Source organism: Scophthalmus maximus, chromosome 5 (genome assembly GCF_022379125.1).
Source record: "Scophthalmus maximus strain ysfricsl-2021 chromosome 5, ASM2237912v1, whole genome shotgun sequence".
In the NCBI taxonomy this organism is placed as follows: domain Eukaryota; kingdom Metazoa; phylum Chordata; class Actinopteri; order Pleuronectiformes; family Scophthalmidae; genus Scophthalmus; species Scophthalmus maximus.
The window spans coordinates 143,928-288,106 of NC_061519.1; the positions used below are offsets into that span (position 1 = coordinate 143,928).

The 144,179-nt window shown below is 40.9% G+C and overlaps 6 protein-coding genes and 2 long non-coding RNA genes across 18 annotated transcripts; 4 read left to right on the forward strand and 4 right to left on the reverse strand.

The window, feature by feature from the left end:
• Positions 1-2,466: 2,466 nt before the first annotated feature.
• c5h6orf136 (chromosome 5 C6orf136 homolog) lies at positions 2,467-37,698 on the reverse strand. 3 transcript variants are annotated; one of them, XM_035634252.2, is made up of 8 exons: positions 37,563-37,698; positions 36,318-36,566; positions 22,519-23,202; positions 11,004-11,092; positions 10,705-10,905; positions 10,478-10,547; positions 7,963-8,161; positions 2,467-2,979 (listed from the first exon to the last, which is right to left on the reverse strand). In XM_035634252.2, exons 2-7 carry the CDS (start codon positions 36,414-36,416, stop codon positions 8,000-8,002), a joined length of 1,305 nt encoding a protein of 434 aa, XP_035490145.2. In that variant the 5' UTR covers positions 36,417-36,566; positions 37,563-37,698; the 3' UTR covers positions 2,467-2,979; positions 7,963-7,999. The 3 variants fall into 3 exon arrangements, with proteins under 3 accessions (XP_035490145.2, XP_035490143.2, XP_035490144.2); XM_035634250.2 differs by having other exon boundaries at positions 7,974-8,161; positions 37,563-37,697; XM_035634251.2 differs by having other exon boundaries at positions 7,974-8,161; positions 37,437-37,574.
• On the reverse strand, positions 3,322-6,293 carry LOC118310907. Its single transcript, XM_035634254.2, has one exon. The coding sequence runs from the start codon at positions 6,291-6,293 to the stop codon at positions 5,430-5,432; it is 864 nt and encodes a 287-aa protein (XP_035490147.1). The 3' UTR covers positions 3,322-5,429.
• A 25-nt stretch (positions 37,699-37,723) lies between the features above and the next one.
• On the forward strand, positions 37,724-40,206 carry LOC118310910. Its single transcript, XR_004793867.2, has 2 exons — positions 37,724-38,491; positions 38,656-40,206. It is a non-coding gene; the product is annotated as an uncharacterized LOC118310910 (long non-coding RNA).
• Positions 40,207-49,627: 9,421 nt separating this feature from the next.
• On the forward strand, positions 49,628-80,813 carry abcf1 (ATP-binding cassette, sub-family F (GCN20), member 1). 2 transcript variants are annotated; one of them, XM_035633120.2, is made up of 26 exons: positions 49,628-49,804; positions 51,119-51,165; positions 51,277-51,354; positions 51,802-51,925; positions 56,219-56,253; positions 56,339-56,419; positions 59,596-59,676; positions 63,768-63,824; positions 63,921-64,004; positions 64,090-64,185; positions 66,437-66,559; positions 66,731-66,831; positions 67,562-67,647; positions 67,739-67,878; positions 69,630-69,778; positions 69,857-69,940; positions 72,905-73,029; positions 74,861-74,973; positions 75,138-75,312; positions 75,588-75,662; positions 75,906-75,976; positions 77,333-77,365; positions 78,572-78,740; positions 78,829-78,893; positions 78,965-79,037; positions 80,456-80,813. In XM_035633120.2, exons 1-26 carry the CDS (start codon positions 49,747-49,749, stop codon positions 80,620-80,622), a joined length of 2,490 nt encoding a protein of 829 aa, XP_035489013.1. In that variant the 5' UTR covers positions 49,628-49,746; the 3' UTR covers positions 80,623-80,813. The 2 variants fall into 2 exon arrangements, with proteins under 2 accessions (XP_035489013.1, XP_035489015.1); XM_035633122.2 differs by lacking the exon at positions 63,768-63,824.
• Positions 64,678-65,880, reverse strand: LOC118310313. 4 transcript variants are annotated; one of them, XR_007030728.1, is made up of 4 exons: positions 65,742-65,880; positions 65,465-65,587; positions 65,018-65,139; positions 64,736-64,806 (listed from the first exon to the last, which is right to left on the reverse strand). It is a non-coding gene; the product is annotated as an uncharacterized LOC118310313 (long non-coding RNA). The 4 variants fall into 4 exon arrangements; XR_007030729.1 differs by lacking the exon at positions 65,018-65,139 and having other exon boundaries at positions 64,678-64,806; XR_004793757.1 differs by lacking the exon at positions 64,736-64,806 and having other exon boundaries at positions 64,904-65,139.
• On the reverse strand, positions 80,741-86,898 carry mrps18b (mitochondrial ribosomal protein S18B). 2 transcript variants are annotated; one of them, XM_035633128.2, is made up of 7 exons: positions 86,692-86,898; positions 85,332-85,500; positions 85,160-85,257; positions 84,997-85,065; positions 81,716-81,782; positions 81,569-81,628; positions 80,741-81,048 (listed from the first exon to the last, which is right to left on the reverse strand). In XM_035633128.2, the coding sequence occupies exons 2-7, from the start codon at positions 85,465-85,467 to the stop codon at positions 80,852-80,854; spliced, it is 627 nt and encodes a 208-aa protein (XP_035489021.1). In that variant the 5' UTR covers positions 85,468-85,500; positions 86,692-86,898; the 3' UTR covers positions 80,741-80,851. The 2 variants fall into 2 exon arrangements, with proteins under 2 accessions (XP_035489021.1, XP_035489020.1); XM_035633127.2 differs by lacking the exon at positions 86,692-86,898 and adding an exon at positions 85,789-86,039.
• Positions 86,899-87,246: 348 nt separating this feature from the next.
• Positions 87,247-99,391, forward strand: ppp1r10 (protein phosphatase 1, regulatory subunit 10). Of its 3 annotated transcripts, XM_035633125.2 has the most exons (19): positions 87,247-87,264; positions 87,436-87,721; positions 90,678-90,786; positions 90,892-90,978; positions 91,796-91,931; positions 92,020-92,071; positions 92,156-92,245; positions 92,341-92,469; positions 92,549-92,654; positions 92,765-92,868; positions 92,964-93,091; positions 93,989-94,145; positions 94,272-94,415; positions 94,524-94,770; positions 95,644-95,719; positions 95,842-96,057; positions 96,637-96,760; positions 96,850-97,224; positions 97,980-99,391. In XM_035633125.2, the coding sequence occupies exons 3-19, from the start codon at positions 90,680-90,682 to the stop codon at positions 98,138-98,140; spliced, it is 2,439 nt and encodes an 812-aa protein (XP_035489018.2). In that variant the 5' UTR covers positions 87,247-87,264; positions 87,436-87,721; positions 90,678-90,679; the 3' UTR covers positions 98,141-99,391. The 3 variants fall into 3 exon arrangements, with proteins under 3 accessions (XP_035489018.2, XP_035489019.2, XP_035489016.2); XM_035633126.2 differs by lacking the exon at positions 87,247-87,264 and having other exon boundaries at positions 87,306-87,558; XM_035633123.2 differs by lacking the exon at positions 87,247-87,264 and having other exon boundaries at positions 87,306-87,511.
• A 23,372-nt stretch (positions 99,392-122,763) lies between these two features.
• agr2 (anterior gradient 2) lies at positions 122,764-127,591 on the forward strand. 2 transcript variants are annotated; one of them, XM_035635316.2, is made up of 8 exons: positions 122,764-122,879; positions 123,474-123,595; positions 123,701-123,764; positions 123,838-123,890; positions 124,107-124,183; positions 125,521-125,584; positions 127,162-127,245; positions 127,349-127,591. In XM_035635316.2, the coding sequence occupies exons 2-8, from the start codon at positions 123,481-123,483 to the stop codon at positions 127,396-127,398; spliced, it is 507 nt and encodes a 168-aa protein (XP_035491209.1). In that variant the 5' UTR covers positions 122,764-122,879; positions 123,474-123,480; the 3' UTR covers positions 127,399-127,591. The 2 variants fall into 2 exon arrangements, with proteins under 2 accessions (XP_035491209.1, XP_035491211.1); XM_035635318.2 differs by lacking the exon at positions 122,764-122,879 and having other exon boundaries at positions 123,450-123,595.
• The last annotated feature ends 16,588 nt before the right edge of the window (positions 127,592-144,179 follow it).

The following is a 144,179-nucleotide window of genomic DNA, read 5'->3' on the forward strand; positions in this document are numbered from 1 at the left end:
ACTACTGAGCCGACCCAATCACTGGGCATAATTGTCTACAGTGTCTACAGTTCTTTGCACCACTGTGCGATCAGAGATTGTTTTACGGCAGTGGAAGTCCAGCAGTTCCTGTCTTCTGCATGGTAAAATTCCTGTTTTTCCTGTTCTGCCAAAGTTGTCCCATTGCTTTGGAGAACCAAAAATAACTCAGCGTTAGGTGTCTAAAATATGTTTTGCTGCTGACCCTACACAGTATGATATTGCTTAGCTTTCTCAATGCTCCTGCAGGTTGACCACCATTTTTCAGATTACATTACATTCATTTTGCTCACACTTTTGTCCAAAGCGACTTACAATGATCGAGGGAGGCAGCATTAAGGGGCCCACACTGGGATGATCTGTAAACCAAAGTCAGCGGTGTAACCCATTAAGCTATACCAGCTGTCATACCACACAAAAAAATCTTTTTAACCATGATCTGTGTCTCAAGCTATGCCGTGTTGGGTCCTTGATTTTGAGGGAATTGGGCAAGATGTGAGTCCTGCAATTAAAATATATTGTTCCACTTATCACTATAACAGGATGAGACTGGATAGATATTCTTTTGTGTGGAGGCCGGGGAGAGGGTTGTTTGGGACACCCTGCTTAGTTGGCTGCCTCTGCGACCCGATCCAGGATAAGCGGTAGAAGATGGATGGATTTGAAATACTTGGTCAAAACATCCATAGAGTATTTGAATAATGTATATTTGTTTTTTAATCAATTTGTTTTGGGTCAGGTGAGGGGTCTAACCGTTTTCAAGACATTTAAATGGAAAGAGGTGTTTGTATTGTTTTCTGTTTCTTCAAATAGATATATTTTGAGTTGCTCTACTGGTTGTAACTGTTGTTCACATACCTAGTCTTCAGTGTGATATGTAATTCCATTGAAAGAACTGCTAATCAGGATTTGGTAATCTTGAGAAGTGTGTATCTGGATCAAGTAAAATGGATCATGTGATCCTGGATAGCAAAACATAGGAGTTCCAAATCCAGATAATTTTAATCCAGGTGACATTTTTTTTAAACAACTGGGCCTCAGTGTAGAATGTGACCCTGTCGAGCTCCGAGGTGTATCAGGAGAGGCTCTGCCCGGCAACTGACAGGCTGCACACAAGGAGGGATTGATTATTTATTTATGTACTTAATAATTATTTACTTATTCAGTGATTGATAGGTTGAAATATATAAATGCATTTTGATTTTTTAATTTGTTGTTAATTGCTGTTATTGAATAAGAAAATTGAGATAAAACTTCTACCCTTTTGTCAACTGTTACACTAGATATGAGCTTATTAGGCATATATGATAATTGTGATACATAATATAGGCCCTATAATGAATATTGCCATATTGGCAATGTTTTAAACTCATTTTCTCTTTAATATATGCGAAAAGATTTAGAAATCACTGTACATAGGTACATATATTTCTATATGTACTTCCATAAAAAAACATTTCTTCTTCTATCTATAAAAAAGTTGGGGGGGAAATTACAACCTACATGGGCATTTGCTTATTTTACAACAACAAACTCCTGACCCCGACTGTTTTTACAGCTTTTTTTTGCTGAAAATAAACTAGTGTATAGTGGTTGTTGAGGAATTTCTGTCCTCTCCTGAGAAACTGCAAAGATGAGTGTTCTAAGGCACTAAAGCGAGGTCATCTTATCTGTGGCAGGCCAACACAGTCGATGGATAGCTGAATGCTGTCTCTGGGTGTCATAGTCGCACAATTTGTGCAAGAAACACATAGTGGTCAATACTGAGTATTACTATGGAGATAGCTGTTCTGTTTGTGAGATAACAAAATTACTCTGACAGAGCTAGATACACAAACAAGACATAGGGCAACTCTAATGCTTAAATACCCTGCTTTCTCATCACATGTTGACCTCAAAATAATCAAAGCACTCTTAAAATCTTTATGGAAAAATAACAAACAAACATGAGAATGGGGGCCTACATTTTCTGGATTTCAATACTTTGAAATTAATCGGAAGCCGTTTTTAAAACTCAACGTTTAATTCTATTCCTTAAATCCAAGATCCATGTATCATTCCCTGGGAAACCGTTAAAGTGATAAAAAATTCCTGGATCTGCCCCTTTGTTCATGTCAAAATGTTAGGGGTTCTTTCACGGCCCACGTCCCATCCTTCCAAAAAGTTTAGCGAAAATCCATTCAGTGATTTTTGCTTTACCCTGCTGACAAAGCAACCAACTAGTAAACAAAGACAAAGGGGTGAAAACAACCTTTTTGGCGGAGGTCATATTTTAAAATACTTTTGGCCCTCTATTTACAAAAATTGGTAAATACAAATACTAACTACCTGTGTGCCTTTGGTCCATCTGCTTGGTCCTTGACACCTTCTCTAGAACAAAGTGGAGACAGACTTGCATCCCATCACCATCCAAAAAGGACAATAAACAGGAACAACGGTAACACTGAAAACATTGTTACTCATGAGATTGTTTATTCACAGAACCAGGATTCACACATGAATTGTTGCAGGAGTAAATGTATACACACACACACACACACACACACACACACACACACACACACACACACACACACACACACGGAAATTAATCAATACAGAACCTGACGAGTATGACTGACACACCAGAGAATGCTACTGTTACCGCATGCTTTGCCGAGCTGGGTGAAACTTTACAGTGAAGTCACAACAAACATCTTGAGTGTGCGTATCAACTCATTTTAGGCACAACTTCAAACCTAAGGTTTAGTAGAAACTGTTCCCACAGAGATTTCTTTTCATTTAGCAATATAGACTAATGGGGATACATTTTGTCATATTTAGTTTAAGGGCTTTTTTGAGAAAACAGTTGAAGTCTATAAACATTCCTGTTCCAGAGCTGAGCAGCCTGTTGTTTTGACTGTCACCTTTTTGTTGCATGAGGTTTTTCAGGCTGAAGGAGGCTGATGAATGTCCAGTCCACTGTTTAGAGACACAAGAACAAGAGCATCAATATAGATATTCTTATATTTTTATTTGTCTAATTTATGAAATGTCACATTGTGCAATTTATCTTGTGAAATTAAACAATGGCATTTGCCAAAAGGAGATACCATTATTGCGATATCTGTGGAAAAATGAAATATTAATAATAAATAATAGTTGTTGTTAATCAAATTCATCTTTGAAAATTTTTGATTGTAATTCATTTGCCTTTAATTTCATGTTTGTGATTCATGTTTATTTGTATTATGTGGAAATTGTGAAAACCTTAATAAAATATAGAAAGTAAAAAAAATTAAAAATCTAAAAACAACTATGATGGAATGTGGACCATTTATTGTATAACTATCTGTGACAGGGTTGAGTAAGAGCAGCAAAACAAATGCTACTGGAAATGAGACAATACACTGGAACTTCAAACATTATTCAAGTCTGATTACTTAGAATGTACTAATAAATATTATGGAGGTGAATTAAAATATGTTGAGTAAAATTCACTGTAACAGTTTCAAAAGTGGGAAGGGGTCGGATGACAAAGGTATATCACCGAACTATTACATCAAAAAACATCTTTTGGGCGATCATTGGTATTTCACTGGATAAACGTTGTTTTCATGGGGACTGCACAGAAAGCAACCGAAAAGTTCCAGTCAGGCACTTTGTAGCCACTGCATACAACTGATAATTGCATATATATATTTGTGTTATTCTTTGAGTTTGACACAAGATTAAAATTTTTATAGCAAATGTATCAGATCCAAATATCAGTTATTGGTTGCCTTAATTACTAATAATCAATATGGCGCCTGAAAGAAATATCTTGGTTTACACCTTGTTTAGAGTGTTAGCCTGCCAGTTTGGGTCAAATATCAACAAACTACTGTGCTTCAGGATCGTCTTAAAGACATAAAGACTCGGGGCTCACAAATCAGCACTCGCTCGATATGTGTGAACTACCAATGATGCGTTCGAAGTGACTCACCGAGGCCTTGCCGACGTCTGTCAGGTGTAAAATACGAAAGAACGGATCAACACAATGAGCGTTAAACATACTTGTGAGAAGCTGACAGGAAAATATATACTCAGCGCACAAGCTAGTCATTTATTTTTTTTTTTTTTAAACAAGTGGAAACAAATGCTGCCCTAAGTTGAATTGTGATGAGACCATAAAAGTATTTAGTTGGGTTTTTTTTGTAAAAAAAAAACATTAAGGAAGAGGGCAGACTGTGACAGAACCCCCGCCCCCCCCTCAAGGGAAGGCTCCTGATGTCCCCAAAACAAAAACCCCAATCCTACGCAGAATCAGGTGGGAGGAGGGGGACCGGAAGAGGGCTAATATTCGTCTGAAACCTCCATGTCTGACTCCTCCTCTGTAGCATCCGAGGGTAGCTCAGTGTCTTCATCTTCGGGGGGTTCCTCCTCTGTCTTGCCGTCGCTGGGTGCCTCAGACGGAATAGGGGACAGAGTCTCAAGGGCAGCGTCCCCTCTGGGAGTGGCGGACTTGGACGGCTGGTCGGCATGACGCCGGTGAAACTCCCTGATGAGGTGGGCATCCAGGACGTGCCGAACAGGGACCCAGGACCTTTCCTCTGGACCGTAACCCTCCCAATCGACTAGGTATTGGAGACCCCTTCCGCGACAGCGCAGGAGGCGGTGCACCATAAAGGCGGGACCTCCGTCGATGAGACAAGGGGGTGCAGGAGGAGGGACTGGAACGTAGGATGGACCCGCATGGAAAGAGGCAACTTGAGCCTCACCGCCCCTGGGTTGATGACCTTCTGGATCTCAAAGGGACCGATGAACTTGGGTGCCAACTTCTTTGACTCCACCCTCAAGGGAAGGTCCCGGGTCGACAGCCACACCTTCTGGCCCTCGAGGTAGGTGGGGGCCTGGGTGCGGTGACGGTTGGCAGCCGTGGCGTAACGATCCACAGGGCGGAGAAGAGCCGCCCTGGCTTGGGTCCATGTCCTGCGGCAGCGACAAATTAAGGCCTGGACGGATGGGCAGGAAACCTCTTTCTCCAGCGCCGGGAACAGAGGAGGCTGGTACCCGTAGGCACACTGGAAAGGGGACAGCCCCGTGGCCGAGCTTGTCAGGGTGTTGTGGGCGTACTCCACCCATAACAGCTGCTGGGACCAGGAGGAGGGGTGTTTGGACACCATACACCGCAGCGCCGTCTCCATCTCCTGATTCTTCCTTTCAGTTTGGCCGTTGGACTGGGGATGGAATCCGGACGACAGGCATCGCGGTGGCCTTTCTGAATGTATCGACCACGGTCAGGATTGTGGTGTGACCACTAGATGGGGGCAGGCTGGTAACGAAGTCCAGGGAGATGTGGGAACAGGGTCGATGGGGTACAGGCAGTGGAAGCAGATGACCCGCAGGAGCTTGGTGTGAGACCTTGTGCTGGTTGCAGACGGGACAGGCGTTCACAAACTCCCGAGTTTCCTCCTCCAGCGATGCCCGCCAGAACCTCTGTAGAACCATCTCCTTGGTCCGCTGGATGTCGAGATGACAGGTGAGTCGAGAGCTGTGGGCCCACTGAAGGACGTCGGAAAGCAGGGCAGAAACCACATACAGGCGATCAGGAAGACATGCGCTGGGTCCCGACTGGTTCTCCAAGGCCGCCTTGACCTTCTCCTCCTCTTCCCAGGTGAGGGAGGCAACCAGGTGCGAGGACGGGAGGATGGTCTTGGGGAGTCAGGCTCCTCCTTCTCCAAGAACTGCCGAGAGAGAGCATCAGGCTTCACATTGTGGAACCCGGGTCGGTAGGAGAGGGAGAAGTTGAAGCGGGTGAGGAAGAGAGACCAGCGGGCCTGACGAGAGTTGAGCCTCTTGGCTGACTGGAGGTATTCAAGGTTCTTGTGATCAGTCCAAACCAAGAAAGGCTGCTTGGTTCCCTCCAGCCAGTGACGCCATTCCTCCAACGCCAACTTAACTGCCAACAGTTCTCGGTTGCCAATATCATAATTCCTCTCAGCAGGGGTCAGGCGTCGGGAGAAGAAGGCGCATGGATGGAGCTTCCAGTTCCCCGGCAGCCCGCTGGGACAAAACACCTCCCACCCCCACGTCGAAGGCGTCCACCTCCACCACGAACTGTCTCTCTGAGTCCGGAACTTGGTGGATGGGGGCCGATGTCTTGAGCGTCTGAAAAGCTTCGTCGGACCTGGCAGACCACCGGAAAGGAACTTTGGAGGAGGTGAGTGCCGTGAGGGGTGCGGCCACAGTGCTGTAGCCATGGATAAAAGTTGGCGAACCCCAGGGACCTTTGGAGCTGCTTGCGAACAGACCATGTGGTGACAGCACCATGGCGGAGTCCTTGGCCTACAATGTATCCTAGGAAGGAAACTGACGGGGAGTGAAACTCGCCTTCTCAGCTGTAACGAAGAGCGAGTTCTCCAGGAGCCGATGCAGAACTGCCTGGACGTGGTGTACTTGTTCCTCCTTGGTCCGTGAGAAGATGAGGATGTCATCTAGGTAGAGGAACGTGTGCTTGTTTAACATGTCTCTTAGCACGTCATTGATCAGAGCCTGGAAGACAGCCGGGGAGTTGGTGAGGCCGAAGGGCATCACCAGGTATTCATAACCCGTGGGGCTGTTGAAGGCGGTCTTCCACTCATCTCCCTCTCTGATGCGGACCAAGTGGTAGGCGTTGCATAGATCCAACTTCGAAAAGATGGTGGCCCCCTCCAGGAGCTCGAAAGCAGAGGAAATGAGTGGGAGGGGGTAGCGATTCTTCACCGTGATGTCGTTGAGCCCCCGGTAATCTATGCAGGGACGCAGAGATTTGTCCTTCTTCTCCACGAAGAAGAACCCAGCCCCAGCAGGAGACGAGGAGGGACGGATGAGACCAGCAGCCAAGGAGTCGTTAATGTATTGTTCCATGGCGCCTCTCTCAGGGGCAGACAGGGAGTAAAGGCGACATCTAGGAGGAGCGGAACCAGGCAGGAGGTCTATGGCGCAGTCGTAGGGCCGATGGGGAGGAAGGGAGGTGGCCTTGGATTTGCTAAATACCTCCCCAAATTCATGGTGTCGGCTGGGATGCTTCTTGCATGAATGCTGAGAACAATCTGGCAGAGAGTGAACGGTGAGGAGAGTCTATATACCGGGTTGATTGGTGATCAGAGGCAGCTGAGTGCAACAGGTGAGGAGAGTTGGGTTGATGAGGAGGGAGTGGCAGGCAGGCAGGTGAGGAGAAGGAGGGGCCGGTGGAAAAGTATTGGGAGATGAGGTGGATGAGATGAGGAGAGGGCAGACTGTGACAAGCCATTGACCAATCACAAGTGGGTCAGCTGGCCAATCAGATCAGACTGGGCTTTATCGGGAAGGGGGCCTTAAAGGGATAGTTCAGTGATTTTGAAGTGGGGTTGTATGAGTTACTTATGCATAGTTAATATTTTACCTTATGGAGATAGTGATCAGCGATGTCATTTAACGGAGTTTGGAGGAGAAGTTGAAGTAGCGTAAGTCACAGTCCCACTGTTGCAGAGGGGACCACCGAAAAACGTCTTTTTCGCCACATTTTTAAATCCTTACCTAAAAAATAAGCGTACTTCAGCCAGGTATTACTGCGCCAAACTCGCACTGGCAGATTATCACTCCGCAAATCAGATGTTCGACTCAAAGCTTCCTCAGCGAGTTGGCGCAGCAAAACATGGCCAAAGCACGCTTGTAAACCATCCCTTTAAAGAGACAGGAGCTAAAACCAAGTGTTTTAGACAGAGGCTGAAAAGAAGCCGCAGAACAGTCTGAGGAGACTAATGTGGTTACTGAACATTAGAGCATGTAAACCTTTCAAGTAATAACTCAAATAAAAATTATGAACCTGAATATGAGTATATGTGACGTTTAAATAATAATAGCTAAACTACGATTAAATAAATGAAAAGCAGGAGGCAACTATATGATATTTTAGAATAGTTCCACGTTCGTTTTTATTGTCTTCCTATGATGAAAATGAACCTTGGACATACTGTCGATTCCACTGGCCATTTATCCTTTAATGGTCATCCTGGGGTTGGTTTCTGCTATGTCGCAGTGAGGACAGGAGGAGGGGCAACAGGTTGAGGGCAGGTCTGTGCTCCTGCACTCCCAGAGCCACCAGAGCCCCCGCCAGAAGGGAAGTAACTCTGGGCAGGAAAGGGGGCTGAGCTGGCATCACCTGTAACACAGTGACAATCAGAGGACAATCAAACAGAAAGTTGAACATGACACACATAATAGCTGGCTGACTTTTTCCCATGGAAGTTTGGGATATCACAAGTCAGTAAAACAAGATCTTATTAGTTCTCTGTAACTTCAGCTGAGCTGAGCAAATGGCTCAAATCATCAAACAAATAATAATATTAGACAAAGATTAACCAAGAAAATACTAAACAACGATTTCAGTTATTGAAGGAAAAAAACCTAATCTAAACCTAATGTGAAAAAGTAAACGCCCCCTCAGTTTCACACCTGTTCAATCTAAACATTTCAACACTTAAGTAGAACCTGTCTGGCAATGTGAAGTAGGCTAAAATGTCTCAAAAGGCAAGACATTATGCCACCTGCCAGAAATTTTGGAAAAAATGTGAAACAAAGTTAAAGAAATCTTCAGTCTGGGGTGGCAAAGCCATTGCTAAGGCTCTGGGACTCCTCATCCAGGAGATCGCAAAAGATCCCAGACAAACAACTAAACAACTGCAGGCTTCACTTGCCTCAGTTTAGGGCAGTTTGAATGATTTCACAATAAGACAGACTCTGGCCAAAAAAGGAATCCCTGGGAGAGTTGCAAGGTGCAAACCCCTGCAGACCAAAATTAACATAAAGGCTGATCTCACATGTGCCAGAAACAAATCTGGATGACCCCCAAGACTTTTAGGATAATATTCTGTGGACTGATGAGTCAAGTAGAACTTTTTAGAAAACATGTGTCCTGTCCCATCTGGTGAAAAGCATCTTCTACCAGAAAGTCATGAAGGAGAATATCCGTCCATCAGCACTGGCCCCCAACTGGATATCTCCCTCGACTTCTTAATACTAACTTCCTTAAGTCCCCCATTGCTTTCTTGATAACATTTAACCAGCTAACGTTAACATAATGAAGTGAGCCAAGCACACAAGCTGCTCTGTTATCGGCTGCACAGCCTCCCAACCTCAGAGGAGAGAAAAACTGTTTGTATTGAGTTACTTTTTCGCAGCAACGTCCCATCAACAGTTGGCAAAAACGTGTTTGTCTGTGCTAACAATGTTTCGTTGGAGTGTTTGTCAAACCGGGGTTAGTAAAACGCAGGAGTCTGCAAAATTGTGTCTGACAGACGAAGCAGTACCAACTATCCATGGCAGAACTGAAGATCAGGGAAATGTAAGTATTTCAATAATGCTATGTCTTTGTTTGGCTGTTTAGCAATAGCTAATGCTAACAGATGAGGCAATAACTTTGATGTACAGTATTCTAAAAGTTATTGGTGTTACTTGCAAATAACTGTTTGCTAGTTGAATGTTTGTAAGATCAACTTTATCTTTGCGATATCATTATTATTTTGCTCTTCATGCTGGATCAGCCATGTCTGGTATTAGAGTGATAAGAAATATACCATTATTATTTACCCTGTGGGAAAAATAGTTTTTCCTTTTCTTGGAATGTTGTGCAGGTAAATAAAGGATCATTGTCTCGGTAATACAATTAATGTGTAGAATTTGCACACAAAAGCTCTCCATCATAGTATCTCGGGTACTATCTTTCATAGTTTTAAAAGCTTATAACAAAAATTCCACGAACGCAAAAAATGTACGAAAAGTCATTATACAACAAGGGAAAAATATATAGTAAAGTAAATGTGGTCTTGAAATAATAAAAATACCGTGAGGACATGTTGGCCGATTTTTACAAAACGTGTATTGCTTTAGAATCGCTTACTGCCCCTTTAATTCTCTGTCTCGTTAGTCCTCCTCCAGGCGTTTTTTCTTTTCTTTTACATTTTTAAAGACAACTGTCAATGATCACTGTTGGAAGTTTGCTACCGCAACCCACGCACCCCGACTTTCTGCGACCTTGGTACTGTGGCTTTTTTTTATCCTTTTGGTATTTTGACCAAAGTATATCAGAAACGATTAGGACCTCAAGAAAAGGGTGAAAAGGGTGGCACAACCAGTTATAAGGTTTTGGGGGGCAATTAGTTTTTCACAATGTTGTTTAGGTTTTGAATAACTCTTTACCTTGAATGACATGATCATTTAAAAGTTACATTTTGTGTTTTCTCATACTGTCGTTATATTAAATGATCTGAAACATCTAAATGTAACAAATAAAAGCAGGAGGGGGGCAAATACTTTTTCACAGCACTGTAAAAGACGTGCTTTCAGTCTAACAGCTTCATCCAACAGGTTCTGTGACATTTTGAAAGTGAAAAAAAAGTGGTTGACCGGCTCTATACAACAAATCCACTATAGCTACTTATAAATGTCAGCAAGTACTTAATGGGAGTAAGCTTCTTACCTTTTCAACTTTATGGCAATTAATGAGTCCATCCCGTCCAATGTAAAATGTAGAGAATGCATCATATGTCCTATAACAGATGTAATTTGGATTAAGTTAAATTATAATGCCTAAACACTTCAAAATCAATGATTTTTTGTAAAACAAAGACTAATCAAACAGATAATCAAATGTTAGATCCTGTTATCAGACAACAGCAGCTACACTCTGGATATACTGTGCATTACCTGTAGAGCTGTGATTTATCTTTGCGATAGAAGCGCAGCAGCAGGGAGTAGATGGGAAGGCCCCTGATCCTCCAGCGAGCCTTAATGCTTTTGTCCTCTATGTGCTTGGTGAGCTTCAGCACCTCCAGCCGAGCCTCAGCGTAGTAACACAGACACAGTAGGCGCCATAGGGAGAGAGTGAGGTGGTACAGCACACGCCCTCTACACCAAAAGACACAGCAACAGTCACAGTGACACAATTGGAGTTGGAATCAAATCAAGTGTATGAACATCAGCCCAAATAAAACAAATAAATTCACCTGGTCTTGGTATTCATGAGGCCATTGAGGAATTCCACATCATTGGAGTACATGGTGAAATCATGATTCTGTATAAAGAAATTTGGAAGCTGCAAAAAAAACAAAATAAATGGAAGATCAATCCCCTGATGTTGAGGTTAATCTTTTCAGAGTTAACAGAGTTAACACTTATTATGGAGTAAGTACAACTACAAATTTATCTGACTCAGAAGCTCAACAATATGAAACCAATGAAAAAGGTTTGGAGCCCTGTTAGTGTTGCCTCATAGTGTGATAGTTTGACATTTGTCCAAATGAAAATATTTGAGATTGACATAAAATCTTCTCAGTTGAGATTTCTGAGGAAGGTGCTGTTACTGGGATTTTAGCAGGAAATGTTTTGTTAAAGTAATTCTGCCAATATCCGTTGACTAAATGTAACATTACCGTAGGGTTATTTTTACCCTGTGCACCATTGGTAATATCATTGTGACTATTATTCAGGAAGGTATCTCCAGATGATTAACTTTTGGAGCTTATCCGTCAAAGGTCAAGGTCAACAAAAACAGGATCCAAAACCACATTTTCCAAGACATCTCTGCAAATAATAAAGAGGCGATCTAAAGCTCATACAGATCAGAAAATGATTCCCCATCACATGATATCATATAATAAGTGACGTCATTAAGAAGTCACAAAGAAGTCAGAAAATGACATAATACAATGTTTAAAAATGCCATTTCCAGGGACTAAATACACAACTTAATAATTTCATATGGATCGTAAAATAATTTATAATATGGTGAGAATGACATCATGATGTCACTATAAAGTCAGAAAATTACATCATATTATGCAGCAATGCAATAAAATTAGAGACATTAGCTACAACAGATCTTTTTAAATGAACCAATCATCATCATGTGGTATAAAGTAAGTCATAATGATGTCATCATAAAATGGCATAATTACTAAATTAAAAAGTTTGCAATGCCTGATTGGGGTGTATCACCCTTCAATGCTTTCTCTAGTAAACATACTAGAGCCCGAGCGATTTATGGTTGGCTGATCTAATCGGGCGATATGGACTTATCAGAGAAATATCTGTATCGGCGTACATGTTCACCGATATGCTCTCATGTGAAAACTTATTTCAGAAAAAGATGCTTGGGGAGATTTATAAATGTGTCATGAAGTAGTTCGTCCAGGAGAGCACGCTCAGACTCCATTGTTTACTATAGCACAGAAGCTAATGGAGCTGCCGACACAGAGTAGAGCGGTGTCATCACGTGAGTTCTGCTGGAACTCGTTTTTGAAATACATACAGTGCAGGGCTCCAGAAAGAAAAAAATATCAAAGAGCCATTGGCTCCTAAACCCAAAATATTTAGGAGCCAACTGAAGTTTTCAGGAGCCAAAATATATCGATGTCAGAGTACACTGTCTAATGTCTCCCTTATCTTTTTTTACCGCTGCCTTTGTCTGCCCTGCATCTCACAGTGTGCACAATGTATTCTTTGCACAGTGTGTGCCATGTCCAATATGTTTCAACCTTGTTACCATAAATACATAAATGTCAAAAAATAAATAAAGACATTAAAAAAAAAAAGCACAATGTTTATGTACTCTATTGATTCTTGAACTTTTGGGATATATTTTCATGTTTGAATGCTCATTTGGTAAGTCGCTTTGTATAAAGGCTTCTGCTGAGTGTATAGTAATATTTTTCGTTTACGCATTTATTTTTATGGCCAACGTTATCCAACTATGTGGTAAGCTACATTTAACTTAAATGAAACGTGATTTTAAACCGTCCTCCCGGTGTTGCGCAATAGCGACGGGAGACAAACACGGCGGCGGAGAAGCCAACGCTGCTCTTTGTGCTGCTGGATGATCTGGATTTTATATCCCGGTGAAGATTAACTTCTGTTTGTTGCGGTTTCCTAACCACTTCCTTCTCTCCTCTGACCCCAGCACTCCCGCTGTTTTCCGCTGTGAGGAGATGAGACTTTAGCGGGCAACACAAACGGCCATTTCTATTTTAATTATTTATTTCTCTGTATTGTAAAAGCGTCTGGATTGGCGACTGGCAGAAAATAACAGGTCGCAAAATCAAAAAGTTAGTCGCCATCTGAAGCCCTGTAACAGGGAAACTTAACAAACAATGGCCCCATCATTTCCCTTTTCAATATAACTCTCATTCGTTAACCCCTAAGCCCATTTCTTTTTACAATATTTTTTTACAAAATTAATATGGAATAAAGTTTTGTTCAGGAGCTAAAATTAAAGTCAAAGTACCTGAGACTTCGGATTTATCGTAGCCTGAGACCTAAACAAATTCTGGGAGCTCATTTAGTTTGCTCTGCCAGACTAGGTCTGGATCCCCTCCATTGGAAAGTGATTTCCCACAAGCAAAAGTCTTGCCGGTCCAATCACATCCGATATAATATCGCCGATATTAGCCTTTCACAGGCATATTGTATCGGCCGATATGTTTAGAGCCCGATCGATATTATTGGCCAACTGATATGAGCCCTTAAATATGCATTTATGCATACATTTCAGGTAAAATAAAAGTTTTCTTGATTCAAGTTCTATTTATTTGGTCATTTGTCATTTTCATTTTTTTTTTATGATTAAGTTTATTGATATTTACTAAAAAAATCAAGCCTCAATTACATTTCTTTGTCATAATGTTTGGTAACGACATCTTAGAATCATATATATATATATATATATATATATATATATATATATACTTATTGGCTGATGTATCAGTATCGGGAATCTTGTATATCGTTATAGTCCCCCAAAAAATCCATATCGGTCAGGCTCTACTGATAATGGGTGGGGTTGATAGTCGGAATTCCGACTCAGAGGGTCAGAGGAACCCCACCAACCCTGAGTTCCAAGATGTAATGGAACGCAGTATTAGTTACTAGTACCCGCTGCTTCCACTGAACTCTACGATCGTTATACACTATATATGCACACAAAACACAAGCAACAATATAAACACTAAGGTGATGATGATGAAGGTTAAATTCAAGACTAATACCACTTTCACACCAAAATTACAGTGTAGACCCGGGTTTAATTGGCAATTGGCCACTTTCACACTGCGAGCAGACCAGGGTCTGATGATCGTGTAGTGACAGTTGGCGGCCATAGATGACGGTAGAGAGCGGCGCTCGCCATAAAACAAAGAAGAAGAACAGTGTAGTAAACAACAGAAAGCTAGGCTAAGCGAGCTAGCTACATGCGAGTGGTCTTTTTGCTACAGCTGGTGAGGTAACAGCAGTTACCGACGGAGGAGTCAAGCCCTCGTTGCCGTCATCGCGCAAAATAGCGCGTTCACCCGGGTGTGACGTTCATATCAATGCCTATCGGAGGTGAAGCCGATTATTACCCGGGTCTATTGCAGAGTGATTTGACCGGGGGCTGAATTCCTATTAAACATTTTCATACTGGAGAAAACGCCGGGGGTTAGTGGGTTTAAACGTTTTTTTTGGCCAGTGTGAAAGGGGCTTGAGCTAAACTGTCGGTTGGAAGTTGTTGGAAATGCATTCCCGATGGTTTATGGGATGAGTAGTTCCTTCACTTTTAAAATAATTATGTACAAAGTCTTGAATCTTTTTGTACCTTCTTGTTCCGTTTTCCAATTATGGTTTTGCTCTGAATAATACGTTTTATTGAATGGGAAATTCACTGCCGGAACCAGAGCCGTAGAAAAATGGGCGGTCACAGTTGTGCTCTATTGCTTACGGAGGCATTTTGGTCTGCATCCGTTGGGAACGCCTCTTGGAAATCGAAAATGAATGAGGCCCCAGACTAATACACATTTGAGTATTACTCTGACTACGCCAGGCTAGATTTATCACACATTTCTAAAGAATCTATACAAAGTTATGATCTTGATTATTAGGCAAAGATTCATCCTGATGCCTTCAGATTGCTAAAGAAGTATCAGCTTTATACTTCCATGGACAACATATACTGAAAATATCAACCATTTTCATTTATAGATCAATTTGTTCAATCAGTTTGTTCTTGTTGTTTCCTGTAACCATTAGATTGGCAGTGGACTGATTTTGTTCCTGATTTGAGGTCTCCCTCCTGCTGAGAATTGTACTCTTGTCGCTTGCCTGCGAAAACTTAAAGGGGTAGTGAGCCATTTAAATCCAAAAATCAGTGAATGTTTCCTCACGGCCCGGGAGTTGTCGGTTCTGTATGCGCCCTGGCTCTGTAAATCGAAAACAACAACAAGTGACACTCACAACACTGTGTGCAATTTGTAAACATCACTTCCCGACACTGTACGAGACGTGCTAGCGGATGAAAATATGACTCGTTGCGCTTTGGTCTCCCATACTGTGGGTTCGAGGTCCAGTCAGTGCAGTAAAATCATCACCAACAAAGTGAGAGACAAGCTTTCTCCAAAAATGCTTACTGCCCCTTTAGCGGATGTTTTAAAAGGACACAGACATGGGGAGGATTTCTCCTGGTGCTGCTGATGGTCAATCTGACTGTAACAGATGGTCCATGTGTTTGTGAGGCAAAAAGTACTTCACACAGATCTAGAAATAAAATAATGATGTAAAACACTTCCTCAGAGTTTTTTTTATGTTGTGTAAATGTTTTAATCATTATGAAATATAATTATATCATTATTTATATATATATATATATTTTGATGTCACAAGAGGTTTGTTGGTGAAAGGCTGCCACATTCCCTTCTAGTGGCTAAAACGTACAGACCAAAATGGCCGATATGAAAAACTACAGCTCCCATGTGCTGCGGGCTGGAGGGAAGGAGCCAGCTGCAGTTCATAAAGCTGATTGAGAGAGCAGGGAGAAAAAAAAGCAGATGAAGAAAGATTCCAAGACGGTTGGGTGTAAGGTTTTTTGTGGAAGAGACTTTCATTTTTTGTAAAACCTGAGTTAACCTTTTGAATGAGAGAATAATAGAAGAATTATTTTGTTGGAGAAAAAGCTGAGTTAACCTTTTTTTATTGCTTCACCACACTACAAGGTAGACATAAGCCTCTAGTGATATCACAGTTGGTGGAGAATTTGGGCAGTTTTTTTAGTGTCGTTGAGAAGTTTTTTGTTGTGTTGTTTTGAGACGCTTTCAATATAAGATGGAAAAAAAAATGTAAGCTGCTGCTGGAGAGCAACCAACGCCAGGTTGAGGCAAACAATGCATTGTTGGAAGAAAAAAGGAAAGCCAACATGCTGAAGATGGAGGAACGTCAGCTGCAGATAATACAGGCCCAACAGACTCAAGCCCGGAGTCATGGCATACGAGCAAGTGACTTCATACCAAAGATGGGCCCAGGGATTGACGCTCAGGCCTTTCTTCAAGCCTTTGAAGCCACAACTCAATGGGAAGCATAGTCCAAGCCACAGTGGGTAGGAATGCTTGCTCCTTTTCTTTCTGGGGAGGCCCAGAGAGCTTACCAAGATTTAGACTCCACTGTGGCCAACGACTATGAATCATTGAAGTGTGAGATCCTTAGTAGATTTGGTATGACAAAATTTGGCTTAGCTCAGAGGTTTCACAACTTTACATTTAATGTTGATATAACCCCAAGAAAGTAAACGCATGAACTTCTGTGGCCTTTTGAAGATAAAACAGCTCCGCACCTTGGTTTATAACACTCAAACAGATGGGCTAGTTGAAGGTTCAACAGAACATTGAAAAGCATGTTGAGGAAATCAATTGAGAGAGATGGACGTAACTGAGATCAATTGTTACTCTTGATTGTAAACACCATCTGATGTTTGCAATAAGGGAGGTACCCCATTCTTCCACTGGCTTCTCTCCCTTTGAGTTGCTGTATGCTCACAAGCCCAGGGGCTTATTAGATATAGCCAAAGAATCTTGGAAGGCTCAACAATGTCCGCACCGCACCATGGTAGAACATGTCTACCATGAGGGAGAGGATGAAGACCATCTACCCAATTGTCCGCGAGAATATGGAGAAAGCTCAACGTGAGCAACAAGCTACCTATAACCACAGAGCACAACCTAGGGAGATCGACCACGGAGACAGAGTATTGGTACTTGTCCCCACAGATGAATGTAAATTCCTGGCAACATGGAAAGGGCCCTTTGAAGTCATTGAGAAAGTGGGGGAGGTAAACTACAAAGTGCAACAACCAGGAAAACGACCGCCGGAAAAGGTATATCACGTATATCTTTTAAAATAGTGGCATGCACATGATGTGTTGTTGAGTTGTCTGCCCCTTCCAGAGTCCAGAGAACTCCCAAGGAATGATGTGGCTCTAGGTGAAGAACTAACCTCTCAGCAGTGACAGGAAACACAGGAGCTGGTGGACCAAAATCAAGACGTGTTCTCAACCAAGCCTGGATCCACACATCTAATAGAGCATGAGATACGAACCATTCCTGGTAAGGTGCTCCATCAACGCCCCTATCGGGTCCAAGAGGCACATAAGGAGGTAATAATGGAAGAGATAAAGAAGATGCTTGAACTGGGGGTGATAGAAGAATCACAAAGTGGGTGGTCGAGCCCCATAGTTTTGGTACCAAAACCTGACTCTACAAAGAGGTACTGTAAAGATTTTAGAAAAGTAAATGAGATATCTGAGTTTGACTCATACCCAATGCCCCTGGTGGATGATCTGATAGATCGTCTACGTCACGCCCCTTTTATAACAACCCTTGACCTGACCAAAGGCTATTGGCAAGTGCCACTGTCCCTGGCTTCAAGAGAAAATGGCATTTGCAACCAGTGAAGGCCTCTTCCAGTACAAAATGCTGCAGTTCGGATTGCATTGGGCCCCAGAAATGTTCCAAAGACTAATGGACAAAGTATTACTGCCCCATAGGTCTTATGCACCTATCTGGATGCATTGTCATCCATAGCCCAGACTGGGAAAGTCATCTACCGAGGGTACAGAAGGTATTAGACTCCCTAAGAGAAGCATGGCTCACAGCTAATCCCAGCAAATGCAATCTAGCCTTTTGTGAGACAAAATACCTGGGATACAGCATTGGGAGGGCCACATGAAGCCCCAACTTGTTAAATTGGACACAATTCAAAGTTGGCCAAGGCCATTATCCAAAAACCAAGTCTTTCATAGGCCTGGCAAACTAATACAGGAGATTTGTACCCCACTATACTAACCTTGTGGCTCCCCTGACAGAACTGACAACTAAGAAACATTCCAGGTTGGTGAAATGGACCCAGGCCACAGAGAATGCCTTCTGTGCACTGAAGATGGCACTCTGCTCCCAACCAGTGCTGGTAACCCCGGATTTCAACAAGGAGTTTGTGGTGCAGGCAGATGCATCAGATGTTGGTTTTGGGGCAGTACTCTCCCAGGTCCAGGATGGTAAGGAACATCCAGTGCTTATCAGGAAGTTGGCTACACATGAGAAGAGGTATGGTACATTGGAAAAATAATGTTTGGCTCTAAAATGTAGTCTGGAGACTCTCAGGTACTATCTTCTGGGACGCAAGTTCACGTTGGTCACAAACCATGAACCCCTTCAGTGGATTGCAAAGATGAAAGCAACAGCCGGATCACAAGATGGTTCCTGAGCCTGCAAATTTTTTATTTCTCTTTTGTTAACACGGCAGGGAAAAGACATGGCAACGCAGATGCTCTGTCACGTCGGGACATCCTATGGGCCTCCGTTCCTGTGAAGGGAGCCTGTCGCCAGGGGAGGGGGATATGTGATGTCACAAGAGGTTTGTTGGTGGAAGGCTGCTACATTCCCTCTTGCTGTCTAAAAGCCTACAGACCAAAATGGCAGAGGAAAGGAGCTGGCTGCAGTCATAAAGCTGATTGAGAGAGAAGGGAGAAAAAAGAGGCGATGAAGAAAGACTCCAAGACGGTTGGGTGTAAGGTATTTTGTGGAAGAGACTTTCATTTTGTAAAACCTGAGTTAATGTTTTGGATGAGAGAATAAAAGAATAAAAACACTACAAGGTAGACATAAGCCTCTAGTGACATCACAGTTGGTGGAGAATATATATATATATGTATATAATGTAGCGCCTGAGCGTTTTATATATATATATATATATATATATATATATATATATATATATTCATAGAGCTATATTATATTACCCTGTTCTTTACCCAAGCACGCACACCAAACGCACACAGACACACACACTCAAATTAATTTCAATAATATATATATTTATACATATTTTTAGTATTTTACATATAAAGCCAAGCAGAAGTCCTTTAAGGTCACTGTCCTTATAAACCTTATTCCTCATTCCTGTATAAAAGATTTTGGATGAAACTTAACGTGATTTGTGAAACCTAACCCTAACGAGCCCTACAGCATCAATTTTTGGCTGAGCTGGGTGCGCTATTTTTGAACTCTAAAACTTTATTTTCCAGCTGCGGTCGGAAAATCAACAAGTAAAGGCAGTAGTCTATAATCGATTATGGTCCGTCACCGCATCGATGCAGCATCGTCCACATCCGCATTACGATGCATCGTAGAAACGATTAATTTCAACACCCCTACTGACAGGTGACACTAAGACAAGTATAAACACTGGGTCGGCTGCGCTGCATAACGTATTCTAATAAATCGCAGCCTTTTGCCATTTGCAAATCGCGTTGTTTCAAATTGCGATTTCGATTTGAAAACGTTTAATCTTTCAGCCCTAGTCCAAATACATAGACCTGACTGTCAGGGCTCCAGACTGCGACCAAATGGTCACATTTTGCCATTTTTCGATACAGTGCAAGCAATTTTTACAACTACACGGCGGGTGCGACCTGCAAATGTGCAGACTTTTTTTCGCGGAGCAAGTCCGCACTCCACCAGTGTAGACCGATGTGTGTGAGAGGGAGATAAGTCCAGGAGTGATTAGTCAACTACACTCATCAGTGTGTCTTCGCGTCTATGGAGGAACTAAAGTTCTCAGTCGCTAGGATTTCCGTCAATTAGATTCCAGAGAGGCCACGCATGAGATTAGTGTAGATCCCCTACGCTGACGATGGGGCGTCGCCCAGATTACGTGCATGGATCTCCCGACTCACCTTCAGTGTTCTCTTGCACCTGTGATCGGCCTCCAGGTCAGCCATGGTGCGGTTTAACCGGAATGGTTATCCCTTCCACCGGCCCCGTCCAGACCGGAGTCAGTGTCGCCCCTCTCCTCACCCCCCCTCCCCATCACTCCAAGCGTCGCACCTCACTCGGCCAGCTTGACGAACGTGATGTCGGTGCGCTCGCGGAGGCATTACAGAACAGCAGCGATGTGTGGGGTGGTGCTTGAATATTATAATTTCACTTATTGAGAAGGCATTGAGTCAAAGGTGTGTACACACTTTCCACCATCTTACATAAAAACCTATGGGAAGCGACCACATGGTGCATGGAAAAAAAGTGGCCTCTAAAAAAAAGTAGATGGTGAAAATGACTTTGCCAGGAAATGAAATAAAAAATCAATCAGAATCTATACATTACCAAAGCATTTATCAGTAATACATTTAAAATGGGTGAAAATGTGGATAGTTGCGTTGCTGGCCCGTTTAAGGTGTGCCCCTAAATTAAGTAAAAAAAGTTAGTCTGGAGCCCTGGACTGTAGCATTATACAATGCGCACAGGGTATGCATCGCCCCTCTAATGCTTTTCCTTTTTTTTGAGAATGTCTATGACACAACCCTTTTCCCTTCCCATTTCGTTATAGTTCTGGAACTGAGAAATGCACTGCAGCTGACTGACAGCAGTCAGCCATCAGAGTTGAGTGACTTCCGCTTTGCGGACGATGATGACCCCTGATTTCCACTGGATGCGGAACAGCGGCGGAACGGCGGCGGAGCAGTGTGTCGGCTGCGTGTTTCGCCGTCCGCCAATCCCCACCGCCTCCGCCACAGTGGTGCGCTGCGGTGCGGCCATGACCTCACAAGGACCCACGAGTTCACGTATGATCGCACGATATAACAGGGTGTAGTTTCTATAAAGAGAACCACAAACCAACAACAAGTTATTTCCATCCATAAGAGTAGAAGGGAAACAACTCGGTGCTGACCTGCTGATCTCTCTCTTTTTTGTGGAGATTATTGTGATTTTACCATGGCTAAGTACAATAGTTATAATTATTATTATTGTTAATTGGTCAAAATGAGTGACTTACCATCCACACCCATTACTCCTGCTACTGTTCTCCATGCCATATCCTTTTTTATGTTGTCCTTATAAAACGGATGCGACGGGTCATAAATGATTTGGTGATTTTGGACTTGAATAATCAGCATCTCCTCATCCATGGTGTCAACAGGGTGAACTGGTCGCTGAAAACCTCTGACCTGTTGACTTCAGGGCTGTTTCCGCCCATTATGACATTTTAAAGGTGTAGTGCAGGGAAATATGATCCGCCGTGAGCACGGTGTATTTTATTTTGACAGTTAAAGTATGTTTTATTTTTGTGTCTGTGCTCAACTTCCTGTCCCGCACGACCTGTTTTGTGCTGAATTGCAGCGTGTGTGCTCCGGCGTCTGGCAAAAATAGAAGCCCTGCGTATCTGCTCCGGAGGGCTGCAGAGCGTCGGAGCTGTGACGGAGCTGTGCGGAGTCAGTGGAAATACACACATTGACTTTAATTGACACCTATCGGCTCCGTCGCCGTTTCGCAGCCGTTCCGCATCCAGTGGAAATCAGGGGTGAGTGATGTCAGGATAATTGATGAACTTTACCATTCCAGGTTTGCAAAATTAGACCTGCGTAGGACTCATGGGTCCTGATCACTGTTTGTAAAATCTATAACTGCACACTTAAGTAATCTAACAGGACGAACTGTGTTTCTACATGTATTAGAGTGAGAGCATGTTTTCATTCAGGTACGCATATGAGGAAAAGTTATCTCAAGGTTTTACAGAGGGCTCTGGTAATATGGAGCAACTCAACTTTTTAGAAATTGTACAATGTTACAAAAAAACACCATATTACTTTGTAATGTGCACTTCATTTACTTCATTTTGCAGGATGCCTTTACTCCACCACTTCAGACCAGCAGTGACAGGCAGTTAAACTGCCCTGCGTTTTACACTCACCGGTCTCACACGTCTGACAGAATATTTTAATCAATACAGCTGTTGACAGACCATGACACCACTTGCAATATACTTGTGCTATACGCTCTGAACATGTCCAGAAGCTTATTTACATGCTTTTCGTCATATTACTTGCATGCAGTACCATGTGTCCTCTTAATTTGTGAGATTAAGAGGTCTGGTTTTGGTTTTATTCTACTTTTTGGTGATGTCACCACTCTTTAAAATTTGTATTTGATTTTCAGTTAGGTTGAGTCGACTTTTTTGCCGAAAATGTTATACGTTTTGTGTTTTTCCTGATCTGGTTAAAAATTGGTTAAGTTGAGTTAAGTTTAGGCATTGGTTTAGGAGATGGTTAGGTTTAGGATAAGATTCACTGGGATAGGTTTTAAAACCAAAGGTTGTTTGAATTTATCTTTGTGTCCTGAGGGGGTTAGGGTTAGCAGTGCCTTTTGGCCTTTTTTAAGCAGTGTGCATTCTTACCTCCATCCTCAGTCTGTCATACATTACAGCCAGTTGCTCCTCTCCTTCATTGTCTCCTTCAGTATCCCCACCCTCTGCTCTGTCTGTAAGGCCACACAGAGTGGTAGGATGCAGAAGAGGCAGCTCCACAGCCTTGCTATCAAGTCCAGTACCCTGCCCCCTAGATTTCAGCCTACTGCCAGGCACAGGCTCCGTGCCCGGGCAATGGAAACAATAAAATTGAGAGCCATACATGAATGGAGCAGGACACTTCTCTGCTTCAAACAGACTTCTGAAGCAGCCATGTTCTCTCTTTACAGCATCAGCATCGTTTCTCTTGAAGCTGTCCATGAGGATGTCATCTTCTCTGCTGCCGTCCACAATGGTTAAGGGGAAGGAGAACTCTGAGGACTTGTAAGCCCCCAGAGCGAGGATCTCTCTTAGTTTATTGTGACCGAAGAGAGGGATTTCCAACAGGGTATGGAGACTGTCTGACTCACCCTGTGGCACCAGAACACACACACTGAGTGACTCCTCCCAGTCCTCCTCGTAGTAACCTCCTCTCTGAGACTGGCTGGCATTGTGAAACAGGTTGGATAGCACTGGCTGCTTGATGTTCTGATATCTCAGGCTGTTGGGTGGCGCCAGGGCCCATGATGCACTGCTCAGGGGGCGTGTCTGATGTATCGACAACCAGTCAACTGCCTGAAAAAGCAATGAAGACACAGTAAAAGGAAATTAACATTTCTATAAAAATAACAGTTGCTCAAATATATGGACTATTATATAAATGGAAGTGGCCTCCGGGTCTGGAAAGGGAAGCCAAAGTGGAAGTGCCTGTATTCTTTTTGAATGACCAGCAGAAGACGACTCCACTTTACTTTTTTGATGGCAGTCAAAATTTTCCCAAGGAGTTTATGTTTCAATCTCTAGTTTCAAGTCTTCTTCAATGCAGCTTGATGTTCATTTTGTATTTTGTAAATTATGGTCCCATTTAGAGGAAAATACATGAGAAAGCACGGTATGCATTGTGGTAGAGATACTCTGGGACTGAAAGCTAGTACCGCTCAATGGCTGCAGGTCGCAAGTGTAGGTGAACGTGCAGTGGACAAGCTCTCAGTCAGGCCCACCCCCTGCTCCTCCAAATATGGTTAATCAAGAATAGCTCTGGCCAAAATGGTTTAGCTCAAGGCTTCCAAACGGCAGCTCACAAACCAATGGGTGATGTCAGGGTGGGTTGCCATTTGCTTACATACTGTGTTGATACCGACATCAGTGTTTCCCCTACATGCATTCAGCAGCGTCAGTACGCCGATTTTTATAATCGCACGCACGCGCGCACGCACACACGCGCGCACACACACACACACTCTCTGAAAGAGAGCAAGATGTGTTGAAGAGAAGAAGGGGAGAGAGCAGTGAATGAACACAGCGGTGTAGAGACTTTAGCGCTCTCTCTGTTAGCAATCTGTCTCTTGACCAAGGGAATATTCGTGGTGTTCGTGACCTCACGTGAGACATTTTCCTATGAAGTAACAGTCGCAAAACGACTTAGTTTCTTTATGCCTCCTTTAGCGATAGTGATACTTGTAGTAGGTGAAGTTTGTTTGCTAGGATAGAGGCGAGGTTCAGTCTGTTAGAAGCGCGGCTCTGCAACATGGAGAGTAAGTCGTTAGCTGATACTGTTAGCCAGTCCCCGCTAGCCAGTGCTAGCCGCTCCAGTGTAGCTTCTTTAGCTCCTTCAGCAGCTCCCGAGCAGCCGGGAGGACAGGGCGGCTGGGTGACTGTCCGCAATAAGAGGCATAGTCCTAAACTGAAGCCCACGGTTCACCACCAATCACGTCATGTTTCTAATAAATTCTCCCCTCTTGACACACCCGCTGAGGAAACAACTCTGATAATTGGTGACTCTGTTTTGAGGAACGTGAAGTTCGCAAAAGCAGCGACCACAGTCTGTATCCCTGGGGCCAGAGTAGGCGACGTTGAATCCCACCTAGAACTGCTGCCTAAGGATAAACGTAGATATGGTAAAATTATTATTCATGTCAGCAGTAACGTCACCCGATTACGCCAATCGGAGGTCATGAAGATGAATATTGATTCGTGTGTACTTATGCAAGAGCAATGTCGGACTCTGTAGATTTCTCTGGACCCCTGCCCAACTTGAACAGTGATGACATGTATAGCCGTACATCATCACTAAACCGCTGGTTGTCGAGGTGGTGTCCAGATAACAATGTGGGCTTCATAGATAACTGACGCACCTTTTGGAGAATTCCTGGTCTGATGCGGAGAGACGGCATTCATCCAACTCTGGATGGTGCAGCTCTCATTTGTAGAAACCTGACTTGGTTACCTGGACGGTCAAAACCATGACATTTCAGAGTTGGGACCAGGAAGCAGTGTTGCAGTCTTACACGCTTCTCTGCACTTCTATTACAGCAGTCGCCCCCACAAAACCCCATAGAAACTATTTATGCCCCACGACCACTTCAACTATCTAAACCAAAGATAAATAAAAGAGGTGTAATTCACACAAATCTCATAAAGATCAACACAAAGCCTATAAATGAACCTAAGAATAGAACAATAAAATGTGGATTATTTAATATTAGGTCACTCCCATCTAAATCTTTGTTAGTGAATGACCTGATAACTGATCAGCACGTTGATTTATTCTGTATGACTGAAACCTGGCTACAGCCAGAAGAATATGTTAGTTTAAATGAATCAACACCTCCCTCTTATAATAATACTCATATTCCTCGGACCACAGGCCGAGGAGGAGGAGTAGAAGCAATTTACCAATCAGACTTATTGCTTAACCCTTGACCTAAACATAGTTTTAACTCATTTGAAAGCCTAACTCTTAGCCTCTTTCACCCAAGCTGGAAATGTCAAAAAACAGTTATTGTAGTCGTTGTATATCAACCACCAGGCCCTTACTCTGAATTTTTATCTGAATTTTCAGACTTTTTATCTGAGTTGGTGCTTAGCACAGATAAAGTTATTATAGTGGGTGATTTCAACATTCATGCGGATGTTGCCAACGACAGTCTTAGTTGTGCCCTTTAATTCGCTCATCGAGTAAATTGGTTTTCCTCAACATGTAAACAAAACCACTCACTGTATTGATCACACCCTCGACCTCGTTCTGACATATGGCATAGACATTGACAATCTAATAGTATTTCCTCAAAACCCTCTGTCCGTTCACTTACTTACTTAGTTACATTTGAATTCTCCATTATTAACTTTACTGAATTTGGAGAAAAGTTCTATTACAACAGGTGTCTATCAGAAAACTCTGTTAGTAAATTCAAAGAAAAAGTTCCTTCGTTATTTACTCCACTGCCATGTGTCGATACAGTGCACGATAGTTATCAAAACTTTACTCCCACACAAATTGATGATGTTGATAGTGCAGCAGCCTCACTACGTTCCACACTTGACACTGTCGCCCCTCTGAAAAAGAAGACAGTCAAACAGAGGAGGATAGCTCCATGGTTTAATGCACAGACTCGTGCTTTAAAACAGACGTCACATAGGTTAGAAAGGAAGTGGCGTTCCAATAGTCTAGATGATTCTCACCTAGACTGGAAAAATAGTTTAATTACATATAAGAAAGACCTCCGAAATGCCAGAACCAATTATTATTCTTCACTAATAGAGGAAAATAAAAACAACCCCAGGTTCCTCTTCAGCACTGTAGCCAGGCTGACAGAGAGTAAAAGCTCTACCTAACAGTCAATTCCTCCAACTCGAAGTAGCAATTATTTCATGAGCTTCTTAACTGATAAGATTATTACCATCAGAGAAAAAAATGACCAGCTTCTTCCCACTAATAGCACAGACATACGGCCAGTACAGTAGCTTCTGAAACAATAGTATCGCCTAATTTATATTTAGAATGCTTCCCCCCTATAGATCTGGCTGAGCTGACTTCACTCGTCACTTCATCCAAGCCATCAACCTGTCTTTTAAATCCTATTCCATCAAGGCTATTTAAGGATGTATTACCTTTAATTAATAATTCCACATTAGATCAGATCAATTTATCTATATTAACAGGCTATGTAACAAAGGCCTTTAAGGTGGCAGTAGTTAAACCTCTGCTCAAAAAACCGACTCTAGACCCAGATATCTTAGCTAACTATAGACCCATATCAAACCTCCCCTTTATCTCTAAAATCCTTGAAAAAACTTTTCCTAACCAGTTATGTGACTATTTACACAGGAATAGTCTGCTTGAAGACTTTCAGTCAGGGTTTAGAAAACATCATAGTACAGAAACAGCACTACTGAAGGTTACCAATGACCTTCTCATGGCTTCAGACAGTGGACATGTTTCTATTCTCGTCCTTTTAGATCTTAGTGCTGCATTTGATACCATCGATCACAAAATTCTGTTACAGAGACTAGAACACATTGGTATTAAAGGAACAGCACTAGAATGGTTTAAGTCCTACTTATCTGATAGATTTCAGTTAGTTAACGTTAATAACAAATCTTCGATTCATACAAAAGTGTGACATGGAGTACCACAACTTTCTGTACTGGGACCGATACTTTTCACTTTATATATGCTTCCTTTAGGCAATATTATAAGAAAACACCACATCAATTTCCATTGCTACGCTGATGATACCCAGCTTTATTTAACTATAAAGCCATATGAAACTAATCAGGTAGACAAACTTCAGGAGTGTCTTAAAGACATAAAGGCCTGGATGACTTATAATTTTTTACTTCTAAATTCAGAAAAAACTGAGGTCATTATACTCGGCCCCTAACACCTCAGAAAAACATTATCTGATCATATAGTTACCTTGGATGGCATTACCTTGGCCACCAGCTCTACTATGAAAAATCTTGGAGTTACCTTTGACCAGGACATGTCCTTTGACTCACACATAAAACAAGTCTCTAGGACAGCCTTCTTTCACCTGCGCAATATCAAGAACATTAGAAACATCTTATCTCAAAAGGATGCTGAAAAACTAGTCCATGCATTTGTTACTACTAGACTGGACTACTGTATTTCATTACTGCTAGGATGCCCCAATAAGTCTGTGAAACGCCTCCAGTTAATCCAAAATGCCGCAGCACGAGTTCTGACAGGAACTAGAAAAAGAGATCATATTTATCCAGTGTTAGAATCTCTGGATTGGCTTCCTGTAAAATTCAGAATATAATTCAAAATACTGCTCCTAACATACAAAGCCCTTAACAATCAAGCTCCATCATATCTTACAGAGCTCATAGTTTCATATTATCCCAATAGATCACTTCGCTCTACAGGACTATTTGCGGTTCCCAGAGTCTGTAAAAGTAGAATGGGAGGCAGAGCCTTCAGCCACCAGGCTCCTCTCCTCTGGAACCAGCCCCCAGTTTGTGTCAGGGAGGCAGATACCCTCTCTACATTTAAAATTAAACTTAAATCCTTCCTCTTTGATAAAGCTTATAGTTAGAGCTGCTCAGGTGTTTAATAAACCATTTCTTTATTATGCTGCTATAGGCCTAGACTGCTGGGGGAACTTATATCATGAGCATCTTTCTCCCTCTCCCGTTCTCTCCTTCTCCCTCTCTCCTTCTCCCACTTTTTTCGATCTCTCTCTCTCTCTCTGGCCCCATGTATCTACATTACATGTCACTAAGTCTGTTTTCTCTCTCTCCTAGTAGATCTAACCCCAGAGCGGCAGGATCCAAACCCGTCATTATTATTATTATTATTACTATGGTTATTATTAATGACATCATTGTATTTATAAGTGTCAGTTTTCACTAATTATAAGTATCAGTCTGGTAGAAATTAAAGCAACTGTTATACAACCCCCCATGCCCCGATATGTTTACAGTACATGTCACTAACCCTGTTTGTGTTTTCTATCTCTCCTAGTGTATCTCTGACCCCAGAGCTGCAGGACCAAAACCCGTCATTATTATTGTTATTATTAATATCATCACTTATAATAACAACAACATAATTGTATTTTTTAATTATAAGTATCAGTCTGGTAGAGATTAAAGCGGCGGTTGTACAACTGTCCTCTCTCTCTCTTCTCTCCTACTGTCTCTCCTCCCACCCTCTTTCTGCCCACTTCTCCTCTCTTCCCCATTTCTCTCCTCACCCCAACCGGTCGAGACAGATGACCGCCCACAACTGAGTCTGGTCCTGTCAGAGATTTCTTCCTGTTAAAAGGGAGTTTTTTCTCTCCACCGTCGCCAAGTGATTTGCTCATTGTGGGATTTGTTGGGTTTTCCCTGTAATATTGTAATATTGACCTCGCTATGTAAAGTGGCTTGAGACAATGTATGTTGTGATATGGCGCTATACAAATAAAATTGAATTGAATTGAACAAAGGCTTTTGTTGCCTCCCGTGGTTCAGTTGGCTAGTTTTCTTCGACATCCCTGTTAGCGTTGACCACACCGGAAGTCACAGCGGGCACACTGCCAAAATGAAATGGGTTAAATTCCGTGAGTAATGTAAAGATGAAATTAGGGAGAGAAAATATATTTTATCAATTATTTTAAAGATAGACAGTAAACAACATAATTACTTTCATCTGAATCTTCTCAATTAGTGTTAAACTGATGAATTTCTTAATACTTTAATTTTTATGAAAAGTTACACTGAATGTTATATATGTAAATGCTGTGAATGACTGTATTCACATAAACACACGCACAGGTGACACAGTCCAGCGTTTCCGATATGTTCACATCTCCATTTGGTGCCGTTTTCCTTCTTGTCCCGTGATGAACCAAAATGGATCTGTAGTTCATCTTACACCACGCACAGGCACAACACCTAATGAACAGTTATGTGGAGGAGTGTGTGTGCTTTTTTATGGGGAAGGAAAGGGCACATTTCATACATCAGGAAACTACATAATATCAAAATTCATTACCGCTGGTAGTGGAGTTGGGACTGAATAGGGGAAATACATTTTTTTGTATTTCACATATAATGTCAAGCAAAGTCATTTCATGTCACTTTCCTTATACACCTTATTCCTCATTCCTGTATGAAAGATTTTGGATGAAAATTAACGTGACTTGTGAACCCTTAACCTAACCCTAAGGAGCCCTAAACCCCCCCCCCCCCCCAAACTAGTAAACCTAGGGGAAACACTGAAAGGTAATGGAATATGAAAGAGAGCGACCCTGTTAGCTTTCATTTTTTCAAAATCTAATTTGACCAATTATAAAAATGGAAAATGCTTCCAGTAAAGTGCAGAATTCTGCCAAGGAGGTGTATTGAGTCATCTGTGATCAATCTACTTTAGTGCACAGCTGTAGTTTGCAGGGTTTGAGCTTCATCCCCATTTAGTGTCAGACTAACACTGAATGCCATATCAGTGTTTCCCCTACATGCATTCAGCAGCGGCGGTACGGTACAAATGTTTTGCAAGTAAAGACGGTAACACAAGTGATCTGTGGAAAACTTTAGGGAAAGTTAAGGAAAATCTAAGCCCAAAACCCCTTCACAGCTGAAGCTAGTGGGAGGTCAACTGAGGAGAGGGTGAATGAGTGAAAGACCCACAACCCTTTACAACAGTAGAGGCCAAAAGTCTGTCTGTATACTAAAATTGAGTTTTTTATTCTCATTTTGTTTAATTTTTTCTACTACAAAGGAAACAAGAACCGATAAGAACACCGGCTCACAAGTTTTTTTCCCCCACTCTGCGCTTCACCTCTGCTGCTACAACTCCATCCTAGGGGAAACACTGCATATACAGTATGTATATAATTTTCAAGCTGAATAAATGCTGTAGTTTGTGTTGTTAAGATTTTTCTTTTGTTTCTGTTTTTTCACAAAGGTGTGTTTCAGACAATTAATTAATACATTTATAAACGTTAATAATCATATAAAGGTCACAATGTTCTTTAATTTCTATACATTAGGGGTAAGCCCAAAAAATCACTTTGCGTATTTATCGCAATTTATTATTGGACGATTTAAAAAATTGATTTTTTTTTATGGTTGAGACGGCAAAAACAGACGAAAGCAGCCGGAATGGCGGACACTCCTAAACCACCGGAGCTTTGTTTAATCAATGTAACTACATCTATGCGTCGTACCACTCACTGTGTTTCCACACGAATGATTATTACCGTCACACAACGGGCTTCTGAGCGAAAACAGTGAAACAGGAGGAAGAAAACGACAGAAAATGTCCAAGTTTCCATATAAGCAATAAACATGTTGCCCTTTCTGAAAAGGAAACCACTCTTGTCTATTTACTATTGCTGCTGTTGTATAAGTGGCGTAACTCCTGTCATGAATGGGGCAGCACGTGGAGTGTGTACGTCCATGGAGCGAGACAGAGAAAAAGAGTGGTGCAGCTAGAAGTCAAGTGAACATGCTAGCAGCTAATGTTACAACTGATGTCCAATAACAAATGCAGCAACGTCTCGGTTCCACACGAAAGTCTCCGTGTGTCTGTTCACCGCTCTGATGGAGGGAAAATAAGGGGTTGGTCCCGGAGCAGACTATCTCCCTGCTCCCCTACTACGGTCCGGACGATGGGCAGGATAAAAGATCAACACTCCTCTCAATAAAGCAAAAGTATTTCTTTAAGCGAAATAAGAAAATCGCAATAATCGATTTTATCAAATAGCAATACTTGTAGAATCTGAATAAATCAGAATCGCAATACAAATCGAATCAGCACCCAAGTATCGTGATACAATCGAATCGGGAAAAAAGCATATCGTCCCAGCCCTACTATACATGGTCTGCAGTCATCTGCCATCCACTATACTTAAGTTTAAGTTATTTATACTTTGCAAACTGGAAACACTTATTAAACAGCATTTAATAAGACTTAGTGCACCTCCTAGGCCACCGTCTGTACTCTACTGAGCTAATTTTTTACTAACAGAACTAATTATTGAAAAAAAAATTGACCTGCCATGATTACCATTAACATTACTGACTGAGTATAGGCTGATCATTTGTAACTGATGTTGTTAATCTGAACGCCTAATAAAGCAGCTTGTAAGTTATGATAAAGTTAATGTTATCAGTGTGAACACAGTTTTTTGCATATAGATATTTGCCACATTGGTTAATTAAAGTCAAATTAAACGGTTTTAGTTGCCTTTAACTGCCTTGTCAAACCTAAACCTGCTTTTTTAACACATGCCCTTTAAGTGGGTGCCATCCTAATCCTCTCTTTCTATATCACACAGTTCACTAGTCAGTTCACTAGGGATTAAACATTGACAGGTTTCCACAGTTACCATAATAAAATACCAGATGGTTAAAGACAGTAAGTAAAAATAATCATCTGTGCCAAATATTTTGTTAAAGGGCCCATATTATGCCCCCTTTTACACAAGTTACATTGGTTTTCAGGTGTGTGCACTACATGTCTTTGCCATTCCATGTCAAAACACCTCAAGGATCAAGCCACACAGCACCCTCCTCTTTCTGTATAAACAGCCCTGTGAGACTATGGTCGATTCCAGCGCTTTCCTGCTCAACTCAGCGTTGCGCTGCCATGACAACAGTCGCACGTGACAAGGCACAAACACGATGTAGAGACCCGGGAGGCCCAGCGAACACGTTCTCCATAATTACACACAGAGCACAAGGGGCTGGGCGATAGAACGATAGACACGTTATCAATAGAAAATGCATTCGATAGAACGTTTCGCTAATTTTTTTGTCCTCGTTGGAAGAAACCGGAGCAAAGAGTCTAGCTACGCCAGCCGGCCGCGAGTCTAGCTACGCCGGCCGGAACACTTATATCGTGAAAGAGTTTTCAGCCATATCGCCCAGCCCGAGACCACATACGATCTTGAAAACGTACATTTGCCTCCTCCGGGGCTTCGCCTCGGACAGTCGGAAAGGCTCCGTCTGTCAAAAAGAGATGGGTTGCCAGTCCGGCGTTATGTTGGTCTGTACATCCAACAGCAGAGCAAACATTATTATATCTTTTGGCCATGCCCGCGGTCGTCGTTCGCTTGCGGGGAGAAAATTATGGGGTAGACGCGATCTGTTTTTCCGCACTTCAAGGGGGGAGGTGCTGCGCAGGTTGGGGGCGTAGTTGCCCCAGTAGCAGGAGTCAACTTACGTCACTTGACCCCCGGGCTGTGAATGGCTCGTTTACAGACCGTCTGCACGGCCAACCCAAACCATGAATCAACGACTCATTGTTTTCTTTTCATTCTCCGTTGGCTGGCAAACACCCCAGATAACCAAATATACGTGGAGGCAGGCTGAAAAGGTGCCTGGAGCATAATATGGGCCCTTTAACATCGTTTACCCCAAAAAAGTAAAAAAAAAAAAAAAACTGAAATGGGGCTGGAAACCATCCACTCTCTCTCCCTCATTGAGGAGTTCTGAGACTATGAATATTGCTCTAGGTTGACCGGTGGAAGAATGTGCACAACAAGATGGCTAGGGGCAACATCGGCGAGATTCATCCATAAAACTTTCACGAGCTGCTAATGCTAACTGTCTGCTGACACACCTGCCGTCTTCTTATGGATGCGCTAGCTCTGCTAGCACTGGAATTTTCTGCTTTCGTTTCGTCATCACTGCAAAGTTTGACTACCTTTAGAGCTGTTGCCCTACGCCAGTCTCCATCGTTTGCTTTGTTTGCTCATTCTTCCTCATGAGATCACTTCAGAGAGGTGACGTCAGGTGGTGCGTCTAAATCTTAAAGGGATAGTTCAGTGATTCTGAAATCGGGTTGTATGAGTTACTTATGTATAGTTAATATGTTACGTTATGGAGATGGTGATCAGTGATGTCAATTTTACGGAGTTTGGAGGAGAAGTGGAAGTAGCGAAAGGTTGAGTCCACTGTTGCAGGGGGGACCACCGCAAAACGCCTTTTTCACCACATTTCTAACCGTTACCTAAAAAATTAAAATAAAATAAAAAAATATATATATCCGTTCAATTTTACGCTAAAGGATGTTTTTTTTTTTCCACTGCTTCAGTTTGCCTCCAGGCAGCTGTTTAAGTTTGCACTTTTTTCCCAAGCATACTTCGGCCATGTATTACTGCGGCAACTTGGCGCGGTAGCTCTGAGTCGTACAGTTGATTTTCGTTGAGTGATACGCTGATTCTCTGCACCGGCGCCGGTGTGATGGGACTAACATAAAGCCTGTCAAATTAAAAGATAACACAACTCACTATATATGTACAGACTGTTACCGTAAGCCCTTGGACTCTACTGTTGTAAAGGGTGGTAGGACTTTCACTATAAATCGGGTCAAAGCAAGTTGGAATTCATTCACCCTCTCCTCAGTCATCCTACCTCTAGCTGCAGCCGTGGAGCTTTGGGCTTTGATCTACTTTCACTTTCACTAAATGTTTTGACGGATCGTGTTACGGCCTTTAGTTGCAAAACATTTGTTACACATGTGGCAACGAGTGTCGTCTCCAGCGATTTTAGTGAAGTACAACCAGACTTTAGACTGGTTCACTTGCTGCAACATCGCCACATGGATCAGGTCTTCTTATGTGACAGGCAGTGGGAGCTCTCCCCGGTCCTGCCCACGCTCCGATGCTGCACCGATATGTCGCACTCATTGATATTACGGTCTTTCATTATATAGCCCCAGGGCCCATTAAATACCGGATTTCGGTGCCCATGATTTCTTTTCCCCACCAACGTTCAGTGAAGAATAACACCAGGATCAGAGCAAATCAGAGATGACGGCCCGCCCCTTCTCTGCCTCTGATTGGCTCAGACCGTGGTTTTGGTTACATGTGCAAGCCCACTCACTGGACAATCACACCAATTGTGTTTCCCCTGGGTTGACTGCTTTGAAGGGCCAGAAGATCTGGAGGAGGGGAGGGAGGCTGTAACAATAGGAGAGCTGCTAGTCATTTTGCCATGACTAGCAATTGCTAGAACCCATTTACACCCAATAGAGCGCAAGAATGAGGTTCTGGAAGTGAAAATCCCATTCATATTCTCTATTGACATTTAGATTTTCGCAATTATGTCGTAACCATCCAAGGTCGACTCACCACGATCTACGAGGTGGTGAAACGATTAGAGCTACAACAGTTAATCGATTAGTAATCAACTACTAAATGTATCGGCAACTATATTGATAATCGATTAATCGGTTGAAGTAGTTTCAATGAAAAAAAAGACAAAATTCTCTGATATCAGCTTCTTAAATGTGAATATGTTCTGGTTGATTTGCTCCTCTATGACGGTAAACTGAATATCTTTGGTTTGGGGACAAAACAAAACATAATCTTGGGGTTTCATGAAATTTTATGGACCAAACAACTAATCGATTAATCGAGAAAATAATCAACAGATTAATCGATAATGAATAGAATCATTAGTTGCAGCCCTAGAAACGATGGTATATGAACCTGTAAAAGATACAAGTCCATATGAAATCAACCTTGTTTCAAGAAAAACATGTGTTATTCACAATGTCATTGAGAAATACTACACTACCCATAATCATGATGTGTAACATCGGCGTCTCTGATTGGTGGCGATCGCGGTTACCATGGAAACGCTTACTACACCCATGAACTTCATGTTGGCTAGTGATGCTGCGTTCCATTGTACAATCAGAGCTCGGGCATCAGGATTGTCATTGCACTATACCTCAGAACTCGTAGTTACAGACCTCCGAGTCAGAGGTTCCGAGCTCCGAACACCGAGTTCTGAGATGTAATGGAACACAGCATGAGTTATTGGTACCCGCTGCTACCACTGAACTCTACGATCGTTATACACTTTATACGCACACAAAACAAGCTGCAATACATTACAATACTCTTTTCAACAATATTAACACTATAGTGATGAGGATGAAGGTTGAATTCAAGAAGAATCTAAACTGTCGGTTGGAAGTCATTGGAAATGCATTCGCAATGGTTTATGGGATGAGTAGTTCCTTTAGCTATAAAATAATTATGTACAGTCTTGTAACTTTGCCTTTTTTCCTGTTTTCCAATAATTATTCTGCTCTGAATAAAACGTTTTATGATAGCGATTCATGTTTATTGGCTTGGTTTCAGGCTTAAAACTCTTTATATAAGGATTCTATGAAATGTCAATGGAGTAAATGAATGGGAAATTCACTTCTGGAACTGGAGCCGTTCAAAAAAGCGGCAGTCACTGTTGCGCTCTATTGCATGTGTGTAACAAATGCTGATATTTTATCCTGACTCTCACACAGTTGGGGTCTAACTTAACTTAACTTAACAATTTGTCAGCCTGTCTCTCCTCTGCTCCAATCTGTGTGTCTGTGTATGTTGTTTTGCACTTATGATAGATGAATGATGAATTACATGAAATGGGAAACTGAAGACTGGTTAATCTTTCATGGAACTCAGATGGTCAGAGGATATGTGCAGTTCATGTTACCCCTCTACACACACACACACACACACACACACACACACACACACACACACACACACACACACACACACAAATACACACATAAATACATTCTTTAAATAAAAAATTGGTGAAATTACTGCAGCGTCAGTCCTTTTTGATAATATAATAATACCAATGATAATTTTGGTTACTATAATCATGAATCATGATACAACATTTTCACACCCTTACGTCTCTACGGTTTACACTTTACACAAAACTACCAAGCTTTCACCTTCGGAACTAATTGATTATTGGTCAAATCGTTTCTAACATTTCAAAAGCAGGTGCACAAACCAAAAGGAAACAAGTTCCAAATGGGTGGAAAATGGGTGTTAGTGGTATTGTGATACACAGATGTAATAGCCTTAAAAACCCTGTTTAAACCTTAACCACACAACTCACACAGAAGATTCAAGAATCAAAAGGATTACCTGGCTGAGAGTCCAACTGTTTTTCGTGATGGGTTGCCTTCTGCCATGGCTGCAGACACAACCCACCCAGAAGGCGACACACCCTCTGCTCACAGCCATTCACTTCAGGGGCCGAGGCAAACCCCAGTCACTAGCAGAGCATCACCAATGGCAAAGAGGACACTGCAAGGACACACAGACTGTGTCCTTGACACCTAATGACCTAGTTGGATTTCCAGCTACAGGGGCAAGTTTTCCACCTCCATGAACCTGAGACCACAGAGAAGAGAAAGCAGATCTAGTCACAGGGAGGATTCCATCATTTAATTTCCCATGTAAAATTGTGTGAACTTTAAAACAGGAAAATGACTACTAGATATTCACTATTAAGGAAATGAAAGCAGTAGTGTCAGAGCTGCCAGGAGCACATGACCTGCAGCAGATCACAAGTTTAAATTCAGAGACTCCATGGTGACAGCTGACATGGAGTTAACCAGGTATGATCAAACTGTTTTACCAGACTGCAATCTTACAACCTGTACTGTACACAAGTGACGATGAACCGTCTCTGTAGTATAAATCTTCTCAGTGAGCACCTCTGGGTTGAACTACATCTTGAACTTTCTGACATTTGAAGTAAAACGATACACAATATACCTAAAATAAAATAAATTGTGATCAAGCATTACAATAATAAACTTGTTAATCGCAAGCATAATACAGTGTACTGCAAATACAACAGTTGAGATTATTAAATATTTCCTAAAAAGCCAATCCTGGTGACCTACATGCATGGCAATGTCTGTCGCGGATTCAAAACATTGGAATCGATTTGGTATTCTATAAATTCTAACAACAAGGAAAGACTAACTCCACAATTCATCACATAGAGCCGATCGTTGTAATGTCAAAAACAGTTGATTTGAAAAAGATGCATTTTAGCATTTGCTACCGATCACTATTTGAGATAGTTTTCTACGAGAAGAGCCGGGACGTATTACATGAGATACTTTACTTTCAAACGTCCATGCTATTGCTGGCTGCCTGTCGTGACAGCCAGTAGCCGCTAGCTTATTGCGGTAACTCGCCAGCAGCTAGTCGAGGGCTAGCCACCGCTAGCTAACGTCCCTGAAAGGTTACCTGTTAAAGGCGAAAGCCTCCGAAGACCGTCTGTAAGCGGCACTTATCCAGGACAGATGTTACATAGTGGTCACTAAATATGTTAACGTTAATAACGGACCACGAAGCGTTACTTGGATAACTTACACAATGTCATCCCAGCCCTGCGTGTCCTTGCCTGGCCAAAAACGCGTCACACAGCCTGTGTTAATGCTGCCTTCACGGGTGTTGGAAACACTGATACTGACACCAACTACCATAAATAGCGTCTTTTTTTTCTTCATATTATTCCTGTTGTTCTTCTTACATTGTCACCACATTTTACTTTATCGTTTTCTCTGTCATCACCTCTTTTCTTTCATGTATATTCCTGTACGGCTCAGAGGTTGTCTCACTCTCTTGGCAATTATCGTAAAGACCCATTTGATGGTTTCCTATGATGTAAAATGTACTGTTAACGTTGCATTGTCAACGTACCTACCCTGTTTTGGATTGAATGTAAATGTCTACCCTTAATTACACTATCCTATAGCTGCTGTAAACAATTAAAGATTACAGATTAAAAAAGATAAAAAGAACACAATAGAACAGAAACTCAAAGACACAATAAAAAGACAGTAAATGGAAGTTATAAATAAGTGTAACAGAGGTTTTGTGATAGGGGAATATGCACCATAAATAAATAAAATAAATAGCACATGCCCATGATCGTTGTTTACTAGCAGCATATAAGGGCAGCAGCAGTTATTGCACAGACCAGAACAACAGAGTAGCATTAACACTGAGAAGGGTTAGAGAGTCTCACAGCCTCTGGGAAGAAGCTGCTTTTCAGTCTGGTTGTCCTGGCCTTGATGCTGCGCAGCCTTCTTCCTGAGGGGAGGGGGGCAAACAGTCCGTTAGCAGGGTGGGTGGAGTCGTTCATGATGCAGGAAGCCTTCCTCCTGCACCTGGTGGCATAAACGTCTGACAGGGTGGGTAGGCTACTGTCCATGATCTTCTGGGCAGACTTCACCACCCGCTGCAGAGCCTTCCTGTCTGCAGCAGATCAGTTGCCGTACCACACCGTGATGCAGGAGGTAAGGACGCTCTCCACCGCATATCTGTAGAAGGATTTTTGGGCTGGGGTGCAAAGTCCAGCCCGCTTCAGCTTCCTCAGGAAGTAGAAGCGCTGGTGAGCTTTCTTGATGATGTTGGCTGTGTTGTTGCTCGAGCTGAGGTTATCTGTGATGTGCACTCCCAGATACTTGAAGCTGGAGACCACTTCGACAGCTGCTCCTCCGATGCAAGGGAGGGAAGGTGTTGTCGCCCCTCCTGAAGTCCACAATCATCTCTCTTGTTTTTCCCGCATGATGCAGAGGTTGTTTGCTCTGCACCAAACCTCCAGATGTTCCACCTCCTGCCTGTACAATGATTCATCATTGTGGGAGATTAGTCCCACAACTGCTGTATCATCTGCAAACTTAATGATGTGGCTGCCCGGGTAGTTGGCTGAGCAGTTGTAAGTCAGCAGGGTGTACAGCAGGGGGCTCAGGATGCACCCCTGGGGGGAGCCGGTGTTGAGGATGACAGGGAAGGATGAGATGTTGGGTATGAATCAACCCTCTAAGAACTTTATAGGACCTTACGAATCCACTCCTAATCTCCTCTGGACATCCAAAAGCATCCGATTGGCAGACCACAATAATTGTGTAGTTGATTTTAAAGTTTAAAGACCAGAGAGGTAAGGACGCACTAAACCATTCAGTGCTTTTAAAAATAATAACATTTTAAGACCAATATCCTAAAATTAAATGTAAGCCCTGTGCAGGGTAGCACGTACAGGTGAACTATGGTCTTGCCTGCGTGCGCATGTTAAAAACCAAGCAGCAGCATTTTGAACTAGCTGCAGGTGAGACAGCAAAGACTGGCTGACACCAGAATAGAGACTGTTGCAGTAGGCAAGCTACTTTGAAATAAAACCATTAATCATTTTCTCTAAGTAAGTCATCAAATATCACACCCAGGTTTTTTGCTGAAGATTTACAATAAGGGAGCAAAGGGGCCGAGGGTGTTACTAAAAATAGCATGGGGTCGAAAGATCCAAACAGCACCACTTCAAGATGGAACCAAAAGGGAGCAAATATAAAGAAAATAGGAGGGTTTGCTGTCATGATTCTGCCCCTTAGAACTCTGTCGGCACTTGTAAAGTCTTGTTTTTCAGTGGACTGTTATTTAATGCTTTACTGCTCCCTTGATTTGCATTCCTTGTGTATCCCTGTTAAGTTACTTCTGTTATCCCTTCTGTTTCTTGTATTACGTTTGCCATTTCCTGTTTTACTTAGTAGTTTCTTTCCTCGTGTTGCTGCACTTCCTGTTGCCCTGTCTCTTGTCTGTGACTTTACATTTTCTTGTGTTTCCCTGTGATTGTCTGCACCTTTCCCTAATGTGTCTCACCTGTATTCAGTCTTCCCTTGTGTATTTAGTTTGTTGTGTAGAAGAAATGCTTTGGCCGAGTGTAATCGTCATTACGGAACTAGTGTCCTTTATGGGCGAGGTTATTTTGACGTAATAACGTTGTTGTGACCTCAAACGTTCTCCCTATATAATGTATAATACTAGTCTACTCTACTTGTTACAGTTTCAATAAGTGTGCTTAAGATTTTGAGAGAATACAAGGATTAGAAGGTAGGATAGGGTTTTTTGTGTTTTGTGTTGTCATTGTTTCATTTCATTTACTGATCATGTCATTACTGGTTTGATTGCTACTCCTAATCTGTTAACTGTCAAGTAAAGACATCTTTTTCTCAATTAACTGTCTCACCACTTATTCATAGCATACAGTGAAGTGTTAGAATTGACATAAAAAAGGCTCAGGTAATATCCACACAGTCATTTATAAGTCAACATTTATTGACATGTAAATATAAATAGAACTGCAAACAAGGATAATCTAACTTAAGTTGCAGGGCAGGCAGCACTGAATGCTTTGAAATTAATATAATAAATTACACACCAATGTGTAACCAAAATACAAAAACGTATACAAAGTGAAATTACCCACCAGCCACAACTACTTGTCCTCTGCTTCTATCCCCTTTTCCCTGAAGTTTTCATTCAATCTTGTAAAACTTTTCCCGGGTCTGGTTCTCTACATTTTTGGTCCAAGTATTACTCAGCCCTTAATGTTGTGGAATTTTGTCTATACTCCCTGAGAAACTCTTGGTTCTCGGGCACCAAGCAATGCCATCTTATCTATGGCAAACGGAAACAATCTGTGAGCAGCTGAAGTCTCTCTCGAGGTGTCATAGTCGCGGTGAGATGACGACATTACTCTAAGCTAAATACTGTACAACTACAGAGACCGGAGATGGGTAGACTATCTTGGGACGCCATACACTGTGAACCTATTGATCTGTGTAGCGAACTGGAAGTCTCCTCAGTCTCGTCAATATTGACGGTTTCCGTCTTCCTGATTCAGCATCAACTCCATGAATTATTCCATTTCACTTAACACTTATTTTATCCTCACAAATTCAATATTGGGAATTTATAAAACAGTTTTTTAGCTGCAAAAATATTTTGTGTATGTGTAATTCTAATTTGTGCAGGTATATTTTTTAACAGCCGCGGTTCTGTATATATACTAGGGATGCAACAATACAGTCAGCCCACGGTTCAATACGTACCTCGGTTCTTGGGTTAAGGTTTTGGTACACATTTTGTGCATAAGGAGAAAAAAAATTGCAATTCTTGTGTTTTTCTGAACCGTCAGAATAGGCTTGTTGGAAGGCATCAGCAAGAGACAACTGTTTTTTAACTGACGGTGTTACCTGCTCAGCTGTCCTGCTTCCAGACAGTGATGCTGGGTTGTGGCAATGCAAATGTTCGCTCATATTGGAAGTGTTACCATTTGCATCAAGTACGTCTATCTGCAGCCGCAGCCACACAGCAGAACACGCCTAGGGCACGACAAGCCCACGGCACAACACACCTATTACTCGTACGTCATGGCACAAACACGCCCATTGCTCATACGTCACGGCAGAACACGCCCATTACTCGTACGAACACCAAATACCACCGAGAAGGGTCTATCTGCAGCCGCAGCCAGACGGTAGAGCACGCCTACGGGAGGACACGCCCACAGCACAACAGATTTTTTTTTTTAAAGGAAAGAAGAACACGTGAATGTGGATAAGGAACACAACATAATTTGAAAAACAGATTTAAATATAGGTATTTATCAACTGATAACCAGGAATAATTTGATTAGATTTTTAATTAATTAGACAAGTGCTTTTTTTTTAAAACGAGAAAGAAAAACATAAAGCAATAGAAGCTGTCCAACAGTTCAGATCCGGGTGAGGGATTATGATGCGAGCCCAGGAGCTCCCGGTAGTTTGCGGCGGTGTTTTGGCGTTAAGTATGAGCAATGGGCGTGTCGTGCCGTGGGCGTGTCGTGCCGTAGGCGTGTTCTACAGTGTGGCTGCGGCTTCAGATAGACCTACTCCTACTTGCTGCAGCAAGCTACTGGCTAGACAGTCACTGCTAACGCTAACACTTAGTTTGACTCTATAAAATGCCAAATGGAGCAGCAAGAAATTCAGCCAGCCGCTTCGTCGTTGTAATCGAGTGTTTTGGCGTACTTAGGATTTTACATCCTGCCGGGGAAGACGGAGCTGGACTGGGAGCTCCCGGGCTCACATCATACTCCATCACCCGGAGCTGAAAGAGGAGCAGCGGGGACCGACACCAGCAGCCGACCGACCCACACTAACACTGCACTACTTTAGCAAACTTTCAGCCAACTCGAGTCGGGTATGGCTGCAGCCCTGGAGCCTCCCGTCTCCCGTCTTTTAAAGTATTTTATTCATTAGCATGATTAGTACGAAGAAGTAGCGAACCAGAGGAGAGCTTTTATTTTGAAAAGGCACGAGACGGGAGGCTCCAGGCTGCAAGCCATACAGGCCTGTTTTTAATCTCCCTTAAGGACCTTTGCCCCCACAGAGTAGTCGCTATTTTATTTACGTTACTTGTTATTTTATTTGGAATCTGTTTTTGAGTTGCATCATAGCAAAATGTTGAGTGAATTTAGGTTGGGCTTTTATTGTGAAGGGTAGAACGCAAGAAGGGAGCGGATGCGCTGTAGGGTGTTTGATGGTGATAAATAAAGTTGTTCTGTCTTGTTTCACTCTGGTTCATAAGATCGTCTCCGTGTTGTTATTTAGTATAAATGATTCAGTACAGGCGTAGCAATAAACGCTCGGTTACATTATTAAAATTGTGCAAATTAAGCATTAATAAGGATACATATATTATTAATATTAATAGAGCTAAAGGTTTCATTAATTTAAATATAATGAAGCTGTTATTTAGTAGTAGGGAGAAGGGTTGAGACTAAATACATTTTACTCCTCATCCCTTTTCAAACAAAGTTTATATAGAAACTCTCCAGCAGTTGGTATATATTATAAACCAACTGTTGGACAGTTTCTATTCCGAGTTATCAGTTTATAAATACCTATATTTAAATCTATTTTTCAAATTATGTTGTTTTCCTAAGACACATTCACGTTTTCTTTTTTCCTTTAAAAAAAATATGGTTATGGTGCATTGTCTTTCGAAGCCACCGTAGTGAAGTCTGCAGATGGACCCTTTTCATTTGCATAGGCGACTAGCGAGAAGCAATGTTTGCAGAAAATAATTGTTCTGTTGACTTTTTTCGTTCCCTCGTCACTGTTTTCAACGCTAAAACCAAAATGTCCCCACCAACGATTTGTAAGAAGACGGTGCTTCTTCAAACTCCTTCTTCTGTGCTCTGCTCGCCATGTTGAAGTGATGTGGGAAATCTGTCTCCAGTGATTGGATATTTACTCGGCATGGAGGCGTTTCGCCAACACATGCTACGTTCAAGTGCTCCTCTAAAACTCCAACAGCGCCAATTCAGAGAGAAATACGAAGCATGGAAACATGAAATTACATTTTATTGCAAAACTGAAAATACCAATTCACAAGTGCGTATTGAACCTTGCATAGCGTAGCGCACGGTTCAATATTATATTGAAAACCGTGGCATCCCTAATATATACAGTGTCGTGTCTTTTGAGTCGAATCTAATGTTGATTGCAACCATAGTAACGCACTGTTATTTTAAAATTAAAAGCAATAAACAGTTACAAATAAATATTGTAATTATCATTATTTCGTAAGAATTAGAAATCCTTTTCAGTTAGACTGTAAATTGAAAATGGCTTCACTCCAATGAGTTTCCTGATTTTTCTGGCAAGAGCTTTTGTGCCCTGGACCGGACTTTGATAAGCAGTCTCCTTTTTTGGTAACTTGTCTTACCATCACTCCAAAATACCTTGGGATTGGCCCCAAGAGAAGAAAGCATGGGTCTATGAGACGGCAGTCTTTCAGGCAGCGTCAGGTTTCAAGCAGCCAGTCCAAGCTTCAGAGTCAGGTTTCCAGCGACCAGCCCAAGCCTAAGGCCCCGTCCACACCACAAGATATTTTGAAAACGACCCCCCCCCCATTGTCCTCAGCAGGTGGCCTGAAACTTCTCCTTAAGGATGGATTCATTGGAAAGACGCATCTAGCTGTAGAAACACTGTAGTACTTATTCCCGGCCTATACGTGGCGCTGTTTTCTGCTACAGAACTCCACCAAATAAAGAACAAGACGAGGCATAGCATACAAATACTCGTAGAAGAACAAGCCAAACAACGGACGGATGTTGGAGAACCGGCTGTTGAGGAGAAGGCGGGAAGTTTGGTCCCGGGACAGTTTGGGGACACTTCACACGACTGGAGAGATTTTTCACGGGCTCTGGAAGTGGCGGTTGGCAGAAACTGGTTTGTGACTGGATCGGGATGATGAGTCAGGTAGATGATGATGACGGCGATATGGTCTCTGACAACTGGACTAACGTAGGTAGCCAACGAGGAAGGGGAAATGGTGGACTGAAGGCGACTAGCCTAAACAACAAAAGGGGTCTGGAGGAGAACAGCTCAGATGAGGGAAGGCAGGTCATTCGGAAAAAGGTAGTGAGAGAGGGATTTAAAATAATTATCAGATTTAAGACGGAAGATGTTCATACACCGATTAGCCCGATAAATCTGGCAAAGGAGTTAAAAAAGAAGAAAAGAGATGTAGAAATGGCAAAGATCCTGAGGGATGGGAGTCTACTAGTCAAAGTTAAAACAGAAGAACAAAAAAATAAAACGATGCGAGTAGAAAACATATGCAAGAAGATCGTGATTGAAAAAATAGTTCTTGGAGAGAAGAAAGGATGTGAAGTCAGGAAAAGGGCTGTGGAAATACAGAAGATAAAAAGCGCAAACAACATCAGTTATGCTGTGAAGCAATCAAGAAAGTACAAGGACAAAAACCCAGACAACAAACGGAAATAGAGAACACAAGTCTGACAGCAGTGGTCGAACAAGCGAAGGACAAAGAAACAGCAGCATTAGTAGATAATATTATTCTGTTCATCACTTACGTTATTAACTGCATGGATCAGGTCAAAAACAAAACAGAGAAAATAAAAATTATAGCAAAAGGAGCAGAAAGATTTTTGGGGATCAAGAATTTGACATGGGAGCACATCAACAAGAGACTTGAAGCGGAAGGGAAACCAGGCAGTCAAGCTGAGGGGACATAATGAAAATTCTGCAATGGAACGCACGTAGCCTTTTAGCAAATGGACAGGAGTTCAAAGGATTCATTCAAAACCTCTCAAGAAAGCCAGACATTATATGTATACAGGAAACATGGCTAAAACCTTCATTAGAGTTCATTATAAAAGGTTACATGGGTGTCCGCAGGGATCGAGGGGAGGGTAATGGAGGAGGATGTGTTATATTTATAAAGCAGGGACTGCAGTACAGATTTTTAAAAAGAGGGGATGAACTAGAGTATTTATTGATTGAAGTTTGGACAAAAATAGAGAATATTAAAAAAATTAATTTTTACAATCCCTGTAAAAAAATTAGCAAGTGATATAATGGAAAAAATAGCAAAAGAGTTACAAGGACAGGTGATATGCTGTGGTGATTTTAATGCACATAGTACGTTATGGGATAAACGCAATGACAATAATGGTATAGTTGTGGAGGAATTTATGGAAATTAAAAATTTAGTATGCTTGAATGATGGAAGTGTGGAAGAATAGATGCGAGAACAGGAGTAGAGACCTCCATTGATCTGACACTGGTATCTGATACGCTGGCAAGTACTTGTACATGGGAGGTTATTAGAAATACAACAATTGGCAGTGATCATTACCCGATAATGGTAGATATTGGAATTGAATATGATGGGGAGGTAACAAGAGTGGAAACATGGGTATTCAATAGTGCAGATTGGGATAAATTCAAAAAGATAACTGAGCAAGAAATGGAAAAAATTCTAATAAAATGAAAATGTGAATGAAGTAAATTAGAATGTTTGTAAAGCCATCTTAGAGGCAGCAGAGAAATCTATAAAGAAGAAGAATAGTAGTCATAATATTAAGATTGTTCCTTGGTGGACAAAAGAATATAGTAAAGCAATAAAAGCTCGAAATAAAGCATTTATAATTATTAAAGTGAATAGCAGTTTTCAAAATTTTATAGAATATAAAAGAGCGCAGGCAAGTGTACGGAAAATAATAAAAGATGCAAAGAAGGAATACTGGAGAAGATTTTGTAATACTGTGGGAAGGGAGAGAAATTGGGAAAGTGTGGAGCATGATTAAAAGAATGGAGGGGGTAAACAAGAGTGTGGTTATCCAGTTTTGAGCGAAGGGGGAATAATAGCAGTGAAGGATGAAGAAAAGGCAGAGATGCTAGCTAAAACTTTTGTCAAAATTCATTCACATCAGTGGGGAAGGCAAAGGGGAAGGGAAGACACATTAGCAGGAAATGAAGGAATATTAAAGGAGGAAGAAGACATAGACAACTTAATTAATAAACCATTTAGTGTTACAGAGCTGAATCAATCTCTGAGGAAAGAAAAGATGTCAGCACCAGGAAAGGATCAAATTAATTATATCATATTAAACCATCTTGGGGAATCAGCAAAAGAAAAAATTCTGGAGTTGTATAACAAAGTGTGGGAATTAGGTTAGTTACCCTAAAGCTGGAAAGAAGCAGTTATAACACCAACACCAAAAACTGAGAAAAATCGCTCAGATCCCATAAATTACAGACCAATCTCATTAACGTCAAACGTGTAAAATAATGGAAAAAATGATAAATGAAAGGTTAATATATCATATTGAAAAGGAAGGATTTTTGTCTAGGTATCAGAGTGGATTCAGGAGAGGGAGAAATACTCTGGACCCAGCTATGTGCTTAGAAAATGAAATAAGTAAAGCTCAGGTTAAAAGAGAGAATGTAGTTGCGGTCTTCTTTGATATAGAAAAAGCATATGATATGATGTGGAGAGAAGGATTGCTAATAAAACTTAAGCAACTAGGAATCAAAGGACGGATATTTACATGGGTTAAAGACTTTTTAAACAAAAGAATAATTCAAGTAAGAGTAGGAAGGAGAGAATCCGAAAAATTTGAAATAGAAAATGGAACACCGCAAGTGAGTATAGTGAGCCCACTAATATTTTCCATAATGATAAATGATATTTTTGTGGGGGTAGAGAATGGAATGGGGGGGTCATTATTTGCAGACGATGGTGCAATTTGGAAAAGGGGTAGAAATGTAGAGTTTGTGTTAAAGAAAATGCAGGAATCCATTAAGAATGTGGAAGAATGGTCACATAAATGGGGTTTTAAATTTGCTGTTCAGAAGACTAAAGTAATGTGTTTTACAAATAAAAGAATTAATAATTAAATTAAATTAAAATTATACAACCAGGAAATAGAGAGAGTGAAACAGTTTAGGTTTTTGGGGATATGGTATGATGAGAAATTAACATGGAAGGTGCATATTCAAAAAGTAATAGATAAATGCAAAAAGGTACTGAATGTGATGAGGTGTTTGGTGGGACAGGAGTGGGGGGCTGACAGAGCAGTGATGAAGGCCATCTATACAAGCCTGATCAGATCAGTTTTGGATTATGGGTGCATAGTATATGGGTCAGCAGCAAAAACGACATTACAAAGGTTAGACACGATTCAATATCAGACACTAAGGTTGTGTACAGGGGCATTTAAATCAACACCATCAGCAGCATTACAAGTAGAAATTGGGGAAATTTCACTTGAAATGTGGAGAATACAATTAGAAATAAATTATTGGGGACGGTAACAAGGGCACAGGGAGGATCATCCAGCACAGGATATTCTTAAACCCTGTTGGGAGATGGAGAAGAGGAGAATGAGAAGTTTTGGATGGGAAGTTCAAAGGTAATGTGAGAAACGACAAGTACATACATTGAATGTCAGTCCAACAGTACCAATGTCGGTAATTCCACCTTGGATACTCCCAGATGCCACAGTGGATTTAACACTTTTCGAAAAGAATAGACAAATGATTAACTGGTTCAGTGTACAGAAATGAATTGATAGTTATTATGGTTATGTAAAGATATATACAGACGCATCCAAAAGCTCTGATGGTAAAGTAGCAACAGCAGTATCAGTACCAGAGTTTAATGTCACAAGTGGGAAAAGAATCAGTGATGGGTTATCAATATACACCGGGGAGATGTTGACAATTCTTGAAGCAGTACAATGGGTGGAAGAAGTAAGACCAATGAAAACCATAATTTGTTCTGACTCAAGCTCATCATTACTCAGTATTAGTAGCTGCATTTGGGTCCTGCACCGTTAAACATGACACTCTTTTGAAATCCGAACTGCCCAGGAGTCCAAAATTCCAATATTAATTCTAAGTAATAATAAAATGTCCTCACTGCAAACTTACTTGCCATTAGAAAAACATGGCCAAACATATCCAGAGGGTATGACAGAAAAAAATATCAATGGAAGGACAAAAAGGAAGACAGCTTTTCCGTTCCAATACATGTCCAAAAAACAAATAAACCTGGGGTCATGTACATAAGGTAGATACAGAGGAACATCCTAAAGTTAGTGTTTAGCAAGGTGAAAAATGCAACCTGTGTGAAAAGTGGCAGCTCACAGCCCTCTCTGTGTTGAGGTATCCTTTCAAGAAACCCCCCAAGCAATTTTGGTTTTCAATCTAGGAGTCAACTTGACACCACTATGTCATCTTGGGAGTGTAATGGTTACATTTAATTCGCCAGCACATGGTATTGTCCTTGAGACAAACCTGTAAGGGACAGGGAACTGGTAGACCCTATGTTTCTCTGTGTTATTTGTGTTTGTCTTTGTGTGTCTTCCTCCTAAATTCAATAAAAACTCAGCTTGATCTACTGTTAATTTGTTGTCTGCATTGTGGGTTCTGCTCTGTTGCTTTTATTAACGAAGCTGAACAAAACCTAGAATGTCATATGTCAATTTATTTCAAACTAACCAGGATTTGCTCAAAACGGAGACTTCACGCATAACCTCAACAGCACCAAGGATGGCGGATAGACACACCGTCTATCCACCATCTCAAGTACCATTGTAATAAAAAAATAAGTTCAGGGCAATCCCCCCTTTTTTCCCTCAGGTAACTCCTATTTTGCAGTTACTATGCTGAGTATGCTGCCACTGTAGTAATAGTCTAATGATATAAAGTCACACCATATGTTTTTTTTAAATTGAGGAGCATCTGCAGCCTCAGCAAGCTGATGTTTCAGTTGACAAAGTTGAGAGAACAGTGGAAGAGGTAGTTTTTATTATGCTTCTATGGGGTATTTTAACAAAAAGCAACCTTTAAAGTATGAAATTTCTTACATTCTCTCTCTCCACCTAATCTAATATATCTTGATATATCTTAAAACAAAAAATGCAATATATTATATTACATTATATTTAATCATGTGAATAGAAGCAATGATAATGTTGGTGCAGGACAGAGTGGAGTGAAGGATTATACATGATGGTGTCACTGCCCCGGCTTTGACTTTCCCGTGTTTCCCTGTGTGTGTGTGTGTGTAGGTGCTAAACAGCAACGAATGAAGCTCTCCAGTCAGTCTTTGCCGGATTATTCAGCTAACTCAGTGTGGACTGACTCTGCACTAGTTCAGGTTCCTTGTGATTACCTTTCATTGCATTCACTTGAGCTCTTGGGTATAACTTCAACTAATACATACTCCTGAACAGAAGGTGGCAGTACACTTATTTAGAAACTGTTGTAGAAAAAATTCGTCGCCATCATCCGGCATCTGATCTACGTCGTCACGTCGCTGGGCCGCGTGACCTGTGTGGCTGACAAACTGAACCGGGTAGAAAAGCACATCGTCCAACTCCGTTGTTTCCATAAAATTACAGTTGAGCCAGAAAATGCCGAGGAAAACGAACGAGGAAACAGAGTGGGTGGGCGATGACGTAGCAGCAGCTGGTGAGATAATGTTAATGTTTGTTAAACAGCTACTAGCAGGCTAGGTAGCGTCAGAGCTAACGTTAGTATGTCAGTAGTCCGGTTGAGGTGCCACTTGTTCTTCACTGAAAATCGCCAAATTCCAACCTAAACCGCGCATTGGTAACTGTCCAGCAAACGAAATAAACTTCAAAGCTGTCTTGAATATTTAGTATTTTCTGCTTTATTAGAATTGTAGATATTTTACCAAAAAACATCCATCCTATTAAATATCAACTGTGGCTCATTAGCTATATCGCCAGGACCCTAACTCCACAATATTAGCAAAAAAAAGGCTAAATGTCATAAACAGGCAAAGCAGCACCTGGTAGGCATCGGATGAAAACATGTTCGATCAGATGTCTGTAGAGTAACAGCAGAACATACACACCAGTGTCCTTTGGCCAACAAATGCGCCTACATCAGCCCAACCAACACAACGTGCAGTCTATTTCTATTGACACAGGAACTACAATGGAAAAGTCAAACAAAGCATATTTGAGCCCATGTTAACCTTGATGACTTGGCCCATTCATGGAATGGATGTATTGCAGACTTATGTGACAGTTTAGTATGAGATTGACAGGGCTGGACTGGGACCAAAAATCAGCCCTGGCATTATTGGCCCAGGTGGCCCACCAGAATCGGTCGGACACCACCCACCATTAAATATGCGGACCTAATGTACTATTCCCCCAAAGCTGAGTAGTAAGGGCCGTGGACAAGTGTCGCACTGTACTCACTAGGCCTGTCACGATAACTGCTTTTTGTTCCTAGATATATTGTTCCAGAAATTATAGCTATAAACCATTTTTTGATTTTTGACTGCTGTGAGAAATGTTATCAAAAGATTAGACTTGCGTTTAGGCCCAGTAAAACAAGCAATTTGAAGACATGGTGCATTTAGAAAAATACTAAGAAATCCGTATTTTCTGACATTTTATAGACCAAAAGATAATTGATTAGGACGAGAACAGATGTTATGTCCATAAACAAGCATGTAGACACAATGACTATCATTGAGGTCAATAAAAATTAATTGAGTTCATATTCATGTATCGTACGATAAGTCGCTAATGTAGTCATCGTTACAGGCCTAGTACTCACTCACTCTTGACTCAACCTCAAATTAAAAGTCAGCACTTGCATAGTCATTGTTCAAATTGAAACCCAGAATGCTGGTGTGCACACCTGACATGAACAGTACTGTGATACATAATTGAGACACTTTTTGCCATTGTTTCTGGTGCCCTCTAATATGTTTTTGAAAGTAATACATTTGTTGTCTTTCAACAGAAAAAACTGTGAAAAAGGGGAAGAAAGATAAAAAGGGGAAAAAGAGTGTGAGTACTTCCCATGACTCATTTGATTCTTTTTTATATGTATCAAAACACTTCATAGTTGAGGCTTTAACTCTATGCCACAACGTTTCCTGTGTGAATGTTTTTCTCCAGTTCTTTGAGGAACTCTCCACGGATGGCATACCTGAAAAGGTACATGAGGTGGCTGTAAAAGAAACTCAGGGAAAACAGGTAATCGTCATTCTGAAAGTAGGTCTATTTAACATAACTTTTTCTGCATCCTGTTCTTTACTATTGATAAAGAACTATACTTTACTATACAGAAAAATATGAAATAAAATGAGAATAGAGTTGAATGGACTTATGTTTTATTTCTCGTACTGTACTCTCGTACGGTATTCTTGAACACTAAACAGCACTATTTTGAAGGACTATAAAGTTCATGATGTGTGTTGAGCGATGGGACTAACACAAAGCCAGTCAAAGGAAAAAGGTAACACTGTTACCTTAGCCCTTCGACTCTAAATACCAGAGTGTTGTATCCATGCACTTCCATATTTGCCAGGTATTGGATTGGTACATTTCCGATAAACAATCTCAATATACACTTTTAAAATGACTTCTCTTAAAGACTTCCCTACCTGTGATATAATTTGAAACTGTTCTTTTCACCCTTAGAAAAAGAAGAAAGACAGACGGAAAGGAAAAGGTGGAGACGCAGATGAGGATGATGATGAAACCAATGTCATGCTGAAGCTGAAAAAGCTCTCGGTGCAAGCAAGTGACGAGGACGATGAGCCAGGTATAATGTCTCAAGACAGTTGAATAAATCTTATTCCCACATCGGTGAGCGGCCATGACTCAGGAGATGGTCGATGGTTCGATCCCTGCCAAAGTGTCCTTGGGCAAGAAACTTAAAGATCCCCTCTAGTCACGTTTTAAAGTATATAAAATAATCTGCTATGCCTAATATTTTGTTTGACATAGTTTACCCCAAAAAACCTTAAGAAAACGTCTGAAATGGGGCTGGAAACCATCAGCTCTCTCTCCTTCATTGAGGAATTCTGAGTCTATGAATGTTCATGACATTGCAAATAACACAGACCCCGCTCACCACAGCTGCTCCCTCTAGGTTGACCGGTGGAAGAATGTGCGCCACAAGATGGCTAACGGCAACATTGGCGAGATTCAGCCATAAAACTTTCACAAACTGCTAATGCTAATGCCAAATTTTGGAAGTTTCTGGTTTCTTTGCCTACATTTGCCTACATTTGCATATTCGACAGTGATTGTTTTTCTGTATTTGTGACATACCAAATCTAGCCTGCCAGGATTCGTTTGAATTTCAGTTTGCAGAGAAGTGCACAGAAATCTTCTACTCCTGGAGAGGAATGTCAAAACACCTCTAAAGTGACAAAATTTGCTCGGATACAAGTCCCTATAGTCAATATCAGACAGAAACAGAAAGAAAAAAAGGGTGATTTTAACCCCAAAAAATTGCCCCTGGCAGTGCTTTTGTTTGATTCTGCTTTACAACATAACCACTATGAAATATCTGACATGAAACAAAACAAAACAGGTTTGTTTGATTGTTGTTTGATTCAATTATCTGTCCTCACTGACGGCGCTCCCACTCTGCATCACTCTGTACTTGCTCGTCCACAGGCTCTCTCTCTCTCCAGTGTGCAGAAGTGTAACTGAAAGTGTTCTGCCATAGATTCTGCGCACGGATTCTCTCTGCAAAATAAAAAGAACGTCTCCCAAGCGCGATTAGTATCCACAACAAACCCACGTTGCCGCTGCGGCTGCATCTGGGAGACTGTTGCTAACTGAGCTGGAGGAAAATACTGCTTCTGTGGTAATAAACTGCGGTTTTAATGATAATTAAAGCTGCGAGCAGCGATGATCGGGACCAAGTACTCTCGCCGTCGGGGACGCGCGGGTTGCCGCTCTCGACGTGTCTGCCGAGTTTCGTGACAGTCGGTCGGGAAGCGTGGATTTCTCTTCCCTGTGTCCTCACTTTGAAAATGCCATCTTCCTGGTGGGTTTAGTTCATGGCACTGACAGAAGCTGGAGATACGTTCGCCGCTGATATTTTGTACACACGGGTGGCTTGGTTATTTTTATTCTAGGGGGTGCTATTGAGACGTTTTGCAACGGCTGAACTTGAAACTCGTATCGGATCAAACTGTCCATGTTTGTAATGCGTGTGCCGTGTTTCGTGCCTGTCGAAGCATCCCTGTCCCAGTAAAAAACATCTCCCGTTTGGTGGCGAATCGCGCTTCGCCACGGCCGCGCCTTTCGCCGTAGACTATAAAACCCTATGTACTGTTTGATCCGGAAGATCTCATCTACCCGTCGCCCAAGTTTGAGGTGGATTCGATTGTCCGCCAAGGAGGAGCTGGTGGTAAAAGTATGACACCTTTGATTTTCCATATTTTGCCGTTTAAAATCAAAATGGCCGACTTCCGGTTGGGCGGAGCTAATGGCTCCAAGAGGCTTTTTTGAAGGTCGGCGGAGATACACCAGTCGACCGAATTTCGTTCATCTGCGTCAAATTTAAAGGCATTGGAATTGACTTTGAAATGTTGTAGGGGGCGCTATGGAGCCATTTTGACAGAATTGGACAAAAGACACATCGGACAAATCGACTTGCCACTCTGAACATGTCTGCCAAGTTTCGTGAGACACAGATCATCCCAAGTGCCTCAAACATGTATTCGTATTTGATGGCGAACAGGGTGTCACCATGGCAAAAGCGTTTGACACATGGTCAAAACTTTCATAATACAATATCAGCCAAGTCTCACAACTAAGTGACGAAAGGTGGCGCTATGGAGCACCTGGGTCTCAACTTGTGCCGGGCCTCTGGGTCTGAGTAGCGGGAGCAATTTCTGACGCGTGTGCCAATTTTCATGACGATTTACATATGGGAACAGCCTGAAAACTGAGCGAACGCGGCTGAATAATAATAATAATAATAATAATAATCCTTACGGAAACAATAGGGCCTTGCACCTCGGTGCATGCGGCCCCTGGTGCATGCTGCACTGGGGTCCGCGCACCTCATGCTCGGGCCCTTATAATCCTAACGGATTCAATAGGGCTCACGCCAGCAGTGCTGGCTCAGGCCCTAATAATTCTAACGGATTCAATAGGGCTCTGGCCAGTAGTGCTGGCTCGGGCCCTAATAATCCTAACGGATTCACTTTTAACTAATAATAATCCTTACAGATTCAATAGTTCTCTCGCCAGCAGTGCTGGCTCGGGCCCTAATAATCATTACAGATTCAATAGGGTTCTCGCCACCAGTGCTATATGAATTTGTGTAAATGTGTCTTGTCGATAAGACCACATAAAGATATTGTAAACATTGCTTACAATCAGGATGCATTCAGCTTCTACAAAAACTGTTATATAAATACATAGATAAGCCATAACATTATGACCCCCTTCCCAATATTGGGTAGGTCCCCCCTTTGCCCTCAAAACATCTCTGACCCGTAGAGTCTTGACTCCACAGGACCTCTGAAGGTGATTCTGTGGTATTTGGCACCAAGACATTAGCAGCAGATTCTTTCAGTCATGTAAGTTGCGAGGTGGAGCCTCCATGGATCGGACTTTTCTGTCCAGCACATCCCACAGATTCTCAATTGGATTGAGATCTGGAGAAGTTGGAGGCCAAGTCAACACTTTTAACTCGTTGTTCTGTGCCTCAATCATTCCTGAACCATTTTTGCAGTGTGGCAGGACGCATTATCCTGCTGAAAGAGGCCACTGCCATTAGTAAATACTGTTTCCATGAAGGGGTGTACTTGGTCTGCAAAGTAACATCCACATGAATGGCAGGGCCAAAGTTTTTTCAGCAGAACATTGCCCAAGGCATCACACTACCTCCGCAGGCTTGCCCTCTTCACATAGTGCATCCGGGTGCCATCTCCTCCCCAAGTCAGAGACAGTAACGCACCCATCCACATAATGTAATAGAAAAAGTGAGGACGGGTCAAGGTCTTTACCGGGTACCCGTGAGATAAAGTTGAATTTCGGTTCTGCTTATCAGTTATCTGTAAGGACGTGACAACCTGCCATGAGGTTTTAATTCATCTGCCAGGACCTGAATGTCTACGTCACGTATCAATGTACTGGCACCTGTGTTTTGAAATGAGCTAGTGCTTAGCATGCATGCTAACATCAGACCAACAGAGTGAAACACACCATGAACAGGCAAAAGTCTTACGACGACAAGCAAAGATGCGGCAAATGCGGGTCATTTATTAGCTGCAGGTCGGGACGCACGTCAAATCTGTACAAACAGATGTTTGATGTCCTGCAGGAGTGTTACTGTGTCAGCCTGATCACTAGTACAAGCACCTCAAGTAAAGATCATTAACATGCAGGACTTCAGTTCACATTTTGCCCCTATTGCTGCTTTGATGAAGCAGCTGCTGAAAAAAGGAGGAAACTGGTAGTGACACAAATCGTGTAGAAGAGTGCACTGATTCACACGCAACGACCAATAGGCCTTTAATAAAAGCTCAAATGATTCAGTTGCAAAAAAATCACAGTATTGTTTATCACAATAATTGTGGCCTAATATATCATCTGACAAAGTAGTTATCGTGACAGGCCTACTGTCACCTTTCTATTAACACCAGCGTTAACTTTTTCAGCAATTTGTGCTACAGTAGCTCTTCTGTGGGATCGGACAACACTGACTATTCTTTGCTCCCTATGCACATCAATGAGTCTTCGGTGACCATGACCTACCACATTGTGGTCCTACCCCAGACCAGGAACACCCAACAAGTACTGCAGTTTAAGAGAGTCTCTCACCCAGTCGTCATGCCAGAACAATTTGGCCCTTGTCAAAGTCGCGCAGATCCTTACGCTTTCTCATTGTGCCTGCTTCCAATTTCGAGGACTACGTTTTCACTTGCTGCCTAATATATGACAGTTGCCATTATAAAGAGATGTTCAGTGTTATTCCCTTCACCTGTCAGTGGTCATAATGTAATGGTTGATCAGCGTACATTTACCATTTACATCTGTTGAATTTTATTTAATTTTTTCAATGCTTTCCCTTCTCTCTCCACAGTTAGTGCCACCAGTAAAGAAAACAAGAGGAAAAAGGTTTGTATTAGTCAACATTGGAACACTGTGCTTCACCTTTATCCTTTACATGTTGGCTGTGTAAAGCATCTCTCATGTCTTTCAGGGTGGAAACATCTTTGCTGCTCTCAGCCAGGGCCAGAGTGATGAGGATGCTGATATGGACGAAGATGAACCAGAAAAAAAGGTACAGTACTGTATTTCATTTGGCTTAAAATTACCACAAAATAAGTGTTCACTGCTCTCATCTCTTAATGTCATACATCACAGAGCTGAAATTATGCTGATTTCAGAAGTTTGACTGCATTTGTTTCCTGTTTTAAAAAAACAAAGTTATCTTCCGCACTCAACACGCTGCCCCCATGAAGACAATATGAAATTATGCCACAAAAGCCTGCATTAGCTATAATCAAATTAGCGGTTGGTGATCTGGCCAAAAGATCATATGCCAATCTTTTGGAATAGAATTAATGCTCCATCATCTGAATCACAATTTTTCTAACCATCCAGGGCAGGCTATCCAAACAAATGAGCGAAACAAAACAAGTGAGCATCTTATGTCAGAAAAAGACAAATGAAAAAAATATATATTAAAAAAATAACAGCAACACCAGTACAATAGTATACAGTGCATCCAGAAAGCATTCACAGTGCTTCACTTTTCCACATTTTCTTATTCCAAAATGGATTAAAATAATTTTTTCCTCAAAATTCTACACACAATACCCCATTATGACAGTGAAGTGAAAAAAGTTTGTTTGAAATTTTTGCAAATTTATTAAAAATAACGAACGAAAATATAACATGTACATAAGTATTCACAGCCTTTGCTCAATACTTTGTTGAAGCACCTTTGGCACCAATTACAGCCTCAAGTCTTATTGAGTATGATGCTACAAGCTTGGCACACCTATTTCTTCTTTGCATGACCTCTCAAGCTCCATCAGGTTGGATGGGGAAAACCCTGGATGTCTTAAGCAGAAGTATTTATTATAAGAGCTCAATATTTATCAAGGAGATTTCTGGTTCGTTCACACAGATCAACTAGGTGATCAGTGTATGGCGCCCCAAGACAATCTGCCTGTTCCCGGTCTCTGTAGTGTAATTAGTTTAGGGTAATGTCGTCATCTCCCTTGAGAGAGACTTCAGCTGCTCGATGATTGTTGTGGCTTGCCACAGACAGATTGACCTTGCTTGGTGCTTGAGAAGACTCGTCTTAACAGTTTCTCAGGGGAGGATAGACAAAATTCCACGACAGACTCCAATCAAGTTATAGAAACATCTCAAGGATGATCAGTGGAAACAGGATGCACCTGAACTCAGTTTTGAGTGTCATGGCAAAGGCTGTGAATACTTACGTACATTTTATATTTTCGTTCTTTATTTTTAATAAATTTCAAACAAACTTTTTTCAATTTGTAATTATGGGGGAATTTTGTGTAAAATTTTGAGGAAAAAAAAATTAATCCATTTTGGAATAAGGCTGTAACATAACAAAATGTGGAAAAAGTGAAGCGCTGTGAATACTTTCCGGATGCACTGTATGTCACACTTGTTTGCAGTGCATGTGATGCTACTACTTTGCTGTTGTCGGACTTTAAATAGCCCAAATATCTCCACACCACCAAATTCCTCTGAGGCTTCGTTTAAACAATGTACTCGTCTTAAGAGCCTTGGGCTGTGTCCGTTGAGATGTCTTCTTCGGTAACGCTGTCGCTCGAGTTAACATTTTGTGTCGTCATCTTCTCTTTTATCTCGCTCTCACTCCTGACGGACTGATGTGCACGGCTGCAGTAGCGCAACATTTAATGCGTGAGCTGCTGCCAGCTGCTTCTCCTACGCTTTGCTCTGTGCTTCAACCTAACTTCAAGTGGCTGTAACTCTATTCCAGCCACATGATCTCTTGGTTTTAATGAATGCACACGCAGTTTTCTCTAAGAAAACTGACAGTCTTTTATTTTGCCATGATAAGTGTAAATATATTTTCGGTTTGAGTCTATGACGGAACAAATGAACCACATCAACTGACCCCTTGCAACGCAAAGGAGCAGCGGTTCTACTCCGAGCTCCCTCCGAACGTCCTAATTCCTTTCCTTATCTCTAAGGCTGAGCCCAGCCAATCTACGAAGGAAGCTTATTTCGGCCGCTTGTTTTCGCGATCTTGTTCTTTCAGTCAATAACCAGAGTTCATGACCATAGGTGAGGGTCGGAATGTAGATCGACTGGTGAATTGAAAGCTTTGCCTTACAGCTCAGCTCCCAATTCACCACAACTGTCCGTTGAATTTGTATTTTATATATATATCTCTTTATTTATTTTTTTCCAGTGCAATGAGGGATGAATACATTTACTAAAAAGCCAGAGATTGCAGCTTTTTCTATGTTAATAAACTCCGGGTTCAAGAATACATATGTGCGATGGGAATGTGTTGTGTATTCATTTTGGAGTTACTGTAGATGAACCAACTAAATTAAGGAAAAACGCTAGGCCTCCCTTTCTCCTAATAGTGTAAATGCATAAGACAGAAAATCATACAAAATGTCCATATGCACACCCATGTCTAGGGTTGGGAAGCAAGAATCGGTTCTGGGTCAAAACCGGTTCCAATTTTCCAAGTTTGCGGTTTCAATAAGACACCTGCATTTTGTTCTGCTTAGCCGTTCCTTCATACTTCAGTCATGCAGTGAGCATTAAATAGTCCATAAAAGTTGTACTTATCATCTAGGATCTGCTATACGGACCTGATGTCACGTCATCATTGCGCAGTATGTCAACTACGCATGTGAGAATACGAGCAACTTCTATTTATATTCTGGACCATGTCTGGCCACAACAAACGTTCAAAGTTTAGACACAGTTAAAGATATTTTGTGCAAGGGAGGGAGCATCTCCAATATTTCCAAGCATTTACTTAAACGCTGGGTGAATTAGAAGGAATGCACCATGTTTGATGTGGTGCGGTCTTCCTCAGGGATACAGCTATGGCTAACGCTAACTTAAGAGCAGTGATTCTCAACCTTTTTTGGGCCAGCGCCCCCCTATCCATTATCCAGGTCGCTTAACTATCTAGGAAATAAATATTTTTGTCTGAAAATAACTAATGTTATAATAATATCAATGTATAATTAACAATATTGGATTTCTATTTCTTACTTCATGGGATATTTAATATTTTCATGGAAATAAAAAGAAAACTGACAGAATTCAAATACTGATTTGGCTGGTTATCATGTACCCTGTGGCCCTGTTGGTTTGTCTTTTTCAAATGCCTTCTCTGCGTTACATTTTAACAACTGAATATCTCTAGATGTTTCAAATTTATAACCAATTTAGTTCACAATGATGTGTTTATCAAATCATCAGGCTATATCTGATGAGGACGACGAGGCGGTGAAGGACAATGCTGAAGAGAAAACTATAAGGAAGACAGAAGCCAAATCTGAGGTGGGTGCTGGTAAAGATCCAAGTCTGTCTAAAAACGTGAGCTAAGATGAGCATACATTGTATGGATTTAACTGGATTCTAACTCTGAATAAGCTGTTAGGTAAACCCTTTCCCTGAACAGCGATTGTCCAATCAGGGTTGGCAACTAGAACTCTAGAATTGCAGAGCTCTAAGATTTGGCCTTCTTCACAAGTTGAAGCAGTAGGCATGGGACTGTAATTACAATGATACTCTGATACACAGTTTGGACACAAACACATTTCATTAATGTATTCGGGTAATTATTATTTTATTGGAATAGTATTCATCATGTGCTGTAGTTAGCTTGTAGTTTTGACACTGCGCTATGAAAGATTTTTTTGCCGTAAAACAAACATTTTACTGTCCACATCTCATGTCTACATTATGTTCTCTCTTGCTTACAGAAGCATGGATGGATTAGGTTCAAAGTAAAAACTTTAATTGTGGGTCATCAGTTTTGTTGATGACCTTAAATGGCCAATGCAGTCAGGGTCTGCATTTATGTCTCCTTTGTGTTAATGGATAGTATGATAAGTCAGGTAACAAACATTTTTTTTTATCAACCATTGCATTTAATTTTTAGGATATGCCAACCTTATTGCTTAAAATATGCAAATGGTAAATGTGAAAATATGGTATTCAAGATGTGTGTTAATGTTGTATTAATAATGTATTAATCAACATTAATTCCAGGCATGTAATTAAACCTTCAGTGCTTATCTTTTGTCTCCCCCTTCTGGCAGTATGATTAATTACACAACCATGAGTCATAATCGCTGTTTTCTTTTTATCTGGAGAGTCAGCAACTTTTCTTGGAAGGTTCCTAGGTTTTTCCCCCCATTGTCTTCACCATACTCTGTTTTACTCTACCCTTCTTAATATCTGTTGCTACAATTGTTCCCCCTTTAGCTCTGGCAAACCAATCATTGCTGGTTCAGGGCTCCAGACAAATGTTTTTATCTAGGAGCCATTGGCTCCTAAACCCAAAGCATTTTAGGAGTCAAATTAAATTTTCAGGAGCCAATATATATCGATGTCTTATGTTTTCATACCCCATCTGTACTGTCTGCCCTGCATGCCATAGTGTGCACAATGTATCCTTTGCACAGTATGTGCCATGTCCAATATGCTTTAATCTTGTTACCATAAATACATAAATGTAAAAGAAATCCCCAAAACTAGAACCGATGAAGCTGTTTTTGCCTATTTGACAAATGTTTTTTTCTATAGATTCTGCACTTTTGGGTAATATCTTCATGGATGAATGCACTTATTGTAAGTCACTTTGGACAAAAGCGTCTTCTAAATGAATGTAATTTACGCATTAGTTTACGCATTTCTTTTTCTGGCGGTTGTGGTTAGCTACATTTAACTTAAAATGAAAACTCCGTCCAACAAAATTACATCGAAATAGCCTAAATAAAACACATGATACCACATCAAAGTTGTAAAATGAAACGTGATATTAAACCGTCCTCCCATGGTTGTGCAATAGCGACCGGAGACAAACACGGTGGCGGAGAAGCCAATGTAGAGCGGCTGCTCTACATCTGGAGTTTTTATCCCGGTGAAGTTTAACTTCATGTGCCATTGTCTTTGCCTTGTGTTTTCTGTTTACCTCGGTTTCCTAACCGCTTCCTTCATTCTCCTCTGACAGCAGCACTCCTGCTGTCTTCCTATGGAGCTAGAACATTGACAGTAAACAACAAGTTTTGGCAATGAAAAACGTTCAACTGAAAAATAAAAACAAACATTAAAAAATGTTATCTCACAATCATACTATTTTATTACATTTTTATATTTGTATGCATTATGAAGGCTTTTTCCAATTTCAATATTTAAATTTTTTCTTGAGGTCTGTCTTTTTTCAATGACAGTTTTTTTTTTTTATGATATCACTGGTTTTCAGTTTCAACTCTGTCACTGTTTTGGCATGGAGAGGAGGGGCTTGAGTGGAAGGACAAGGAGGGACATAATTGAAGATACCAGTGGGCTCCGAGATAGCATGCTATCCTTAGCAGATCAAATTGATCAACGTGGTTTATCAGCAGACATGCCCGTATTAATGACTGCACCACACTGCGGACACCTCGCCCATCACGCACCCCCGGCAGAGAGTTCCGCAGCCTGCGGACTCGGCTCCACACTGTCGGCCCTGGAGCTCCGCACCGGCACCTCGCCCCATGCAGCCTTGGCACAGAGCTCCAGGGATGCAGCCGTATGGAGTTAGAATTGGGTCATTAATACAGCGCACAAAAAAATGACTCACGAGCGATGTATGTGATTTCACACCCGCATATACACTGAACAATATTATAAACGCAACGCTTTTGTTTTTGCCCCCATTTTTCATGAGATGAACTCAAAGATCTAAGACTTTTTCTATGTACACAAAAGGCTTATTTCTCTCAAATATTGTTCACAAATCTGTCTAAATCTTTGTTAGTGAGCACTCATTTGCCGAGATAATCCATCCACCTCACAGGTGTGGCATATCAAGATGCTGATTAGACAGCATGATTATTGCACAGGTGTGCCTTAGGCTGGCCACAATAAAAGGCCGTCAGCAAGACCTTTTTTTTTTGAGTCAGCAAAAAGATTGATAGGTTTTATAGGTAGCCAACAAAACATAGCTCACAAGCAATTTTTGACAGCTACAGCCTACTTGAAGATGTATGAATAGCGAATATGACCGTTCGTTGACTCTCGTCCTGCCTGTCATGAAGGGACTAGTTATGTTGTTACAGTCCCAGGCTGGTAGAGGGCTCTAGGAGTATACTCAAGGGAATTACGTATAGGCAGGTGCAGATGGAGCGTATATGGCCGGAGGCATGAGAGGCTTTACCCCCACGTTGGGCATGTTATGATGTTCTGCCAGCTCCCTGAAAAACGTCACTCGAAGTGGAAATGCCTGGGTGCTGATCATTGATATCAAGATATCACACTGCCGATGCAGCCACTGTCTCTCGCCTTGCCAACAGTCTCCTACCTACGTGAAAATCCAACCTGCCAACTCCATGCTCCCTGAGAGCTGTCAGTCAAGAGGCTCCGCCCCCTGCATTAGTCAGCTCGAGGTGCTCATCATCTGTTGCAGTGAAAGCGCTCAACATGACAGAAAAAAGACCTGCATATAGTCTTCTCGATGATATTTTATCAGAAACACGGAAAGGGCAGAGAATATGAGTGAAGAGCGGGGAACCTATCTCCTGCAGCGTGAGCTGTGATGTAACAGTGAGTGTGTCAACTGGGAAACCCGGGTTGGGGGGGACTGTAGCACAACACTCTTCACCCATATTCTCTGCCTTTTCCGTGTTGCTGAAAAAAATCATCACGCAGACTATATGCAGGGCTTTTTCTGTCATGTTGTGCATTTCACTGCAACAGAGGATGCGCGTAACCTTGAGCTGACTTTAATGAGGAACCACATATTAACCTGTAAAGTTATCTCTCTCTCCGCACAACACAGAGAGCGTCCGCTCAAACTACTACCTGTTTCTGACCTGTCAACATAAGACTATCCTGTAATATATTGAACACACACACACACACACACACACACACACACACACACACACACACACACACACACACACACACACACACACACACACACACACACACACACACACACACACACACCGCTCTCTTTCATCAAGAGTGTGCAGCGAGGTCTGGAGAAACAGAGATGGCTGCTGTAGTGACTTTGCAGTTCAGGTTGCAGTCCGTCTGTTAATAAATGCTGTTGTCTTAAGGCAAAGGAGAAGTTTCTGTGTGTTATGTGCCGCTGTTGAAGAAGTGAAAGGAGTTTGTCACCGTAGTGGGGGAAAAAAATTTGCGAGCACTCCGTGCAGCAGCCCACATCAACTATGCCTAAATCCACTACTGCCTAGTGTGAACAGCACACCGACTGGAAGCCTGCGATTACAAGACAGCACGTCATGAAGTATTTCCACAGAATAAAATGTGTTATCTGTGCATCGGATAAATTTTTATGGCCTACATTATTTATATGTGGGTTTATAACTGGGTTAAGATGAATTTTAAAAACATTTTAAAATCCCTTCCTCTAGTCACCACAAAATGATAAGGATGAGAAGCCAAACAAGGGGAAGAAAGAACAACAAAATGCAAGTAACATGCACTGCTTTGGGTTATGCTTTCTCTTTTAATCTAATTTTCAGCATTTTCCAGGTAACCATGATTTGATTTAACTGTCTATCTAGAAAAGAAAAGATGCTGAGCAATCACCCAGTGAGCGTGAAGAGGAAGAGGAGGAGGAGGATAGTGACAGAGGTGACATGATGATGGTATGTTTGTCCTCTACACAACTCTCTATTTTCCTTCTCTGCTATGGATCAGTGTGTTAACTCATCTCTGCCTCTAACCATCAAGAGTGCTGAGGATGTCATCGCAGAACAGGCCAAGCAGGAGGGGGACGACCCATATGCTAACCTTAGTAAAAAGGAGAAAAAGAAGAAAAAGAAACAGGTAAATCACTATGGTGCATAAAGCTGCACTGAACATATTATGCATGTCCGAAATTAGCAGTGCTGCTAAGCCTGTAATTGGAAGTCTTTCTTAAATGGGACTGGTTATTTGTGTTTTCTGTAATAAATAGGGTTCTAATGATTCTTCAAAACCTTGGTTCAATTCAAGGTGTATTTCCTATCAACAGTTGTTGTCCAACTGACATTTTAGCAAGTTAGAAACATTTCTATATATGAATCGTGACAAAGTCTAAATCTACCCCAGGGCTCCAGACAAGCTTTTGTGGTTGCACTGGTGCCTAACCTTTTCATTTAGGTGAACCAGCACAATTTAGGTGCACCCAAAAATTTTCACTGTGCCTTTTGCCACCGCAATAATTATCCTTTTCTTGACAGTTCCCATATACATTGGTAATTTCTTAATCATGGAAAACTGTAAATAGGAATAAAGGTGCTTTCTCATGAGGATGATTTGGGACCTAAATTTAGTAGAGGGTTCAGCTCTTCTTTCGCTGTATTATAAGCAGTGTTAAATTTTCTGACTCTGTAATCACGAAAGTTGAGTCCAAACGGATGCTTAATGTTCCTTTTTCTGTCAGCCACCAATGAAGGCACCGTGAAACTACAAAGACAATAAAAACACACATTACCACTCAGTTAATCAAATTAACAAAGCTATTAAAATTTCAACAATTTTGTAAATTTAAACAGTGACCAAATACATCGTTAAAATAAATAAATAAGAACAATTCATTCAATTCCTAATACATGAAATAACACTCAAAAAAAGATGCCTCTTAAATAATAAAATTAACAAACATAAGGATAAATACAGTCCTGCCCGCTACTGATTCCTTTTTCCCTGGTGCCAGGTAGAGAACCAGGTAAAACAGGCCAGATCTCCTGGTCGCCATGACACCGGGGAATTGGCGACCCAGAGGGGGATGTCTGCCCCCTGGTGAGCGGTACAGGCAATTGCCAGGGTACAAGTCATCATAATCACAACATCAACACCACCGCTCACGACAGACCGATACAAAGAACCATCAAAAATATTATAACTCTCTGAATTCCAACAAGGGCCAGCTCGAACCCAACAGGGGCGACGTGTGAAATGGCAACAGTTGCAGTACTCTTGACATTGTTGAATATTGAACAGCTCTATTTTGAAAAAAGAAACTACTATAAAGTACATAATGTTGTGTGATGAGTAATGAGACCAAAATAACGCCCTGTCAAAGAAAAAAGTGAAAACTCAATATATACAGACTGACTGTTACCTAAAGCTCTTGGACTCTACTGTTGTAAAGGGTTGTAGGTCTTTCACTATGAAGTGGGTTACAGTGAGGTGGAACTCATTCACCCTCTCCTCAGTCTCCTCCCACTAGCTGCAGCTGTTGTCTCTGAATCAGAATCAGTTTTATTGCCAGGTAAGTAACAGCTTACATACAAGGAATTATTTTTGGTGTTATTAAGGTGCATTTAGCAGTCAACATATATACACAGAATTACCGAATTAACAAACAAAACAAGACAAACTGCTGCAAGGTAACACACTGAGGCAGCCATACGCAGCGCCATCTTGAACAGTCCTGACTGGGACTAGCAGATCGCTTGTCTTAACACCTTTACTTGCAAAACATTTGTTACACTTGTGGCAACGAGTGTTGTTTCCATCGATTTTGGTGAAGTACAACCAGACTTTTGACAGGTTCACTCTCTGTGTGAGACAGACAGTGAGAGCTGGCCCCGCCCCCTCCACAGGACAGGCTTCGACCGACACAGACACAGATCCCTCCTAAGGATTGGAAATAGTGAAAATGAATCAAAGACAAACATTACAGACATCAAAGACATTAATTTCCTCCGTACTGTTAGCAGAACCGTCGGAGCATATGGGCCGTTTAATACCCATCCCTAACTATCTGATTTCTTTTTCCCACCAACATTCAGAAAAGACGAAAAGTGTCAAATCCAATCAGAGTCAAAGGCCTGCCCCTTCTCTGCATCTGATTGGCTCAGACCGTGGTATTCTTCTTTGCTGTATGCTGGTGGGGGAAAAAACATAACACAGACACACCAGCTTAATGTTAGCCCCACTGTTAGCCCCACCAATTTTTAGTCGCACTCTGGAGCCGAGCACCCTTATGTCTCACAGTAAGCTAGTGATGGGCCTAATATTTGCCAAACAGAGTGATCCTGCTGCTTCCTTTCCTTTGCTTCTGCAGATGTTCATGTTTGTATCGTTGCAGATGGAGTATGAGCGTCAGGTGGCCAGTGTTCGGGCTCAGAATGCCTTGGAGGGAGATTTCTCCATTTCCCAGGCGGAGATGTCTTCCAGACAGGCTATGCTGGAGAATGCCTCTGATATTAAGGTTATATAATTATTATAATCTTCTCAATGAGTTTTGTAAAAAGTGCTCTTACTGCCCATTTTATAATTATTTGTAGAAGATTTCTGAGTAATTTTTGTGCTTTTAAGTAGTTGCATGTGCTACATAAACAGTGTGGAGTCTGTTAGTGAAGATCTGCTTTGTGTACTTCAGCTCGAGAGATTCAGCATATCTGCACATGGCAAGGAGCTTTTCGTCAATGCTGACCTTCTGATTGTAGCAGGAAGAAGATATGGTTTGGTTGGACCAAATGGGTAAATATATCTTATTTATTTCTTTATTTTATATTTTGTTTTTCTTTCTTTCTATCTTTGTTTTTTCTTCATACTGGCTGTGTTTGGTTTAAGAAGTCACCAGATGGAATTAGTTTCTTGGATCACACCTTGATCATGATAAATCTGGTGAATTTCAGTGTATATATTTTTGGATTGCACAGCATGATGAATACTGTATGATAACAAAAACATTTTATAAACTAGAATGACACTCAGCGGTAAACATTCCTCCTCCAATGTCCAACAGTTTCCCTATGAAACCACATGTAAATCTGCTAGAGTCAAATTTATTTGGATCATATAAATATGCCTTGAAAAAATGATCTCTTCTGTAGTTTTTGCATAATCCTGCTGACAAACAAACAAACAAACCAATAAACAAACAAACGGACAGGGACAAAAACATAACCTCCACCTAATTACCGTGAGATCAAAATCAAACCTTTACACTCATGAACTCATCTATATTCGTGTCCTTTGACCTTTGTCACGCCAAGACCTAAGGACTAAAACATTGCTTAAACTGTATTAATATCACCAACAATGGATATATATCATGCTTGTTCTCCTATAGCATCCTAATAGTTGTGCCCATGCTGCCACTGGTTTATTTGTGCTATGACGAGTAGCCAGGTTACTTTGGCTTGATTAATGTTCATCTATGCATTAATAATAATTGAAGTACATTCAAGAGCTCCTTTTTTTTCAGCAAAGGAAAGACCACATTACTGAAACACATAGCCAACAGAGCTCTCAGTATTCCCCCCAACATTGATGTGCTACTGTGTGAACAGGGTAAGTCACCTACCACAATGTGCCCTCTATCATTCTTGTTTGTCCATGCTGTTACTGCCATGGACTCTGTCGTGTACTGTGTTTATGTAAGAGGTGGTAGCTGATGACACGCCGGCTGTGCAGGCGGTGCTGAAAGCAGACACCCGCCGCCTGAAGCTTCTGCAGGAGGAGAAGCAGCTCCAGGCTCGTTTGGAGAGGGGAGAGGACAGTGTGGCTCAGAGGCTGGAAAAGGTGCGTGTGTGTGCGCCGCCAACATGGTGTGGTATAAACTTTAATATCGTCTTTTATTTAAGTGCATCACTGATGTGATGTCACTGATCACAGTGCCTGAGTGTATGAATATGACAGAAAAGTTCAGTAAATATGTATGAATGTGTGTGTTAATAATCTTAGACACCTTTTTGTGTGTACAATATTGGTTGTAGTTGCTTCTTAGCCAAGCAGGTGGTATATGGAGTCTGGGGAAAGCTCAAAGCTTGGGTATTGAGCCGTTGTTTTGTTTGTTTCATATACAAGTTGTTTAAACAATACAAGTGCATGTAGATCAACAGATGCTTTATGGTGGATGGACAAATAATTCAAAATAAAACCCGGTTGAGTCTGTGAATGTGAATCAATTGTACATCAAAGTATCTACACAAAGACGAGTCAATGATTTTCTGTGCGATGGTTGGTTCGCACATCTTGGTGTTCGTGGAACTGCAACCTGTTTCTGACAAAGCTTGCATCAGTCTTTCAAATCCAAGACACCGTCACGCCAGTGAAGTTGATCTTGACTTGGGATTAAATCTAATGATTTCTGTATTTGAACTACTGCCGCTTTTTCTTCACTCATTTTCGACTAATATGCTTGTGTTGTTTTTTTCCTGCTTGGCGTCCAGACTAACAACCCCTTACTTTCCCAAACAGCTTGGTAAAAGACTCACCGAGACTTCTCGTTTAAACTTGAGGCACTTAATGGCATTTATTTTCATTAAATAGTCTGCAACCTGCACCGCACTCTCTCGTTTTTGATCAGTTATTGCAAAGTGAGTGACATACTTGATAATGTCAGCCGGCACTGTTAAAACAACAATGAAGATTAGGGATTTCCCGATCAAGTTTTTTGCCCCCGATTCAAGTCATTTAATATTCAGTATCTGCCTTTATTGTACTTTCCTAGATAATACAGTGGCACAGTGCACACTTCAAGTACATAATTTAAAAAAAATCCATCCAATGTATATGCTTGTCAATTATAAAGCTCTGCAATGCATTTAAAAAAAAATGTCTGCAAGCATCCAGGCTGTTCCTTAATGTTTTTATTTATCTTAATTTTAAATTGAAAAAAATAAAAATACAAAGATACATATCGCACACCCCCTAGTGCATACCACTGCCAAAGGCCAACAGTCCTCTTGAATTCAAGCAAGCTGAGGTAATAATAATAATAATACATTGGATTAACAGAGCGCTTTTCACGAAACCTACAGTTTCGTGAAAATCGAGTATGTAGAGTCGTTGCCTCTCATCGGGACTCTTTGGCAGTGTATCAATGTGTATGAATGTGACAGAAAACGCGCGGGAAGTGCAGCGTTATATGAATGTGTGTGAATGGGTGAATGTGACTTGTCCTGTAAAGTGCTTTGAGTGGCCAATAAGACTAGAAAAGATCTATAAATACAGTCTATCTACCATTTACCCAAATATGCCAACAAACCAGCCAAGCAACCAACAAACAAACAAACAGGAGCGACATTACCTCCATGGTGGATGTAATTAAGTTGTATATAATATAATTAATCTCTTACTCATTGTTTCATCATTCCAGATGGTTCAGGGAAGCAGGGTCTCACAGCGCTGCATCTGCTGAGATCTAGTTTTCCTGTGCAATAGAAGATTATTTGTGACATTTCAGATGCTCTTACTTTGAGTTTGACCTCCAAAACACGAACTTTATTCTGCTGTGTCTGATCATGTGATTTCTCGTCTCTCTTCGACAGGTCTATGAAGAGCTGAGAGTGATAGGAGCAGCAGCAGCTGAGGCCAAAGCAAGACGGATTCTGGCTGGTCTGTCATTTACCCCTGAGATGCAGAACAGACCCACCAAGAGGTTCTCCGGAGGCTGGAGAATGAGAGTCTCCCTTGCCAGGTACTGTACACCATCACAAACTTCATGGATGGAACAATACCAATGTTTTTCGCTGACTCTTACCTTCTGTTACCTCAGAGCTCTGTTCATGGAACCCACACTTCTGATGCTGGATGAACCCACAAACCACCTGGACCTGAATGCTGTCATCTGGCTCAACAAGTATGAAGCATTTTATTGTTTTAATTCTAATGCATTTCCCTAAATTATATCATATCCTATCTGAGGATTGTCTGGTTTCTTTTTAGAATTTTATTTTAGGATCAAAAAGAAAAAAATGCTCACTCAGTACTGCTGAACATCCTGAAAAAATGAATTTTGAATATCGGGGAAAAGTCCACAATCTTTCGTCAGTTATTTAAGAAAAAAAATAAAATATATATCCTAGAGTCACTGCATGTAAACTAAATTGTTGAAAGCATTTTATTTTCATTTAGATAATTACGACCTACAGCTCCCAAAAAAAAGTTTTGTTAAAATATTAGAATATTTTATTTAGAGTTTGAGTAAATTACTACAGGATATACAGGATAAATACCGTATATCTCTGTCGAGTTCAGTACACACAACCACAATCATGGGGACGACAGCTGATATTTGTCGAGAGGAAGATCATCGATTATTACGAACCGCATGCAGCTCTTTTATTTTTTACATTAGTTTAACTTGTGTGTTTTGGCCCGTTACTTCAGCAGAGCAGCTATCAGTCTGTTACTCAGCCCCGCACTGCTCCCTCACATTGTACTTGCACTCGCGTTCACACAGGCGAATAATAAACTGTTTCGATGAGGAAGAACCTCAGTTCTGAGGAAACAGTTGTTGTCACCGTTGGCGTGAACGCGCCGTTGAACACAAAACATATATGATAGTGGAAATTAAATGAAAATCTGAATTATGGTCTTAAAAAGGACAAATCATCTGATACATACAATTTTATACAAATTGCTACTTTCACTTAAAACTTCCAGCAGGTATCAAGTTCACTATTTATATTCATTGTACAGTTAATTATTCTGAGGTGTTATTGTTTTTAATGGAAAGAATGACATTTTCAAAAGAAACTACTTTCCCCCCTTTTTTAAATTATATGTGGGTGGGGGTTGTCACTGTCCATACAAGGATATTAATGGTAATTGTAAGGATATTAATGGTGATCATCATCATTCAATTATAAGTATCAGTCTGGTTGAGATTAAAGCGGCGGTTGTACAACTGTCCTCTCTCTCTCCTCTTCTCCTGGGTCTCCTTTCCTCCTCTTTCTGCCCACCTCTCCTCTCTCCCCCATTTTTCTCCTCACCCCAACCGGTCGAGACAGATGGCCGTCCACAACTGAGTATGGTTCTGCCAGAGATTTCTTCCTGTTAAAAGGGTTTTTTTTTTGTAAAATTTTTTTTCTCATCCACAGTCGCCAAGTGCTTGCTCATGGTGGTATTGTTGGGTTTTCCCTGTAATAGTGTAATATTTACCTTATTATGTAAAGTGCCTTGAGATAATGTATGTTGTGATTTGGCACTTTACAAATAAAATTGAATTGAATTGAATTAAATAAACCACCGACCAAGTATTGAGTGCATAAATGAACAAATACTTTTCAGAAATTGGACATTTCAATTTTGTTAATCCTTTTTTGATAACTGAGGTGCCTTTTTGATTTCACAACCCCGATGTTAAGTTAAAGACATTGAAGTGTTACTGTTAAAATATTCACCAAACAGTAAATTTTACAGTTCAAAGGCTAAAGAGATTTTCGTGACATTTGATCACACATCTGATAAATTTGCACATATTGTTTGTACAGTACTATATGTTGTCACTCTTCAAGCACCACTGTCAGATAATTGAAATTAGTTTTTGCCTTTAGAGTTATGGATCTAAGAATGTCTTGAGTAATATCTATGGAGTTAGAATTGGTTTATTAATCCAGCGCACAAAAACATGACTCACGAGCGATGTATGTGATTTCACAAGCGTAGATATTAACCATCAGATTTAAATCCCTTGAGGCTCAAGAACTTGCGGGAGAGGCCTCTTCGCTGCTCGAGGGTCATTTCTGCGTTGCGGTGAGAATATACAATCGCGGGAGAGGCAGATTTCACTCACCTGTGGAGTGCCATCTACGCTCGCAGGGAAAGTTTTTGACACTATGGGGTAGGATCCACTTGACTTTGATTGACAGCGCTCAGGGAGCCTGGAGTTGCCAGGTTGGAGTTTCACGCAGGTAGGATACTGTTGGCAAAACGAGAGACAGTGGCCGCAACGGCAGGTCGAGAGTCAACACTGTGTCGTTGTCCATAGAAAATGCCAATTCTTTAAATCTATGGTAAAATTATAATAAAATATGCTAATAAAGACAATTATTTATTGTCTTATTCATTCATTTATTGTCAGTGACTGCTTCTTCTTGAAGGGTCAGAGTAATCTCTTATAGTAAAAGGCTGTATGGTTTAAATTTACTATGATAGTAATCCTTATAGCCCAGGATGTCCTGAAAAAAATAGCTTGACTGTGCATTACAGGGTTGATGTTATACAAGCTTTATTAGATAATAAATCCAGGATGGAAACGGAGTTAGCAAAAGAGATTGATGGATTTTAAACGAAACGTAGCTATCAAGCAGTTTTTGAAAGCTACAGCCTAATTGAAAATGTAAGAATAGCGAATATTACAAATTTTGTCCTGCTGATGCAGCCACAGTATCCTGCCTACGTGAAACTCCAACCTGGCAACGCCAGGCTCCCTAAGATCTGTCAATCAAAGTTCAGTGGCTCTGCCCCCAAAGTGTCAAAAACTTTCCCCTGATAGTGTAGGAGGCACTCCACGAGGAAGTGGAAGCTCCCTCTCGCGCGAGCGAGAACAGATCCTGTTGAGCCTCAAGGGATTTAAATCTACGTGCGATGATTAATATCTGCGCATGTGAAATCAAATACAGCGCTCGTGAGTCATTTTTTTGTGAGCTGGATTAATGAACCAATTCTAACTCCATAAATATCCTTCCATCTGCCAGATACGTTTTTGTCATATTGTTGCAGTGTTAGGGAACATGACTTGATGTTCTATAATATTTCCAGAAAATATCTGGTCAATACAGATTGAGTCATTTAAGTGTGTGCTCTTTTTTCGCTTCAGCTACCTTCAGGGCTGGAAGAAGACTCTACTCATAGTTTCCCACGACCAGAGTTTCCTTGACGATGTGTGTACGGATATCATCCACTTAGACAACCAGAAACTCTACTATTACAGAGGAAACTACCGTCAGTATCTATTTCAACATCTTTCACATAACATGAACCTCAAAAAACAGTACACATTGTTTCAGGTAGGATGTTCCCAGCACCTTGGAGAACGAATGTACATTAACAGTCGGATGGCACAGGCTACATCCAAACGACTACATTATTGTTTGAAAATGTTTTCAAGATGTCCATCCACACAAGCATTTTAGCTCTGTATCGGTAATAATTTCCCTCAATGTCAACACACCTAAAGAAAATAATGCCCTTTCACGTACACTGGTCATTTGTGTGCTGGTGTTGTCTACACTGCATTTGGTTGCTTGATTACAGAAAATAGTTCAAACGAGAAATTGCAATGGTGAAAGTTTAGAGCAGGGATTTCTTTTCCTTGGATTCACAATGAGGTGGAACTGTTGCTGAGAGGAAGTGTTAAGTGATGAGATATGAAGAGAATGTGGGTGACATCTCTTTCTGTCCATACCACAACGCAGCCCCAGAGTTTTCACACTCTGGGTCTGTAGAATGAGTGATGCATTTTAAAACAAAAACTTAGTCGTGTGGATGTAACCTCAGTGTCTTCTGTCTCTTAATGTGCTTAGACTGACTCCATGCTGCTCTGTGGGGCACAGGGTTTTTTTTCTGACTCATTGTCCTGCTGCAGGAGGAATTTGGGAATGATCATCTGTTTCCCTGACAGTACTTCTTTATGGATAAGAATCAAAGTCTGAACTGACAAAATCTATTGCACATTAAATTCCCATACCTGATTTTTTAATAATAATAATAATAATAATATATGATATTTGTATAGCACTTTTCAGGGAACACAAAACGCTTTATGGGGGGGGGGGTTGGTTAGGGATAGGCAGAGGAGAATAGATGGGGTTTTAAGGCACGACTGAAAGGTGGTGAGGGAGTCGGAGTTGCGGATCTCTTGGGGGAGGGAGTTCCACAGCCTGGGAGCTACCCTGGAGAAGGCTCTGTCCCCAATACTGCGGAGGTTAGTTTTGTGTGTACACCATTTCCCACGCAAAGGTGGTAAAGGAGTAAAAAGATGTAGTATACTTTCAGATTGGACCATTTTTCTTAAATTATGCCACTGTCCGCTGTCCCACTGACAGTTGACAGCAGCAGCAACACGTTGCCACTCGCACTACTTCTTTTTATTCGTGATCCCGCTGCTGTGGCCACCAAATAACGTTGTTTTCCGGGCATCCACCTCCCCTACAGGCGTGTCAATCTCAGTGTCTGAGCAGTTTGTATGTATTTGTTATTTTCTCACCTGTCACCATGATTCACCGTAAAGAACAATTGGATGCCAGGCTCATTAATAAACGGATCAGCATTCATGAGATGATTTACATTGAAATGGGAGTATCATATGCACACTTGTAGGTGATCTGTGATTTATAAAGGCAGAATTGCTTATAGGTGTGCGTACGCACGGTTTTATAAGTCTGAATATTTTTTGCCGTATGCAATTTTTGGCTTTTGGGCGCACGTACATTTTTAGTAAGGATCCTACGCACAGTTTTATAAATGAGACCCCAGGACCTTGAAGGTAATCTGGAGGGAGACAGGAAGCCAGTGAAGTTATTTTAGGACTGGGGTGATGTGGTGCCAGGATTTAGTGTGAGCGATGAATCGGGCGGTTTTAGGTCTACCTTAATTCATCTGTCTACACTGAAATAAGCTCTTTGCGTTGCAGTTTTATTACATATTTTGTAGCACTCCTACAGCTGGAATGGAAAGAATGAGTAAGTTACAGCAGGTTAGTGTAATGGTTAGACAACTGAAAACTCACAATGGAAATCCTGCTTTACATGGGTGTTTTTTGCTTTTTCTTCAGTGACTTTCAAGAAGATGTATGTGCAGAAGCAGAAAGAACTGCAGAAGCAATATGACAAGCAGGAGAAGAAACTCAAAGAGCTGAAGGCTGGTGGCAAGTCCACCAAACAGGCTGTGAGTCAAAAGTGACATCAAATGCAAGAGTTTAAACAATGTTGTCATATAAATTCTTTACGTCCTTGCCATTTTCCAATTGACACCAGTGCTTAACCCATCTGTTCAGTGTCCTGTCCGTTTTGCGGCTGATTCTTTTTCTCTTTTTTTATGTTTCTTATCAGGAGAAACAAACTAAGGACGTCCTGACCAGAAAGCAGCAAAAAGGCAAGAAGAAAGGAGGTCAGGAGGAGGAGAGCCAGGAGGCCACGGAGCTACTGAAGAGGCCAAAAGAATACACTGTCAAGTTTACTTTCCCGAACCCACCACCTCTCTCACCACCCATACTGGGACTACACAGTAAGAACATATACACACTGCTGCAGCAGCCATTTGTTGTTATTTGCTGTTTCAGCAGCACAAGTGAGGATTGTTGAATGTTCCACCTCAGCTGACAAAAACATCAACAGTGTGTATTTGGATAGAGTAAACAAATTCATGTATTTTATTAATATTAATCCTATCTGAGGAATGAAAAGTCATAATGTACCGGAGCAAATGTTCCTTGTTTAATAAAGTTGTATTGTACGATTTGACTTGGAACTGTTTTGACTCCATTTTGTTTCACTATCCAGGTGTTCACTTTGGATACGAGAGTCAGAAGCCTTTATTCAAAAACGTGGACTTTGGAATTGACATGGACTCCAGGAGTAAGTGTGTGACCTCTTTGCCGAATCTTGGCTGAATCACTGTGCTGACTCTGAAATATATTTCTTGGGAACTTTTGATTTTGCCATGTAAACAGAACTAAACCTACCATATTGTTAATGTTGAGGTCATGGTACAAAGAGCAGATCCGTCTGCAGCTGACATTACTTTACATCTTGATGAACTGTCTCAACTGTTTCAATGTTTATTTAGATTCTGACATGACTTTATTCTTTCCTCTGTAGTTTGTATAGTAGGACCCAATGGTGTTGGGAAGAGTACCCTGCTGCTGCTCCTCACTGGGAAACTCAATCCTGTAAGTGAGTAGGTGTGCAAAGATTAGAATTTTCAAAGATATCAAGTGGAAAAGGGAAGTGAACCCCTTTTGGAATGATCCGCATTTTTGTACAGTGCTTTCAAAAACAATACAGACACTTTCACTTCTTCCACATGATGTTCTGTTACACCCTTTTGCTACAATAGTTTGAATACATGTTGTCCCTCATCAGTTTATACTAATGCTGTCAATCGATTAAAAACAACAACTAATTAATCGCACAATTTGATCAAATTTTTTTTGGTTAAGTCTGAAGTTTGTATTAATGGATATTTAAATGTAAAATTATGGATTTAATGTAGAATCAATACAGGAGGTATTGAAATTCAAATACTATTTTTCATAGCATCTTTGAGCACAGATTCTCTCCTGTGAACTACAGATTTGCAATAAAACCAACAAGGCCAAAGTGACTCACTGAGGCCTCGCCGACGTGACCATATATCGATCAGACAAATATCTGGACACGTCAGGAAACCCTCTCCTGTGTGAGCTGTGATGTGAGAGGCAGTGAGTGTGTCAACCTGGAAACCACAGCAACACTTCACTCATATTCTCTGCCTTTTCCGTGTTTCTGAAAAAAATCATTGCGCAGACTATATGCGGGGCTTTTTTCTGTCATGTTGAGCGCTTTCACTGCTACAGATGATGAGCGTAACCTCGAGCTTACTTTAATGCAGAACCACATATTAATTGCTTCAAGTTATTTCTCTCCCTCCCCACAGAGAGCGTCCACTCAAACTACTCCCTCTTTTTTTTAACATAAGAGTATCTTGTGATATATTGATCGCTTTCCTTTTTGACGTCCATCGTGAAAGTGCAAACAATTACTGTTTCGCTTGTGTACCGCATATTTCCCTGTGTCACTTTTCACGTGTGTTTTCGTGACAAACCCTACTTTAAACTCCGTCCTTGTCCATATCCATCTATAGCCAGGATGACTAATGGCTAACGGTTATGTGGCACACGTTGTCAGATAAATGCGTTAATGTTGACAGCACTAGTGTATACTGAATACACCATAGTGACAAAGTAAACACTGAGAAATGTTAGCAAATGTATTAAAAAACAAAAAACTGAAATATCACATGAACATAAGTATTGGGACTAATGACTTTCAGCTCTGAGCCACAGCTACTGGCTGAGCTCTGATTTGAATGGTTTCCATCAACACTGGATGTTTAATGGTTGTGTTCCATAAAGAAAGATTGTCATTAGCTTAAGCACATTCTTTGTCTCTTAGACAAAGATTAGAAGCAGTTAATGTAGAAAACCAGGCCATGCCAAAAGTTTACTGAACATAATTCACAGTTAACTGGATGTTTCTTTTGTTAGACTAAAGGTGAGATGAGGAAGAATCATCGTCTGGTGAGTAACTTACTGTTGAAACACCTACTTTACACTGCAGCCATATACCATATGCTAACACTGTCTCTCTGAACTGAACCGGACCCAGAGGCTTGTTTTCTGTAGAGTTTGTCTACGTATCAAAGTTTAGATCAAATGCTTCAAATTTCTGAGAGTACTTCCCCATTAGGGGAAAACTTGAGTTATTAACAAAGGGTTGCCAGTAGGGATCGGTGGAGAAACTGACGTCAGTTCACCCTCAAGACTAGAAGTGAGCGCGCTGCGCAGCCGCAGTAATGCTAATGCCGCACAAACATCTTGAAACAACGCACCCTGAAACTTATAAGGGGCTGAAGAAAAACATAGAGGCTGTCCAGTCTGCTACAGCAGCACCACCCGCTGTCCGACAAAAGACATTGCAGGATTAGATATTGAGCCTATTACCTCTTCCAAATAGTTGTCAGAGATTATAATGATGTCTGTCTGTTTGCCATCATAACAATCTAATTTAAAATTTTGTTAGTAAATGAGGGTACATTTTCTTAAAGTATATTGGTAATTTTATTCATATTTATGTTATAATCATTAATTTTTTTAAATAATTATTTAATTTGTTTATTTTACATGTATTAGCACACATTTGAATTTGATTTACTTGTAATAAATGTATTATTAATGGCAAGCATGGGTTTAACACCCATTTAAGAGTAGTACAGTATCGATATCATAAGAGTGTAACAGAAAGTATCAATATAGTATTGAATTGAAAAATGTTGGTATCGTCCATCCCTAGTTGCCAGCTCCTTGAAACAGAAAACACTGTTGGGTTTATAGTAGGGCTGCAACGACGCGTCAATGTAATCAATTACGTTAATTATGTAAATTCCTCGATATTCGTAGAATTTTATTTATGTTGTGTTTCCTCTTCGTTTACTCTGATCCAAGTATCTGATTCATATAGATGTATATACCATTTATTGGTAAGATAACCAAAGGATTAATCACCTAAACAGAAAATAATCGGTAGATTAATCGATAAAAAAATTATCTTTAGCTGCAGCCTTAGTTTATAGCATACAAAAAATGTTGCTGACTGGAATACGAGTCACAAAGCAGATATGTAAACTCTATACATGGTGTCTTGGCTGTAATTATCACATACATTTTCAGGTTGAAGTGGTTCAGGGTATTGGTCCGTTTACATGATGATATTTTGTGTGCCTACAGAAAGTGGGCTTCTTCAACCAGCAGTATGCTGATCAGTTAAACATGGAGGAGGTGGCGACCGAGTACCTAATGAGGAACTTCAACCTTCCTTATCAGGACAGCAGGAAGTGCCTGGGGCGTTTTGGCCTGGAGAGCCACGCCCACACCATTCAGATCTCCAAACTCTCCGGTACCAGCAGAATGTGTCAGATGTTTGCCGTCAACTGTCGAGACGGAGAACTGTTTGTTTCACTGTGTCTGGATTTATCTCTCAACAGGTGGTCAGAAAGCCAGAGTCGTGTTTGCGGAATTATCTTGTCGTCAGCCTGATGTACTGATCCTGGTAAGAGCCACTGAACCTTTTATCAGCAATGTTCACAATTAATTCTCTGACTAACTGTTTCTTTCTCATAGGATGAACCAACCAACAATTTGGACATTGAGTCCATTGATGCCTTATCAGAGGCCATCAATGAATATAAAGGAGGTAAGATTCAGTAATCATGCTCATTGTGTATTTTATACATAGCTGAGGAGTTTGAGTGAAAAACTCAGTTTTTTTTTTACTTTTTTGGGGTAAACAATGTTAAACAAAATATTAGGCATGGCAGATCATATATAGATAGATATATATCTATCTATATATATCACGTTTTTATATAATATAAAAACGTTACTCAAGGGGGTCTTTAAATCATGCTGTTACTGATGAGCTTGCATATTGTGGAAGGTGATTTCCTACAGAAACAACAAATAAAAGGTTAGGAACAATATTAAATACGCATAGCAAGTCAGAATAATGTGATAAGTCAAGTTTTCCAATAGTAAAACAAAATTGAGATGAAACAAATTTGGTTAAATTTGCCTGTCAAGTAATTTTTGTCATTCCCAATATGTTATCTATGTTTTTCTTTATCTGGTGGAAGTAAGCAATACAGCCCACCCCTCTATCAATAGATACACTGAACAGCTACATTCAATAGAGCACAACATTGAGGTTCAGGAAGTGAAAAACACATTCACATTCTCCATTGACATTTTGATTGTTAGCCATAATGTCGTAACCCTCCAAGGTCGACTCACCATGAGCTTGTGAAACGATGGTACATGAACATGTAGAAGCCACAAGTCTGTATGAAATCAACTTTCATACATGTACTTTCAATGTAATATTTGCAAAGTCATTGTATTGTATGTATTTCTAAACTACCCACAATCCTGAAGTGTAATCTCTGATTGGTGGAGATCGCTGTTACCATGGAAAACACTTACTACACCTGCGAACTTCATGTCTGCTAGTGATGCTGCGTTCCATTGTACTCAGAGCTCAGGCGTCAGGGTTGTCGTTCCACATCAGAACTTGAAATCACAGACCTGTGAGTCGGAGGTTGCAGCTTGAACGCCTTCTTGAGTCGATATTCCAATTCAGAGGAACCCCACCAGCCCCGACTTCTGAGCTCCGACTTCCAAGATGTGATGGAACGCAGCACGAGTTGCTGTTACCACTGAACTCTACGATAGTTAAACACTACATATGCACACAAAACTCAAGAAACAATTTAAACACTACAGTGATGACTGTTAAATTCAAGAATAAGCTAAACTGTCATTGGAAATGCATTCACAATGGTTTATGGGATGATTAGTTCCTTCGCTCTTAAAATTATCTACCTAGTCTTGTACCCTTGCCTTTTTCCTCATTTTCCAATTATTTTTTTGCTCCTAATAAAACGTTTTATGGTAACGATTCATCTCGTAGTTTGTTGGATCCAGGCTTAAAACTCTTTATATATGGATTCTATGAAATGTCAATGGAGTAAATGAATGGGAAATTCACTTCTGGACAGCTAGTACTGGGCGTGGGGTCTTCATAGATGAACTAACACAATGTCCCCTCGTGTCCAGCTGTGATCATTGTGAGTCATGACGCGCGGCTCATCACAGAGACTCAGTGCCAACTGTGGGTGGTGGAGGACAGCACGGTTAACCAGATCGACGGAGACTTCGATGACTACAAGCGGGAGGTGTTGGAGTCCCTCGGAGAGACCATGGTTAACAAGGTCAACCCGTGATCACACAGGACACACTGCTGTGCTACATCTGGACCAGTCCCCGTGGATTTGTGGGGAGTGTATATTCCCTTTTGAACTGTAACATCTTGTAACGGGCTGTTAATCTAACATGAAAATATACGCTGAGAAAAATGTCTTTAATGGTGTTAAAGATCTCAAGTTAAACAATAAAATGAATACATTTTTCACCACATGGTTTATTTATTTTAAGTTTCACGTATAGTCTCAATCACTTTAAGTAAGCCTTGTATGTCTTCTTGACTTTGGCCACTTCTCTATCATCAGGCATTATTTCACTGTACCAATAATACCAGGTGTCCCCAGAGGTTAGGGATGGGGGAGATGGTGTGGACCCCACAGCATCATGGGAATTGGAGAAGTCTTCTCCTGAAAATTCCACATATGGTATCTGAAAGGATAGTAGGCCTAAGAGAGGACACGATGTGTTAGTGATAACAGACATATTTTACAGAAATCGCCTTAGTTTGATGTTGAAGAGATCTGTAAGTTTTGCTTTACTTCAACAAGACTGAAGTGTCCCATGAGTCAGTGCTCTAACAACTGGAAATCCAAACAGATGTGCTGAGTATTCAAGTCAGCATAGAACAAAATACTGTATTTTAGGTCCTGTATTCATGAGAAATATTTTGTTGGTTCTTTGCACAAAGTAAAAATACCAGCGGAGGTCTACGAGTGTTGTTAATCAATACCATCTCTCCCTGTGACCGATTGTAACATTTGTCCTTGACGCTGACATAGTTTGAGTTACCTAACATGCAGTGAGGCTTGAAGTCAAAAGCCATTACAGAATTATGCATATTACATGGCATTACAGTCACTGACAGGGTTTTGTATCATAAACCTATATATTAGGGTGGGGAAAAAAAGAATAGATTACAGTCAGGGACTTTAAAAGATTAGGTTTATGTCATTGTGTGCCACATACCGCGATCTCGTGCTGTGTTGATGGCCTCATTTAGCTTCTTCTGTTGTTTCATACACAAACCTGCAGACGGTAGAACAGTCAACACGTGCTGCTTATCAACTGTAAGGGGCTCATGCATCAGTAAGTGTGCTCACTCTGATGACTCACCAGTTTGAGTGGGATCATACACCATTCCAGTGTGGGGACTAATGAACTGCTGCAATAACTTCACATTCTGTTAAAGAACATGCGTTTGTTAGCATACTACAAGTAAAATAACTATTCAAAATCTTATCAACAGCAACATGTATATCAGTATCAAAAGTAGAAGCACTCAATGACAGTCTTTCATACATTGGATTTTGGTTTCATCTGAACAATGACTACGCTTCATCATGATCTTTTTCTGTGTTTGTGGTTCCAGTTTGTCGTTGACTTAATGTGATCTTTATTTTTTCACTGATACACAAGCTGCCTCAGGTAATCCTTGTGCCAAGTCAGAAAACTCTCGCCCATTGGGGTTTTTAATGCAAGGTTATGTAAATCATGTGCAGCTGGGGCTAAACTAAAACTCAGTTTGTTAGTAAGTAATACTAAAACAAAGCAAACAAGACAGAAGATCCCGGGTACCCTTAACTTATTAGTTAATTGCTCGATCAACATACAATTAAATCAGCAGCACTATTGATTATCAAATCTTTTTTTGGGGCTATTTTGAAATGTTGGTCCAACCAAGGACATTTAAAGATCTGGGAACTTGTTACAGCCATTTTTTCAGACTAAGCAATTCATCTAGAAAATTGATGATTAAATCGCAGCCTGATTAGCTCGTCCCAGATGAACTTCTTAACCATCTTAGGTCAAATGACAAGTGATGTGAGTCCACATGTGACATGATATATTTGAGATCATTTAGAAACTACGTCTCCATTTTCCGTGCTTTATTAGGTATTGATGTGATATACCATACTGAATATTGATATGTTAATAATGCACAAATTATAATATTGTGCTAATAGACCAGTTTGGAGCTGCAAGAGTCATCAATTAGTAATTGAATACTAAATTAATGGCCAACTATTTTCATAATCAACATTTTTCTCCATTTTATGGACCACACAACTAATCGATAATGGAAATAATCATTAGTTGCAGCCCTAAACCAGGCCCTGTTTGGACCTGATATTTACATCCTTCCTGAGTGATCCGAGCACAAGTCGACAGCTCTAAGTACAGCCTGTGTGAAGATGCATGGAGAACACGTGAGCTTCGGACACGTGGCCACCACCTTTTAGGAGTATGGATGCACATTGAAGGACCACCTACTCAGCTGACATCCTCTGAACCGCTAGTTTCACAATACATGTGAAACAGAGGTTGGTTTTTTTGGACTACAATATTAACACTGACCGACACATTGATTTTCTGGTTCACCCTTCAACATGGCATGGATTAGTTATTGGCTATGTTTTTGTTTTGAGTAAAAGCCTCAATCAAGGTTAAATGAAACTGTTAAACTTTTGTTGTCTTTCCTGACCAACCTAACCCTCCTTAAAATAATTTTCAACCACACAAAACTAAGATACTCTCCAGTTTCTCTCTTTTTTTATATAGAATTAACCAAAATTAGAGGCACAATTTTTTGTTGTTTAACTTTCTTGATTGGAAATGTGCCTGGTAAGCAGAGAAGAAAAAACACAACAACAAAAATCATGTTACTTAAGTAATGATGACACCACCACTGAGCATTTTGCATTCTATAATTGTGAGACTGTGTGCTTTCAAACAACGTAGAGTTTGTCATGTTTGAGCGAAGAATCACTTAAAAGTATTACACCTTCCTCCAAGCCTGTATTTCATTGATCCCTTTGCAGCGACATCAGGGGTGTATTCCAGAAAGCTGGTTTTGCTAAAAAGCTGAGTGTTTTAACCCTGAGAAGAGGGAAACTCTGGGTTTTCTGTTTCAGAAAGAGAGTGAACTTAAACTTTAGTTTTTTTGGGGGGGGGGGCGATGTCGTTATCAAACTTTTATGACAGATATGTAATTGAGGCTTGACATTTTAGTTTAACCATAAATTTTTTTACAAATAAAAAAATGAATAGGAACTTGAATTAAGAGAATAAACATTTATTCAACATGAAATGTAAACAATAAATGCACATTTAAAGGTTCATATCAGTTGGCCGATAATATCGGTCAGGCCCTTAAACATTACGATATGTCTGAGAAAGGCTAATATCGGCCGATATTATCGGCCAACCAATATATCGGTCGGGCTCCTAATGGTAACTGACTGTGAACCTAACATGCTCGCTAGAAGGTTTTCTTTAAAAAAAAAAAAAAAAAGTTTCTCCTTAACTTCTCCTTTTTCCTGAACCAAAAAATTTGGTGTCCTTTCCTTGTCAACCAGATTGATCTGGAAGCAGAATTAATTCAGTGGCCTCACGTCGGGAGAGGATTTTCTGACCATGTATAGATGTTTTCCTTCCCTGACAACTAGCTTTACCTTTTCTCTCACAATATATCACAAATCTGAACAATATTCTCCGGCCTTATTTCCAGCATTTAAACCAGAGCAAAATCTTTGTATTGCTTTTAGATTTTTTTTGAACAGGAGTTTTCTGTACAATAAGTTGAAATATCCACTGATGTTTTCTTTGTTTAACATGTGAAATCTGATTTAAATCATATGCCTTACCTATCTGAACTTTATTCTTATAATTCATTTCAGCAGCAACCAAGTTATTTTTGTGCCCGTGGGATTGCACCTTAATTAAAAATAATTAAATAACGTTGTACATTTTTCAGATGTGAGCAACAAAAATAAAGCACTGGGACAGTATCACTAACCATTAGCCCACCATCTTATACAAGAAAATGGCGGAGAAAATATAAAGATGTTTTGAAGTTTTAAAACAATTGATGTTTTAAAACAATTGATTATTTTAATTACTACCCAAGTCTTACGTGTTGACTTGGGTAGTAATTGCCTCCCACACCAACTGTGTCTCCTTTGCAGCTGTGATGCTCCGCTTTCTCAAAATGTGCTTATTTTCTCCACGTAGCATCTCCAACTCTAACGGCGTGAAGTAGGAGGACCTTGTTTTCGCATCGTTTGAAATGGTGACTCGTAGTATCGGAGCTCCATTGATGATGGCTTTTTATTGTCAGCGGGCACAACCGTAACTCAGAGTGAACTTATTCAGAGTCGATCTAACTAACTCAGAACAGATTTTCTGGAACCAAAAACTCAGTTTCCCATCTCAGAGTAGATCAAGTCACAGTTCAGGGTAAGGTTCATGGAATTCAAAAATAAAAGTAGTATAAAAAACCTCCAGACTCTTTGAAATTGGTGGAAAGAGATTCATAAATAACATGAAATAAGACTACAGTATGTGTGTGTTATATGTGCTGTGAGACTATCAGAGTGAGTGAGATGTGAACCAACCTGATGATGGATAATAGTCTTTGGATCCCGACAAATTGGACAAGGGTTTCCACATATCTTGTCTCCTCTCTAGAGAAACAGATGAATGACAGATGCATGTAACTAATGCAAGGTATCTCTAGTGGAATAAAGAATGCTTTGTTAAATAAGACTAAGACTTTACAATGCAGGTCTTGCGTGTCTTCTGTGGGGGAATGCCTCCTTTGTGGTTCCTCCTGTACCCTGCCCACACTGGATTGGTTCCATACCTCTCAATGTACTCTGTCGGAGTAAATAAATATATTGTAAAAAACATATATATGGGCAAAAGATGAGACTTTATTTTCCTTTAGCACCTTCACTATCCAGGTAATCCCAGGGTCTGTCCTTGTAGCTGGAGAGAGCCTCAGCAGCCTGAAAAGTGTCCTTAGTCAAGAGTGATGTCGCTTTGCAGAAAGAGTTATTGGGGCTTGTGAATGGAGAGGGGCACATGTATTGTGTCCCAGGTAGTCTCTGTAAAAACAACTGAATGTAAAAAAAAAAAAGGGGGGGGGGATAAGTCAGCATCACAGCATCCCAGACGCCCTCAGAACATATGCAACGCCCATGTATACGTATGAATTGTACGGTCTGTTAAAAATGTAGTGATTTTAGGGCACCGTCGCTAGCCCGCCTGGCATTAGAACGTATTGAACAACGTGCTTACATAACATGAGTTATCTAACTTGAATTAACAACGTCTTGCCACGCTACACAGCAAATTAACCCGCCGAGCGTCTCTCGTGACTTCAATATATCAATTAAAGGAAATACCTTATAATGTCGTAGTGGGTGAAAAATGGAAGGCGATAGCCTGCACAAAACCATTGCGACGCCTTGAATAGAAGCCGCCATTTTGCGGTCATGTGGGGCTGCACGGTAAAGGTAAAGGGTCAAGTGACGCGGTAGCTTCTTCTTCTTCTTTTTCTTTTTTTATGACGGTTGGCAAACAACTTTTAGATGCGCATTACCGCCACCTTCTGAAATGGAGTGTGGATCAGAATGGTCTTTTCTACTATACGAGAAAGCAAAAAAATCAAATAAAAAATAAATAATTAAATAAACCCCACCCAGAAAAACAAAAGAAAATAACTAAAAGAAAAACAAACAAAATAAATAAAAGAAAATAACAGAAAAATATCTAGTCTATATTCTTCTAATAATTCCTTGTCTAATAATTTGTTCTCTTTCTAGTTTATGTTGTAAAATCTGCCTTTCCTGCTGATATTTTGGGCAATAAATAATGACATGCTCTACTGTTTCTTGACTACTAAATTCTTCACACATACCAGTTTCATGCTTTCCAATTAAATTCAACATACTATTTAACCCAGTATGCCCAAATCTAATTCTGGAAATTATGTGAGTGATTGGACTCACTGACGTTATCTCATTACCTTGCTTTAAATTTAAGAATTATTTTAAATTCTTCCATCGTAATCTTTTTCCTGGCATATCTCCCTTCTACCTCCTCTTCTAGTGGTCATTTTTTGTTATCCTTTCTCCCTCCTCCTCCTTTTCTACTTGCGCTCTTTTCCTATTCCGATTCCACATCTTCGTTCAACCCTTCATTCATATTTTCCATTCTGATCCAGTCACAAATCAGATTATGCCACTAACCACAAAATCCAACCTTCGCGCCAACGTTTTCTCTCTCGCTCTCTCCACTCCACTTACGTCTCTCAGTCACGCTCAACTCCGACGTGGTAGTGGTAGCAAATGTGATGTTACATATCAAAGTTGAGACAAATCGTCAGTAAACCTTTTCAATGGCACAAAAAATGAGACTGAACTGGCTCTCTGAGGGGGAAAAAAACTACCTGAACGTAATATAAAAAAATGTTTTTTGCATTATGACTGTACATGATATGCAGGATTCTCTCTGACCGACACGTGACCAACCCACAACTCACAAGTCATGCGCCATTTTGACGAAATGTTATTAACCAAATTTGGATCTCAAATAATTACTACAACCCAGGTTTATCACCAAAGGGAGTTTGTGTTATTTAGAGTCTCATACATGATTCCAAAATGTGACATTTTAAAGGTGATTGTAGGGAATAATTAGGAATGTTTGTCTCCAACGGTGAAAACGCCATTATGTCCTTCACTGTGCACTAAAAGGTCGTATGTCCGCCATTTTGCTTCAGTGACGACCGAAAAAAACGCTGTCCGTGACGTAAAAAACGTCACGTACTATAAAGCCAAAGTCCCTCCTTCAAAGCTCATTCCTGGATTTGGTCAGAGGTAAGTCAGGTCTGAAAGACATCGAGGCTTGTTTTCAACATGTTGTCCTTCTTTAATGCGAAATTCTTAATGAATCTGTTCAGAAGCCAACAAAATATTTTAATACCGACAAAGGACGACGGAATTTGTCGGAGTCGAAATTAAATATGTGTTGTATTTGTGTGTTTGCAGGTATGAATTCGTTTGCCGAAGACTGAGCCGTCGAGGACTTTGAACCACTCAACAAAATTCATGTTTTTTTCTTCAAGTAATGGACATTTGATTACTATTTTTGCCTCCAGTTCGTTCCCGAAGGAAAGGCTAGCTTTTACGTATCACAGCCCCACCCATACGAAGTCTTACATTTGATATTAAAACCATGAAGTTTGACGTCATTAAATTAATGAATTAAGATATATAAGTGCCTGAAAAGCACATCATAATATACCCGAGACGCTGGGGATCTATAGTAACAATAGTAAGTTGATTTTGAAGTTAAATTCAATCGTAATCCAAATGAAAAGTCGTAGATAATAGGCTAGCTAGTGGTAGCTTGCTAGCATACACCGTGAGTTAGCTTGTTTCTTGTGAAACGATTTCTAAAATGGACGATGTATGTGTAGTATGAGCTCACACAGGAAAGTGAACGGAGACAAAGCTCCGTTTCTTTGTGTGTGAGACGAAATGGGCGAAGTTTAACCAATAGAACTAAATATAGCTAATATATTCGCAAAACTAATCATAAGCAATCTACTCATAAAGATTGCCGTAGGCATAGAAAGCAAATTCCAGATTATGAAGTCGGACTTTTTGCCTGCCAGATTGGTTTTATAGGAGCTGCTCCACGGAACGTACACTCACCGCAATCTACACATAAAGATTGCATTAGTTTTGAAGATGGTGGATATACACAATGAAGCACTGTGTTGAAATGTTGAAAATTATAGCACAGGAACTTCCCGAAAGTCCGCACCATGTACCCGTCAATCTGTGGATAAAGATTGCAGGAAGACTAAAGCGGAGTGGTCTTTCGAAGCACAGTCGGTCGGGATTGGCAAAGGTGGTGGACATGTTGTGGTTTTCTTTTCGTTCTTGGATAGTTACGGGGGCTTGTTCTCTTCGAAGCAACACTCGGGACTTTGTGTTTTGTTTGGCTGTTACATAACTGAAATGCAGAACAAGTATAGACTGATTGTCCGACTGCCACAAGTGGCGCTTGTCGCCTTTTTTTCTATCAACCAGCATGATGTTTGCTAGGAAAGACATTGTTTTATTGTGTTGGCGTGTCGTCGTCGAAGCGGTTAATGGGGGAGGGGGTGGCGGATCTGATGAGCAGTCAGCACTCACCGCCCTCCCCTTTGTCGAGCCTGTGCTCAGCTATGACAGATGTCAGGTTTTGCGCAGGCCTTCTATAGGCTCTCTGAAGTGCCCTTATGTAACCGAAGCGTCACTGGGTTAGATCTGTGTCTTCTTGATTACCTACTTACTATTTTGCAGTCAAGTGTTGTGCTGAGCAATTGTCATAAGAATTTTTTGTTTTGAGTGAGGCATGGTCATCAAGTTCAGTTAGATTGTTTTGCCATGTTTTACCAGTGATATGTAACTAGACCACAGTGTGACTGTGCACCATCAATCTTTTTTCCCCCACTAAACCAGGAACTAGGGCCGTCTTTACAACTGATATCATGCCAGAATTGTGAAATTTACAGGAATTGGGTTATTTGCAGAGTTGTGGAGGTCTGAGACTATATAAAACTTCTACTACAACAGTAACCCGGGTAAGACTTAACTGATTCCTCACATTATGACATTTACAGTGGATTGATTTCCACCAGTATTGCACATTCTGTACACGAATTGATGAACTTACACAAAAAACAGTGTAATTATAAAATGCAGAATCATGGAAAAGAGTGCATGCTTACATGGTTCAGCCATGTCAGACATTCATTAAGGCTAGTTGACTTAATGTTTGTTGTTTTTGTTTTGAATCAGTCATATGAATGTGTAGTAGTTCAACAGTGATATTCATTTCAAATGGGACTATATGGAAATAGTTTGGAAGCAGACTAACCTGTAGGTGGCAGTAAGCATCCTGACTTGAAGCCTGTGACTGCCAGAACTGATAGTGATGTCATTAACGCCACTGTAGTTCAGTATAGAGATACTGCAGTATATCCGATATCTACACTTGAAAGGACATTGATCAGTATTTGGCAAACTAACAGTACCGGTTTAATTGTTACCAATCATGTGTGAATTTGGACTATTCCCCTATTCATCAGATTCCATATTAATTAGTGGATATCTATATATATTTGTTTTTCCAAGGTATTGGTTTTTCTATCTCCATCCCTTATTTGAGTTGCTTTTTTGCATAGATGTCAATGATTGTGATAGATGTGTGCTATTAAAAAGTTGATAATGTTTAGTAACTTGCAAAACCTTTTTCCTACAAATCTTTGACCTTTCCTTTTGTTTTGTATTTAATATATATAGATATAATAAATGCATGTAAATGTGCATAGTTTTATAATTATTGTTCGATTATATCTATATATAATTAGTACTATTAGTTAGGGAATAGTTAAAAAATTAATATTAATTATAAAGGTTAACACCCAGAGATTCTATCCAATGTTTTCCTTTTTGGACATGATTAGGGAAATAGTTACAATTCAAAAATAATGTTAATAAAAGAAGTCAACTCATAGTGATTGAGTAACATTGCGAACAGTTTTATAAACACAGTTTTATTGTCTGCATTGATGCTGCCTCTTTAATTATAGCCTGAACTGGAATAAAACATCTTACCTCATTCACAAGTGAACATATCAGACTGTACCTGGAGATGAGACACTGGCACTGATGAGATAATCCACAAACATGACCTGAATCATTACTTTGAAATTAGGGGTGTTTGGCAGCATGATGGATTAAGGCTGTTGCTCAACGCCTCAGTGAGTCCTATGAGACCTTGTTGTCCAGCTGTTGATATCCTTATTTGAGTTTTTTGTGTCAGTTCCTGGGAGTTAAATGTTGATGGAATTAACTTGTTACAAACCGACAAGTGCAGTCGTTCAACTTTCTAAAGTGAGATGTTCCAAGTGGAATCTGGATGAAGCTTGATAGTGTGGTGACCCTGACACTGCTGTGTCCTCGTTGGCCTAATGCAGTTAAGATTTTTGTGCATTTGATGTGAACTCGCTGTTATGCCTTGGGATTCTTTTTCTTTTTTGTGGAAGAAGAAACTTGGTGGATTTCGGATGCATTTTCTATTTGGCAGGCAAAAAGTCCGCAATTAACAGCAGTTTAATTTTAGGATATATATATAATATAAGGAGCAAAAATGTTGTGCATATCAGAAATTGCATTGCACCTATGTCTAGTCAGCTTGGGTATTAATTAATGATGTGTGTGTGTGTGTGTTTCAGGTATGGCAGGCGGACCAGTGGACCCCAGGGAGATTCTAAAGGGTGTTGAGTCTCTGCTGGGGAAGGATGGGGAACTCCGTAGCTTGGAAGGAGTCCCAAAGGTGTTTAGGTGAGGAACTGAAATTACATGACATCTGTGTGCCTTAAATGTTACACCTTTATTTTAACTGTTCACTCATGACTCATATCTACACCTCTGCTTTGTTCAATGCAGCCTGATGAAAGCTTCTACCAAGATGGTCAGTAGATGTATGTACCTGAACATCCTGTTGCAGACGAAATCTCATGATGTTCTTAACAGGTAGGCTTTAATTCAAGTTCGTTTACTGTATATTGCAAGGCTAACAAACAAAAAATCTTGCTAATCTCACTTAAATCCTGATCTGCTAATTTAAATTCATAAATTACCTAAGTGGGACTAGGCCCAAACCATATTTATAAATACATGTATCTTTAGACTGTAGTTCACCAGGTTTAACATTTTTTTATTTGAAGACATTTTTCATGTTTCATTTCATTATTAGTTATTTTTAGCTCCCATACAGTGTAAATGAAACATCAGGGTGATATAACCTCACTGTATTGTGGAAGGCAACTGTTGTTTTGATCATTGTGTCTGGGTATCAATCAGTATTCTCAATTGATAACCTGAAATTTACTGTATTCTGTAAGTCTCTTTAAATTGAATTCTATTTAAGTACCCAAACCAACAATGAATTACTCCTACTAACAGGTATTGTGTGTTTGCCCAAACTCGTATATGTCTTATTCCTCCCTGCCACAGAGTTTTAAAACATATAAGTGAGTCACTCCACCGATGCTGCCAGTAGTGCTCACTAAAGAAAATGTGCAGTAATACCCTTAAGTCAAAGTATTGAGGAACACAATTATTAGTTCGGAGCACATAGGATTTGTTGACAGTAAGGAAAATATAGAGTAGCACCAGCCTTATTATTTAAGAGAATCAACACAATAGCCAGTTCTGATAATCTGAGTAAATATTACCATGTTTTAATGTCTTTGTTGATCTGCAAGTGTAATCAGTGACCATCTAAATTCCTCGGCCCTTCATTGCAGGCCTCCTTCATTATAAATCAATTGTTTCCTCCTTCGTCCAGGTTTATCAGAGTCGGTGGCTACAGGCTGCTCAACTCCTGGCTCACCTACTCCAAAACCAACACCAACACTCCTCTGCTGCAGCTCATTCTGCTCACACTGCAGAAGCTACCTCTGAAAGTGGACCACCTTAAACAGGTACTCTCTCAGTGTAACCACCAGAAAATACCTCTCCAATATTACACAGGCAATTCTATCAATTCAACCTGCTTTCATATTCTCCCAGAACAACACAGCCAAGCTGGTGAAGCAGCTGACAAAGAGCGCAGAGACTGAAGGTAGGTTCACTTGTACACCAGAAATAAAACCTCTTTGACAGACCACACTGTGTATCCCACTAATATTTTTGTCTTTGATTTTAGAACTCAGGAAGTTGGCGTCTGTGCTTGTAGATGGCTGGATGGCTACAATCCGGTCCCAGAGTGTCTCGAGCAGTGGCAACTCTCCTGCTGGTACAGACCCGTTAATTTTCTTTTAAAATGTGTATCTGTTTTACAGTGGCCTCCCCTGGCAGCCGTTTATAACTCACTCTGTATTTATCTGCTAGATAAGAAAAAGAGGAAAGAGGAGAGCAAGTTGCTGGTGCGGGACGTGAAAGAAAAGAGTGGAGATGAGGACAAGAAGAAGGAGAAACCTAAAGCCCACGCACCCAGCCACACAAAGATCCGCTCCATAGGTAAACCTAATGTGATGCACAGAGTAGCTGGCCCTGAATGTCAAGTTCCCTATGAAGTAATCAGTGTGGTTTTGTGTAGGACTGGAGATGGACACACCCAACCCAGCCCCAGTTAAGAAGGCACCCGCTGCCCCACAGCTGGGTGACAAGTACAACATCAAGCCTCCAGTCTTAAAAAGGCCTAGGTAATAACCATTACTCTCGGGTGGTGAACTCACGCAGCATGCTCATTGCTGCCCTCAGGTGGCTTATGATATTACTCATATTTCCTTTTTTTTCTCATTTCCCTCAACAGCTCTGGTCCATCAGATGCTCCACCTCTGGAGAAAAAATATAAACCTCTAAATGCCCCCTCTAACTCTGCCAAAGAGATCAAAGTCAAGATCATTCCAGCACAACGTGAGTTCTAACTCATCTCATTTCAATGCTATTTCAGAGAGGTGTAATTGATGCAGCAGCTGTGGTGCTCACCTCTTTCTGTCTTCTCGTTGCAGCGATGGAGGCCACTGGGTTTCTAGATGCTCTGAACTCTGCCCCAGTGCCTGGGATCAAGATCAAGAAGAAGAAACCCAGTGCTAATGTTCCAGTAAATACCAAGGCTGTGTCCCCAACATCTAACAAGGTATTGACTGATCCATTTTGATCTAGTATCAGTATTTATTACCGCAATTGTCAATCCAAAATGTCCTCAGCAGGATTTTCATCATTGGAGTTTTCCCACAGATCTAATTGTGTTGAACTTTAATAAAGCATTATGTGCCACTTCTATTGGTGTAAATAGCTGTTGTAAACAAATGAGAATTCAGCTCATCAAGGATCAAGGAAACCTTTATTATCCCTGTGGGGATATTTGTAGTACAGACAGCAGTATCCCCGCAAACCTCTGCTGAACACTAGAGATGGACAATAACTACAATATAAAAGACATATAATCACATAAATGCTTTAAAATCAATAACTAAAATCTGCAGGGTCTCACTAAATTAAAACCACAGCTTCAACATACAGAACAAGGGACGGCAAGGGTCAGTCAGGATTGCTTGAGTCTTTGTTGGTGGTGTGCCTGAAATTTTGCTGCACTCTTTCACAATGCTATTAAACCTAAAAAACAAAAATAAAAAACCCAGCTACGGCAACAACTTCTCCGGAGGGGCTAGCATGTGAGAAAACTCATGTTTCTCCTTCCAGCCCCCTAGTATAGTCTCTGGATGAATGTCCGATTGAGCCCATGTGAGAATACAGAAGGAGAAACTCCGGAGGATTCACAGTGGTGTGTTGATGACTGTAAAAAACAAACTAGTGCAGCCTCCTGCTTCTCGAACCAGGCACCACAAAACGCTCTGGAGATTCTCGGACTACCTCCCGTGTTTGTCATGTGTGAAAGGCAAACTCCAGAGAATGTCCGCATGCAATTCTGCACACATTAATGCAGATTATGTCTAGACTTTTTAAGAATTTGGACGTGTTAGCTGTCAATCTTTTGACTCATCAAATGCATGTGTTCCTTTTCTGTTTTCAGGCAAGTCCATTTGACAGCAAACCTGCATATTCTTCATCTACTGCTAAACCATCATCTCCAGAAGCAGCTGCTTCCACCAATCCCACTGAAGAGAACCAGGAGTCAGAGCAGCCTAGGACCCCTGTTCCCTCTGAGGACCCTGAGGCCTCCGACAACAGTAAGATCTACTTCCTGATCATTTGACTATACATTACGACATGCATGTGTTTTCTAGTTTAATTGGGAATGGGTTGTTCTCTAACTCCTTACATATTTCTGTTAAATTGTCCATGGTCATGTGTAGGTGAGAAACCTAATGCTCTGGCAGAACCGTGTGCAGAGGAAGAAAGCTTGACCAAGAAGGGCAAGAAGAAGAAGACGGTTCACTGGGCTGAGGAGGAGCAGCTCAAACACTACTTCTACTTTGATCTGGATGAGACAGAAAGAGGTAAGGCAACTCGTCTTAGTTGGCTTTTTATTCATCTGAGACACCAGGTAGTTCATAACCATCTGAATAATTTTCATTTATTATGTTATTATTTCACTTAATTCACAGTCAACGTCAACAAGATCAAGGACTTTGGTGAGGCTGCCAAACGAGAGCTGATGATGGACAGGCAGACATTTGAGATGTCACGTCGCCTCTCCCACGACACCATGGAAGAGAGGGTTCCCTGGACGGCCCCACGGCCCTTGGTGCTTACCGGCAGCCTGGTCGTCCCCGGGGCAAACAGCACAGAGAAACTCACCCAGAGAGATCGTGAGATGGGCATTCTGCAGGAGATCTTCCTCAGCAAAGAGAGGTAGGACACTGGGCAAAACCTGGTGTATCTTTAGTAGGCATGGGCTGGTTACCAGTTTCAAGGTAAACCGTGGTATCAACAGGGTTCCCAAACCACCAAAATTTCCCGTCAAACCGTGAATACATAAATGCTGCAGTGCACTAAGTTTAAAGAAGAAGTCTCGGTGCGTCGGAGCGACACGGTGCTTCCCGACTACTGTCTGGTCTGGACTCTGGACACCGGCTGCTCCGGAGAGCTTGATTAGCCGACTCACCGCAGATGTGCTAATGATGCGCTTAGCACTGTTGCCCTGAGCCGCTCTGCTCTGCGTCTTGTCTCTGTCCTCCAGCTGAGAGCCAGAACCACGCTCACCTCCACCAGTGTTTACAGATATCAACAATAGGAAACCAAAAGTGCAGTGGAATCCTCCAGGTCGCGTAATGTTTAGAGGAACAACTGTCTCCAACACGAGCAGCACAGAGCCATCAAACATCACCATCAACAACACTTAAGAGACTGCATTTATTTTAATTTCATCTAGAAGTGTTGTTTTTTTTCAAGAAAATAATTCAATTATGTTCTATATGTTAACATAAAACTTTTACTAATGTTCCAAATGTTCTATATGTTATTTAGAAATAAAATACATTTTGGTCAATGGCAAAAAATTAGCAATATTTTCTTTACCCAGAGATTTTACAATAGCACAGTTTAGAGTTGCACGATATTGTGAAACCGTGAAACCGTGGTATTTTTGCCCAAGGTTATCATACCATCAAAATCTCATACCGGCACATGCCTATTCTTTAGTAGATTCCAATAATTTTAACCACAGAAGTCAGGATGAGGACCTGCTCTGTGTGTTCATGATTTCCTATCCTTTCGTATCACTAGTGTGCCTGACTGTCCTCATGAACCAGACCCAGAGCCATATGAACCCATGCCTCCCCGTCTCATCCCCCTGGATGAGGTGAGTAAAAATACATATACACACAAACAGAATCTAACTCATATTTCTGTCTCTTATTAAACACATTCTGTATGTGTATGCAATACTTTGCCTGCTAAGCTGTCAGTCCTTTCTCCCCACAGGACTCTTCCATGGATGATGGCTATGTTGAGCCCATGGACACCACATCACAGCCGGGTTCTGCCATGGCCCAGAACGAAAGCTCCAAGCTGCCGCCTGTCCTGGCCAACCTCATGGTCAACTTGAGCAACAGCTCTCGGAGCCCACAAGCTATTAACACTGTCAACAGCCCAGTGGCCCCCTCTGTCAATGTGCAGGAGCTGCTCTCATCCATCATGGTGAATATATGACTGTATAGTTAGATCATTATGTGGTGGTTTCTAATGCCGTATGAGATTGAAGATACTGGATCTGACAGACTTAATTAACAAACCAACAAAGCCGAGTCCCAACAACAGTTTCTTCTGTTACACTCACATGTGACTAACGGTGGTGATCTTTAAACCAATGACATCATGGATACACAGAGTGTTAGTTAGAATTTAATGCATTATTCAGACAGGTGCATTATGAAACTACTGTATTGATCACAGAGTATCATCAGACCATCCTCCACCTCCAGTTCAGTCACACTCACACGAAGATTCTATTCGCCGGTTCTCTTTGGACGCGGACATTAGTGAATCTCAACCCTAATTGGTTTTCACACCAGAAACGACCACAAGTCAGCAGTAAAAGGTTTATGTATTTGGTTTTCACCTGCTGTGATCCTGGATAACTTCTTTCAACTTAAACTCCTCCTAACTCAGATTTTATTTTTCATGAAATCTCATTGTTCTTTATTTTATATGTCTCAGCGGTTGGATGTAGATATGTCCAGTCATAATGTGCAGCTAATCCCATCTGTCCGTCATCAGGGTGCTTCGGGTAACCAGTCTACTGAAGACTTGATCAAACAACCCGACTTCTCAGACAAGATTAAACAGCTACTGGGTTCCCTGCAGCAGACCCAGACCCAGAACCCGGGCGGACCTCCACCAGGTAACCTCAGTCTCTGATGTCTCCTGCTGATGTCCACCTGTAACCTTTCTTGTGTTACTCATTTTAAACCTGTTTTTCTCCCTATCTAGTCATCCAGGGTTTATTGGGTCATGGTCCCGTCATGACTAATATGAACAATATGAACAACATGCACATGCAGATGCCCATGCCCATGAACGGTGGCTACCCACCCAACAACCCGCCTGGTGGTCCCCGCTTCAACCACCCCCCACCCCCTCACAACCATGGACCACCTTTTAATCCTGGCGGAGGCCCGCGCATGATGGGGCCACCTCCAGGCCAGGGCCGAGGGGACAATGGCAACTACTGGGTAGACGACTCCATGAGAGGAGGGCCCCACAGAGGGGGTCACTTTCACCGGGGAGGCCGGGGCCGAGGAGGAGAGCCAGGCTTCAGGGGCCGAGGACGAGGAGGGCCCAGAGGAGGACACAACAACATGACCGGTATACAGAACTTAGAACTAAATATTTGGGCCCTATGAACGCATATAATATTAATCTTTTCCTGCTTCCTGCTCCATTCTCTTCCTGTCCCTCATTATCAACATGACTGTGGTATGACACCCTGTCCCTCAGTATCACCTCTGTATACACGGGCCTTGACAGCTAATAATACATTTATATATACATATATAATAGTACACATAATAAACTTTATTTATAGCACTTTAAACAAACATTAAATCACCATAAGAACACAACAATTCTGTGTGTGTGCGTGCGTGCGTCCGTATATATACACATTCATATATGTATTGGTTGTCTGTTTTGACATTTCTTATCTTGATTTAATGTTGGCTCTATGTGTTGACACGATGAAATTTTTTTCTAACAGTCATGTTATACTCTTTACTCACAGCTACCTAAGCTGACTTCATTCTATAACTGAGAAACAGCACTTGACAAAAATATTTCCACCCAAGGTCCAGATATGTCACTTGTTATGGAGCTTTGTGATAATGATGATGATAATGATGTTGTTGATGACTTCAGTTCAGAAGAAAGCTCCATAACAAGTGTTAAGCAAATGAGACAAGTAGTACATTTGCTTGTGTTTTTTCAAATTTCGCTAAATGAATCACAATCACTGAGACTCGTTTGTCTTTTTTAAATAACGGCTCCTCTCTCCAGAATGAACTGGAGATGGTGAACCGTCAGTTTCTGTGTGGTGTTAACGCTGCTGTGTCTTCTGTTGACAGACATGTCCAAGAGGCCGGTGTGTCGTCACTTCATGATGAAGGGAAGCTGCAGGTATGAGAGCAACTGTGCTTTCTACCACCCTGGTGTGAATGGACCACCACTGCCCCCCAACCACCCCGCTAACAACCAACACAATCAGCACCCACAGCACGGACACTAGGTGACACTGCTGCCATCGGATCAACTCTGCCAACTGCTGACCTCTAACAGAGCCACCCTCTGATCAAACCACTGCAGGAGGCTGTGGTGTGTGAGTGACAGAGAACAGACACTGAGGCTGTGTGATGATCACGAACGGGACTGTTTTTATTGTGATCATTTTTAACTGCGACTGAAACAAGCCACCACAATTGACCACTATGTCTGAGCTGCTGCAGCCTGCTGCCTGTGTGCTCCGTCACTTTCCACACTTTGAACATGATCGACCAAACGGAAATGAAAGCTTTCCCCATGACTGAATTCCCTCTTATAGTGGCTGGTGTCCTGTGAACCTAAATGTGATGTTTCTTTCCCTTTAGTTTGTCTCAGCTGTTGATTGATTGGTCAGGTTTGCCCAGAAGAGTCAGAAATGTTTTTGATTTTTACATGATTCTTTAAATGTGTGACAAACACCAATGAAGCACTTAATGAAGATAAAGGCCAACAGAATTTAGCCACAGTTATGATTTATTGAAACAGGGACTGGAGAAGAACTACATGATATTTAAATTGCTTTATTTCACCCAGTCCCCAGAAAAATGTATGAATGAACTCTGTTGAGGAGGGTGTCGTTTTTTCTTTTCTTACAGCAGCAAGTATTGAATGTGAAGTAGAAGCAACAGCAGTGTATGTTGTCGTGTGAGCTTCCTGCATGTGATCTGGCTCAGCAGCTTGAGGTGTGTGTGTGTGTGTGTGTGTGTGTGTGTGTGTGTGTGTGTGTGTGTGTGTGTGTGTGTGTGTGTGTGTGTGTGTGTGTGTGTGTGTGTGTGTGTGTGTGTGTGTGTGTGTGTGTGTGTGTGTGAGTGTGTGTGAGTGTGTGTGTGAGTGTGGGGGTGTGTGGGGGTTGGCCCTGTTCTCTCTGAGAGACAGGCAATATCGAGGGGAATGAATAGTGAATCTCTGGGAAGACTTTACTCTTCCCTGTGTGCGTGCGTGAGCATCAAACATGATGTGGTCCAGCCAAAAGAGCAGCTCCTCCCAGTAGGGGCAGACACGACGGTATGAGTCAGACAAGAATGATGGTGAATTGCTCTGTAGATCAGCTATTTTCAATGTTTTCTGTGAAAACAGTTACCTTATTGTCTCATGTGGGACTGTAAGAATGTCAAGTTTTTTGTTGCTCTCTCCACCCTCCATGTTTTTTCTTTTAAATCATATTTTCAGTTGAAATCTTTTGTACACTCTGTTGAATAAATGCCCAAATATGAATGTAGCTGTCGTCAGTGTTTTCACTCATTCCTTCTGTTCATACTGGTGATGAATCGATCTCTTCTCCCACACAGCCAATCTACAAAGTGTAATCTCTACCAATCAGGACTCTACTAGTATGCACAGATGTTCCTTAATGCTATCCCCGCCACTTGGCTATGCCTGTCAGTGTACGCCGCCCCACCTCGCATCTTACAGCCTGCTGCTGTGTGCTAGACTGTCAGGGGCATCTTCACCCTGGAACCTGTCTGGTTGTGGTTTACCATAGCCTCTTTGGATCTAGTGCTGTTTTTGTGCTGCTCTCCCTCAGGCCGGGCTCTATTAACCACTAGTAGGCCCTTTATCTATCTTTCAATAACAGAGTGGATGTTGGTTCTGCTCATCAGTTTCCATGTACATTGCACGTAACCTCTTTTTCCTCCTGCTTCAGTAGTCTCAATTCCTGTTCAAAGACATGGTGTTGTGATACATTCCAGATAGAAGTCCATTCTGAGGCCCATCATGATTATCGTGGTGGCCTCAGGAAAGAATCAAACTTTGCACAAAGTGACGGACCTGGAGATGGATGAAAGACACAATTCACGTGGTGGATAAAATGTAAGAAATTAGATAATATCAAATAATTTTAGAGGTCTTTGACACATGCTTCTTAGAACAACAGTCTTCTCTTGCAAATGTGTTAACCCTTTTTCATTGGGTACACACATTTTTACATCCTCTTTCAAAACAGTGAATATAGATCTCATACAAAGATGAAACCTTTAATGGTTTAAATGAGCTAAACAAAAGGAAAACATCTGTTCACAGCCAGTAGAGATGACTTGAATCTTTATTGCATCTGAGTGAAATCAGCAATCTGTCTTTGTCCATATTTTAAAGGTGTTACCTCTGTGTGCATGGATCAAAGAGGCCAAAGGTCTGTAAGAAGGTCAAAAAGTACAACATGCACTAATGCTGTATAAAAACACAGTAGTACACAGTGGACCTGCATACAAGAATCAAATGTCTCATCTCATCTCATCTTCAACCGCTTATCCGTGGTCGGGTCGCGGGGGCAGCAGCTTCAGTAGGGGGCCCCAAACTTCCCTTTCCTAGGCCACATTAACCAGGTCTGACTGGGGGATCCCGAGGCGTTCCCAGGCCAGTGTGGAGATATAATCTCTCCACCTAGTCCTGGGTCTACCCCGAGGTCTCTTCCCAGCTGGACGTGCCTGGAGCACCTCCCAGGGGAGGCACCCAGGGGGCATCCTTACCAGATGCCCGAACCACCTCAACTGGCTCCTTTCTACGCAAAGGAGCAGCGGCTCTACTCCGAGTTCCTCACGGATGACTGAGCTTCTCACCCTATCTCTAAGGGAGACACCAGCCACCTTTCTAAGGAAACCCATTTCGGCCGCTTGTACTCGCGATCTCGTTTTTTCGGTCACGACCCATCCTTCATGGTGAGGGTAGGAACAAAGATTGACCGGTAGATCGAGAGCTTTGCCTTCCGGCTCAGCTCCCTTTTTGTCACAACGGTGCGGCAAAGCGAGTGCAATACCGCCCCTGCTGCTCCAATTCTCCGGCCAATCTCACGCTCCATTGTCCCCTCACTCGCAAACAAGACCCCGAGGTACTTAAACTCCTTTACTTGAGGTAAGGGCTCATTCCCTACCCGGAGTAGACAATCCACCGGTTTCCTGCTGAGAACCTTGGCCTCAGATTTTGAGGTGCTGATTCTCATCCCAACCGCTCCACACTCGGCTGCGAACTGATCCAGTGAGTGCTGAAGATCACAGACCGATGGTGCCATCAGGACCACATCATCTGCAAAAAGCAGTGATGAGATCCCCAGCCCACCGAGCTGCAACCCCACCCCACCACGACTACGCCTCGATATCCTGTCCATGAATATCACAAACAGGATTGGTGACAAAGCGCACCCCTGGCGGAGACCAACCCGCACCGGGAACGAATCCGACTTACTGCCGAGAACCCGGACACAGCTATTGCTTTGAGTATACAGGGATTGGATGGCCCCAAGAAGTGACCCCCTCACCCCATACTCCCTCAGCACCTCCCACAGTATCTCCCAGGGGACCCGGTCATACGCCTTCTCCAAATCCACAAAACACATGTAGACTGGAAGGGCATACTCCCAGGCCCCCTCCAGGATCCTTGCAAGGGTAAAGAGCTGGTCCGTTGTTCCACGTCCAGGACGGAATCCACATTGTTCCTCTTCAATCTGAGGTTCGACTATTGGCTGAACCCTCCTTTCCAGCTCCTTGGAGTAGACTTTACCCGGGAGGCTGAGAAGTGTGATAACCCTGTAATTGGCACACACTCTCTGGTCCCCCTTTTTGAACAGGGGAACCACCACCCCGGTCTGCCACTCGTTTGGCACTGTACCCGACCTCCACGCAATGTTGCAGAGACGTGTCAACCAAGACAGCCCCTCCACACCCAAAGCTTTCAACATTTCTGGGCGGATCTCATCAACCCCTGGGGCTTTGCCACTGTGAAGTTGTTTGACTACCACAGTGACCTCCGCCAGGGAAATTGACGATGATCCTCCATCAGCCTCCAGCTCTGCCTCTACCATAGAGGGCGTGTTAGTCGGATTCAGGAGTTCCTCAAAATGCTCCTTCCACCGCCCGATTACCTCCTCAGTTGAGGTCAACAGTGTCCCATCCTTACTGTACACAGCGTGGATGGTTCCCCGTTTCCCCCTCCTGAGATGTCGTATGGTTTTCCAGAAGCATCTTGGTGCCGACTTAAAGTCCTTCTCCATGACTTCTCCGAACTTTTCCCACATCCGCTGTTTTGCCTCTGACACGGCAGAGGCTGCAGCCCTTCGGGCCCGTCGGTATACATATCCCTAAAGAACTCCTTCTTCAGTTGGACAGCTTCCCTGACCACCGGTGTCCACAACGGAGTTCGAGGGTTACCGCCCCTTGAGGCACTTAAGACCTCAAGGGGCGCACCTTTTGGAGAATTCCTGGTCTGATGCGGAGAGACGGCATTCATCCAACTTTGGATGGTGCAGCTCTCATTTGTAGAAACCTGACTCGGTTACCTAGACGGTCAACCCCGTGACTTTTCAGAGTTGGGACCAGGAAGCAGAGTTGCAGTCTTACACGCTTCTCTGCGCTTCTATTACAGCAGTCACCCCCACAAAACCCCATAGAAACTGTTTCTGCCCCACGACCACTTCAACTATCTAATCCAAAGGGAAATAAAAGAGGTGTAATTCACACAAATCTCATAAAGATCAACACAAAGCCTATAAATGAACCTAACAATAGAACAATAAAATGTGGATTATTTAATATTAGGTCACTCCCATCTAAATCTTTGTTAGTGAATGATCTGATAACTGATCAGCACGTTGATTTATTCTGTATGACTGAAACCTGGCTACAGCCAGAAGAATATGTTAGTTTAAATGAATCAACACCTCCCTCTTATAATAATACTCATATTCCTCGGACCACAGGACGAGGAGGAGGAGTAGCAGCAATCTACCAAGCAGACTTATTGCTTAACGCTCGACTTAACCATAGTTTTAACTCATTTGAAAGCCTAACTCTTAGCCTCCTTCACCCTAGCTGGAATTGTCAAAAACCAGTTATTGTAGTCGTTGTTTATCGACCACCAGGCCCTTACTCTGAATTTTTATCTGAATTTTCAGACTTTTTATCTGAGTTGGTGCTTAGCACAGATAAAGTTATTATAGTGGGTGACTTCAACGTTCATGTGGATGTTGCCAACGACAGTCTTAGTTCTGCCTTTAATTCGCTCATAGACTCAATTGGTTTTACTCAACATGTAAACAAACCCACTCACTGTTTTAATCACACCCTCGACCTCGTTCTGACCTATGGCATAGACATTGACAATCTTATAGTATTTCCTCAAAACCCTCTGTCCGATCACTACTTAGTTACATTTGAATTCTCCATTAATAACTTTACTGAATTTGGAGAAAAGTTCTATTACAGCAGGTGTCTATCAGAAAACTCTGTTAGTAAATTCAAAGAAACAGTTCCTTCGTTATTTACTCTACTGCCATGTGTCGATACAGTGCAGGATCGTTATCAAAACTTTACTCCCATACAAATTGATGATGTTGTTGATAGTGCAGCAGCCTCACTACGTTCCACACTTGACACTGTCGCCCCTCTGAAAAAGAAGACAGTCAAACAGAGGAGGATAGCTCCATGGTTTAATGCACAGACACGCGCTTTAAAACAGACGTCACGTAGGTTAGAAAGGAAGTGGCGTTCCAATAGTCTAGATGATTCTCACCTAGACTGGAAAAATAGTTTAATTACATATAAGAAAGCCCTCCGAAATGCCAGAACCAATTATTTTTCTTCACTAATAGAGGAAAATAAAAACAACCCCAGGTTCCTCTTCAGCACTGTAGCCAGGCTGACTGAGAGTAAAAGCTCTACTGAACAGTCTATTCCTCCAACTCTAAGTAGCAATGATTTCATGAGTTTCTTTACTAATAAGATTATTACCATCAGAGAAAAAATTTACCAGCTTCTTCCCACTAATGGCACATGGTCCAGTACTGTAGGTTCTGAACCAATAGTACCGCCTAATTTTTATTTAGAATACTTCTCCCCTATAGATCTGGCTGAGCTGACTTCACTTGTCACTTCATCCAAGTCATCAACCTGTCTTTTAGATCCTATTCCATCAAGGCTATTTAAGGATATATTACCTTTAATTAATAATTCCATATTAGATCAGATCAATTTATCTATATTGACAGGCTATGTACCAAAGGCCTTTAAGGTGGCAGTAGTTAAACCTCTGCTCAAAAAACCAACTCTGGACCCAGATATCTTAGCTAACTATAGACCCATATCAAACCTCCCCTTTATCTCTAAAATCCTTGAAAAAACTGTTGCTAACCAGTTATGTGACTATTTACACAGGAATAGTCTGCTTGAAGACTTTCAGTCAGGTTTTAGAAAACATCATAGTACAGAAACAGCACTACTGAAGGTTACCAACGACCTTCTCATGGCCTCAGACAGTGGATATGTTTCTATTCTCGTCCTTTTAGATCTTAGTGCTGCATTTGATACCATCGATCACAAAATTCTGTTACAGAGACTAGAACACATTGGGATTAAAGGAACAGCACTAGAATGGTTTAAGTCCTACTTATCTGATAGATTTCAGTTTGTTAACGTTAATAACAAATCTTCCATGCATACAAAAGTGAGACATGGAGTACCACAAGGTTCTGTACTGGGACCGATACTTTTCACTCTTTATATACTTCCTTTAGGCAATATTATAAGAAAACGCCGCATCAATTTCCATTGCTACGCTGATGATACCCAGCTGTATTTATCTATAAAGCCAGATGAAACTAATCAGGTCGACAAACTTCTGGATTGTCTTAAAGACATAAAGGCCTGGATGACTTATAATTTTTTACTTCTAAACTCAGAAAAAACTGAGGTCATTATACTCGGCCCTAAACACCTCAGAGAAACATTATCTGATCATATAGTTACTTTGGATGGCATTACCTTGGCCTCCAGCTCTACTGTGAGAAACCTTGGAGTTACCTTTGACCAGGACATGTCCTTTGACTCACACATAAAACAAGTCTCTAGGACAGCCTTCTTTCACCTGCGCAATATCAAGAACATTAGAAACATCCTCTCTCAAAAGGATGCTGAAAAACTAGTCCATGCTTTTGTTACTTCTAGACTGGACTACTGTAATTCATTACTGCTAGGATGCCCCAATAAGTCTGTGAAAAGCCTCCAGCTAATCCAAAATGCCGCAGCTCGAGTTCTGACAGGAACTAGAAAAAGAGATCATATTTCTCCAGTGTTAGAATCTCTGCATTGGCTTCCTGTAAAATTTAGAATAGAATTCAAAATACTGCTCCTAACCTACAAAGCCCTTAATAATCAAGCTCCATCATATCTTACAGAGCTCCTAGTTTCATATTATCCCAATAGATCACTTCGCTCTGTAAATGCAGGATTACTTGTGGTTCTCAGAGTCTGTAAAAGTAGAATGGGAGGCAGAGCCTTCAGCCACCAGGCTCCTCTCCTCTGGAACCAGCTCCCAGTTTGTGTCAGGGATGCAGATACCCTGTCTACATTTAAAGTTAAACTTAAAACCTTCCTTTTTGATAAAGCTTATAGTTAGAACTGCTCAGGTGTTTAATAAACCATTTCTTTATTATGCTGTTATAAGCCTAGACTGCTGGGGGAACTTATATCATGAGCATCTTTCTCCCTCTCCCGTTCTCTCCTTCTCCCTCTTTCTCTCCCTTTATATCTCTCTCCTTCTCCCACCTTTTCAATCTCTCTCTCTCTCTCTCTCTCTGCCCCCATGTATCTACATTACATGTCACTAACTCTGTTTTCTCTCTCCCCTAGTAGATCTGACCCCAGATCTGCAGGATCCAAACCCGTCATTATTATTATTACTATCATTATTATTAATAACATCATTGTATTTATAAGTATCAGTTTTCACTAATTATAAGTATCAGTCTGGTAGAAATTAAAGCAACTGTTATACTACCCCCCCCATCCCCCGATATGTTTACAGTACATGTCACTAACCCTGTTTGTGTTTTCTATCTCTCCTAGTGTATCTCTGACCCCAGAGCTGCAGGACCCAAACCCGTCATTATTATTATTATTGCTATTATTAATATTAATATTAATATCATCACTATATAATGACAACAACATAATTGTATTTTTTAATTATAAGTATCAGTCTGGTAGAGATTACAGCGGCGGTTGTACAACTGTCCTCTCTCTCTCTTCTCTCCTACTGTCTCTCCTCCCACCCTCTTTCTGCCCACCTCTCCTCTCTTCCTCCTCTCTCTCCTCACCCCAACCGGTCGAGACAGATGACCGCCCACAACTGAGTCTGGTTCTGTCAGAGATTTCTTCCTGTTAAAAGGGAGTTTTTTCTCTCCACCGTCGCCAAGTGCTTTGCTCATTGTGGGATTTGTTGGGTTTTCCCTGTAATATTGTAATATTGACCTCACTATGTAAAGTGCCTTGAGACAATGTATGTTGTGATATGGCGCTATACAAATAAAATTGAATTGAATTGAAATTGAATTGAGACCACAGCTCACCGCCGCAGCTTCAGCAATGGAAGCTTTGAACATTTCCCACTCAGGTTCAATGCCCCCAACCTCCACAGGAATGCCAGAAAAGTGTGAGTTGAAAATCTCCTGGATGGGGGCCTCCTCCAGACGTTCCCAGTTCACCCGCACTACACGTTTGGGCTTACCAGGTCTATCCAGAGTCTTCCCCCACCCCCGGATCCAACTCACCACCAGATGGTGATCAGTTGACAGCTCCGCCCCTCTCTTCACCCGAGTGTCCAAAACATGCGGCCTCAGATAAGATGAAACAATCACAAAATCGATCATCGACCTTTGGCCTAGGGTGCTCTGGTACCATGTACACTTACGAGCATCCTTATGTTCGAACATGGTGTTCATTATAGACAAGCCATGGCTAGCACAGAAGTCTAATAACAAACAACCACTTGGGTTCCGATCAGGGAGGCCTTTCTTCCCAATCACACCTCTCCAGGTGTCTCCATCATTGCCCACGTGGGCATTGAAGTCTCCCAGCAGAACAACGGAGTTCCCTACTGGGGTCCTATGCAGGACTCCATTCAGGGTCTCCAAGAAGGCCGAATACTCTGAACTGCTGTTTGGTGCATATGCACAAACAACAGTCAGAGTCATCCCCCCCACCACGCGAAGGCGTAGGGAGGCGACCCTTTTGTCCACCGGGGTAAACTCCAACACAGCGGCGCTCAGCCGTGGCTTTGTGAGTATCCCCACATCCGCCCGTCGCCTCTCCCCCTGGGCAACTCCAGAGAAGAAAAGAGTCCAACCCCTATCCAGGAGTACAGTTCCAGAACCGAAGCTTTGCGTAGAGGTAAGCCCCACCAGATCCAACTGGTAGTGCTCTACCTCCCGCACAAGCTCCGGCTCCTTCCCCCACAGAGATGTGACGTTCCACGTCCCCAGAGCCAGCTTCTGCTGCCCAGGTCGAGCCTAGCTCCAGATGGGGGCCCCGGGCTTCCTCAGGGCTGGGTCCCTTTTCCTCTTTGTCTATTGTCCATGGCGTCTTTGTTGAACCATACTTAGTCTGGCCCCTCGCCTGAGACCACTCTGCCATGGGAAACCCTACCAGGAGCACTAGGCTCCAGACAACACAGCCCTCAGGTTCATAGGGACACACAAACCCTCTACCACGGTAAGGTGATGGTTCCCGGAGAGGGAATCAAATGTAAGAAATTTAATTAAAATGTCTCTTTTTTTAACTGTATTTCAACTGAGCATGTATAAAATGTTAAAAAAAAAAAAAAAAAAAGTGCAGATACAGTGTGCAGTAGGGTCATATCTCCAGTAAAATAAACTTGGGAGAAGATTTGTATTCATGCTGTAATATGATTGTTTTTTTAGGGCACATACTCTAATGATGTAACATGGCACAGGCATTTAGCACAATTAACAATAAGGGTGAACTGGTTCATGTTGGCTGTATTTTGTATTTTGTTGTTCATTTTATCATCACTGATAGAAATAATATATTCATTTCAGAACAAGTTGTGGTGTTTGAGGGAAACATTTGCTTTTGTTGCATGTGTTTACAGTAATGTTTCGTGTTTGGTCATTTTGCAAACAAAATCAAAATGTCATTTAGGACGGTGTGCCTCTGTTTCAGCCTGTGTTCATTCATTTAAAAACTGTTATGTCAGAGTGGACAAAAGTGTTAAAGCACCAGAGAAAAAATATTCATATTAAAAAAACTATTCATATTACTTCTTTTTTTTCAATAGCTAACAAGCATCCTTCAGTACTGGAGCCACTTTTTCAAAGCTCTTCATACAGTCTGCATCACCAACACGCTGGGCCAACAATTAATCACACCTCCAAAACTCACTCGACTCACCACAACACTTTGTACATGTCTCAAAATAAGCTCATTCCACCAGAACACTGCCAACAATTCTCAGTCAGAAAGCAAACACTGTCAGTCACAACATACTGACTTAAAAAACACTAACAACAGGGAGCAACACCTAAATGATGAACTTTCACCTTTTAAGTTTTAATGATTTTTCACATAAATCATTTACTTTATTGAATGTACCAAAGTAAATGTAAGAAGAATCAGAAATTGTGTCTATATACTCAAATTTTTCTATATCTTTGCATATTGTAATGTACTTGTGCAAAACATAAAGGTTGAAACAAAAAAATCCTAAAATTCCAGGGCTGCATAATGATTACAAAAAAAACAGACAGCAAAATGTATAGTATAATCTCTCATACTGTACAGTACAGTGAGGGTTCTAGTTCTCCCTCTCTCCTGCATGTCAAGGCAGATGTTTCGCCCACAACTGAGTCCGGGTCTGCTGGAGAGTAAAAGGTTTTTCTCTCTCCACAGTTGCTCATTATGGGAACTGTTGAATTTATCTGTAATATTTTAAGGTCATGACCTTACTATGTAAAGTGCCTTGAGATAATGTATGTTGTGATTTGGCGCTATACAAATAAAATTGAGTTGATAATTGAATTGAATTGCATTTGGCCACAAGTTCTCATCAACATCACCAGTGTTATTCTTCCTCTCCTTTGTCCTCCATGCATCCTCCCTGACACTTGTCTTTTCCCACCAACCTGTCTTCCACGATCCATGTTTCCAAACAAAATCATTCTGAAACTGTCCCCCCTCGGTTTGGTCGTGAGACTAAAAACACATTTGTAGTCTTTCATCTGGATTTTTAATCAGCTATGTTCGGAATGATTATTATTTCATTTAATTGTAAATATTCTGTAAAATTATTTTTATATTTCAACAGATGCAGAAATGCATGAAATTTGCCATCATTCATTTTTGAATGTGTTTTTAACAGTTTTGAATAGTGTGCAATTGAAAAATGTGCTGCAAATATATAGAGTTTTGCAGTTGGTGGAGTATAAATGAGAAAAGAGTTCATGATTATAGAGAGTGTGATAATTGAATGCATTTTGTATGAAAGCAATGGAAAAGGATCCACAGTTTGGTTCACATAGACTTCTGTTTTGCTGACTGTGTGAAGAGTTTTGACAATGTGACTTCAGTTTGGACCAATGAAAGTTAGCAATCGAAGAAAAAAAATCAGTACAGCACAATATGTCACAAATGACTCCGATCATCACTATAACAAACATTATTTACCCCTTAAATGCACGAGTGGATTTACCCAGCATGCATATAAACCAGATGAGGCCATGTATTCAAATTATTTTGCATGTGATCTTTTCAGTGAATATTAGTATGAATAATAAAAAAAAAAACATGTTTCTGCTATTTACTTTAACATTTATTTTATTTTTTGTTACAATTATTTACAGATGTCAGTAAAAAGATTTCCCCCCAAATTCCTCAAATTTCCCTATATATAGACTTATATATGTCATGTTTAAATTATACTATCTTACAATATCCCAGCTACTATCATCAAGATCCTCCAATATCGCGACATGCTGCCCTGCACCAAATCTGTTATCAAGTTATTGCCCCAACTTGCTATTAAAAACAGGCTTCTCCAACATTTCTATATACATTGTTAAAAAAAAGACAATAGTGCCACTATGAGGTCTAACATTCAAATGCACTCTGCATGCCTCAACCTATAAACATTTTAGATAAAATCGTTAGAAAAATTGCTCTTTGTCGTTGACTCTTCTGCTGGTTCTCATATCCTCTGCTCTGTCAATTTTGATCAGCAGACTGTTGTGAAACACAAGTAGTTTGATGAATAGCTGAAATATAGTTCCCACATCAATAACAACTCCAGGTATGAATATGAAAGAAAGATTTTAGCCTGCATCTATTAGAGTTTTTTTCAATTGCTAAACGACAGTGGGCACAACTGGAGCCACATGTGCAAAGCTCTAACCACAGTCTGCATTACCAACAGTCATCTGAGCTAAACAGGTCACATCACCCTCAAAACTTATTCCAAACAACAGAACTTTCACACACGTCTCACAACAGGCTCAGTGCAGTGAAACACTTTGAACAATCCTCATCGAGACAACACGCACTGTCACTCAGAACACACTGAGAGTAAAAACACTACCATCAATCACCAATACAGTAATTAGAATCTTTTAATCTTTACAGTTTGAATAATTTTTTTTAAGTGAGAGTAAGTAAGAGTAAGAGTGAAATTCTTCTTCAATAAAAGGTTGAAAGAAAATTTTTAATTTATAAAACCATTTTTTTTAAGGTAAACGAGAAGGAATGAAAATCAGCATTTTGCTTCAATAGATATATATTTTTATTTTGTCTGTCATCATCAGAATTGTGGGTCTAATCCTGCCTCTCTCCAGCATCAGACAACAATTTTTCATCAACATCATATTGGATGTCCTGTTTGTTCTGTGGAAAATTCGCATTACAGAGGCAACTGTAGATCTTTGCAGATTGGGTTGCACCCTCAAACCTGCATCTCTCAATGAGAGACCATGATTCACAACATGGTCTTTACAGTTTTTCTCGATTGTTTACACACATTATCTGAAAGCATGCCTCATACTCTCAGAACTCTACACACAAATCAAAAACACACAATGGGCAAAACCCCTCAATTCTCCTGCAAAATGAAACTTTACATTCAAAACAATGGTTTTTCTTCTCAAAATGGTATTTTGTTTTCAAATGACACACACAAACCATCCTATGAATAGACATTTATAAGAACCAGTTGAACACTGATGTGCTCAATGTAAAACACTATGATGAATGGAAAACACTTCTTCTCCATTCATCATAATGACTTAGGCCTTTTTTTGGTTCAGTGTTACACTTACTAAAGACGGTACATACATAAGTGTGTTGTTAAATATTTGAGAATATTGTTTCTATACTCAGAACACACAAATACACAGTAACAAATATATTTTATTTTTCCCACAAAAGAATGTACACAGTGTACATCCCAACCAACACAAAGTTGCACATACAGTGGTCTACATACAAAACAACAGAAGAATTTACTGTATACAGTTACAGTAAAAAAAAACAACTATGCTGCATCGTCTCTTCTGTTTTGGTCTGGCCACAGCACCTCATCCACATCACAAGCAATATTTTCCCTGGCCAAGCAGTGGGGGAAATATCGCCTTGCATGGCGAATCCAGCCATGAAAAGCATGAATTGCTATATCTCCACATGCGTCTACCATAGCTTGAAGAATGGGTATACGCTTTTGTGGATTTCGGACCTTCCATCTCCTCAATAGGATTGAGGAATGTAGAATATGGAGTGAGATAAACAACTAAAAAGCGTTGGTGGGCAGTGAACCAGTTACAAAACCAGAGCAGCCCGGTGGAAACTTACGTTGTCCCAAATGACAACGTACCTGAGCTAGTCGGGCCCTCAACTGACCTGGTGGAATGAGTGTGTTGTGTCGGGTGTCCAGGAGTGTGATCAGATGGGCAGTGTTGTAGGGACCAAGGGTAGCATGGTGATGGATGACACTGCACACATTGTGATGTTCCCTCCGCGCTGGCCAGGGACTTCAACAATTGCACGCTGGTCGATGATATTCCTGCCCCTCTTTCGTCTTTTTGTGAGGTTGAATCCAACCTCATCAATGTAGATGAACTGGTGCTCCACTGCAGCCACCTCTAGCTCAAGGACTCTCTGAAACATACATGACAATATCAGAAATAGACATGGAATGGTCACTATTGTGAAGCACAATCATTATGATTACAATACTGAAATATGTATAATTTATACAGTGTTGAGAGTATGCATCAATTGTGGGATTGTATAGGACTCACTTGCAAATAGTTATATTGCAATTCTTTGACTCTTTCTGAATTGCGTTCAAATGGCACCTGTAGACCTGCTTCATCCTCAGATTATTTCTGCGCAAGACACGGTCCAGTGTTGATAAGCTTACCCTATCAATATTTTTGAAATATCTCATTGTTTCTATTATTTTTCTTTGTATTTGCCGTAATGTTATGGTGTTATTTTCTAGGACCATGTTCATGATTTCAGTTTCCTGTTCAGGAGACAGAAGACGTTCCCTACCACCTTGTGTTGCTAATCTTTCAGTTCTGCCAAACAAATAATAAAATACTGTAAATACTGTGTAGGAATACAAAATAGGAATACATTTCCCAAATACTTGAAACCCACTTTATTTTTTACAGTCCTACAGAACAGTCCTACTGTACTCATTGAGTACTGTATTGATATGCAGTTCTGCAATTTTCTAGTGAGAGTAGATTTCTTACCTATTCTCATTTCGGAAAGTCTGGATGATGGATGCTACAGTGTACCTGCTCAAATTTGGCTGTACTCTTTGCCCAGCCTCCCTCATTGTTAGACAATATTTGACCACATGGTCAACCAAAGTGGCTCGGATCTCATCAGAGATTACGGTCCTTGGCCTTCCTCGTCCTCGTCCTCCCCGTCCTCCTCCTCTTACTCTCACTCCTCTAGCTCTGGCTCTGCCTCTGTTTCCAATGTTGGCATCCATTGCTCCAAAACAGAAGAGTTCACCTGTTGCCCTTTTATGCTAAAGCTCTGATTGCAAATTTTAAAACTGTGTGACAGGTGTTTGCCCATGTGATGAGTCAGTGTGCATATTTTAATGGCAGTGTGTTCCTTGTGAAAACAAAATATTTTCTTCATGAAAATTGAGCCAAATGCAGAGAATTGTGTGTAGTGTTTTGAAAAAAGTGTGTTTTAGAACTGCAATTTGAGTGTAAAGCAGGAATTGTGCTTGTAGTTTAGCAGAATTGGTTCAGGGGGTTGGTGCATGAGTTATATGTTGTGGTCATTGTGTCTTAAGTACCAGTATTTGTGTGTAAACAATTGAGAAAAACTGTAAGTGTAGCCCTTCAGAAATTACAGCTCTTTGTCTTCTTCTAGGTACTGTATTCCTCCGCTCTCCCTGCCACTCTTCTCCTTCCACCAACCTGTCTTCCTTAGTCAATTTCCAAAAAAAGTATTTCTAAAGGTTTTCCCGATATATATACAAAACAGTATACAAAACAATATCAGTCAAAAGTTTTGACTGGTACTGTATTGTGTTCACTATCAAGTCTAAAATAAGACACCTTAGACTTTTGGTTAACAGTTTTGACAGCAGTGTGTTAGCATTTGAACAAAGTTCTGTAAATCCACATTGTTGTGCAGGTTGTGGTTAAAGCCATGGGATAAGTGTGTAGACTTTTGAAAACTGTGTTTAAGCAATGAAAAACGAACTAGAGTTTGGTCCACATGAACTGCTGCTGTGCAGACTGTGGTCAGAGTTTTGCACATGTGGCTCCTGTTGTGTCCACTGTCGAACCAGCAAGGCGGGGCTTTGCGGAACACGAAGGGAGGGGGGCGAGATGTGAGCAGGAAAGCGCTGGACTCCACCATAGTCTCACAGGGCTGTTTATACAGAAAGAGGAGGGTGCTGTGTGGCTTGATCCTTGAGGTGTTTTGACATGGAATGGAAAAGACATGTAGTGCACATACCTGAAAACCAATCTAACTTGTGTAAAAGGGGGCATAATATGGGCCCTTTAAGACGTGTGTGAAGAGTTATGTTGTTTGGAATGAGTTTTGCAGGTAATGTGAACTGTTCACTCCCAGGTGACTGTTGGTAATGCAGACTGTGGTTAGAGTTTTGCACTTGCTCCAGTTGTGCCCACTGTCATTTAGCAATCGAAAAATGGAATATATATAGAAGAAATTTAGCAGATTATTTACAATCAAATGAAACAATATGCTTTCCAAACATAGCTGATTGCAATTTCAGCTGCAAGTCTACCCATGTGTTTTAACTGTAGTCTCGTTATCAAACAGACAAAAGGGAACAGCTTACAGGGTTTTTTTGAAAAATGTTTTATATTTGTTTTCCTGTTCTAATTCCTCAAAAAAAAACAATATTGGAGAAAGCAGCTGTGGAACAATTTTCGATGTTGTATCTAATATTTGTATCATGCTTATCTCCAATAAAAAAAGTATTAAAATAAAGAGACAAAGACTGTCAGTCACAACACACAGACTTAAAAAAACACAACAGGGAGCAACACATAATAATAAACTTTTACATTGAATTTTTTAATGATTTTTCACATGAATCAGTATTTTATCATAGAGTAAGAGAACGCATTTCATTTATAGACTGTACTATAGTATCTATAAGAAAAATTAATCGGAAATTGCTTTAATATCCTTTATTTTTTTCTTTTTCCTTGCATATTGTAATTCTTTTCCCTTCCATATTGTTATTTAAAACCTTAAATAAAAGGTTGAAACAAAAAAATTCTAAAACTCGAGGGCTGCATAATGATTTCAAAAACCCTGTCCACAACATATAATAATCTAATAATCGTCTAATAATCTAACAACAGTATAATCTCTCATACTGTACAGTACTGTGGGTTCGAGTCCTCACTCTCTCCTGCATGACGAGGCAGATGTTCCGCCCACAGCTGAGTCCGGTTCTGTTGGAGAGTAAAAGGCTTTTTCTGTCAATGCTGCTCTTTGTGGGAACTGTTGTGTACTCATCAACATCAGCAGTGTTAGTCTTCCTCTCCTTTCTCCTCCACTCATCCTCCCTCTCTGTCTCTGACACTCTTCTTTTACCACCAAATTTTCTTCAATGATCCATGTTTCCAAACTAAATCCTTATGAAGTCCTTTGTGCCCTTGTGTCTGTTGGTAACGAGACTACACATTGGTAGGCTTTCAGCTGAAATTGTAATTAGCTATGTTCAGAATGATTATTATTTCATTTTATTGTAATTATTCTGCAAGATTTTCTATATATGTCAACAAATGCAGAAATGCATGCAATTCTCCATCATTCGGTCTTGAATGGGTTTTTAACAGTTTTGAAAACAATGTGTTTGCAACTGAAAAATGTGCTGCAAATACAGTGTTTTGCAGTTGGTGGAGTTTTGAAAATGTGTCTTCAGTTTGGACCATTGCATGTGAGCAATCAAAAAAAACTTTAAGAAGAATCTTATGGATCATGGAAGAAAATTTGGTGTTGAAAGAAGAGTTTCAGGGAGAGGGAGGATGTTTGGAGGAAAAAGGAGAGGAAGACCAAGATAAATAATTGTAAAAAAAATAATAAAAAATTAAAATTGATTCATGTGTTGCTCCCTGTCGTTAGTGTTTTAAAGTCTATGTTGTTACTGACAGTGTTTGTTCTCTGAGTGAGACTTGTCGCCAGTGTTCTGGTGGAACAAACTTCATCTGAGACTTGTATGAAGTGTTGTGGTGATGTAAGTGAGTTTTGGAGGTGAGATGAATTGGTTGGTCACTGTATGAAGAGTTTCGAAAAAGTGGCTTCAGTATTGACCGATGCTTGGTAGCGATTCAAAGAAACCATTAATAGGCAGCAGTAAAAAGCTAATGTTCAGTGTGACAAAAGATTGTACATAAAAAGATTGTGACACAAAATATATGGTCACATTTTCTGTTTGTTATTTACTATTTAGGTTCTTTTTATGCCTTAACCTCTAAAATGTCCTTTTTAGAATAAAGAATAATATAGTAATAGTAATAATTAGTCTAATATTATATTGACTAAGAGAGTCTAGCATATGGCCAGTAGGTGGCGGTCATTGCTGTCGTTTTAGTCAGAGGCTGGACTGAATGTTACGTGTTCTACAGCTCTGTTGACAATGAAACACCTTCCTCAATGATTGTTTCTCCTGGTTTTCCAGGCGTCCAGTTAGGACGATTCCAAAACATTACGAATGTCATTTTAAACTAAATGATCAGTATAGTGTGGACTGTTTTGAGCACAGAGCGCTAGAATCTTCAAGTCGGTGTCTGACAAGCAGAACAGACGGTGTCTGTCAGTAGATCTGACATATCGTCGTCGGAGGAGTCGGGATGTCAAGCGGACCTCCCATATCTGTCCCCTTGCTCCCCCGCACGTTTCCGACCAGTTATCCCAAGATTGACAACCGCTCAATTAATTTCTAATGAGTGGAATTTCGTGTTTCCAAGTTTTCTTGAACGCACCATGATTGGGCGGGGGAGGTCATCACAGTGATCGAGCTGCTTCTCATTCAGGCCCCATGGCGGGGCTGAGAGCAGAACGGAGTGAACCGTCTGAAAAAGTAAACGTTATAGATTGTGTCTATAGCAATATATATATGTGTGTGTGTGTGTGTGTGTGCGTTTGTGTGTAATAAACAACAATTTGCAATGTGTTATAACACAAAGCCAACATTAAATCAAGATAAGAAATGTCAAAACAGACAAAAACCAAATATACCAACATGTATGTTTAAAGATAAGCACATACGCAATCCCCTCATCCGCTTAGCTTCAGTGCGTATAGCCATGATTAGTAAGTCAGCCTTGATAGGTGTTTTTCCCCTGGCATCGGCGGCATCCTGGTTCATATCTAATTTACACTGCACATAGAGGAACAGAAGCCAACCTCACATCTCTCATATTCCCTGTGCTACGTAGCTGCACACACTAATTGCACACACACACAAACACACACACACACACACACACACACACACACACACACACACACACACACACACACACACAGGGTAGATACAGGGTCCTCTGCCTGCATGCCATCTCTCTTTCTGACTGAGAACTGTAACTAAGTTTCCAAATTGTAATTTGATTTTAATTACCTCATCAATGAAAATATTTCTCTTAGAAGGTTGAAAATAGTTTGGAAGAGCACAAGTAAAAAAAATCATAATCTTAAAATCTTAAAAAAGATTTGTTGCTACATCAAGAAAGTAGAGAAAGTTTCAAATGAAAAAGGCGATGTAAGGTGAAGCAGTGAAAGCAGTGAACTGGTGAGAGACTGTTGAGTCAGTTCACACCCGTGTTAGTATTTGTCATCTTTATCTGTGATGCATATCTGAGGTGGGTTCAAGTTTTCATGAGCTACAGCATTGTGCTTCACTTAAAACCACGTAGTTGTATCCTATTCAAGTGGCCACCAGTTAGCGTCAGATCCGTGTTATCAGGGCGAGGCTGAGTGCAGCTGCTCAATGGGAAGTGTTAACAGGAACGGCCTTTGACCCGGCCCTGTAGTATCAATATTGACCGTGGTGCTGTGACAACAAGCTGTGACAACACGCAGTGACGGAGAGAGGAAGACATGGAGGGAAAGTCTGTATAGCAGGAGCTGGGGGTTAAGGACACCTCAGCCATAAACTGCTCCTACATCCTGGTTAGAAGCCAACAGCACTTCACACACAGCATCAAAAACAATGATGCATTTAATACTTTGTCAAATTTAGCTTGTTAAGCGCTTTATCAGAAGAATGTGTTGAGAGTAATAGGTTTTTAGTAGTAGGTTTACTCACAAACTGCACAGCAAAGGATGGTGAAAATTGTCCATAACGTTTATTCAGTCATTTCTGTAATAGACATCATGTTTGCAGAAAATATGGCATTATTAGGCTTATTTTTCTTTTTCTTTATTGTTTTGTAAGAAAAGCCTACAACAAAAGATTGACCCCAACCACAGCATCCCTCCCAGCTGGGATGCAACATGCCATTCAGCCACGTCCCTGCTGAACTTCTTCAACTGAATCTTAACAGTACCATCACTAATCTATCTATAATATGTATTTTCTTATTCATTTGTGTACAGTATATCACCACAAATACATATAGTCTATTGTATATATAACCTAATCCACAAATTCCTGTATTTGAATTCCTGTGCATGTAATTTGACTTCTGATTAAATGCCTAACTCCATTTTGTTGAGAAAAAACAGTTATTCTAGTCGTTGTATATCAACCACCAGGCCCTAATTTTCAGACTTTTTATCTGAGTTGGTGCTTAATAAAGTTATTATAGTGGGTGATTTCAACATCCATGTGGATGTTGCCAATGACAGTCTTAGTTTTTCTTTTAATTCGCTCATAGGCTCAATTGGTTTTACTCAACATGTAAACAAACCCACTCACGGTTTTAATCACACCCTCGACCTCGTTCTGACATATGGCATAGACATTGACAATCTAATAGTATTTCCTCAAAACCCTCTGTCCGATCACTTCTTAGTTACATTTGAATTCTCGTTTATGAACTTTAAATGAATTTGGAGAAAAGTTCTATTACAGCAGGCGTCTATCAGAAAACTCTGTAAGTAAATTCAAAGAAAAAGTTCCTTCTTTATTTACTCCACTGCCTTGTGTCGATACAGTGCAGGGTAGTTATCAAAACTTTACTCCCACACAAATTGATGATGTTGTTGATACTACGTTCCACACTTGACACTATCGCCCCTCTGAAAAAGAAGACAGTCAAACAGAGGAGGATAGCTCCATGGTTTAATGCACAGACACGTGCTTTAAAACAGACATCACGTAGGTTAGAAAGGAGGTGGCATTCCAATAGTCTAGATGATTCTCGCCTAGACTGGAAAAATAGATTAATTACATATAAGAAAGCCCTCCGAAATGCCAGAACCAATTATTATTCTTCACTAATAGAGGAAAATAAAAACAACCCCAGGTTCCTCTTCAGCACTGTAGCCAGGCTGACAGAGAGTAAAAGCTCTACTGAACAGCCTATTCCTCCAACTCTAAGTAGCAATGATTTCATGAGCTGCTTTACTAATAAAATTATTGCCATCAGAGAAAAAATTTACCAGTTTCTTCCCACTAATAGCACAGACACACTGTCCAGTACAGTAGCCTCTGAACCAACAGTATCGCCTAATTTATATTTAGAACGCTTCTCCCCTATAGATCTGGCTGAGCTGACTTCACTTGTCACTTCATCCAAGCCATTGGATCCTTTTAGATCCTATTCCATCAAGGCTATTTAAGGATGTATTACCTTTAATTAATAGTTCCATATTAGATCAGATCAATTTATCTATATTAACAGGATATGTACCAAAGTCCTTTAAGGTGGCAGTAGTTAAACCTCTGCTCAAAAAAACAACCCAGATATCTTAGCTAACTATAGACCCATATCAAACCTCCTCTTTATCTCTAAAATCCTCGAAAAAACTGTTGCTAACCAGTTATGTGACTATTTACATAGGAATAGTCTGCTTGAAGACTTTCAGTCAGGGTTTAGAAAACATAGTACAGAAACAGCACTACTGAAGGTTACCAACGACCTTCTCATGGTCTCAGACAGTGGACATGTTTCTATTGTCATCCTATTAGATCTTAGTGCTGCATTTGATACCATAGATCACAAAGTTCTGTTACAGAGACTAGAACACATTGGGATTAAAGGAACGGTACTAGAATGGTTTCAGTCCTACTCATCTGATAGATTTCAGTTTGTTAAAGTTAACAACAAATCTTCCATTCATACAAAAGTGAGACATGGAGTACCACAAGGTTCTGTACTGGGACCGATACCTTTCACTTTATATATGCTTCCTTTAGGCAATATTATAAGAAAACACCACATCAATTTCCATTGCTATGCTGATGATACCCAGCTGTATTTATCTATAAAGCCAGATGAAACTAATCAGGTAGACAAACTTCAGGACTGTCTTAAAGACATAAAGGCCTGGATGACTTATAATTTTTTACTTCTAAATTCAGAAAAAACTGAGGTCATTTTCCTCGGCCCTAAACACCTCAGAGAAACATTATCTGATCATATAGTTACCTTGGATGGTATAACCTTAGCTCTACTGTGAGAAACCTTGGAGTTACCTTTGACCAGGACATGTCCTTTGACTCACATAAAAACAAGTCTCTAGGACAGCCTTCTTTCACCTGTGCAATATCAAGAACATTAGAAACATCCTCAAAAGGATGCTGAAAAACTAGTCCATGCATTTGTCACTTCTAGACTAGACTACTGTAATTCATTACTGCTAGGATGCCCCATTAAGTCTGTGAAAAGCCTCCAGTTAATCCAAAATGCCGCAGCACGAGTTCTGACAGGAACTAGAAAAAGAGATCATATTTCTCCAGTGTTGGAATCTCTGCATTGGCTTCCTGTAAATTTCAGAATAGAATTCAAAATCCTGCTCCTAACCTACAAAGCCCTTAATAATCAATCTCCATCATATCTTACAGAGCTCATAGTTTCATCTCATCCCAATAGATCCCTTCGCTCTGTAAACGCAGGACTACTTGTGGTTCCCAGAGTCTGTAAAAGTAAAATGGGAGGCAGAGCCTTCAGCCACCAGGCTCCTCTCCTCTGGAACCAGCTCCCAGTTTGTGTCAGGGAGGCAGACACCCTCTCTACATTTAAAGTTAAACTTAAAACCTTCCTCTTTGAAGCTTATAGTAAGAGCTGCTCAGGTGTTTAATTAACAATTTCTTTTTTAAACTGCAATAGGCCTAGACTGCTGGGGGAACTTATACCATGAGCATCTCTCTCCCTCTCCAACTCTCTCCTCCCTCCTTCTCCCTCTCTCTCTCTCCTTCTCCCTCTTTTTCTTTCTCGCTCTCTCCCTCTCTCCCCATGTATTTACATTACATGTCACCAACTCTGTTTTCTCTCTCTCCTAGTAGATCTCTGACCCCAGAGCTGCAGGATCCAAACCCATCATTATTATTATTATTATTATTATTATTACCATTATTATTATTAATAACATCATTGTATTTATAAGTGGCAGTTTTCCCTAATTAGAAGTATCAGTCTGGTTTTGATTAAAGCAACTGTTATACAACCCCCCCCCCCCCCATATGTTTACATTACATGTCACTAACCCTGCTTGTGTTTTCTATCTCTCCTAGTGCATCTCTGAACCCAGAGCTGCAGAACCCAAATCCGTCATTATTATTATTATTATTATTATTATTATTATTATTATTATTATTATTATTATTATTACTATTATTATCATCATCACTTATAATAACAACAACAACTTAATTGTATTTTTTAATTATAAGTGTCAGTCTGGTAGAGACTAAAGCGGCGTACAATTGTCCTCTCTGTCTCTCTTCTCTCCTACTGTCTCTCCTCTCCCCCTCTTTCTGAACACCTCTCCTGTCTTCCCCATTTCTCTCCTGACCCCAACCGGTCGAGACAGATGACCGCCCACAACTGAGTCCGGTTCTGTCAGAGGTTTCTTCCTATTAAAAGGGATTTTTTTCTCTCCACCGTCGCCAAGTGCTTTGCTCATTGTGGGATCTGTTGGGTTTTCCCTGTAATATTGTAATATTGACCTCACTATGTAAAGTGCCTTGAGACAATGTATGTTGTGATATGGCGCTAAACACATAAAATTGGATTGAATTGAATTGAATAGTGCGGACTGTTGAGAATGCAGGAAGCGCTGCGATGAAAAGACCTGATTCAGTTACAGAGGCAGAGAGGTTGTCAGGATGCGCAGAACCGGCTGAGGCTGAATAAAGGTGCCATTGATGGCAGCAGGTCACCGAACTCCTTCCGCAGGACCCGGGAGACCGTTGAGATGCCACAAGATAAAACTCCCTAACCAGGATCCGTTCATGTCCGTTAATGCAGGCTACATTATCCTAGTTTTAAAAATGTCTTTTGTCATTTAAAGGATGAGTCAAAATAAAAGATTAGGCAACATAATTTCAGCTATTTCAATCATTAATCAATTAATGGCACATTTTTATATCTGTGGTTATATAACCAGGATCTATTAGATGAATCCACTCGTCATCTTAATGACAGAAGCAGTTTGTTGACTTAAGGCGCATTCAGTTGAGCCAATCAAATTAAGACTAATCACCATCTCATTCAGGCTGCCTTGTCCTTGGATCCGAGTCAAACGAATATCACCGATCAACCATGAACCCCCTGTACACAAAATATGAATAAAATTATGCATTATTATCTGTGTCCACACTGCCCATTCATGACATAGGTGAGAATTTATCCCAGATAACGGATATGCAAAGGAATGGATGTGAAACCATTCTTTCAACTGTGCAGAGAACTGAATGTAAAATAGGCCTATACCTTCAATAAAAAATTTTTTTCAGAAAAATTGAAATTCATGATTCATAATAGGCCCCCATTGTTGCCCTCCCACACACACTCTATCATTTTAACTGAAAAAGCACAACTATAAGGTTCTTAACAAACGTTATATGTTAATACTATATTAGTTATAAAATTAGTTATATACATTTATTTAAAAGTATGATTGTCTTAAAAAACTATCTAAAAATCAGTATGAAAGTATGATTGCCGTTTTGAAGAGTTACTTTTATCATAACGTAAAATGTTTACAGTCATGATCATACAGCATTACGTCTTTGACAATGAAAACTTAAAACTCAAAATAAGCTTTTTCTCTGAGGGCGTTTGGTTTGCAAACTTAATCGTTAACGAGGTTTGAGTCACTGGCATTCCGTCACAGAGAAGGTGGGGGATGGGAAGGGGGCGGGTCCAACAGGAGCAGGCACTTAAATATGGGACAGGTGAGAGTGGAGTTCCAGGTGATGCTGGAACTGTGGCTGCGATCCATATACTTTCTCACCTGACCAGTCCGGAACAGGTAAGACACAGAGCTCGCCCTCACACCTCTGTACTCTTAATATGACACATCTTCACCACAGGGAAATTCATTTTAAAACATAGCTCTACACTACAGACAAGTAAAGCAGAGCGAGAACAGGAAACCTAATTTGTGTTTGAAGTTCAGTATGGTAGAAGTACGCCTACTTAGAAAATAAAAGAAAGTTTAAAAAATATTTAAAGTTATTATGGGGGTGGGGGTTGTGTCCCCTTTCACAGATTTTGTGTCCCCTTTCACAGACACCCTTGGTTTTTAAGATTTTTTGTTTAAAGGTCACTACTGTAGCTTGTATACCAAACAGGTCAAGTGGGTTTCTTAGTTCTCTTATCAACTATCACACATGGTTACATTACACACATGTCATACCATTCTCTCTTCACTTGTTTCCTGTGAGTGAAAATGCAAATTGAAAAGATAAAAATAAAGGGAAAGATTTGAGTTTTCTTCAATCACTGTTGAATGTGAGTATTTTTTAATGTCATTCTGTTACTGTTCCTCCTAAGGTCAAACATCTTGAACATATCAAGTTTTGTGACCCCCCCCCCCCGCCTTTGTCTGTTCCTCATGTTCCAGTAAGCCAATGAAAATGATCAAAGCGGTATTGTCGTTAGCCTTGGTCCTGGTTACCATGTCCTCCACCTTTGGGAAATACATCCCAAAGACTGGCAAGAGGATCCCTCAGACTCTGTCCAGAGGTCTGTGACAATCGACTGAATGATATAAACTTAAGTATAATGTGATATAAACTGAGATGAAGCTGATTCTGCCATTGCGATTTTATGATGTTCATGTCTGTCCAGGTTGGGGTGATCAGCTGATCTGGGCCCAGACTTACGAGGAGGCCCTTTATTGGTCCAGGTCGAAGTAAGAGGAACCCTTGACACTGACATTCATTGAAGTTAATGATCAACTGTAAATGAGATGATTTGTATTTTAGGAATAAGCCTCTGATGGTCCTCTTTCACCTTGACGACTGCCCACACAGCCAGGGTGAGTCTGACTCCCGCAAAAAGAAAATGCTGCTTTTGTTAGAGTTATGAAGTTACTCAAGCAGAGAAAGAAATGTTCTGTTGAATGAAGAGCCAAACCTATTTGAAGAGCAAGTGTGTGTTTGCTCAGGTGTGACGTCACCTCACACAAGCAGACTCGTGTGCTAACAATTGCTGGACTGAGTTACAGAATTAAGAAACCTGTTTTCTCCTGCAGCACTGAGGAAGGTTTTGTCCGACGACAATGAGATCCAGAAAACTCTTGATGAAGACTTCATCGTCCTCAATCTGGTGGTAAGTCTCAGGACCGTTGAGATCAGATTCCTTGTGTTGTAAAGGTGCACTAAATCTGTAATCATGTTTGAGCTGTTGAGCCTAAAACCTAACCCAAAACTATAATACCAAAAAACAATAATTCAACTCATCCATTCATTTCTAATTACTTTCAAATGTGAGAGTAGTCTCTGCTATTGTTTTACCAAGCTTCAACAACAACAACAACTTCCAACAACTTTATTGATATTGTCCCTGAGGGGCAATTTGTGGTGCAGCAAGGCATCCATGCAAGACAATTAGACACAAGGCATAACAAAAGACAACATAAGAAGGAGATCCACATGAAGTGGGGCAGTGAATAATAAGCACATGGAATACAACCATAAATGTTCATAAATTAAAATAGTTAGAGTTCTGCATACCATAATTAGGGTTAGTCAGTTTTCCATCATAAAGTACTAATACAATACTAGTAAAATCCAGATAAATAAATACAGACATCTATAAAACCATAAACAATCACTAATAAAATCTGCGCAGCAAGTACCATAACAAATAAATCTTCAACCATTCACTACAATCTAATCAATCTAATCAATTAATATACTAATGCCCTATATACAAGCACTGAATAATACCATATAAATAAAAATCCAACCATTAAATATTCTGGCAACCAGAATAGTATAACAGACAGTAAACAATCCACTAACTCACAAACACTGCCATTTAAATATTGTTAAACTCGTAGTAATAATAATAACAACAACATAATTGTATTTTTTAATTATAAGTATCAGTCTGGTAGAGATTACAGCGGCGGTTGTACAACTGTCCTCTCTCTCTCTTCTCTCCTACTGTCTCGCCTCCCACCCTCTTTCTGCCCACCTCTCCTCTCTTCCTCCTCTCTCTCCTCACCCCAACCGGTCGAGACAGATGACCGCCCACAGCTGAGTCTGGTTCTGTCAGAGATTTCTTTCTGTTAAAAGGGAGTTTTTTCTCTCCACCGTCGCCAAGTGCTTTGCTCATTGTGGGATTTGTTGGGTTTTCCCTGTAATATTGTAATATTGACCTCACTATGTAAAGTGCCTTGAGACAATGTATGTTGTGATATGGCGCTATACAAATAAAATTGAATTGAATTGAATAGTAAGAAGAACACAGAATACATAAATCAATCTTATGTCAAATAATAGCCAATTATACCATTGCTAGAAAACATTGTGTTCATGAAGGACCTCAAAGTAATACGCAGATGAAGACAATTGGGTTTCAGGGTTTAGAAAAAGCCTTCAGAGGTGAGGACTCAGATTTGGATATGTTTGACAGTAAAGTTATTTTTTTCTCACTTACAGTACGAAACCACAGACAAACATCTCTCTCCCGATGGACAGTATGTTCCCAGAATCATCTTTGTTGGTAAGTGACACAACTGTTCTTGTAGGCCTGTCAACATGTCCCTGTCATAGATCAGGTTACTTCCCATGAATGTAAATGGTGGTACAGCAGTTAGCACGCTGGCCAGCTGGAACCTTTCACTGCATGTTCTACTGGAGCCTGCATGAGTTTCCTTCTAAAATCCCCTCAACCCAAATCATCCACAAGGTGTGAATGTGAGTGTGAATGATTATTTTATCTATATGTCAGCCCTGTGATTGACCGGTGAAGTGTACAGGGTGTATCTCACTACTCCACCAATGTCTGCTGGGATCCTCAAGAATAAGTGGGGATAATTTATGGGTGGTTTGATCTTTAGTGTAACACACATTTTTGGGTATAAGTACATTGATGTTAAGGGCTTGAAGTTTCAGTTTTCATACAGTGAATTGGCATTGTGACATTTGACCTTTGTAATGACAATATCAGTTTAGTCCTTTTAGTTATTAGTTTCCTTTTATGCCACTGCCAGAGAATTTTTTGTGTCATCAAAACCTACCACTAACAAAATGAAAATGGCCTCCTGGGGATCAGTAAAGTGGTGTTCGTTGTACTGAATAGTTTTATTGTATTCTAATCAGTGTTGGACAAGTTACTCAGGAAGGGTTGTACATTACTTATTACTTATTACTCTTTCAAAAAGTCATTTGATTACCTTACATATTACTTGATTTTAAAAGTGATTAATTACATTACTCGTTATATTACTATATTACTTTCGTGGGTTCTGCATATTAAGAGCAGCAAGGAGTATCTGATGGGTTTATAGACCATAAAATGTTGCATAACACCCAAGCTGATATTGTGTCAAGCTTCTTGTCCTGTTATTTCTGCCCTGGCATATTAAGCAGGGTCCAAATGTAATTATAAATAGTAATTATATTACAGTTACTGATCCAAGTAATGCTGCATTACCTCTTACTATATAATGGCGTATACGTGGGGGCAGGTCACGTCGTCTACGGCTACTAGCCAAGAAGCTAAACGAAGGATAGAGGATGACAAAGATCTAGTAAAGCTTGTCGCTGGGTATAAGAGATTTGCAAAGCTTCTGCTAATGACATAAAATCATTGTAACACTTCTAAACATTTGGACCTTGCTTAATATGCCAGGGCAGAAATAACAGAACAAAAAGCTTGACACAATATCAGCTTGGGTGTTATGCAACGTTTTATGTTCTGTAAACCCATTAAATACTCTTTGCTTCTCTTAATATGCAGAACCTGCAATAGTAATCTAGTCATATAACGAATAACGTAACTTCTAAAATCAAGTAATAAGTAAGGTAATTGTATTACTTCTTGAAAGAGTTATAAGTAATAAGTAACATATTACCCTTCCTGAGTAACTTGCCCAACACTGAACACAAGTGGCTATTACAGAATAATTGTGTTTAGACCCCAGTGCATGTATGTGGCTGTAAGTACCAAGATACTTACAATTCAAGTTCTGAAAATTGCTGTAGCAGCAGGCGCACACGGGTCCTGCCTACTACTAGACACTTAACACTTAAAACTTAAATCTTTTGACTCACTCAGTACCTCTAATGTCTCCGCAGACCCCACGATGACAGTGAGGGCTGAAATAACTGGTCGCTATGCCAACCGCATGTATGCCTACGAACCAAATGACACCAAACTCTGTAAGTGGTGCAACCATTACACATCTATCCTCTGATAGCAGTATCTGCTTGTTTCATAAAGCCCAGATGGGTTAATTGTGAATGTCTCCTGCCTTCTCCTCAGTGTTGAGCAACATGCAGAAGGCTAAGAAGCTCCTGAAATCTGAGCTGTGAGGACAATTACAAGACGCATGCTCGACTTTGAACCCTGATCCATTCTTTGCATAGAAAACCAAGCACTGGAAAGTTTCCTCGCATCACCTTCATTTGAAATGTTTCCTTCTTGAACTTTGTGCCAATTCTCGCCTTTGTTATTATTGCTGTACACCAAGAATGTCTTTTAAATAAATATGGAACTGTTCATGTATTGAGGATTGATACTCAGCATATTTATTTGCAAACATATTACAGGGAATGATAAAGTTTAAATGACATTGTTATACATGAAAAAATGATGGTAGTTCAGTGTTAAGCACTAATGCCACTGCTGTTATCGCAAATACTGGCAGGTTTAAAACATAACAATTGATTGGAACATTAAATGACTGGACAAAATGTAGGACAGAGCAGGCTATTTTAAAAAGAGGGATCTCTCATCCCTCTGTTAGATCTGCAGGGGAAATTTTGACTAAATTGTTGCCTGGAAATTTAAACATATGAGCTGAAAGACAAGATCTTGGGGAAACTGCAGAGGGAAGTGATAATTCTCTTTAAACTATCAGTACAAGCAATCCCATTTCCATAAAATAAATGTAAATAAATTATATGAGCCATTGATAATCATGATTATACAGTAGTTTGAACATACACTTTGAACATATTATTAAAGTGTAGCTTTAAAAGCATTTATCTGACAATTATATTTACATGATAAAAGTGTAATTTTTCACCGTCCCAGGACTTTATGGTGGTGCAGTGTATAATGTTTCTTATTTTAGGAACAGTAACAAATACAACCTAATTTCAAGCAAGACTAACTGCCTTTAATACAGCCATCTTGGAATAAACATATACTTCAAGTCCTTCCCACTTGCATGTCTCTAGCTTTTGAGGTGTTATACTGCCACCTACTGATATTACATTCAACCTATAATTACACTGTACTCTCTTTTTACCACCTAAGGAGTGTGCCGGTGAAAAACTCAAGTAAGCAACCCGACAGACCTCACTGGTGGTACAAAAGTTCCTTGAGAACATTGTGCTCACACGCCATACATGCCAAATAACTGAAAGTAAGTCTCTTGTTCTTGATAAATGATCAGTTTAGACAAGTCACAGTTCATGATTCTTGTTTTAAGCTACTTGATGGAGAGCAGCAAAGAATGATACCCCACCATCAGCCGTGACAGCTGCATCCACTGAGCCCTCCATATAGAGAAGATGCTTGGGAGAAAAGATCCAAAATGCCCACACTTAGTCGGCTAACAGACAACTGCCAAACAAAGACTCTCAGGTGTCTCTTCAGAGGCCAAAAAAAGAGAAAAAAGGCCTGTACTCCAAAAATCCATCCAGTACGTAGTCCCAGAAGTCAGGGAATAATTCATTTTCATTTTTTTTTTCGAGCATGTAAAATTCAACAACAAGCTTGACATACTTGTCACTTATCACACCCATAGTTACATATTTACAGTTAAATACCATTCATAATTTACATAGCTATATGTATAGAACCTTAATGGTCTTGAAGACAGAGCAATATACACACACCTACACATACCTGGTAATCAAAACCCCCTTTCAGCCCTGAAATTAGTGAGGATCATCTTTTTTTCTTTCTTTTAAAACTGGATAATGTTTGGACATTGCTTTTGTTTACCATGCAGACTGTTCCACAATTCACTCCACAAATTGAATAACAACTTTTTTTCATAGTTGTACAGGTCCTTTAGTTTATAGATTCAATTTCCCCCTAAAATTATAGCCCCCCTCTCTTTCATAGAACATTTTCTGAATATTTCCTGGTAGTAGATGTCTAGCTTCTAGCTGTTTGAAATTCCACCAGATCGAAGAATTTTAGCATTTTTGACTTTAAGAAAAGTATAATAGTGTGGTTGTTTGTGTTTCCCCAAATCTCAAAATATGTGAATATTACATCCAGGTGCTCTATATATGCAACTCACAATTAGATTTTTTTCTGATCAATACAAATTTCTATCGTAACACATTAAAATAAATTATCCATCGCTGTTTACATTTCATCTACCACTTATTATCAAGGTTCTTGTCTACATACAAAGTCACACCACCCCCATCCTTGTTTTCTCTTTTTATACAGTTTAGTTAATATACTTAAATTTCAAAGTCCATGCCCCTTTCACTACTGATCCACATTTTCTGATATTGCAATTATATTGAAGGGCTGTTTAAATGTTTTATGTTGTGGAAATTGGCAGACATGCTTCTGCTGTTAAAGTGGATTATGATATTTTGTTATTCATTTTGATCGTTTTTTTTCTACAAGGTCACCAATGCTGCTCATTGTGGAAACAGTTGGGTTTCTTTGTCATATTGAGAGGTCTCGACCTCACAATGTAAAGTGCCTTGAGAAAATGAATGTTGTGATTTGGCGCAATACAAAACTAAATTGAATTGCTTGTGAGCTTGCCTTGCTTTGATAACCCAGACGACTCTTTTAGGACTTTAGTCTCTTTATTGAAGAATTGTTCCAGAGTTTATGGAACAATACTGTACATCTACAGCCAAATCTAGCAGCAGCCACTCTGCTTCCACTCGGCTCCAGACACCTGGTTCAACCGGACATACTAATGTTAGCCCCAGATGACCTGAAAATCTCCACTCCATTATATAAGCGGACCTCATGATATGGGTAAATTCTCTTCTCAGCAATGAGCCATTGACTGACTCCCTGATCTCTATCAAAGAGACAATTGTTTCACATGGCAATTCAGTGAAGGCATTCAAGACCAGTTTGTCCGCTGAGTTTCACCATCTCAAAGTGCTACTGAGTAGAAACAAGATAAAAGAAGGTTTAAAAAGAAAAAACATCGGTGGAAGAAAAAGTAAAAAAGTTTAGGGGAATGCTTATTTAAAAAGAAAGGTTTTCAGGCCCTTCTTAAAAGAGAGAGTGCTTTGTGGAGCCCTCAGGTGGTCTGGAAGGGAATTCCACAGGCGAGGAGCGGCTGAGCAGAAGGCTCGATCCCCAGTGGTGCGCAGCCTGGTCCTGAAGGGGTGAAGGGTGAAGGTTTTGTGTCCGGAGCGGAGGTTGGTTGAGGAGATTTGTGGTGAGACTAGATCTTTCAGGTAGGGACGGGCATTGCCATGGATGCATTGATAGGTGAGTAGGGAGTTTTTGTAATCAATCCTGAAAGAGACAGGAAGCCAGTGGAGTGAGTGAAGGACGGGTGTGATGTGGTCATATTTTCGTATCCTCATCAGGATCCTAGCAGCGATGTTTTGGACGTATTGAAGCTTTTGAATGCTCTTGCCAGGAGTCCCGATGAGGAGAGCGTTGCAGTAGTCCAGCCTTGAGGAGACAAAGGCGTGGACAAGGTTTTCGGCATCTGACAGACAGAGTGTGGGACGGAGTTTGGCAATGTTCCTGAGGTAATAGAAGGAGGTCTTGCACAGATGTTTAATCTGGGTGTCAAATGTAAGATGAGGAATTTTTTACCCCAGTTCACTTTAGCTGCTTTTTCGTAGCTAGGGAGAGATAGGGAGTACACATTTCTCAGATTTTGAACAAAAACATTTATGTCATCAGCATAGGCTGAGACCACCAGAGAGGGACGGTGATTTAACCCTGGCAGCAGAACTCCTGACAGCTTTGATCTTAACCTGTTAAGAAGCAGCTCAATGACTATGGAGTACAGTTGTCCGGAAAAGAGACCATCCCAGTCTGATGCCTCTCTGGACCTGATAGCTCAACCCACCACCTACCTTCACCAAACAAAAAGCTTCCTCATACAATAACCAAGCAGTGAAATTAAACCGTTTCCAAAACCAAAAGCCTTCAAAGTAGAGAAAAGAAAACCATGGTCCACCCTATCAAATGCTTTTTCTTGGTCTAGTGAATTGATGCCAGATTGTGAAATGCGTTGTTGTACAGATTACAGATGTTGATTTAGTCCCTTAATAGAAAAATGTTTGGTCTCTGTTGATTGTTAAGTCCATTAAGTTCTTCAGTCTGTTAGCGAGAACCTTAGATAGCAGTTTGTAGTTTGTACACAATAACACAACAGGTCTCCAGTTTTTTAACAAAGCTTAGTCTCCTTTTTAGGAAGGAGTGACAAAACAGCGTGTCTGCGGGACAACGGCAACAATCCTGTCAGAGAACATTCCCACAGCACCTCCCACAGGTCTGCTCCCAGACACTTCCAGAAGCTCTGATAAAAGAATAGTGACTGTACCGTCAGGCAGGCGGAGACAAACCATGTGTTTGGTCTGAGAGGCCGACTTCTCCAGCTTGAAAAGAAAGAGTTGGGAGTGTCCATGTCTCTGACAGTCATGAGACGTGACCTGACCAGAGCCCCTTTAACTCTCTAGTGCAGAAAAGAGGCTAACTCACGTTTCTTTTGTTTGAGTCTGTCTGTACTGCTGTATGTAGTGTTGTCTGTGCTGCTGTCTGTGCTGCCGTCTGTACTGCTGTGTGTACTGTTATCTCCTACTATATTGGTTTCCAGATGTTTTATTTCTTCCTCTAGCTGTGTGATGACTCTCCTGACCCTTGCTGTGGAATGGCTGGTGTATCGCTGACAGAAGACACGTATGTGTGCTTTACCCACTTCCCACCACTGACTTAGTGACTCAAAATCCTTCTTCACCTCTCGCCAGATATTCCAGAATGCCACAAACTTCTGACAGAAATCTTTGTCCTGAAGTAGTTTGACATTGACATTCCGATATGAACTGTATTTTTGGTTGGTGAAATGTGAATATCTCAGGTGACTAAGTAATGATCAGTGAAACCTACAGGGTAAATGGAACTGTTGAGTAATCTATTGCTGAAGCTGTGTGACATGTAGACTCTGTCCAGTCTGGCTGCTCTCACCCGCCCATCTACCACCCTCACCCACGTGTACTGCCTCGCCTGAAGGTGTTTGACCCTCCACACATCGACTATTCCTGAGTCTGACACCACTTGTGATAAAGCAGCAGCTGACTGCAGGTGAGTTTCCTCCCCTGTTTTGTCCACGGTGAAGTCAGTAGTACAGTTCCAGTGCCCGCCCATCCCTACAGACGCGGAGGAGGGCGGTCGTCTCAGAGATAATCTCAAATAAAAAGCTAGATGTGATTTTTCTCTTTTCAATCGCCCTCTACAAGAAGAACATATGCTTTAGTATCAGGCTCCGCCGTCAATTTAAAGACTGAGACGAGGCTGGTTCTGTATCTTTGGTAGCACACTTTTTGAGCGCGGGGGGGGGGGTATAGTTTAACAACAGGTTAGTGACACTGACTGGTGGCCTTTCATTTTTCTCTCTTTTTGTTCTGTGGCAACACAAAGCTTTTTTTTCCTCGAGCCAACACTGATCTGTTTTAACTACAAACGTAAACTTACAGAGCATGCTCACCATTTCTTTCTTTTGTTCTAAGTTGGGTTTGTTTGATGTATTTTGTTCTCCCATCACTTTTTTGCCTTCTGTTCATATTTTTGTGGATCACAGACATTTGGAATATAACTGTTTGACATGTGTAAGTAAACACTGTTAAAACAGTATTTGTTTCTTGAAATGTGAAGGTTATGCGAGGAACAGTGAAGAGAACCAGGGTATTTTCCCACCTGAAAAACAGGTGTAATATTACAAGCTAATATAACATTTCTCCAGGAAACACATCTATTAAAGAATCATCATTAGAAGCTGCGAAAAGCTTAGAAAAGTATCGCAAGCAAAACTGGCTGATGAAAAAGATGTCTTGTTACAAAAACATCTCTACCGTTGGTAGATCTTATTAAGCATAAACTTTATTCTTTTATTCACCAAAATCACTTCACCCCTGACTCTTGCAATCAGAATGGAACACAGATTTATTTAAGAGGCCTGTTCATGGATGGGGAGACATAGGCTTTTTTGGAAATTCACTTCATAGCCTGAGAACGAGCTGAACTCTTCCGAAATGGACACCACTTTATGGGCAGAGGAGAATGTATGGCTGAGATAGAATAAAAGATTATCAACATATGAGAACATTATTACAAGGGTGACTAGGGTTATCCCCTTTACAAGAGAAAATAGGAAAAGCATGGAGAGTTAGACTAAATTGAAACGCTTGCAGGGAAGAGTATATACATTTATTCTAAGAGACCAGACTATCTCCAAATCCAAAAAATTGCCAATACCATAAACAGATAGTCCCATTCAATGTGGTAAAAGGCCCTTTTGGCATCCATATACACCACCGCTTCTGGAATGCATGAGGAAGGAGATGTGAGTATAATATTTAATAGTTTCAGAATATTAGAAAATTTATGGTGGCTTTTAATAAAGCCTGTCAGATACTCAGATATGATCAAGGGAAGCGCTGTTTCCATCTGTCTGGCTAGAACCTTTGCTAGAATTTAGTGTTCATTTCATGTAACCCAAAGAATGTTGGGTCCTTTCCTTTTTTTCAAGAGAAGAGAAATGGTGGCCTTGGTAAGTGAAGGTGGGAGAGTACCAGTCTAACGGATTCAGTAAACATTTTATTCCACTGTATAATTGTATGCCGAAGCCTTCAGAGCCTGGGGTCTTTCTGCTTTTCATATACTGAGAAGCAGCCTTTTATTTCTTCTAAAGTAATTGGCTTGTCTAAGTCTATTGAAGTCTCTGGATCTATAAGGAGGAAGTTTAATCTCTAAAAAAAGTGATGATCAGCTTTAATGTGTAAAAATGTGTATTTTATGATGGCAGGTAACAGAAAAAAACAATATCTTCACAACAGTGAAGGGGTTAGACAAGGTAAGATATAACATATTTTTAACTACTGTTTAGCTGCACAGTAAAGGAAAGTCTGTCAGAACAATTAACTGGTTGTTGTGGATGTCAAGTGCCCCCCTATCCCTCTCCTAAAGTTTTCAGCATTGTTTAAATTCAATCATTGATAAGTTTAATTAAATAATTAAACCGTTTTACAGTTTAATTAAATAGACTATTTATATATCTTAATAGTTTAGAGGTTGTTTTATATATATATATATATATAGAGAGAGAGTTTAGTTTTAAATCTCTCAATCATTTTGTTGAGGTGGGAAGCATGTTTCCTTTCTGTAAACTCTGCGTTGCTTGAAACATTTTTCTCAACTTGGTAAAGAGTTGGAGAAGAGGTAGTCAGCTGCAAATATGACTTGACCCCAAACAATTCTAACAAAAGGTTTCTCAGTGGATTACATTAGTACCAGATGTACTTATAAACATACTAAAAGTTTACCAAAGTTTGATACCAAGAAAGGCCCCATTTTCAAAATGGCGGCTGTCAGGTCCTTAAAATGACCATTACTCCTTTGTATTCCTCCTAGATCAGGAATACTGGTGCCTGATAAATGTTTTGGCCATGTAATATTCTAATTAGCATATTTGCATGATAGATAAGTGATTAAAAGTACAATTATATATTAAAGCAATTGGTTACAAGCATATTAATGTGAAAAATAAGTACAATTTCCCTGAAGTAATTGCATATTTCTCCTTTCTCATATCATTTTGCCTTGTGGTTTCTGTGGTTCATAACCATTCTTTTGATTCCAATAAAGAATGAATTCATTAGAACTGTGAGGTACTGTAAAATTAGTCAAAACAGGGCTGCCACGTGAAGGCTCAGTACCGCTAACCCCTTTCATTTTTTCATTTTATTTTTATATATATTTTTATACTTTTTATAATGCGTTTTTTTTTTTTTCCTTTTGTTTTTTATATATATTTTTTAATACTTTTCTTATTTATACATATCTTTTTACTATTTTCTTCAGTTGTTTCCTCTAATTCTGGTTTATTTTTTATACTTTTTTGCACTGTGACCTTCACTAGATTTACCATTAGTCGTCACACTCTTCCTCCCATAGAGGTTGATTATAGTGATTCTCACAATCCCCAACTTGACATGGTCCACAAGCAGGCATAGTGCTGGGAGGTCGTTGAACACGATGGTTTGGCGCACATGTTTCGCAAAGCAATATTCAATGGCTGGGATTTTACTTTGCACTGCAAAATCTAGGTTGGTAATGTGTCTCCTTGGAATGATACGGTCATTTTTTCGCCCTTGAGTGATTGCTGTTATGATTCCCATTCCGTGGAAGGTCTCTTTCCCATCAATTCTAAGGATGATGTGGTCAACATTGTCCCCAGCAAAAAGAAGTGCCATGTCCAGCACATCTATGTAATCCGCTAACATATCTGGGGCAACTGAATCTGCTGCATTCTTTTCAAAACGTAAAACTTCCTTGTATGATGAAGCAAATCCCATTCCATGAAGGGTATCCACCAGGAATTGTGACCGATACATATGATGTGCCTGCACTGCAAGGCCAAGTTGTAATGGAGCTACCACAGCACGTGGTCGTACTGCCTGGACAATTGCCTGTCCATTTCCTGCAACCTTTCGGCTTGTCTATGTTTTACGAAGTGTCTGGAGAGTTGTTCCTTTGGCTGGATGCTCTCCAAGCTCTGCAGGGCTTGTATTGATGCTGGTCTTTTTGTAATAAACCCTTATATACAATCAAGTCGGTGTCGGCGGACTTCTCTTTAATACATCTTCACATCATCGCTACTTAGTATACAACAAGAACTTGGCGTCACAAACTCCGGACGTGCGGTGACGTGCTGTCTCACTGATCACTTCACTGTGCTGACTCCCGCTTCAAGCCGGCAAATACCATGAGCATTTTCTCACAAGATGTGCTGGTTCGTTCGTTGAGGTTGTGTGTGTGTATGCTGTCTGGTCACACCGTGAAGGACCTTGTGTGTGTTCCATGCTGTGTTGATGTTTGGGGGAGATTCCGTTCTAAATTTGGTTTGTTGCGTTGTTGAAAACGCAACAGGGGGGATTTGAAATTAAAAGTAAAGGTTAAGGAAATTGAAGTAAAGGATAAGGAAGAGATATAGAATAGCCTAATTAGTAACGGGAAGGTGAGCTAAAAAACTATGCAAGATTAATGGAGACTGGGCCCTCAACTCCTTAACGGTAAGACGTGTAAATTAGACACTGCGTGAAAGTAGGTTTTAAGGAATAGTCGAACTGGCTTAAAGGAAAAAGAGAGTGACAACCCTGGGCCCAGGGAAAATTTGGCCTGAATAAAAGAGGAAATAAGGAAATTTGGACAAAAGCCCTCTGGGAGGCGTTTTTAGATCGGCCACAGATCCTGGAAAGTCACTAGGTGAATTTCAGGTCAGTTCAAAGAACTGGAAGGTGTAGAATGAAGATTCAATTGTAAGTTCCCACTCAATACACTAGTTGATGAACGGTGTCTGAAGCAGCCTCTCATTGAATATCTATATCTCAAGGTAGCAAAAATTAGGAAAAGAAAAAGATAAAGGAAAAAAGGAAAAAGGAGCGGCGAAAGCATGCTATAGGAGTATGAATGAATTGATTTAGAGTTGAATGCTGTTTGTGCTTTTGGGATGATGCTGAATTGGCTGCGACTTTACTGTGCATGTTTTCTGCTGGATGGCTGGTTTTCATGTGTGTATATGAGAGACAGCTTTTGTGTGTGTGTGACAGGCTGTGCAGGGGTTGAGTTCAGGAGATTTAGTCATTTGTAAGGAAAGATATTTTGTTTATTAATGTTAAAGACTTATGAGCTTCTTTGATGAGACGTTTTTTAAATAAAAAAATAAAAATGTATGAGCTTCTTTGAGAGGACGTTTTCAATAAATAATTAAAATTCATGAGCCTCGGGAAGAAGTTATGATTTGGTAGAGTAATGAAGACACTAGATAGGAGTGAAAAGACAAGAGCTGTAACCGCTCTGCCTGAGATCTACGGACTTCAGCTCTGTTCTTTCCACAGTCACACTAACAATTTAACTGCACATGCGTGGTTTTTCAGGGGTGTAAGGTTACACAGATAGTATAGCCACGCCCCTGTCTGCACAGAGGTGCTCCAGCCTGCAGATTTGGAGCTGCAGGAAGGGGGACTAGAGTGAAGCTTACGAAAACATTCTGTTTGTTAGTGACTGTTGCTCGATTATAAAATTATTTGATTGAGATCCATTAAATTTATATATGAGAGTTATGTTGACAGATAAAAAAGGAAAATGTTATTATGACAATTACAAGTGTTCCTGTGTTAAGCTGGTTGATTATTCCTTAGCTTGAATGAAAACACAGGTATGCCTAAAATAGATATAACGTTTGCATATTGATGAATTTAAAACTGTATACTGTAGAAAGATGTAATTTGGTGCTTAAAGGAGGAAAACATTTGGTTTTAGATATAAATAACCTATGTGGGTACATAAAAGGCTATATTCTTGTCTGTTTCTTTTGTTATTGAATAAGAAATAAAAAAGAGAGTGAAAGATAAGCTAAATAGCTTTAAGTATTCTTAGTTTAAGAATTAGTTTTAATCTAATAATAATTATAATTTACAATAAGGGAACATAGAAGGGTCGTGACAATGCCGAAAAAGGACACTAAAATTCCGAAAGTAATTACTCCTGTTGATGTAGTACAAAAGAATAATCCTTTAGTTAAATGTATCGCAAAGTTATCGAGGAAAATGGCACAAGTGTTGGCCTGACATTGAACAACCTTGGACAGTGGAAGGGACTCTTAACCCAGATGTAATTAAAACAGTGCAAGTGCTTGTGTCCACCTATAAGGTGAACCAAAAGAAGGAAAAAAAGGGGAAAAACGCAGAGAAAATAGAGCTCGGCAATCTCTAGTTGTTTGAAAATGAGGGACAGAAACTGATAAAAGCTGCAAAAGATAACAGAGATAGAGGTACAGAATAAATAGCAAAGAATGCAAAAGTAACAGAAAAACTAATGGCAGAAATCAATGCACCTTTCTTACATACGGATCTAGTAAAGAAACCCCCTACCTTATGAGAAAGAGGTGAAGTTTAAAGACATTTATCCTCAGCTTCCAGTGATCAGTCAGGAGGGCGACCAAATAATAGAAATAGGACAAGCGGAAACGACTATAAAGATGAATCCAAGCTCCAAAAGTAAGAAGAAAATGACACGCCTGGAAACCAAAGGTAGACTGAGGATCAGGAAGATGGAATTCAGAAATGATGATGATCAGCTTGATTCAGAGGAGATCATGGGTGGATATGATCCTGTGGTCAGATGGAAACTGGCCAGAGCAGAAAGGAGAGGTGATGAAATATGGAAGAAAAAGAACATAGGAGATTATACCTCTGATGAAAGTGAAAATGGAGACAGTGATGGAGATTTGGTGAAAAAGGTGCTTCATGTTCAAGAGGATTTTATCCTACGATGTTCAGCACCAGAATAGAAGAGGTTGAAAGAAGCATGGACCGATGTTGTTGAACTCTGGTTTAGTTGACTAAACCAGAAGAAATAAAAGAATTGGAAGACCAGTTGGAGAAGCTGAAGAGACAGAAGGAAAAATTGTGGGAAAAAGAGTCCCAAAAGTCGGACAGGAGGTATACATTGCATCCAAAAAAGGGGGAGACACTCGAGAAGATGCTTCCAGTGATCATCCGAGGACAGAATTTGGAGTACAAGCCTTGGCAGAGTACAGAGTATGTCAGATATACTTGAGAAATTGCCTACTCTTCAAGATGGAGCGCATCCTTGGTTTTCAAAGAAATTATGGTGGAAACACAGTCTGCCATAGGAGATATTAAGAGACTTTTGGCTAATCTCCTTGGGGTTCTAGCTATGGAAGAGATTCTACAGAAAGCAGGACTTAATAGATATGTGGGGACTGCTGTGAATGATCCTGATTTTTTTGCTGCAAGTAGGGGTCGAATGTGGAGAGCGCTGAGAGATACGTTTCCAAGAAATGTCCATCCTGACAATATTCTTATTGAGTCACTGGGACAGGACGAAAATCAGAGAGCCTATGTGTCGAGAGTTCATCAGGTGTGGAGAAATGTCACCGGGAATGACCCGGATTTGAGTCAAATGGAGCAGTCAATTTGCGAGCCAAACCACAGAAGGGGCTGCCCCTACCAGTAAGGAGCAAACTGGCAGAGGTGGTTGGACTTGGAAGCATGGCAACAGGTGTCTATACAGATCATATAGCCCATCAAGTGGAGCTATATAGGAAAAAGGAACATGATCAGAAAGAGCAGGACCAAGAGACCCTCAGAAAACTCAATCAAATACAACTGGTGGACAATAAGGAGTAGGAGAAGCACATGGATTAGCTGATGTTGCAAGGGGGGAAGTTAGGAGAAAGTTCACAAAAGAGTATGGTTTTTGTCCAATCAAGCGGAAGGATGCTCAGCAAGTTTTCAAGTTTTTGTGTAGATAATCCATAAGCAGGTGGGGACTTCCAGATTGGACATGGTAAAGAGTTTGTGGATAAGACGGTGAAATTGATTTAGCAAAAATTGGGAATTAAACAACGTCTTGGAGCAGTTTATCACCCGCAAAGTCAAGGGATGTGTGAAAGAATGAATGGTGTTTTGAAAAATCGCATTGTCAAGGTTTTCCAGCATACGGGTCTAAATTGGTTAGCGGCCCTTCCTTTGGCGCTAATGTTGTGTCGCTGGAGTGAGTTGCGTGAGTTGCATAAGACTGATGTGGACGGAGATGAGGAAGTAATGATAGAGGGTGGATTGGTGGAGACATATCCATTTTGAATATCTTATTGTGTTGTACTCTTCACTTTTCTTTTGATTTTGTTTTGGTATTTAGTAGTTTCTTATTAACGACAGGGGGGAAATAGAATATGACTCATAATTTTATATTCATTTGTATTTGATATTTTAATTTTCATGTGTTGTTTTTGCAAAAGATACTGTTTGGTGTTTTGTTTTCTTCCAGAGCATATTGAGGGAATGTGCGGAAGGGATTCAGATACTCGAATATGGACAATAAGAATGGACTGGAGAACTCTGAATAAGGATATTGTGATGAAATGTTCAGATTCAACACATCATCGACACTACACTGGGAGTCGACACTGCTGAGGATCTGTAGTGTGATACATTCTTATGTTTTCTCTGATATGTATACGTATTTGCATGAGTAGTGTTTAATTTTTTATCATATTCTTTTTGTATTAATTGTTTGGAAAATGATGTTTTCTGTTATCAAGTAAATGTATGGGACCTCAGATGTTTTCTTTTTTCCTGATGCTTAGGGATATTGGGGACTAGGCAGGGAAAGGTCCAAGGGAAGGTTCGATGGGTCGACCAGCCTGAATTTGGACATTGTTTTGATTTTATTTCCTGAGGTTTCCACGTGTATTTGCTTAAACCATATCTCTAGATGCATTGTTAAGATTCCTCTTTTAATTGGTCTGGAGTACTGTGTGTGGTCGCCTGGGGCAGAGGGGCCGTGAGAGAATTTTCCTGTCTAGATTGTTTGTGGGATACTTCCGGAAAGAAAGCTGCCGGACAGGTTTTTCGCTGTCGCACTCCGTGAAGTTGCTGTATTGTTAAGGTTATGCTGCAGAAAGCATGTGTAGGAGGTATTGTTATTTCTGTTGTGCATGAGCACCATGGGTATAGGACAACTTCGGCCTACATGTTATCTCAGAAGCCTGACCGCATGGTCTTCTGAAGAAAGGGAACGCCAAGACCCCTGGACCCCCGCAGCGACCTGCGGAGACCCCGCATCTCCCACCTGAGGGCGTGGTTTGGACATAGCCCAACTCGCATCCCTCATTGGCAGAGACCCGCACGGCACCGCAAGGGGTTGCACGACGTCACAGACTCTATAAAACATTGCGATGCCCACCGATCATCGCTCTCCAGGAAAGAAACCCACTTTGATCAGGTGGGTTCCTCTGACCTACAACCACTTCTAAATCTAGACTTCATCCACCGCGACGATCACTCTAGAACCCAGAAGAAGTGACCGTGCACGCAGCTGAACTAGGCCCCACGATTCCCGACTTCGCCGGACGAATCGGAATCCGCTTATTTTTTTTTTCCTCTTCCTTGTGCGCGTTTGGAAACGCACACCGCGCTGGTACCGAGACAAGAGCCGCCGAGACGGAACACTCTATCTATTGATTCCTGCAGAAGGAAAGATCTGAACCCACCGTCTTTCAACCGAGTCGACCGCCGGTCCGATCCAAACCCCGGAGGACCGCGCACCCCACCGCCAGTTGCTAGGAAGCGCCGCGGCTCCCGCCTCGCGCATCGCCGCATCCAAGGACGGACCACACACGCTTGTTCCCCCGCAAGGAGTACAGTAAGAGGCTTTAGCTCTGGGCAGAACGTAGATTATTTGTGTGTTTCAGTAAGTTAACTTACTGTGTATTGTTGTGAAGTTTGTACCGGACCTCCGTGTCCCATTTATTGCTGCTTTATTGTTTGTACCGGACCTCCGTGTCCCATTTAGCGCCGGCTCACAAGCTGAGCCGCTGCGCCCCTACGTCCCAGACCAGGTGCTGGACCTCAGTCATCATTGCATGAGCCTTACTGCTGCTTTGATCGCTTTCCCTTTGCTTTCCTACTAACAAACATTTACACACACTCGTGGGTGCTGGAGAGATTCTGTTCCGAAGTTAATTTCGTCCCGATCTCTCCTTTGTTAGAGTCACATGTTTAAAAGTAGCCGCCGTTTAACTTGAGGTCTCACGCCCCACCTTTCTCTGGCGCCACGTGACTTCCCAGGTCACGTCCGCCATCTAGTTCCTCCTCCCCCTTTCACGGGCACACGCCTGTGCACAAACTCGCTCACACACGCACACACTCGCTCACACACACACACACACACTTGCTTGTTGTTGTGTCTTTTCATATGATGAGCATATGATATATGATTGGTAGCTTAGCTTATAATAGACATTTATTAATAAAAAGTAGTATTGATTGTAAATTGATGTTGCTAAAGTTAATAAATGCTGTTATACTTTAAAGAGAAGTTGTTTTGTGTTATTTGCATGTACATCGTGATAGTAGCTGGTTGACAGAGTCAGTGCTCGAATTCACACCTTCAGTTCACTCCATAAAGTGAACACCTTTAATTCTTGAGACTGAATTAACGATTAGGTTATTGGTCCCGGTTTCCGGGTGGTGCCCCGTTGCCATTAACATTGATTAATAAGCTCTATTGATTTTCATAATTCATAATTATCTTTGATAATTATAAATTATTGCTGATAACCAAATTAGCCCAAACCGATGCACAACATTTCTGTCATAATTTCAAACATGTATGTTTTACTCTTTTAATTTTCGAGACTCTTCTAGTCTCGAAGGGGGGAAATATGTGGTGTATTTTTGTCAACATATGTAATGATAGTAGTTGATGGGGTCCACAGCATTTGTACTTTGGATGGTTATGTTAGGGGCCTCTTGATAACCTTTTGACCTTTCATTTGAAACCCCCTCCGATCTTCTCTTCACCTTGCCTGACCAGATGTTGCATAATACCTTTTGAAGTATATGTTTTACGAAGTGTCTGGAGAGGTGTTCCTTTGGCTGGATGCTCTCCAAGCTCTGCAGGGCTTGTATTGATGCTGGTCTTTTTGTAATAAACCCTTATATACAATCAAGACGGTGTCGGCGGACTTCTCTTCAATACATCTTCACATCATCGCTGCTTAGTACACAACATCTCCTTACCCACAAAAATTCTATTCAAAAGTGTACGCAGAGTCTCAGGAACAAATGAAAGGGCAGAGTCAAGCTCAAGTGACTGTGTGCTCGGATACTGATCCGTAACGGACGGGACATTGGACTTGATATCACTTTTGATCAATCGCGCAGCTGTTTGAATGATCGCTTGTTTCTGGGATACCTCATCCTTTTCTTGTTCGCTGAAATAAGATCGTAGTATTTGTGATGTCTTCTCTCTCATTGTCACTATGTCATGGAGGCCTTCCTCTTCAGTGAAATGTACATTGTCCTGGTACTGTTCTCTCAATTTTCTCTTGAGCCATTGACTTCCATATGGTTCAGAATCTGAGTGTAATGAACCAGTTTAGACCCAAGCGCGAGACACACGTAGCTCAGTCGGTAATCAACTTTATTGTGGAGAACACAAGCAAGGCTCAGAGTCAGGGGCAGAAGGTAGACGTCTTTTCCGGGATCGTGGCGAGATGGGAAGGTCGGGGACAGCAGGCATAGGTCTTTACCGGGATTCAGGCGAAACGGGGAAACCAGGGACAAAGGCAGGGTCGTAACCAGGGCTGAGACGATACGGGGAAGTCGGGGGCAGAACCAGAGTCGAAACCGGGAGATCCGTCCGTGGGTAAATGCTGGAAAGTCTGACATGGAGTACAAAGAACAATCTGGCGGTGAGTAACTGAGTGAGAGGAGGTTAAATACAGACCTGATTGGTGATGAGCTGCAGCTGCGGGGCCAGGTGAGGTGATGAGGTGGGTGTAGCTGATTGCTCGTGTGGGACAGAGGGGAGGTGACTTGGGAACCTACTGGGCATGACGGTGGCTGACTGTGACACTGAGTTTGTCAGATATTCCTTCATTTTGTCTTGAAGATGTGTAATTGTCAACTGTTCCTCGTAGTAGTTATCGTAGTCCCACAGAAAAGACAATCGGTTTGGCTGTTGAAAGAACCAGTTGCTACTCTGGCACTTCTTTTTGGTGGCTCAACTTTATTCTATTGTTGGATTTTAATGTCTTTTTTATTTTTGTACTTCTGTCGACATTTTGAGTGCATCTCTGACCCCAGAGCTGCAGGACCCAAACCCGTCATTATTATTGTTATTATTAATATTAATATTAATATCATCACTAATAATAACAACACCATAATTGTATTTTTTAATTATAAGTATCAGTCTGGTAGAGATTACAGCGGCGGTTATACAACTGTCCTCTCTCTCTCTTCTCTCCTACTGTCTCTCCTCCCACCCTCTTTCTGCCCACCTCTCCTCTCTTCCTCATTTCTCTCCTCACCCCAACCGGTCG

What these genes read in the sequence shown, in the direction of transcription:
- LOC118310907 (XM_035634254.2), bottom strand. Translation starts at nt 6,293, where the DNA reads ATGGTCTGTTCGCAAGCAGCTCCAAAGGTCCCTGGGGTTCGCCAACTT.
- c5h6orf136 (XM_035634252.2), bottom strand. Translation starts at nt 36,416, where the DNA reads ATGGCTGTGAGCAGAGGGTGTGTCGCCTTCTGGGTGGGTTGTGTCTGC. An exon ending in ACAGTTGGACTCTCAGCCAG is followed by an intron (nt 23,203 to 36,317) that starts GTAATCCTTTTG and finishes TTGCTTTTTCAG; the next exon opens with GCAGTTGACTGGTTGTCGAT. An exon ending in ATGACAGACTGAGGATGGAG is followed by an intron (nt 11,093 to 22,518) that starts GTAAGAATGCAC and finishes TTTTTTTTGCAG; the next exon opens with CTTCCAAATTTCTTTATACA.
- abcf1 (XM_035633120.2), top strand. Translation starts at nt 49,747, where the DNA reads ATGCCGAGGAAAACGAACGAGGAAACAGAGTGGGTGGGCGATGACGTA. An exon ending in ATAAAAAGGGGAAAAAGAGT is followed by an intron (nt 51,166 to 51,276) that starts GTGAGTACTTCC and finishes GTTTTTCTCCAG; the next exon opens with TTCTTTGAGGAACTCTCCAC. An exon ending in ATGAGAGTCTCCCTTGCCAG is followed by an intron (nt 69,779 to 69,856) that starts GTACTGTACACC and finishes CTGTTACCTCAG; the next exon opens with AGCTCTGTTCATGGAACCCA.
- mrps18b (XM_035633127.2), bottom strand. Translation starts at nt 85,869, where the DNA reads ATGGCGGCTTCTATTCAAGGCGTCGCAATGGTTTTGTGCAGGCTATCG. An exon ending in ACCCACTACGACATTATAAG is followed by an intron (nt 85,501 to 85,788) that starts GTATTTCCTTTA and finishes TTTTACATTCAG; the next exon opens with TTGTTTTTACAGAGACTACC. An exon ending in AGACTATTATCCATCATCAG is followed by an intron (nt 81,783 to 84,996) that starts GTTGGTTCACAT and finishes GTTCTTTAACAG; the next exon opens with AATGTGAAGTTATTGCAGCA.
- ppp1r10 (XM_035633123.2), top strand. An exon ending in TCTCATGATGTTCTTAACAG is followed by an intron (nt 90,979 to 91,795) that starts GTAGGCTTTAAT and finishes TCCTTCGTCCAG; the next exon opens with GTTTATCAGAGTCGGTGGCT. An exon ending in CCAGTCTTAAAAAGGCCTAG is followed by an intron (nt 92,655 to 92,764) that starts GTAATAACCATT and finishes TTCCCTCAACAG; the next exon opens with CTCTGGTCCATCAGATGCTC.
- agr2 (XM_035635316.2), top strand. Translation starts at nt 123,481, where the DNA reads ATGAAAATGATCAAAGCGGTATTGTCGTTAGCCTTGGTCCTGGTTACC. An exon ending in CGACTGCCCACACAGCCAGG is followed by an intron (nt 123,891 to 124,106) that starts GTGAGTCTGACT and finishes TTTCTCCTGCAG; the next exon opens with CACTGAGGAAGGTTTTGTCC. An exon ending in ACCAAATGACACCAAACTCT is followed by an intron (nt 127,246 to 127,348) that starts GTAAGTGGTGCA and finishes CCTTCTCCTCAG; the next exon opens with TGTTGAGCAACATGCAGAAG.